At 43.5% G+C, this 117,776-nt stretch overlaps 7 protein-coding genes across 19 annotated transcripts in view; 3 read left to right on the forward strand and 4 right to left on the reverse strand.

Moving 5' to 3' along the window:
- LOC109879656 (importin subunit alpha-4) overlaps positions 1-5,081 on the reverse strand; it is a 14,379-nt gene extending 9,298 nt beyond the window's left edge. Inside the window, exons 1-5 of one of the 2 annotated variants that reach the window (XM_031792729.1) lie at positions 4,808-5,081; positions 2,176-2,220; positions 506-595; positions 339-368; positions 93-241 (exon numbers count right to left, since the gene is read on the reverse strand). In XM_031792729.1, the coding sequence (XP_031648589.1) occupies positions 93-241; positions 339-368; positions 506-595; positions 2,176-2,220; positions 4,808-4,876 (383 nt within the window). In that variant the 5' untranslated portion in view covers positions 4,877-5,081. The remainder of the gene's footprint in view (positions 1-92; positions 242-338; positions 369-505; positions 596-2,175; positions 2,221-4,807) is intronic. The other variant, XM_031792728.1, reaches the window with a different exon arrangement.
- A 21,332-nt stretch (positions 5,082-26,413) lies between these two features.
- On the reverse strand, positions 26,414-29,293 carry dleu7 (deleted in lymphocytic leukemia 7). Its single transcript, XM_031792730.1, has 2 exons — positions 28,987-29,293; positions 26,414-26,947 (listed from the first exon to the last, which is right to left on the reverse strand). Exons 1-2 carry the CDS (start codon positions 29,275-29,277, stop codon positions 26,741-26,743), a joined length of 498 nt encoding a protein of 165 aa, XP_031648590.1. The 5' UTR covers positions 29,278-29,293; the 3' UTR covers positions 26,414-26,740.
- A 2,460-nt stretch (positions 29,294-31,753) lies between these two features.
- Positions 31,754-36,806, reverse strand: gucy1b2 (guanylate cyclase 1, soluble, beta 2). Its single transcript, XM_031792259.1, has 15 exons — positions 36,774-36,806; positions 35,525-35,598; positions 35,343-35,437; positions 34,759-34,919; positions 34,548-34,647; positions 34,273-34,478; positions 33,949-34,057; positions 33,712-33,815; positions 33,392-33,608; positions 33,098-33,294; positions 32,892-33,015; positions 32,573-32,721; positions 32,291-32,437; positions 32,045-32,199; positions 31,754-31,946 (listed from the first exon to the last, which is right to left on the reverse strand). Exons 1-15 carry the CDS (start codon positions 36,804-36,806, stop codon positions 31,754-31,756), a joined length of 2,064 nt encoding a protein of 687 aa, XP_031648119.1.
- An 8,036-nt stretch (positions 36,807-44,842) lies between these two features.
- LOC109879662 (probable ubiquitin carboxyl-terminal hydrolase FAF-X) lies at positions 44,843-73,299 on the forward strand. Of its 2 annotated transcripts, none has more exons than XM_031792731.1 (42): positions 44,843-45,066; positions 48,086-48,342; positions 48,522-48,759; positions 48,868-48,980; positions 49,104-49,322; positions 49,454-49,569; positions 49,651-49,902; positions 50,248-50,386; positions 50,618-50,770; positions 50,988-51,299; positions 51,486-51,622; positions 51,759-51,983; positions 52,141-52,254; positions 52,447-52,675; positions 53,232-53,539; positions 53,682-53,922; positions 54,098-54,247; positions 54,331-54,451; positions 54,624-54,754; positions 54,860-55,138; positions 56,677-56,802; positions 56,912-57,070; positions 57,204-57,370; positions 57,651-57,759; positions 57,986-58,132; positions 58,272-58,418; positions 58,546-58,753; positions 59,346-59,566; positions 60,851-61,047; positions 61,196-61,369; positions 62,231-62,372; positions 62,513-62,716; positions 62,891-63,337; positions 63,480-63,748; positions 63,895-64,120; positions 66,752-66,881; positions 66,975-67,160; positions 67,833-68,053; positions 68,134-68,379; positions 70,524-70,745; positions 70,848-70,949; positions 71,063-73,299. In XM_031792731.1, the coding sequence occupies exons 2-42, from the start codon at positions 48,244-48,246 to the stop codon at positions 71,222-71,224; spliced, it is 7,788 nt and encodes a 2,595-aa protein (XP_031648591.1). In that variant the 5' UTR covers positions 44,843-45,066; positions 48,086-48,243; the 3' UTR covers positions 71,225-73,299. The 2 variants fall into 2 exon arrangements, with proteins under 2 accessions (XP_031648591.1, XP_031648592.1); XM_031792732.1 differs by having other exon boundaries at positions 70,524-70,736.
- A 3,124-nt stretch (positions 73,300-76,423) lies between these two features.
- LOC109879658 (ATP-dependent RNA helicase DDX3X) lies at positions 76,424-95,397 on the forward strand. Of its 6 annotated transcripts, XM_031792733.1 has the most exons (18): positions 76,424-76,752; positions 82,222-82,273; positions 82,985-83,035; positions 83,571-83,618; positions 85,066-85,390; positions 85,527-85,634; positions 85,824-85,923; positions 86,157-86,292; positions 86,433-86,629; positions 88,124-88,284; positions 88,739-88,883; positions 89,125-89,269; positions 90,247-90,297; positions 91,157-91,338; positions 91,568-91,685; positions 91,794-91,947; positions 92,048-92,178; positions 92,328-95,397. In XM_031792733.1, exons 1-18 carry the CDS (start codon positions 76,708-76,710, stop codon positions 92,411-92,413), a joined length of 2,235 nt encoding a protein of 744 aa, XP_031648593.1. In that variant the 5' UTR covers positions 76,424-76,707; the 3' UTR covers positions 92,414-95,397. The 6 variants fall into 6 exon arrangements, with proteins under 6 accessions (XP_031648593.1, XP_031648595.1, XP_031648594.1 ...); XM_031792735.1 differs by lacking the exon at positions 90,247-90,297; XM_031792734.1 differs by lacking the exon at positions 83,571-83,618.
- LOC109879654 (dTDP-D-glucose 4,6-dehydratase) lies at positions 95,125-108,289 on the reverse strand. 6 transcript variants are annotated; one of them, XR_004203464.1, is made up of 13 exons: positions 107,873-108,284; positions 107,686-107,752; positions 106,972-107,040; positions 98,448-98,538; positions 97,411-98,318; positions 97,255-97,278; positions 96,974-97,072; positions 96,817-96,876; positions 96,533-96,576; positions 96,258-96,423; positions 96,120-96,175; positions 95,871-95,968; positions 95,136-95,766 (listed from the first exon to the last, which is right to left on the reverse strand). XR_004203464.1 is itself a non-coding variant. In XM_031792739.1 (12 exons), exons 1-12 carry the CDS (start codon positions 107,917-107,919, stop codon positions 95,687-95,689), a joined length of 1,020 nt encoding a protein of 339 aa, XP_031648599.1. In that variant the 5' UTR covers positions 107,920-108,288; the 3' UTR covers positions 95,125-95,686. The 6 variants fall into 6 exon arrangements, 2 of the variants coding, with proteins under 2 accessions (XP_031648599.1, XP_031648600.1); XM_031792739.1 differs by lacking the exon at positions 97,255-97,278 and having other exon boundaries at positions 95,125-95,766; positions 98,176-98,318; positions 107,873-108,288; XR_004203463.1 differs by having other exon boundaries at positions 97,255-98,318.
- Positions 108,290-108,427: 138 nt separating this feature from the next.
- Positions 108,428-113,771, forward strand: LOC109879664 (integral membrane protein GPR180-like). Its single transcript, XM_031792741.1, has 9 exons — positions 108,428-108,672; positions 109,302-109,451; positions 109,728-109,928; positions 110,496-110,676; positions 110,827-110,876; positions 110,981-111,138; positions 111,405-111,596; positions 111,710-111,787; positions 111,896-113,771. Exons 1-9 carry the CDS (start codon positions 108,534-108,536, stop codon positions 112,046-112,048), a joined length of 1,302 nt encoding a protein of 433 aa, XP_031648601.1. The 5' UTR covers positions 108,428-108,533; the 3' UTR covers positions 112,049-113,771.
- Positions 113,772-117,776: the final 4,005 nt, after the last annotated feature.

A 117,776-nucleotide genomic window follows, 5' to 3' on the forward strand; every position in this document is an offset into this window, starting at 1 on the left:
GGCAATTTACCACCATCTTTGAATTACTCTTCCAGGGCAAAGGTGCCCCATGACCCATACAGTCTCTTCCTCCCCCCATAAAGCAGACTTACTTGTCGTCCCTCTCCAGGCATTTGACCAGGATGGGCAGGATGCCGGACTTAATCAAGTCGTCGATGGGGGGGTTTCTGTCACTGGACAGGAGTTTTCTGGCTGCCTGCACGGCACTGAGCTGGATGAGTCCGTTGTCACTGACAGCATTCTGACAGGAAGGAGAGCGAGAACACGAGGTTAGCACCAACAGCTCAAGGTGTATGTACGGGATGGGTCCCAACAACACTGACAGAATGCAGGCTTACCTGTAAGATGGCTTCCAGTGTTACATTTTGCTGCAAAACAAAAAACTAGAGTTGTGAGATTTGCTGTAGCTACGCGTTTACATGTTGCAAGGTTAGAGATAGGAAACATATCCCTGTCATTCCTGAACTTGAAGCCATAGTGTGAGAGAAAATGAGGACTGACTCACCCCTTTGAAGTCAGAGTCTATGTCTGAGTCTTCCAGGCTCTCCTCCTGTGGAACGTTCCTCTTCTTCAGAAGGTGCTCATCTCGTTTGTTCTGGGGGGGGATATATATATATATATTTTAAGTGTTGAATCCTAGAAGGAATATAGGAGTGAATGCTATTGGAAACATTCACCCACACAGCGAGGGAATAGATTCCCTGCTTGACTCCTACAGGCTAAGACTGCTCCCATAACCTCCCAGTGATGTTAGTGGCAGATAGCACGAGGGAGGAATGCATCCATCTCTGCACAGACGGTTCTCTTCTGCAGCACACATACTGCTATGTGAGAGAACTGCTGTGTCACTCATCCTACATTAGTGGTTTGCTCTTCTGTAAGGGTAGGGCTTTTTAGCATAAAAAAAACTGAAGTTCTCTCACTTGTCATCAAATCATACAGGCCTACTGGATATGTTTCTACAAAACTGCTGGTCAGCTCAGACTTCCTGAAACACTTCTGCAAGCTGCATTCAGAGGACACGTTGGGGCCTTAGTGCAAAGACCAAGGGCTCAGAGTAGAGCTGGGCGATATGGACAAAAATCCATACCGCGCTAAATTGTCTGAATTGATGCAATCATGATAGGTTTGGAACATTGATGTGCACCACAGTTTAAAATGATCCTTTAAGCTACTAGTATGATGCTTGTACATTTTCTCAAATCACCCATTTTAGAAAATGTATTTGATTTCAAACTTCTCTTTTCTCTAATATAGGCGTCTTATCGCAATGAACGATATCAGCTAAATGCCTTCAATAAGTGACCGGTATGGTCGGTGTCAATCATTTTATTGTATCATCCATCTCAGCTCTAGCTCAGAGTCATATTCCAGTGGAATGAAGTCCCCCCCCCCCCCCCACAGATGCTGATCTAACTTCAGTTTGGCACCATCCCCTCTAAAAGTCATGGTTCTACCCAGAGCAGCTGCTCTAGAGTCATACGTCCAAGACAAGCCTGTGTGTCTGATGAACCTACTTAATGGCCCCTGGCCAGAGCTCTGCAGGCCAGGAGAGGGAAACCCTCCCCAAGGCTGAGGGGTAAGACCAGTCTGGCCTCTCTGACAGGGTGGGAGAGCGAGAGAGGGATGACCTAAATACAGCCAAGGCATCCTGACTCTTCAACAACAACCTGAGCATAAGAAGGGGGGTAGTTTCCTCACACACACCTACTTAGAAACAAAAGGACTCAGCAGACAGAGCAGCCCATAAGGGGCAGGGGGTGGACCAGGCTGCTCGGTCTCGGCCAATTTGATAAACAGAAACTGCAACATTTCCCATCAAAATAAAGATTAATTAATTCTATAACCCTGCTTCCACCTAACATCCACATCCCAGAGAGACTTAACAGGCTGGAAAAAGGGCCTGCATGTATCAATACAAAAAGACAGTGTCTGTCTGTTGTGCCACACATACCTAAATAAGAGGTACATGACAGACACTGCAGCACTGGAATGGCATCTGTGGAGTGGGCCAGGACACAAACAGAGACCAGAGAGGTGAAGGGTGAAACTCAAGAGGATAGTGTGGAGATTTAGCCTTTCTAATTTCAGTGTGGGGAGGAGCAGAAGTAGGCTAATGGGTTAGTTCATTAGATGCGACAACTATAAACAGTCAATTGAGATGCTGAGGCTCACCTTTCTCAGCTCCACTGTCACTTCATTGCGATGTCTTCGCATAGTCTGTAAGAGAGAGAGGAGAACAGTCAGAGATGAGCCTAACTACTGGAGCATTAAAAAGACAGCCCATACACTCAAACAAACCACATGCAATGTTAGTCCATTGGAACTGGCTCCATTTTGTTTACAGACTGGGCTTTAGATTACAAGTGTACTGCTGCATGTTGGCAACAGGCGGCAGAGGATCATGTTAACTTGATTGCCAGTCGGGGCATCCTGGTTCCTATTACTAACGCTGTGTAACCTCCCTCATGCAAGCAATGATTCTGTTTACATTTATCCACCAACTCAAAGGTGTGACTCGCTGCTGCTGGCAAAACCCTGCCCCTGATCTGACACCCTAACTCAAGGTCGCAGTAAAAATCTGATGTGGTTCCGTATGTGTTTGAAACACTCCATCTATTGAAGACGGAACACAATGTTTTGCCAACACTGCCTTTTGTGGGAACGGTGTTTAGGGAGGATAGTGAATCAGCCATGAGAGAAAGCCTGAGAGTGGCTCAGCTGGCCAGCTGGGAGGAGGAAGTCAGAGACCTCTGAAACTCAACAACGATCGATCAAATCTATGGAATTCCAGGCATTTCTTTAGGACACTCATTCCATGCTGGGACAAGAGGGTGACTTCCTGTGAGAGGGAAGACTGCCTCAGCTCCTGGACAACACACCAGAGGTCTTCAACCTTTCTTTACATTTGAATACTACTTATCCTGCATAGCCAATGTTGATTGTGGAGTATCCTGTTATATGTTGGGATTATTATTGTAACAACGTCATACACGGCAGTCACTGTGGCCCTCTGTGGTGGTGTAGGTCAGAACTTGTGAAAGGGATACATTTTCTGTAACCTACAGCTTTTAACATTCCTTGAAGTCTAAACACAGCCTAAATCTCACTGAAGATGCTGTGTGTGTCCTCTGATGCAGTAGAATTCAGCACCAAATCAAATCAAATTTTATTTGTCACATACACATGGTTAGCAGATGTTAATGCGAGTGTAGCGAAATGCTTGTGCTTCTAGTTCCGACAATGCAGTAATAACCAACAAGTAATCTAACTAACAATTCCAAAACTACTGTCTTATACACAGTGTAAGGGGATAAAGAATATGTACATAAGGATATATGAATGAGTGATGGTACAGAGCAGCATAGGAGCAGGGTGAGTGTGTTGCCCTGGGGCACTTCTATAGATCTAATAGGTTACTGTGCCTAAAGGATAGGGGCTGTGTCTGGACAAGGCCTTTCGTCTCTGACAACAAGTGATCCATCTCATATTCTTGGCTTAGCTGCTGCAAGCTTGTCAGCGGGGCTGGTGGGTCGTCAGACATGTGCAAGTCACACTGGCACTTGGTCCCAAAACAACCATGCCGCACTTCTGTTTCCTCTCTGCTCAATATAGCACATACCAGATGGACAGTAATCCATCATGCCGAGATTACTGTGTTTCTAATACATAAGAATATGGGATAGTCAACATGTAATGTCATCCCAAAAGTGGAATATTTATGTTAAGGATGTGTGATCTATACAGATACAAGGGAAATGGCATGTCCATTTGAATTCAATGTGTGGCCCTAATCATTGAGTACTGGGTTTTAATTGTACCTTTATTTAAGTAGGCAAGTCGGTTAAGAACAAATTCTTATTTACAGAGACTACCTACCCGGGCCAAAACCCGGACGACGCTGGGCCAATCGTGCACCACCCTATGGGACTCCAAATACAGCAGGTTGTGAGACAGCCTGGATTCGAAGCAGGGTCTGTCGTGACGCCTCTAGCACTGAGATGCAGCGCCTTAGACCGCTGCGCCACTCGGGATGTTTATTGAATCAGCATGGTGACAGTAGCATCATTAGCTTTAGTTCCAGATGTGCCATGGTGCAACTGCTCTAACTCACTGTTTGTTGAACACCCACCCTGCGGTCACTGGGTTATTGAATTGCAAGCTGTTCATTCACGTAGGAGTTAGCTGGGTATATTATTATAAACTGATTAATAACGCCGAATCTCAACTGTTGCAGCCGTAGAAGTTGAGTTGTGCTAGTTTTGTAACAGTTAATGTGCATCATCCGCCCATTTTAACACATACAACTAGCTATAATTAGCTGGTTTGGTTAGCTGGTAAGCGTATCTAGCTCAGTTAAGTTACAGTGACTGACTTGCCAACTCGAAATATCAAATGTCATGCCCATGACCAACATCAAGATAGTTAGTTGTCTGATGCCGTTTACCAATTATAACTATTACTTTAATTTAGTTTAGTTGATGCCAAGAGTAAATTTCAAAAAATATGTTTGTCACAACCTAGCTAGCTGCTAGCAAGCACAGAGTTAGCAACTTTCCTGGCTAGCTAGCAGGCCTTGCGAAAGCCGCGCCCGCTCCGCATGATAAACTTTAGCTAGTTAGTGAATGTGGATGATATATCATAATCTGCGACACATTATAGAAAAAGAGAACTTCAACAATGACTGACAATGAATACTGCAGCAACCAAACCGAATTGAGAGCTAGGTAACCCCGAGTGTTCGCAAGCACTCGTTGCTAACGGCTAGTTAGCCAGCCAACTAACGTTAGCCTAGCTGGATTCTCACCTCGACATCGCGCCCCTTGTTTTTGAAGCTCTTAATTCGGTGGTTATCCAAGTCGGCGTTTTCTGCCATGGTTGTCTGTGTTCGGGATGTTTAGCTAGTCCTGCACTTGAAGCTCCGGTGGGAAAAGAGAAAACGTACTGCTGTTTTGCCGAAGGGTGGCTGGCCAGACGTGATACACCGCGATGGGATAATCTCGTCAAGGAGGAGCCACGGAATCCTGTCAATTGGGGGAGGAGGACCTATGGCTAGTATGTGTGCATGGTGTAACCGACTTCCTTGCAACATAGTTGCGCAATGTAACTAGTTGATACCTTTAAATTGCTGCAATATATCCAGTTGTTTTTTAGTCTCCAATGAAGATACTGTACATTATTACCAAACGACTTGCTAATCAACTATGGCTGGCTACTTTACACTGATTGCTTGCTGTTGTTGACAGATAGGTTGGATTTGAGCCCAAAGGGAGGAAGGACTTCATTATGAAGAATCACTGAAGATCAATGCTTCACAAATTAAACAAAAAATGAATTGACTTTACTGTTAATCCACACAAATGTAGCTACACTAATATGTGAACAAAAAACAATCAAATCACTACTACATTTTGTTGTTTAGCATTGCTTTAATTTATTACCTACAACTAAATAAACATGATCATATTGAACTTGGGAAGACCACAGAAAAATATTCTCACATATTACCCCTCCTGTTTTTTCAGATTAGTGCAGATTAAGTGCCACTCACTGTCATTTACTGAACTAAACAGACAGGAGTGTAGTCTGAATAAAACAGACACAAAGCTAAAACATAAAAAACAATGCAACAAAAAATGAATAATGCTAATCCCATGTTGAATGAATGTAGATGTAACTTTAGACCAATGTCTACTGTCTGGAGCCAAACCATCCACCTGGGGGGGGGCAACCTCACTGTACTCCATTTAGTAACTTTAGTACCACCTGAGGTTGCTGAGGGGAGGACAGCTCATAATTATGGTTGTAACGGAATGAACACCATGTGTTTGATGTATTTGATACTATTCCGCTCCAGCCATTACCACGAGCCCGTCCTCCCCAATTAAGGTGCCTCCAACCTCCTGTGTTTTATTACTCAATTTACTCCATTGGGGCTCAATGATCAATCTCAATTTGTGGCTCATATTAGCTCCTAGTGGTAACATTCTGTACTGTCACCAGCCTCTCCAACTGAAGTTATGTGACTGCACTCACCTAGCATGAGATTTGTTTTGTTTACGGTTGGTGTTGCCAGGATATGTTCACTGAATACCACTCCTCTCCTTAGACCCATTCTTGTCTGCAATGATTTAAACTGTCAGTCATCTAAACATGAGTGCCCAGGACCTAATATCATTCAATAATGGAGGTCAAAAATTCACCACTACTCTGTCAACTCTCAGAAGACACCAAGACTCAAGAATAGCTAGGATCCTGGATGGCAAAGATACAGATTTTAAAGTTATCAGTGGACAAGTTTTTGTAGATAGAGATTGGACTTTCTTTAAATACATCCTGGATTATATGAGGACAGGTCAAATTACCTTGCCAGCAGAATTCTCTGACTACAATGGCTTGGCTCAAGAAGCACAGTTCTATGGTTTGTATCCATTGGCACTTTCGGCTGAGAGGAACATCCATCGATCCAGAGTTGAGGTTCTAGAATTGCGCTTCTCTGTCCAGGAAACACGGATTCTTCCAAATATTCTGCTCCAACAACAAATCTCTGGAGGCTTTGGCGACAAGGATATCCATTTTCGTGGAACATCCAAATCTGAATGGGAATTTCCCACACCTGCCTTAGAACTCCAGCACATCTCATCCTGTACCGGTCCAGAGACCCTCTCACCCCGACATGGTGTTCCAATGTGGGACTGACCAACTAGCCAGGGATGACTTCTCTGCCAGGTGTGGGGAAGTTACACTATTATACCCATCTCAGTGTCTCCCATTGGCCAATTCCTCAAGGGCTCCATACTGTATGATGAGTTTATTAGTCACATGCACAGAGTTGCAGATGTAATTGCAGGGTACAGTGAAATTCTTAAGCTCCGAGCTCCGACAGTGCAGGTCAAAAAGAGAAGTGAATGAAACAATACAAATAATAATTAAAACATACACATATTTACAACTGTAACACTAATACATGTCCATTGGGGGGTGGGGGCAGGGCAAATGTCCATTGGGGCAGGTAGAATGTCCCTGAGGGATTGTCCATTGGCGGAGCAGCAGGGGGGAAGTGAGAAATCAGTGGATTTCAGACTATTGAGATGGATCCATTCTCTGAGAGTCAGACTGGATTGACCAGCAGATGGCGACAAAGGATAATAATGTTGAGGGCCATAATGTCAATATACTTCACCTCACCATTAGTCTCAATTTATACAGTATATTTTATTTGACATCAATTTCCTGTGTCCTAAAGTATATTTCCAAAAAGTACAATTCTTTAAATTGAAATAGAATTGAGAATGTATTTGATCAAGAATACAAATAAAACATAAAAATACAAAAATTAACTATTTGTCTAATTCAACCAGGTAGCCCATACACTGATGTCGAACGGCAATGCTTTGCTTCAACAGCACCGTCAATACTGGAGGCTTCAGCAGTGGTGAACTCCAATATTTACGTGCTGCTACAGCAAGGCAGCCAGTCACAGAATGGCGGTCACAAGCCTTGGATGTCCAGGCTTCGCTCACGTTGTCACAGACATGCACATAACACCACAGCCATCCTCTCTTGTACCCAGGCTGAACTCTCAAGTCCTTGCCTTAGACACTTCTGTGTCTACGTCTGAGGGGATAGGGTGGGTGTAAGCACAGGTTGGGCAACTCTGGACCTGGCGGGCCACGGTGTATGCAGGCTTGTGCTCCGGGCACTCTATGTTTTAATTGATAGTGGTCTTAAACCACAATTAGTTGAATCAGGTGTGTTAGAGCTGGGTTGTAACAAAAGCCTGCATACACCGTGGCCCTCCAGGGCTTAGCGTAGCAGGTGGAACTATTTGTGTATTGCTTTCACTCTTCCAATCCTTTTTTCCATGTTTCTCCAGGCATTACTGCAACAGCACAGTACAGCCTGTATCCCTGTATTAACCACAAACCATTCTGTGCTGCTTCAGCACTGCAAGGCCTGACACATCTACACTAACACATTCACACATACCCATCAGCTGGGTATGACGGATGGCTAGAGTTCTCCTCTATCTGAAACAAGACAAGAAAAGCCAATGAGGTTGGGATAGTATGGTCATGGAACAATAACAGCATGCTGCATCCTCTGCCATGAGGCATGGGCCTTTATGGCACAAGTAGTAGTATGCACAGGGTCAGTTGTAACACCTACAAATTGGAAACCACTTAGAAAGCTGTTATTCAATGTGCTAATACTTGGTTAATATCTCTACATACCTGAGACGTTTTAGGAGTACCAGTCAATCTTTTTTTTTTTTTTTGACCAAAACGTGTTTTGAGGCCTAACATGAATAGTCTTGATGCCTCCATTTTTTTATGACCAGTGGAACATTCCCCATGTATCTAATCATAAACAATTTATCTGTAAGAATAGATCATTTGATTAGTTGATGACAATAATTATTGTAGTATTTTTTTTTCAAAAGACTCAGATTAGATTAAAATTAGTAATTGGGGATCAAATGAAACATTTTATAAATTTGTATTTTATATGGTATTTAGACACATTCACATAATGATAGAACATTTCACTTCTTTACATCAAGTTTCCCAGTACAACTAAGATAATACCTTTTTTTAAGTACAGTTCATACTTTTGAATGCTTATATTCATTTTGGATAATTCGTTTTTAATTATAACTTTTTTTTTGTCAACTTAGTTTATTTCCATCCAAATATCAGTTTCAAATCATAACATTTTTCAATTAACACTTATTTTTACAATTGAAGAGAGCAGCCTGTTTGAACCCTGCAGCCTGTTACATTTAATTGTAACATTTCACTTCTGCCACTCTCGTTGAACTGTAAACGTCTGTATGTCCTAGAAACGTAATTACAGTGTGTAATGGTTGCTAAGACATGTGTGTTGTTTGTATAAAAATATTATTAATCTAACTCAAACAATCTTTTCAGAAATAAGTAAAAGGCAAAATGTGTTAATTTAGCCTCGGTCTACCCTAAGCACCACTATTGATAATACAGAAATTAACAGTTGAGATTGACAAGTCCATGCATTGTTGCATTATAAAATATAATGTATATATTTTTTTAATAATTAATATTTATTTCTATCACTTATTACATATTTTCTTAGGCTCTGGCAGTGATAAAACAGCAGTTGATGTGGAGAACTCCACCGCAACTGAAACGGAAGTCCCGCCTCTTATTGGTTACAGTTGATGATGTAACCCGTTTTTTTTTTACCCGTTTTTAAATTGATCTAGTTGTTGATGGCTCAAAAGTTGTTTTTCTCCAGTGGCCGAGTCTACTGTCTGTTACACGAGGTCATTGTTATTGTAAACAGTCGACCCTCCACATCACATATTAGTATGTATCTGTTAATCAAATACAAATAAGGAAGTGTACAGGCTATAGTATAATTGCCATTTATGAAATGTAATAATATTTTAAGGTAGGCTATTTCAAACAATGTATTTAGTGAGGAACACACACTGCGATCATAACAACAACTGCACCCACCGACTTGATGAAAAAAATGTTACAGACCGACTGAGTGAGAATAACGGTCACAACAACTGTCACCCACCGACTTGGCGAAAAAAATGTTACAGACCAACTGAGTGAGAATACATGAGTAGACATCGTGCTACTTACCTGCGCGTATGACACCTGGAGACGGTAGCCTATAGCCAATGATCCCGTTTAGACTCTTCCCAATGTGCACAGGAAGCCGCGGATTGAAACAACATAATATTCCAGTGAGTTTAACCAGCCGGTCATCACGCTTCAAGGAAGTTCTATTCTTTTGTTACTACTGTAGTAGCCTATTTATAAGCTACCCCCATAGCGCTAGTTTTGCGAGGGAGGCGGGGCGAAGGCATTTTAAGAAAAAAGGGAGATCACTTGACCTCAGCGGACACAAGAGATAATACACAGATTAATGCATCCTCCATCGACTTTATATATATAGACAGAGCGCGACCACTTCCCCCCCATCTCTATAAAACCATAATCGGCGATCCCTCTTCCAAAGACGTGCTCCTCGGGGAGAGAAGAAGTCGCATTTCGAAGTTCGGTTAAGTGATGACTATAGTCTTCAGCAGTGGTTTAAAGTACTTAAGTAAAAACACTTGAAAGTACTACTTTAGTCGTTTTTTTCGGTATCTGTACTTTACTATTTATATTTATGGAAACGTTTACTTTTACTTCACTACATTACTTAAGATAATAATGTACTTTTAACTCCATACATTTTCCCTGACACCCAAAAGTATTCTTACATTTTGACAAGAATAGTCAAATTCACATAATTACCAAGAGAAAATCCCTGGTCATCCCTACTGCCTCTGATCTGGCGGACTCACTAAACACAAATGCGTTGCTTGTAAATTATGTCTGAGTGTTGGAGTGTGCCCCTGGCTATCCAATAAAAAAGGAAGATTGTGCCTTCTGGTTTGCTTAATGTAAGGAATTCGAAATTATTTATACTTGTACTTTTACTTTTGATACTTAAGTACATTTGAGCAATTCCATTTTACTTTAACACTTTTAACACCAAATACTTTTAGACTTTTACTCAAGTAGTATTTTACTGGGTGACATTCACTTTTACTTGAGTCATTTTCTATTAAGGTATCTAATTGAGTACTTTTTCCACCGCTGGTCGTCAGGAGCTGTCAGGCCTTTTCTTTAACTCTGTATTATGAACTATTTGGGGCGTAATTTTGCGTGGTTGGATAAACCGAGGCCCGACAGTGGGGAATTGTATCTCGCACGTCAACGCCAACGGACGCTGGCTGCACTGCATTGCAATGATGATGAAAATATTCCATTCGTTGGTAATGTCGTTTTAAAGTTGCTTCATACAATGAAATAGCAGTTGAAAGTGTTGTTGGTGGAATTGCCTTAATCTTTTAAATTTTTACATTGTTGTCCACATCCTTCTCGTTCCATGTAGCACACATTTTCAATATCATCACTTTGTTTCTCGTTTTCTGTGATTTGTAAGAGCCAAATTTAGTATTTTGAAGGTGCATGTGTTTAGTCGTAAATGATATACATTTTCACGCTGAGTTTCACGCTTAGTTCATTAATTTATTTGAAATAATGTATTTTAATGTCACATTTTGATGTCACACTACTTAGGCTACATGAAATGTAGTACATTTCTAGCTAGTTGTTAAATTAAAACATTACAGTTTACAGTTTACATTACAGTTCAATTAATGTACACGCTATAGCTATAGGCTGAAAGTCTATCTGAAAGGAATATACACGAAATAGAAACAATTCGTTTTCGAAAATATTTGTAGTAAGACATCGTAAGGCTACTCAACAAACGAGCATCAACTCTGCTGGGAAGAGTATTTTCGCCTGCTCACTGAAATAAGTTAGCCCAGTCTGATTATCGAAAAGAAAAATGTGTTGGAAAACAAAACTCTGAATATGTCGTCTTCATTTAAATAGCAATGAGCTAATATTTGGAATGCATTATATAGGTTATAGTCTATGAACCCTTTTAATTCTTGAAATAATGTATGCAATGTATCGGAGGCCTATGTAATGGAACATTGGTCTTACAAAGGTGTTTTTAATTGATCCAAATCTTCATTATAGGCCTATCGATCAAATTACTGTAAAATATCATGCCTATTACTAAATCACGCATTAATCTGTGACACCTGCCGTCCGCGTGCGACCCGAAGATTGTATTCATGTTTTTTTAATTTACTCTACATGGAACGAATTTGAAACATAAATTCGTCCAGCTTTCTTACAATTCAGTCATTGTCTTATACTTTACTTGCAATTACAGCTGAGTAATTGGGCTGCATTCTTACCAAAGTACAGTAACAACATGGCATAAAGACAAACTGTTGCATCACATTCTCTGATGTGTCTGTATCGACAAAAGGCATCAGAGATGACAGACATGTCTGCTATTGCAACAGAAGACCCACAGTATCTGCAAAAGGCTAACCTCAGAAACAGTTGATGTCCCATAAGTGAAACAAAACATGACAGTGGATCCTATCAACAAACATAGCCTACATGCAATGGTGTTGAAAATTACCCAGTTTACTGGGACAACTGAAAGCCCATGCTTCAGTGGAAGTGGTAGAATGGGGATCCACTGTATGAATAAAGTATTTACTAAATAAAAATACAAACGTAACAAGCAACAATTTCAAAGATTTTACTGAGTTACAGTTCATAGAAGGAAATCAGTCAATTTAATTAAATGCATTAGGCCCTAATCTATGGATTTCACATGACTGAGCAGGGGCGCAGCCATGGGTGGGCATAGGCCCACCGACTTGGCAGCCAGGTCCACCCACTGGGGAGCCAGGCCCAGCCAATTAGAATGAGTTTTTCCCCACAAACAGACAGAAAAACTACTCAGCACCCCCATCCCCCTCCTCAGACAATCCCGCAAGTGAAGAACCCGGATGTGGAGGTCCTGGGCTGGCGAGGTTACACGTGGTCAACGGTTGTGAGGCCGGTTGGATGTACTGTCAAATTCTCTAAAATAACGTTGGTAGAGAAAGGAACATTACATTCTCTAGCTACAGCTCTGGTGGACATTCATGTAGTCAGCATGCCAATTGCACGCTCCCTCAAATCTTGAGACATCTGTGGCATTGTGTTGTGTGACAAAACCACACATTTTAGAGTTGCCTTTTATTATCCCCAGCACAAGGTGCACCTGTGTAATGATCATGCTGTTTAATCATCTTATTGATATGCCACACCTGTCAGGTTAATTGATTATCTTTAGTAAAGGAGATCTTTTATTTCAGCTCATGAAAAATGGGACCAACACTTTACATGTTTTGTTTATATTTTTGTTCAGTATAGATTAGTTCATGAAAACTAAAGAAGATAATGAAGCTCATTTCTGTATAAGCAACTGATGAGGTAAAAATGGCAGACTAAAGTCAATGGAGACAAGACAACACAGGAGCAAAAGGTGTCCTATATCCCCTGTGCACCTCTCAACCCCTCTCTCTGTCTATCTTTATCTTTCTTCATGTCCCATCAGGTTAAATGTTTGTCTGCATTTCTGAGCAATCAGTGTGCTTGCTTCCTGACTATTTATAAAGGACTAGTTGCTACCCTCTTCGATTACACTAGTCCCCATCCCTTTCCATACTGAGACCTATCCTCTAGCCATAGGTCCCTTCCCATTTAGTGATTTCAGATATGAAGGGGCTGGATAGGTTTAAGCAATATGGTAAGGATTTTATTAGTCTTCCAAATGGACTTGGGTAACTTCCACCATGTTGCTTACAACTATCCACTTCCCTCAGATCTACAAACACCATACGGTGGAACTACAGATGTAGGATCTTAATTTGAGCCAGAAAATAATCTTGCAGCATCAGGACATTTGAATTATTATGTGGATTATAATTAATATACATTTTTTTTGTAGGGGTTGATACATTCTTTGGAAGGGAAAATCAAGGACAAAATTTAACAGTGTAAATGACAAACTTCAGAATACTTTTTAAACCTCAAATACACCACAAGTTTTAAATTCCCCCTTGCATTGCAGGAAAGTTCTCTTGCAACAGGCTGATCCATTTAAGATCCTACATCTGTAGGGAGAGAAGGTTCTAGAGATTCCTTTAGGACTGGGCTTAACAGTATCTGTGCAGTAGCAGTAGCCCAACCCGTCAATGCAACACAAGACAGGACACAGAATCCAGATTCAGGGTTGTGATCACCAGACACCACAGCATAAACAAATATGGCCGACAAACGCGATGTACAGAAATAAAGCCAGAACAAGTTGTCACCAGGTCTTAACTCTTTAAGTTTGGGGAATGCCCAGCAAGTGCAGTGTGGGGCTGTGAGAGGCGATATGGGGAATAACATGTGTCTGTGTGTTGATACTGAGAACATCGTCAGGTTTTAAAAGTAGTCTCATATCTATGTAGTCCAAACCAAACCTTAGTTTTAATTATGGTTATAAACCTGTAGTTATTCTGCAGGTATTCTGTTATGAGTACATTTTTATGGGCCAATTAGGTTTGTTGTTTCAGTACTAGTTTTCTGGTACTTCATGTGGAAATGTACGTAAATACTCTATAAAACACAAAGATCAGTGGCTTAAGGTCAACATCGTCCTATCCCCATTCCTCCCTGTGTGGGAGTGGCTGGTTGATGCAGCAAGAGTGTTTCTCCCAGGCCGTTGGTAGGGAAAGACAAAGACACACACACACACGCACACACACACACAGACAGTACAGTGTCTGTAATGACAGCAGCTGCTCCCTGCCTGCATAACCAAGGTGCCGGATCAAACGACAGCAAATGCCTGAAATTCTGACTTCTGGAATATTCCCTCGTTCAGCCAACACTCCACCCTGTCGAAGTAATCTGACACATGGCGCAAGTTTGGGCATGCGTTAGTGGCATTAGTCGTGTGTGTGTGTGTATGTGTGTGTGTTGGTACATCAAAACCTATGCAACCATACTGTATGTCGACAGACATCCAAGAAGGATAACATGCCAGAGAGAGAGAAAGAGAAAGAGTATGTGAGAGAGAGAGAGAGAAAGAGTATGTGAGAGAGAGAAAGAAAGAAAGAGAGTGAGAGAGAAAGAGACAGGAAGCGAAAGAAAGACAGGGAGAGAGTGTGGTTGAGAATAATAAGAGAGAGAAAAAGCTTTATTGAGAGTGTAAGAGACAGTTCTGTTATCGTGTTCCATTTGCACCCAGTCCACAGTGCCCCTCTGTCCCCCTATAACCCATGCTCCCTATTAGCATGGTGGTCCTACAGAGGAGAAAGCTGGTTATTCAGAGAGCCAGGCCACAGACAACATCAGCCGTCACACCAGAACAGGGCTCTGTATAAATAGAGGGGAGCCACTGGCCTCTGGAGGGGACCATTGCCACCATCGCGTGACTCTGAACACAGTCCTGAGAGGCCCAACAGTCACGATCTGCCCTCAGGGGTGAACCCCAACTTGTATGAATTGAGGAGAAGTATGAATCGTGGCTTGCCTGGTTTCCTGAGAGTCTTTTCCATTTCTGTTTGGGCCAACTGTTGTTGAATGTAGAAGCAGTCAGGCAGCCTGGATCGGTAAATGGCTACACCGAATATAGACACTTAAAAAGAAAGAAAGAGAGAGAAAATTAAGAGATAGAAAGAGAGACTGATTGACAGAGGTAGTCTGTGTTGTCTTAAGAGAAATGGGTGCAGAGAGAGGAGAAAGAGAGAGATGAAAGCCTACCATCTCTCCTGGCTGCTGTCCAGACAATGATGTCATGTTTAATGACCTCACCATGCAGTGTCATCATCGCCCCCCTTGTGCACCACTTTAGGTGCACCACAGCCCAAAGTGTCTGTCTCTTAACCACCGATATTACTGTACTACCACATCACGTTTCCATTGCCCAACACCTTGTGTAAAGCCCACTAATCTTAATGGCTTCAATGGCATGGCCTATTAACTTGGTGTGAGCTAATTAGCTTGTTTACCCCCAAGGCTAGGGAAAGGCAACCATGTGATCAGGGTAGCTTTGAAGTAATTATATTACAATATCTCTGAAGAGCTACTCACACCATGGGTGAGTGGACCATTCACTGTACATGGAGGCGTAGGTGGACGCTCTCTCCACCTCTCTCTCTCTCTCTCTCTCTCTCTGACGCTGGCCCGATGTCTTCATCTTCAGGGAAAGCTAGTAACGCACCGTGACAGTAGCTGTCTGAGAGGAACTACTGGAGGCCTTCCTTTTTATATTCTCCTAAAAAAAATGCGTATTTTTTCTCTCTCTCTCTTTATGTCTGCGAGAGAACTTAAGGGAGTCTTTATCCTGAGAGTCAGTTAGAGAGGCTGGGAACTCCAAATATAGAAATAGAACTAATGGAAGTGTACACAGTTCTAAAATCCATATGATTGTTAATTTAAGTGTTTAAAGCACCTTTTTAAATAACAAATAAATCAAATTCATAGCAATATTATTATAGCCATATAGCCTACAGCTCAACTAGAAAACAAACCATTTCCACATTACAGCAGTCTGTTGATCTGTGTACCCAGCCAGCCAGCTGCTGCTGCTGGTTTCTAGTGGATGATGGAGTTGTAGTAGAAGTTAATTAAAGGACAGGCGTCATTCCCTCCCTCCATCCCTCACACCGCTCAGTCCTGTGGGCGCCAGGGAAATAACAGGCCTCTCTCTCTCTTCACTGCTCTCAGAGCCCAGGGCCTCGTCTCAATCCCGAAAGTCACTCCCTTTCCTCCTATGCCCTCTATTCTCCGTCACTTCCCTTCAAGTAAGTTAGCGATAGGTCCACCTAGCTGAGGCTATATTGCAATTCACCTATTTGTTTTAGCCAGATCTGTGACAAGAAGTGAACAAGGGCAGAGAGCAGAGTAGAGGGGGAAACTCTTCGGCAATAAAAGGCATGCAGCCCTTGGGCGGCTCCATTGGTCAGTGCCCCAAAAAGTGGCAGACAGGTCACAAACTCCCCTAGACAACCCTCCCCACTGCCCACCCCACAACAAAAGAGCCAGCATCACCATATTCCTCTGGGATTGGGCGTGTCCAGAGAAGGGAAAAACAACAGTTGAATCTGAGTGCTGTTAAACTCCACATTCACCCTGATTATAATCTCTGGCTTTGCTGTTTGTTTGTTTTCAAACCCACAAAGGTTTACATTAGGAGCTCTGAAGTGTGGAAAATGCCTGCCAAGACCAAGACAGAGCTAAAAGAATAACCCACCAAAACATCCCTGCATGGCGAATCTATAATACTGCAGTATACACTGTTTCATGCTTCATTCTGACTAACAGATCAACATGGTTTATTTAAGTGGAAAAGCAACTGTGAATTGATAACCATTCAAATGAATGTCAGGTGGAAAAACATACAGATGTAGTTTACTTTACGAAGTCCTCTGGATTGTAAGCTCCCCTTTGGCAGAAGAAAGTCATGATGTCATCACAGGGTATTCCCTTCTTCACTCTACCAAATATAGGCAGGAAGAATGGCCTACTGTAGTTTTAGGAAAGTGTGTGTGTGTGCATTCATAACGATGGGCCCGTGGCTAATGTCGCCTCAACATTCTGCCAAGGAATGAATGGAAAGCGTGAATGGAATGTCTGATATTCCCTAAATCATCACAGAGGTAGTTTCTCTCTCATACCTAAAGACTGGTATGTTTTTCTGACCCCCAACCTTTACAGTAATTGTTTTGTAGAACTGGCTGATGTTTGTGGAACTATTTCCATTCTTTTTTATTTTGGTATGTGACCTGTGACTTGTAGTAAAGAACAGAACACATTTCCTTTGATATTTCCTTGGGAAAAGCAGGCCAGCGTCAATTTGTGACTTACAACCAAAAAACTAAATGAATGCTGACATAAGCCCTCAGCACGTTTCCAAAAGGCTTGGTGAGTTACAGTACATTAAGGTTTCCATGTTTCCTTAGCATTTAAAGTAACTGTGGAGTGAAAATCAAACTTATAAAAGTTTATATTCTGTTAACTCATACCCAAATAATGTTGTTGACTTTTCCTATACTCGTATTTGTGGCAAAAGCATAAATTGGAGAAAAAACACTTAAAATACTCCCCCTCAAACTTGTATCTCTCAAACAGAACATTTAAAAAATGCTTGCTATTTCCTCATATAACATGATGTCATGTTGGCTCATTGGCTGAGCCGGCCAATCAGTGGTTTACTCGCGTAAATATTATATAAATATTTAACGACCGGTATACGCCCACACCATTCTGTTGTTGGGGTACGCCCACACCATTCAAACACATAAAATCTTTAAACATACTTCATTACAATTGTTTGAAAGGAAAACGATTTCATTCATATTGTAGTTCATTTTAGGTCATATTGCATAGAAATCTGGAAACACTGAACAGTTACTTTAAGGAGAGAAAATCATCAAAGATGGGCCTTGTTAGATGAACTATCTCACGCTACATTTTACAAACTGCCTCGGTAATTATTGTTTTCAACAAACTCTTCCATGTCTCTTCTTACATAAACTGTTCTCAACCGCAATTACAACTTGCAGCAAACCTATCCAAAAGCCTCTGAGGAGAGCGGCAGGGAGAAATTAGAAACCTAGAATACGACACTGTTAGCAAACAGCCACACATAAAATAAAATCAGTAAGTAGTCTGGGCCTCTTGGAAGACATGTTACCGGTTAAGTCTCACGTCACCTAAGAGCAACAGGTCACAACACCCTGTCTGTATATCAGTGGTGTGTGTGTGTGTGTGTGCGCGCATGTGTGTATGAGTGGTTATTGGGGTCTCAGGGAGTCACATTAACCTGCAATGTCTAATGAAACATGACCCAAACATCCTGCCGTTCATTCCGACTGTCTCCGTTTGCGTCGCAGTCTGGGGTCTTTAAGCCTGTATTTCTCCATTCGTTCCTCAACCTCGGAATTCATTACTGACTGTCTTGCATTCCTGACGCAAGAACGTAAGACAGTCAAACAAGAAAACAATCCCCTCAGCATTCTGATGAGGTCATTCCCAACAAGTAACAGCTCCCGGTGTGATGACACAGAGCCACAAAGCATCCCAGGAATGTCCTCGCCCAAATATACTGAACTAAAATGTAAACGCAACATGGAACCATTTCAAAGATTGTACTGAGTTACAGTTCATATGAGGAAATCAGTCAATTGAGAAAAAAATGTTTTGGCTCTAATCTATGGATTTATAGATACCTTAAATAAATGGTCCTCAGGATCTGGTCACAAGAGGCACCTGTGTAATGATCATGCTGTTTAATCAGCTTCTTGATATGCCACACCTGTCAGGTGGATGGATTCTCTTGGCAAAGTTTGAGAGAAATAAGCTTTTTGTGCATGTGGAACATTTCTGGGATCTTTTATTTCAGCTCATGAAACATGGAACCAACACTTTACATGCTGCGTTTATATTTTTGTTCAGTGTATACAGTGGGGCAAAAAAGTATTTAGTCAGCCACCAATTGTGCAAGTTCTTCCACTTAAAAAGATGAGAGAGGCCTGTAATTTTCATCATAGGTACACTTCAACCATAACAGACAAAATGAGAAAAAAAAATCCAGAAAATCACATTGTAGGATTTTTTAAATTTTATTTAATATTTTTTTTTCTCCCCAATTTCGTGGTATCCAATTGTTTTAGTAGCTACTATCTTGTCTCATCACTACAACTCCCGTACGGGCTCGGGAGAGACAAAAGTTGAAAGTCACGCGTCCTCCGATACACAACCCAACCAAGCTGCACTGCTTCTTAACACAGCGCACATCCAACCCGGAAGCCAGCCGCACCAATGTGTCGGAGGAAACACCGTGCACCTGGCAACCTTGGTTAGCGCGCACTGCCCCCGGCCCTCCACAGGAGTCGCTGGTGCGCGATGAGACAAGGCCATCTCTACTGGCCAAGCCCTCCCTAACCCGGACGACGCTAGGCCAATTGGGCGTCGCCCCACGGACCTCCCGGTCGCGGCCGGTTACGACAGAGCCTGGGCGCGAACCCAGAGTCTCTGATGGCACAGCTGTCGCTGCAGTACAGTGCCCTTAACCACTGCGCCACCCGGGAGGCACATTGTAGGATTTTTAATGAATTTATTTGCAAATTATGGTGGAAAATAAGTATTTGGTCAACAACAAAAGTTTATCTTAATACTTTGTTATATACCCTTTGTTGGCAATGACAGAGGTCAAAAGTTTTCTGTAAGTCTTCACAAGGTTTTCACACACTGTTGCTGGTATTTTGGCCCATTCCTCCATGCAGGTCTCCTCTAGAGCAGTGATGTTTTGGGGCTGTTGCTGGGCAACACGGACTTTCAACTCCCTCCAAAGATTTTCTATGGGGTTGAGATCTGGAGACTGGCTAGGCCACTCCAGGACCTTGAAATGCTTCTTACGAAGCCACTCCTTCGTTGCCCGGGCGGTGTGTTTGGGATCATTGTCATGCTGAAAGACCCAGCCACGTTTCATCTTCAATGCCCTTGCTGATGGAAGGAGGTTTTCACTCAAAATCTCACGATACATGGCCCCATTCATTCTTTCCTTTACACGGATCAGTCGTCCTGGTCCCTTTGCAGAAAAACAACCCCAAAGCATGATGTTTCCACCCCCATGCTTCACAGTAGGTATGGTGTTCTTTGGATGCAACTCAGCATTCTTTGTCCTCCAAACACGACGAGTTGAGTTTTTACCAAAAAGTTCTAATTTGGTTTCATCTGACCATATGACATTCTCCCAATCTTCTTCTGGATCATCCCAATGCTCTCTAGCAAACTTCAGGCAGGCCTGGATATGTACTGGCTTAAGCAGGGGGACACGTCTTTTGCACTGCAGGATTTGAGTCCCTGGCGGCGTAGTGTGTTACTGATGGTAGGCTTTGTTACTTTGGTCCCAGCTCTCTGCAGGTCATTTACTAGGTCCCCCCGTGTGGTTCTGGGATTTTTGCTCACCGTTCTTGTGATCATTTTGACCCCACGGGGTGAGATCTTGCTTGGAGCCCCAGATCGAGGGAGATTATCAGTGGTCTTGTATGTCTTCCATTTCCTAATAATTGCTCCCACAGTTGATTTCTTCAAACCAAGCTGCTCACCTATTGCAGATTCAGTCTTCCCAGCCTGGTGCAGGTCTACAATTTTGTTTCTGGTGTCCTTTGACAGCTCTTTTGTCTTGGCCATAGAGGAGTTTGGAGTGTGACTGTTTGAGGTTGTGGACAGGTATCTTTCATACTGATAACAAGTTCAAACAGGTGCCATTAATACAGGTAACGAGTGGAGGACAGAGGAGCCTCTTAAAGAAGAAGTTACAGGTCTATGAGAGCCAGAAATCTTGCTTGTTTGTAGGTGACCAAATACTTATTTTCCACCATAATTTGCAAATAAATCCTACAATGTGATTTTCTGGATTTTCTTTCTCATTTTGTTTGTCATAGTTGAAAGGTACCTATGATGAAAATTACAGGCCTCTCTCATCTTTTTAAGTGGGAGAACTTGCACAATTGGTGGCTGACTAAATACTTTGTTGCCCCACTGTATATGGTACAATTAAGCGTGGTTAGTTAGCACTGTTGTCTAAATTAGTTTAACTCACCCCTCCCTGGTGTATATACTGTGAATGTCTGAATGAGCATCCTTTGTGAGAAACACACTGGGAGAGAAATTACATTCAGTCTGTGGCAGACAAAGAGAAGGGAAAATGTTTATCTGCTAATATAGGGTAGTAGTGTTGGTATGATGTCCCAAGCCGGGCTTCATACACATTGACTCAGGTTGACCTAAAAAACATGTGTTTATGTGTGCATGTACATGTGTGTGTGTGTGTGTGTGTGTGTGTGTGCGTGCGTGTGTGTGTGTGTGTGTGTGTGTCTGTGTGTGTGTGTGTGTGTGTGTGCATTTGAAGGTTCTTTTGAGGTCTGAGGTTTTAATGGGAATGCCCCTGTAATTCACCCTGATCCCCAGAGTCTGAAATGATTCATGAGTCTAAAAACAGCTAATGAGATAAATACCGTCTATCAGTCTGCCTCAGTTTATCCTTCCCACTGCACTCTACAGAACAGGGTGACATCATCACGTCTCAGACTGAGAGAACTGACATTGATTATCTCCCTGGATGGCTGCTCTTTTATTCCCCAGTCAAACATTTCATTGGTTCCTTTTACAACAGTTCAACATGGTTTTCAAATCGATATGGGTGTTCTGAAGCAATTCAATGCTTATCAAAACGGAAGATGAGCCATGAGTGTATATTATAGAACTAATGTGATGAATACTGGACCTATATTGTCATAGCATTTATTCCACTCATTCTATGGGATGATATCATCGCTTTGCAGACTGACTGAGTGATAAGAAAATGTATCATCTCACTGACTTTTGTTAATCTTCTGAATGAGATAATGAGCCCCTCAGGGTGATTGGTATAGACAAGGTTATCAATCACTCTGATTGGAAAATTGGATCGTGTGACAGGTATTGCAGTGCAGAGAGTGAGTTTTCCCACAGGTGGACCGGGGTCTACTGGTGGACTGGGTCTGGTCTCCTGTGTCACAGATGTCTTTGGGGTCAGCATAGAAACCAATTATGTTGTAAGGTCACAAAAAAAATCAGGATTGCAGCAAAGGTTCATGATTGCAGCGACCTTAAGCGACCGTTGCTGGGGATTCTTAAACACAGAGATACACATTGAGGCTTCTTCTCACGTATTCATCCGATGACATGGAAATCTCTTGTAAGCGTATAACGTTGTCATGACAACACAGATACTAGGCTCAGTATCAGTTGGTAAGGATAGTGTTGAGAGAGCTGAGAGGTCAGAAGTGAAGTGACGAGTGATCGTCTCATCATCTCATCCCCAGTGGTGTGTTTTGTCTGTTGTGCAGTAGTAGACTAAACAAAGACTGAGACCAGCGAGTCCCTAGAGACCTGGGTTGGGAGTTCATTCAAGGCAGAGATCTGATCTTGCAGTTGCTTTGGGAAAACAAAGTGCTATAAGAGTTCTAAAGTTTTGCTTGGCTAGCAATGGTAGTGTACTCGACTAAAAATAAGGAACTACTACTGTTAATACACTGCAACAAACGGAAAACCCCCTCGGTGAAACTTGACTGATTCCCTTGTAGTCTATTCTAAATCCTCATCTAAATGAACCGTCTCTAGCTGTTTCATGTCCATTAGACGTTTCCCCTCAACAGGGCCAAAGTCCTAAGCGATATAAGCATCAGCAACATAAGCGGTTGCTTAGGGCCCCCGGGGTCTCCACTTACTATTGGATATACTAAGAATACTAGAATACAGCAGGTGCAATTTCGAAATGCAGTTGTGCATCAGCAGTTTTTCTCTTGCTACTGTATGTCAGTCACTCCATTAGTCATGTCAGCTAACAATGATTTGAATGGTATCTAAACTTGTAGTAAGTCATGGCCGAATACCGAACGGGGACACAGGGCACGTGCCCATGGGCCCTGACCTCCAGGAGGCATGAATTGCATGAAATCTGTTATAAAACTGCAACATTTTCTCTACACCCATGGCAAAATGGGTAGAATTGCAAGAAATTAAATCTAAAACTTACCAAATCTTGCTTAGGGCCCGCAAAAGGCTAGAGCCGGCCCTGACCATCAATAAGTGAAGGTGAGACTGACAGACTGATGGGGTCAGGGTGTTCTGTATCTGTATGAGGTCATCATGAAACCTGGAGGCGGTTTGGGTTTTATGGATTTCTGCCCTGTCATGCTCCGTCCACTTCCATCTGACATGATCAAGACCTAATGAGAATGAATGTGACTCCTTCCATTTGAATTAATCCAGATCTAATGAGAATGAATATTATTCCATCCATCTGACATAATTCAGATCTAATGAGAATGAATGTAATTCCTTCCTAAAAGTGTACACTGACTCTGTACTAGCCTTACTACCCTCCAGCTAGAGATAGGGAGAGAGATGAGAGAGAGAGATGAAAAGAGAGCTAGATGAGAGAGAGAGAGATGGAAAGAGAGAGATGGCGAGAGAGAGATGGAGGAAGAGAGAGAGATGAAGAGATGGAGCCCTTTGAATTTAATTGAGAGACAACCCAATTCTGGCACTAATTGATCTTTTGACCAATCAAACCAGATATTTTCACATCAGCTCTTTTTCAGAGCTGATCTGATTAGTCAAAAGACCAATTAGTGAGAATTGAATTGGGTACCTTTGTGAACGGTGCCTTAGAGGAGTGATGGAGGAAGGGGAGAGAGGTCTGGGGGGTTGGGGTGTGCGGCTGATCAAATGACCATCTCTGGGTTATAAATCAAATCATTATTAAGTCTCTCTGGAGGGTACACACAAGCAGGCATGTCATTTCTTTGACTGCTTCTGTGGGGTAAAGAGCAGATCCCAATCAGTCACATATTCACACATGCCAAAGTCACCCTGCTAGAATGACATCATGGACGAAAACCCACCAGTCAATTCAGTCCCCCACCCACGCATACATTTACACACACACACACACACACACACACACACACACACACACACACACACACACACACACGGTCTGTGTGCAGCAACCATGGCAACCAACATCTAAGCCATGACATCATCCTTCCCACCCCAGGAGAGGAGAAGGTGACTCGTGACTTGTCTGATTTCACTCAGCTAGACGTAGAAACTCGATAACGGTACCAAAACTGTCAGGATGCTTCAACAACCCTCTATGTGGTTTACAGTGCTAACACTAAACTACCAAACCAGACCATGTTACAGGTCCAATCAGCTGTCAGGGCCTACCTAGACCCATATCAGACCAAAGGGGGAAATTCCCTCTGACCACCACCTACCGCCCACTGTCTAGCACCTCCACAGTCCTATGCTGTTGTGGGACTGATTCTTGAACCTACAGTTTTCCCACAATCGTGAGTCACTGCATGGCTCTCCCGCTATCACACAGGTTCTGTCTGGAACCATTCAAATGGACAAAGACACAGTATACACACATCACATCACTCCATACAGGTGCAGGGTTTAGAGAATATCATTTGAAAAGAAAGGATCCTTTTTGTAATACTTCCAGAGTTGCAGTAAAGATTGGATCAGAGTTCAAAAGGCTGTCATAACCTATTAGTCAAATACATAGTGTACATAAAGACAACACACGTACACAGAACATTAACGTAATTTAGCAGACACTCTTAATAACCTGAGAGATTAGGGTTAAGTGCCTTGCTCAAGGGCACATTGTTCACCCTGTTGATGGCTCAGGGATTCCAACCAGCAATCTTTTGGTTACTGGCCCAACGCTCTTAAGCACTAGGCTACCTGCCAGGCTACATTGTCTTCAATTAGCCACAACTGGTGAAAAATGAAATTCAGATTACAGACGATGACTCAATGGATGAATTAATTATTGAATGAATCATCTTGCACTTTTTCTAGAACTCCTAGGAAACAATGGAGACATGCTAGAGTGGAACGAGTGGGATGGGGGTCCATACATCCTGGGACAACCCCTAAAGCCAGACTGCAGACTGCTCCAGACACCCACGCACCACATGGTGGGCCCTGGCCCGAGCCCTGACTCCTGACTCAGCCGTCTAGGACTGTCTGAGACCCTGAGAACAGGATGTGTCACAAGCTTAGAGTTCTGTATGTGCCCGTGTAATGGAGTCCACCTGTGAATGGCCGACCTGGTATTAGAACTTGCGTTCACAACTATATTTGATAGGGCTGTCAACTAACTTGCTTTAATGCAGTATCTACAGTGGGGCAAAAAAGTATTTAGTCAGCCACCAATTGTGCAAGTTGTCCCACTTAAAAAGATGAGAGAGGCTTCTATCTCAAGGCCATCAGACTGTTAAACAGCCACCACTAACATTGAGTGGCTGCTGCCAACACACTGACACTGACTCAACTCCAGCCATTTTAATAATGGGAATTGATGGGAAAGGATGTAAATATATCACTAGCCACTTTAAACAATGCTACCTTGTATAATGTTACTTACCCTACATTATTCATCTCATATGCATACGTATATACTGTACTCTATATCATCGACTGCATCCTTATGTAATACATGTATCACTAGCCACTTCAACTATGCCACTTTGTTTACATACTCATCTCATATGTATATACTGTACTCGATACCATCTACTGTATCTTGCCTATGCTGCTCTGTGCCATCACTCATTCATATATCCTTATGTACATATTCTTTATCCCCTTACACTGTGTATAAGACAGTAGTTTTGGAATTGTTAGTTAGATTACTTGTTGGTTATTACTGCATTGTCGGAACTAGAAGCACAAGCATTTCGCTACACTCGCATTAACATCTGCTAACCATGTGTATGTGACAAATAAAATTTGATTTGATTTGATTTGAACTTTTGTTATTGACCAAATACTTATTTTCCACCATAATTTGCAAATAAATTCATTAAAAATCATACAATGTGATTTTTCTGTATTTTTTTTCTCATTTTGTCTGTCATAGTCTCTCTCTCCCTCTCATCTTTTTAAGTGGGAGAACTAGCACAATTGATGGCTGACTAAATACTTTTTTGCCCCACTGTATCTACATTAGTACTATAAAACATTTAAAAACATTTTACAACTTGTAGCCTTTTAAGAACCACTATTTCTTAAGAGCAATGCTCTTCAATCCTGGTCCTGGGATCCACAAAGTCTAAACAAGGGGTGTAGGGCTTGATGTATAGTAAATTAGTTGAATCAGGTGCTTCAGTGCTGGGCTAGCACAAAATACCAAGATAATGGATTTGAACTACTTCCTTGATAAATAGCGCCATCTGGTGACAACAGCTGTAATGTGCTGGCATGCCCCATGCTTCTCATTCATCCACATAGCCCTTTTAGTCATGCCTTGTATTAAAGGTCAGATCTAAACATATATCCACGGAAATGTGAAGTAACAACATCATACAACGATTCAATCAATGTTTATTACCCAATGAAACATAATTATACTTTGGAAAGGCCAACCCACCATGGGCAGGTCTACAGTACACAACTGTTGGGAACTGGAATTAATGGTAGGTTTTTCAAATTGACCGAAACTTCAGGCCTTTAAGGAGGATTTGTATAAAACACTTTGCATAACACACATGTTTGTCCCAGTATCATTTCTTCTGACATTACTTTTTACAAAGGAGGCCTACATAGTTGCACCTCCAATAATTTGAAATAAAATAAATTATTTAAAAAGTACATTCAAGTAAACAATAGGCTGTCAACCCTGAGATTAGGTAAAGTGAGATATTAGCTATTCAGATTTCAGGGAAGCTCAGATATATCTCTTCAAGTGTGCGTGATGTCTGAACGGCCACGGGATGGTTCATGTTGATGAGAGAAGACACCAGACTGTCCACCATGGCTTTTAAACAGTCCCGCAGATCTCTAAGGTCCCGGTCCTTCTGACAGTCAGAGTCCCTCATTGCCATGCGCACACAGATGTTCCTCAGCTCTATGCTTTCCTAGGTGGAGAGAGTAGAGGCACAGATAGAACAACGAGCCAGATATTTCACCGGATGTATATATGTGAAGTATCAGGTTGGCGTTTCCACTCACTACCAAATATGGTGATGAGAGGAAACCCAGTGGCCGGCAGTGGGAGTAGATGGAGCGAGATGGATTTTGGCTGATGAAACCAAATCTCATACAATTTCCAAAACTAAAATCTATAACAAACAGAATGGATTGAGTTTTGTAGACTTTACACTTTGCCAAAGTTTAAAAAATGGTGTTGTTTAGGAGAGCAAGGGAGACTTGAGTTCTTGCACACGCACATTTCACAGAGTAGGCATTCCCTAACGGAAATATGCAAATAAATGCTAGATTGAGCCAATAGGTTCTCACTAGGTCGTGCTTGGCTCTGTTCACCGCCTTGCTTGTTTTGCTCGCTATAATTTATTTGCTCCCATTGGAAACGACAGGCTCTGGTCTATCTTGCGTTAGTTATAAAACATATTTGGTAGAGGTGTCCGCATACATAGGTTCGGTTTGCTCCTAGCAGAACTCGGCTAGGCGAACATCTGTGCTCGCATACTCCCGAAGACCTTTGTTTGAAAAAAAAGAAAAAGCGGCAATATTACTATTGTTTGTCGCTCGTGTCATCATAGCAACAACATAGCCAGTACAGTTCCTCAAAATAGCTTCAATTAATTAAGGTAAATCAAGAAATCTGTAACAAATTGACATTTTTTTTATGTCTATTTACATCTAGATGTTTGGTGCAGTATTTCTCTAGTGAAGTAATGTGCATGAAAACTAGTCAGACTAGACTGATGGGCTCTTGCCACAGATGATTTGTTTACATCGCAGTTTAGGATAACTAATGTGGACTAATCCACATAAATATTTGTTAACTAATAAAGTAAGAGAAGCAATGTTTCCTCAAAATGTTTATTTCACTGAGAAAATTTCAACTTCCAGCTCGAGTTTACTGTGAACACTGAGGCTGTACCCGCTTTAAATTACAGTTTCAGACATTGTTCAAGTAAGCTACTGTGGCAATTTGATCATAATATAGGCCTACCATCAAAAACAACTGAGAAAATGCATTCCATAACATTTGAACTTGGAAATGACTGTTCTATCATTCAGCCTACAGTAGTAGCCAATGGGTTGTGTTCAATGTAGGCCAACATTCCATGAGACCTTTGAAGAAAAAAAAATCAGGGTTTGACATTATCCTGTTTATCCACTTGTCCTTCAGACAAGGAGGTGACTGAAAATGTTCTTGTTGTTTGATACAATAAACCACTTTACAAAATGAAATGCATTATTATTACCATACCATTATTATTACAGAATCGGCTCTAGATTTGCTTTTAAATATGTCTAGAAATGTACACGTTTTGTGCTCTTGTAGGAAGCAATCACTTTGTGGCTGTGGTAACTAGTGACGACTGTTTAGAAACTGGTAAGAGCAGACAAGGAATGTTGTTTGTACACTCTTTGTTTGTTCTTTCTATATTTGACATTTTGAATTGCTTTACAATACAAAACATAAAGGTTAGGATAACATACGTGTCAGGTTAGGATTATTAACGGTTAAAGTTAAGAAAAGGGTTAGGCTTAGCTACAATTGTCAACAACTGTTGTCCCGACATAAAATAAACGGTCACAGACCAATGGCTAGCATCAATTGGTGTAAATTGATATCAAGAAACACCTATATCAGAAAACGCCCCTAATTGCGGTCTGCAATTATACCCTTCACGAAAAAAAGACCAAAACGTCACAAAAACGTAATCATAATATATCCGTGAACGGTTTCGACTGGGAAGCTTTTACGTCTAGCCAACATGAGTCAGTCATAACAAATGCAGTTTCTTTTTAACATATACAAAATATTTTGATATTCATACAATATTGTTTTCTCATTCATAATAATTTTTATTCTAATCTCTAGCCTATCAACCAAATAGAAAGATATCAAACTTTTTGTCAAATTATGCAAACCATCACTCACCAAGAAATTAGAATTTCAAATAAGGGATAAAACACTCACTTTAGGGTGCAGAAATGTCCTCAGATCCTGAAACAAACTATGACTGATTTCTTCCTCGACTGTGAGTATTTGGGTGAGAATATCGATTAGCTGCGTAATGACACTTTCACGCGCCTTTTCTGCTATTGTGCGGGCCGCTGCTGACGAGTCGTGGATGGTTGTCACTTGTTTTTCTAGTCCAAGTTTACTGGGCCTACTGATCGCTGTTTGGTGAGGGCGCACATTCTGTAGCAACTTCAGTGCTTCTGTTTGGTGCTCCATGGGACTGTACTGCAACGTTGCTGTCTCCATTAGGGCCCCTCTCTGTGTCGCTGCCTGTAGCGCGATTGCACCTAGGTGCGCTTAAAAGTCACAAGAGTCTCCACCTCTCCCACTCACGCGTCAATTGTTGTGCTATCGCTGGTATTTGTGGTAATTAAAATGTTAATGACAGCCACTTTCCCAACATACACACACATACATAGACACACACACACCACATGACACTTTTTCTCAACTGTTATCTGTTTACTTTAGTCAGCGAAAAGGGCCACAGGGAGTTGGAAAACGAGGAACCAGACCTAAACTAAACACGTCTAAGAACATCCCAACTGTACAAGGTTTAGGCTATATAACAACACCTCCTTATGCAGATTACAGTTACTGTGTACTCATGATTAGCATCTGGAAAGGCTGAGAGGAGAGAAAGGAGACATTCCTTGCTGTTGTCTAGCAGACCCCAAACTATAAAAAATGAAATGTAACCTTTATTTAACTAGGCAAGCCAGTTAAGAACAAATTCTTATTTACAATGACGGCCTACCCCGGCCAAACCCGGATGACACTAGGCCAAATGTGCACCGCCCTATGGGACTCACAATCACGGCCGGATGTGATACAGCTTGGAATTGAACCAGGGACTGTAGTGACGCCACTTGCACTGATATGCAGTGCCTTAGACCGCTGCGCCACTCGGGATCCCAAAACAACAGCATCTCTATTCAATAGATCCGTCTCTGCTATCTTTCTTCTATCGAATACAAGCCTGGGGGGGCATGTATTAGCTATGGCAGAGTTCTGGTGTTGACAGCAGCTGCACGTGAAGCTAGTCTTTTCTATAATGGCTGTCTCTTATTTCATTTACACTCATTTGAAGGCCCAGGAAAGTGCTAATGAGGGAAAGGCAATGATGCACCGACAAGGTGTCCCCACCCCATGGCAACCCCAGGTGTCCCCACCCCATGCCAACCCCAGGTGTCCCCCAGCAGGCGGCAGTCACCACAACAACACAGAGCTCACCCAGGAGTCTCCCACAGATTGAATCAACCTGTTTAGAATATCTAAACATCATCATGTTAATGTGGTTACAATGTTGCATCAACGTGGAGACCATTGTATCATCAACAAAAATTTGAGATACCGATTTATCACTTTCTGTCTACAGTATTTATAAAACTTCCCACTGGGCACACAGTGGTTGAATCAACGTTGTTTCCACGTCATTTCAATGAAATTACGTTGAACCAGCATTAAATAGACATTGAATTGACATCTGTGCGCAGTGGGTTAGCAAGCATGTGTAGACACATTGTTGATTCTTTGGAAACTGTCAGAACTAGCATACCTTTGTGGAGTTCAACATTTAATTTCCTAAATAGTCTCAGATTTTCAAATGATGTGCTTACAAATGGGGTCCAACTCCACATACTTAGAGCAGTCGGCAGAATCGTGAGTTCACGTCGTTGAGGTGGCCCTTTTGAAAAGGTGTAGTGTCTCCCAGAAAAGGTGTGTCTTCGTTGGTGAGGTCACCCGAAGAAGAAGCAGGTGCCATGGTTTGGCCATTCGTTTCTTCCTTTCTCACACTGTCTGGTTCTTCTGTGTCTAAATGGGACAAGAAAGACTCCTTTATCTGTCTGCATCATATGAATCTGAATATTTAATATCTTCTGATATGTAATGAAGGCTGTATAACTTGTCCAATAATAAACACATTTTGGCCCCTCGGATGGGGCCACAGTGTCTCCTGACCCCTCCTGTCTCAGCCTCCAGTATTTATGCTGCAGTAGTTTATGTGTCGGGGGGCTGGGGTCAGTTTGTTATATCTGGAGTACTTCTCCTGTCCTATTCGGTGTCCTGTGTGAATCTAAGTGTGCGTTCTCTAATTCTCTCCTTCTCTCTTTCTTTCTCTCTCTCGGAGGACCTGAGCCCTAGGACCATGCCCCAGGACTACCTGACATGATGACTCCTTGCTGTCCCCAGTCCACCTGGCCATGCTGCTGTTCCAGTTTCAACTGACCTGAGCCCTAGGACCATGCCCCAGGACTACCTGACATGATGACTCCTTGCTGTCCCCAGTCTACCTGGCCATGCTGCTGCTCCAGTTTCAACTTCCACCTGACTGTGCTGCTGCTCTAGTTTCAACTGTTCTGCCTTATTATTATTCGACCATGCTGGTCATTTATGAACATTGAACATCTTGACCATGTTCTGTTATAATCTCCACCCGGCACAGCCAGAAGAGGACTGGCCACCCCACATAGCCTGGTTCCTCTCTAGGTTTCTTCCTAGGTATTGGCCTTTCTAGGGAGTTTTTCCTAGCCACCGTGCTTCTCCACCTGCATTGCTTGCTGTTTGGGGTTTTAGGCTGGGTTTCTGTACAGCACTTTGAGATATCAGCTGATGTACGAAGGGCTATATAAATAAATTTGATTTGATTTGATTTGATTTTGTTTTTTAATAACCTTTTTTTTCTCCCTACTAGCTAGCAATTCGAACAAGCCCAAATTGCCTAACCTCTCTCGCTCTCTCCCGCCCCCTGCTGGTTGTCTCTGTACACGCAGGGCTCTCCTGTCCCTCTGGCCATGATGGTGTCCTCAGACACACACAGGTTCTGCAGCAGGAAGTAGGTGGTCATCAGGCCTTTCCCCTTCACCTGGATCTCTCCTCTTTCCAGGATGTCAAAGCCCTTATCTTCCAGCGCACTGCAGATAGGTATAGTTAGAGAGAATCAGAACCATAAGAACTAAGTTCTTCGGCCAACTATATTGGCAAATCTGAATGGGAGCCATGTTGGCACTACCTGTATGTGAAGGGGCTGAGGTGTATGTGGTCAGGCACTCCGTGACTCTCCATGCGGGAGGCAGTGTTGACCGTATCTCCAAACAGGCAGTATCGAGGCATCTTGTCCCCTACCACACCAGCCAGCACTGGACCTGTGTGCAGACCCACCCGAATCTAACACACACACACCACACACACACAGTCACTTTAAATCACAATTCCATAGCTTCATTAAAGAACAGCTACTTTTGGACTATAAAGTCACCTGGATGGGTTGCCCAGTGATAGGGTTGGTCACCTCCCGGGCAGCGATACGCATACCCAGGGCAAAGTTGGCCACCCGCTCTGCATGGCTGTCAGCTGGAATGGGAACCCCCCCCACCACCATGTAGGCGTCTCCAATAGTCTCCACCTGGAAGAACCGAGTCGTTCATAGCACTCATTGAAAGGTTGGCTGCATCTCAATAATTTTCCTTCCCTTATCTCCTCTCCTTCATTCAACCTTTCATTTACCCCTTCATGTACCTCTCTCTTTCTCTCTGTATACCTTGTACACGTCATGGACGCTGGTAAGGCGGTCGAACTTGGAGTACATGGAGTTGAGCATGTTGACGATCTGGATGGGCTCGCAGGCAGCACAGATATTGGTGAAGGTGACCACATCACTGAACAGGATGGTGCACACCTGGAACTCACCTGAAATAGAGGGAGAAAGGGGAAGCAGAGATGTTTGTAACGGCCACACTTTTCATTACACAGGTCTTCTAGCTCATTTGAAGAGTAGAATAAAATGAAAGGCAGCAGATATGCTGGCCCTGTCTGGAGGACCAGGTAGATATGGAATTAGGCAGACATTGCCATCGTACCTGCTTCCACCCTCTTGCCCTCCTTCAACTGGTTGGCTACGTGGCGAGGCAACATGGCGTAGAGCAGAGTCTCCGTCTTCTTCTTCTCCGCCTCGAGGTGGCGTGAGAGGATCCTCAGCTCCTCCTATGAAATTACAACATGATAGACAAAGAGGATGAGAAAACAGTGAGATGAGAAACGGACAAAGTAGGAGAGATGTATGTGCCTTTTTGCGCTCCAGCTGATTGGACAGCTCCATCTCTGCCAGACGCTGTTGGTTAAGCAGGATGAGGTCCCGGGTGGTGTCATGCTGGGCAATGTCGGAGATGTGCAGACCCCTCTCCTCCAACTCCTGCAGGCTGCGCAGCTTCGGGGAGCACAGGTACACCATACAGCCCAGAGATTCCATCCACACCATCTGACCTGGGTACAGGGGAGTTATTCAGTGATACCATGGACACAATGCAGAGCCAACCTGCGCAATCAGACATCGGATCAGAGAAGGGGAGTTTGACTGAACCTCTGAGTTTGAGCATGGACTGATGCTGAGAGGCCAGCGGCACCATCTCCCGTCTGGTCTTCAGGACAAACTGGCTGTTGATGAACTTCCTGATGCTCTCGATGTTGAAGGTCACCTGCGGATGGACAATGCTGAAGTACTCATCCAGACGGCTGTCCATCGTCTGCAGCCCAGGGACAAACTTCTGGATGTTAATCCCAGTCTGTTTCACCTTGAGCTGGGCACACATAGAGAAGAGTACTGGTAACAATGTACCAATAGGACTAATAGCTGCTTAATTATTGTTTTGCATAAACTTAGAAAGACACAAGTTGCCTTACCTGTTTATCAAAGACAATGTGGAAAGGGAAGGCATTGCAGAATGCTTGTTCCTCCATCCACAGCTTATCTGGGTAGCAGGGTGTGAATGACTTCAGAAGGTTCTCTGTGGGGGGGGGGGGGGGGGGGGGGGGGGGGCACAGAAGAATCGTTCTCATTAGATGTTCTCATATCAACATGAATGAGTCCAACAAACTTTGCTTTTGGAGGGAACACTTCAAGTAAAGAATGAGCCCAACCTTTTCCAAACATGACAACGCTCCTAACCATGTCCCAGCGTGATCTTTTCCCAGCAGGGCAGTGGGGCAGACTGGCACACCTGGCTCTCATCCTCTCCAATGCCTCTGCCTGATGCTGTTACCAGACCAGAGGAATACACCAAAGATCTCACACTGAACCCCTGGAGACTACAGTGTCTGCTGGGTGTAGACTACTTTGCTCTTATTTTTTTAACCCTCTAGAACTCATTCTACTTTCCTTCCATTATAAACATGTAATACTTAAACACTGCTACTTGACTCTTGTTTTGAATCATGACAAATTTAAATAAAAAATAAACTCACCCTCCTATCAATCTCCTCATCCTCCTTGGTTACCTCCTTCTTCTCTCTTTGGGGCCGGAAATCCCTCTTTGACCCTCGGCTCCTCTGAGAGACCAGGAAGACCACATGCTCTTTCTTCCCTGTGCGCTCGTCCTCCTCTGATTGGTTAAGGATGGTCATGCTCACTTCGCTGTCAAAGAAGTCTTTGGCCACCGCCTCAATGATGCCTGCACAGAGAGAAAAGAGATAACCTCCTTAGATTAAAGGTACACTTTAGGTATGGATGATTACCTTACCTGGCACAATGTGATATAGGCCTTTCCTGTCCGAGTAGTAATGAAGCAACATCCTTCCATCATCGTTCTTCTCCACACGGAACGAGGGAGCGTTCATCTCCTGGAAGAAGGATATTTATTGCATACATAATCTTTTTTTTAATATCTGGGCTCTAATGGATTGAAATACGTAGTAGTTGATCCATTGTAGAGGCCGTAAAGAGAAGGTCACCTGGTAGGAGAGAGCCAGGTAGCTGTGAAGGGCATCCAGGTTCTCAATGAATTCCACCAGGTTCCCCCCTAGCGTACGCAGCATGGTGTCGTACCCCGCCATCTTACAGAAGCTGAAGAAGTACTCCCCGAAAAGCTTCAGCACCACCTCAGAAGGCATGTCTGTGGCCACAACACCACCACATCATCATCATTGTCATCACTATATCATCACCAACTGTCAAGCTAAATGGTGCCTATCTCTCCCCTTAGTTTGGGACTGTAGACTGTCCCATAATTCTAACCCTGACACCGTGTCATGTCCACAGGCTCTGGGGTGACCCCTCGGGTACAGGACACCTGGGCCACACTTGGGTCACCTGTGCCACACCTGGAGGGCCTCAGCAGGGACGTTGTTAACACCTGACCTCACCTGGAGGGCCTCAGCAGGGACGTTGTTAACACCTGGCCAAACACACCCCCTTCCCCGAGGAGGTAGACACTCCTAACCACTGATATAAGGGTATCAAAAACACTGACCTGTGTTTCTGGTTCAAGATTAAACACTGTTATAGAATTGTAAAGAACGTAGAGACTGGTACTTACCCAGCATAGTACATGCTTCCTGCACCAGACGCAGAGTTATGACATCATCGTATATCTCATAAGTCATGAACGTGTCCTGGACCTCTGCCAGGGTCCTGAAGAGATAGAGAGAATTGGCATACTCATGTCCTGAATCGTTTCAAATTTACAGCAACAGTTACTTAGTACACAAAATACCAGACCTCAGTTTCTCCCATGTTTCTTCACCAAATTTCTCAATTACCAGAGATTTCAGACAGGTGTTTATGAATCCGTACTGCGAACACAAACAGCGAAGAAGAAGAGAGCGATATGAGATATCATAGTTGTCTAAAGCAAAACTAGAATGACTTGATGTTAAAATCATCAAACAGACATACTCACCATCTCTCTGGTATCTCTCTGTCCTCGTCCTCCTGGTTTGTACTCTTTATGTACAGAACCCCTAACTCCTCTCTCTCTCTCACACACACACACACACACACACACACACACACACACACACACACACACACACACACACACACACACACACACACACACACACACACACACACACACACACACACACACACGATTACACTGCCACCATATGGTGAGAATTAGACATTACATGGCATCCAGTCCCATCTTCTTGTTGCATGAATCCTATCTTCAATTCTTCCAATTATTTTATTATTCTCAATGTGTATTCTTTCTCTTGGTAGTTGATCAAATCAGTAGAGGCTGCTGAGGGGAGGACAGCTCATAATAATGTCTGGAACGGAGTGAATGGAATGACATCAAACACATGGAAACCACACGTTTGATGTATTTGATACCATTCTGCCTATTCTGCTCCAGCAATTACCACAAGCCTGTCTTCCCCAATTAAGGTGCCACCAACCTCCTGTGGATACAATATACACTGAGTGTACAAAACATGACATAAAATGATCAAGTGAATCCAGGTGAAAGCCATGTTCTTTTATTGACGTCATCTGTTAAATCCACTTCAATCAGTGTAGATGAAGGGGAGGAGACAGGTTAAAGAAGGATTTTTAAGCCTTGAGATAATTGAGACAGGGATTGTGCATGTGTGCCATTCAGAGGGTGAATGGGCAAGACAAAAGATTTAAGTGCCTTTGAACGGGAGATGGTAGTAGGTGCCAGGCACACTGGTTTGTGTCAAGATCTGCAACGATGCAGGGTTTTTCACGCTCAAAAGTTTACCATCTGTATCAGGAATGGTCCACTACCAGAAGGACATCCAGCCAACTTAACCCAACTGTGGGAAGTATGAAGTCAACATGGGCCAGCATCCCTGTAGAAGGCTTTCGACACCTTGTAGAGTCCATACCCTGACAAATTGAGGCTGTTCTGAAGGCAAAAGGGGGTGCAACTCAATAGTAGGAATGTGTTCCTAATGTTTTGTAGGTCTGTATATCAGTAGTATAGAACACACATAGTTGCCTGAACTGTTATTGGTTGGAAGTCCTTGTCCATCGTCCTAAAATTGTGTCCAGGTCAATGTTGCAGGCTGCATGTGAGATTAAGGGTTAACAGCCTCATAGGAATATGGTGTATTTGAAGTAAATAACGCATTTCAGTCTTTGGATGCAAAAGGAAGCTATTTTATTTTTCTAATATATTATGACTTGACATAGTCTGCAAAAACCATAAACAGTTGTAAAGTTTAGATGTCTGTCTTTTCTGAGCGTTTTCATGACTGAACACACAGATTAGGCCCTGCATTTTGTAGTGGCAATATAAACTACACTGTTGTGTTTTGAATCCCAACGCTTTCAAAGAAACAATTATGATGCTTTCCCACGAGCTATAAATGCTGTTGTTCCCCCAATACATTTTCACAAGTGTCACAACACATCACGTGTAACACAAGACAAGACACTAAATTGTAAAAACGGATACTTCCTGGTATGCTTTCCCAAAAACATTTGGCTCCCTAAAATGAAGTGTGAACTGACGCAAAGTTACTTTGATCATTGTTGTAAAAGGTGGATTAGTGCTCAGGATCAAAGTAACGTTCATGTTCAGTTTCGTCGGGAAATTTCCAGACCCTTCAAGGAGGGTCAAATGTCAAGGTGATTTGGAATCAAACACACATTGATTTTTAGTGAACCAACACGTGAACCAACTACTTTTTTTTAACTAACATAAAATTGCTCTGACATTACGTCACAGCAATTGTCATTTTACAATGATCATAACAGTTGGCAGTATTTCCTGTTCGTCTTTAATTCAATGTACTTTTCCAAAAGAAATCCCCTCCTTCAGTAAAGTGCTTATGCGCGGTGTGTAACCAGAGACAGTAGAGAAATCATTCCCAGACCATCTCTGGTGTAACTCCAGGAAGATAAGAACCAATAGCCTACAGCTGAATCAAGTGCAGCATTGCCAAAGGAGAAGCAGGTAAGACCTTGAACGTTTATTTCTTTAAATACTGAGTTTGTACGATCGAGAACAAATCACAGCCATTCTCAACGCTGTTTGTGTTATATGGGTTTTGTAATCAGCGTGAGTCATTTGACATGGAGGGCAACGCAATGACACTGGTGTAACTGATAAGGTAGAGATACTAAAACACGGCGAAAATACAGCTTAGAGCATGGAGGCTTTTCAGTTGTAATTCGAGTAACACTTCAACTACAGCAGAACATACAGTATAAACTCATACTATATTTACTGTCTTGTTCTACACAGGGATGTTGTGTGAAAGCGCACTCTGGGGCATGGATCACCATGAAGACTTGGCGAGAGAACTCACTCCTGCTCACGCGTCCCTATCAGAGCCAACATCAGATCGGGGTAGTTTCTACCCTCATCTCTCCGAATGCGCCAACATCGAGGTTGATGGCAGGGAAAATATGGAAAACCATACAATGAAAGAGGCGGTGAAACAGAGATCAGCTCATCAAGAAAAGGGACTGGTCCCAGGAGACCAACTAGTGAGGAATATGGCATCACCCCATTCTACAGAGCGATTTGGACCAACAGGGAGAGGGAAGTCATCAGGAGCCGGACGGACACTGGTACCCTGTCAGATTTCATCTCCAAGTCTCTCGCAGAGTCGCACTAAAAACTATGTAGTGTAAAGTTTGCCTCTTCATTCTCCATGGACATATTTAACAGTGGCTTATGGAACAAAGTTATTTATTTTGTATGTCATTTCACTATCCTTCATAACCTATGCTTTTTCGCTGACACAATCGCCAGTTGTACAGTGTTTCCTCCGACACAATGGTGGGGCTGGCTTTCGGCGAGCAGTGTGTCAAGTAGCAGTGTGGCTTGTCAGGGTCGTGTTTCGGAGGACGCATGACTTTCGACCTTCGCCTCTCTGGAGTTGGTACGGGAGTTGTAGCGATGCGACAAGACTGTAACTACCAATTGGAAATGATGAACATGTGGAGAAAAAGTGGTAAAAAGTACAAACAAAAAAATATAATAACCTGCGCTTGATATCCTGTTTAACCCTTCCTGTGAATTAAATAGCCCTATAGGCCTATTGCTTATTGCATTTGTTTGATTGAAGAATGTTCATTTATTGACTAAATGTGCAGTGTTTATACATTGTTCTTTCAACTATTTATTATTGATGGAGACAAAGCCAGCCTTAAAATTCACCATCACTGGAACACTGTAACAGGATGGCATGGAATGAATCCTGTACTCTATTCTGTGTTGATGTTATTAACCAATAGGGATAGAATAGGCCTGCACTTGTTTCTTATCATTATTCCTTTCCATTCAATGTAGGTCCATTCCAGATATTGAAGATAGATATTTAGGTCTATGAAATATCTATCTAGGTCTATGAAAATACTGTAGATGTTAGTTACCATAACTGCCCTCAGATCCAGGTTCATAAGGAAGCACTTACGAGAGTAAAATGTAGTTGTACCTTTATGTTCAGTCATTTTACTTAGAAACAGAACACCATATTTTGCTAACATTTTCTCTGTTTTATTTCATTTGAAAGTAGCTGTTGTCACTCCACCAGAAAACAAGTCTCGACTATTCAATGATTACTACCATTCATATGGGCACAACATACAGTGCCTTCGGAAACTATTCATAGCCCTTGACCTATTTCACATTTTGTTGTATTTGTATTTATTAAGGATCCCCATTAGCTGCTGAACTTTAAAGGGCCAGCCCTGCTGCCCTGTTCTGAGCCAACTGTCATTTTCACCTGACCACACTACTAAACAGTAGTCTAGGTGCGACAAAACTAGAGCCTGTAGGACCTGCCTTGATGATAGTGTTGTTAAGAAGGCATAGCAGTGCATTATTATGGACAGACTTCTCCCCATTTTAGCTACTGTTGTAAACTGTTTTGACCATGACAGTTTACAATCCAGAGTTACTCCAAGCAGTTTAGTCACCTCAACTTGCTCAATTTCCACATTATTCATTACAAGACGTAGTTGAGGTTTAGGGTTTAGTGAATGATTTGTTCCAAATACAATGCTTTTAGTTTTAGAAATATTTAGGACTAGCTTATTCCTTGCTACCCATTTCAAAACTAACTGCAGCTCTTTGTTAAGTGTTGCAGTCATTTCAGTTGCTGTAGTAGCTGACGTGTATAGTGTTGAGTCATCCGCATACATAGACACAATGACCTTACTCAAAGCCAGTGGCATGTCATTAGTAAAGATTGAAAAAAGCAAGGGGCCTAAACAGCTATACAGGGGAATTCATGATTCTACCTTGATTGTGCTTGAGAGGCTTCCATTAAAGAACACCCTCTGTGTTCTGTTAGACAAGTAACTCTTTATCCACATTATAGCAGGGGGTGTAAAGCCATAACACATACGCTTTTCCAGCAGCAGACTCAAAGCTGCACTGAAGTCTAACAAGACAGCCCCCACGATCATTTTATCATCAATTTCTCTCAGCCAATCATCAGTCATTTGTGTAAGCACTGTGCTTGTTGAGTGTTCTTCCCTATAAGTGTGCTGAAAGTCTGTTGTCAAAGTCTGTTGCCTGAATTCAAAATTGATTAAATATTTGTTTTAATCCTCACCCATCTACACACAATACCCCGTAATGACAAAGTGAAAACATGTTATTAGAAATTCTTGAAAATTAAGTACAGAAATATCTAATTAATGTAAGTATTCACATCCTTGAGTCACCTTTGGCACTGATTACAATTGTGAGTCTTTCTGGGTAAGTGTCTAATAGCTTTGCACACCTGGATTGTACAGTATTTGCCCATTTATTATTTTTTTAATTCTTCAAGCTCTGTCAAGTTGATTGTTCATCATTGTTAGACAGCCATTTTCAAGTCTTGCCATAGATTTTTAAGACGATTTTAAGTCAAAACCGTAATTAGGCCACTTAGGATCATTCAATGTCATCTTGGTAAGCAACTCCAGCGTATATTTGGCCTTGTGTTTTAGGTTACCCATAAAGCCATGCATTAAAATATGAAGATAATAGTAAGTGATGTGTTGTGTTGGATTTGCCCAAACATAACGCTTTGTATTCAAGACATAAAGTTAATGTATTTGCCACAACAGGATGCATGTTTTGGAATATTTTTCTTCTGTAATGGCTTCCATCTTTTCATTCTGTCATTTAGGTTAGTAGTGTAGATTAACTACAATGTTGTTGATCCATTCTCAGATTTCTCCTATCACAGCCATTGAATGTAACTATTTTAATGTCACCATTAGCCTCATGGTTAGATCCCTGAGAGATTTCATTCCTCTCTGGCAACTGAGTTAGAAAGGAGGCCTGTATATTTGCAGTGACTGGATGTATTGATACAGCATCCAAAGTGTAATTAATAACTTTACCATGCTCCAAGGGATATTCAATGTCTGCTTTTTAAAATGTTTACCAGTCTACCAATAGGTCAAATCAAATCCAATCAAGCTTTATTTATACAGCACATTTCAGACATGGAATGCAATGCAATGTGCTTTACAGGTAAAAAATAATGACACCCAACTGAACAACCAAAAAGAACCCTAAGGAAAAGCAAAGATAAAAATATATATTTTTAAATATGTCCACAGTTTTGCCCCCCCTCAGGTTCTCTGGCAGGCTATTCCAGTGGCTTGGGGCATAATAACTAAAGGCTGTCTCTCCATGCATCTTAGTCCAAGGATTTGGGATAGTTAAAAGGCCAGTGCCAGAGGACCTGAGGGACCAACTGGGTAAATAACTTAAAAGCATGTCTGACATATATTGGGGTGCACAACCGTGGATTGATTTAAAAACCAATGGAAGAATCTTAAAATGTACTCTAAAACTCACAGGCAGCCAGTGCAGAGACCTTAAAACCGGTGTAATGTGTTCTCTCCGTCTGGTCTTTGTCAGTACCCATGCTGTAGCATTCTGTATGTTTTGCAGTTGGCCAATGGCTTTTTTGGGTAGACCAGACAGAAGAGCATGAATTAAAATGTGCGAATAGATTCTCTCTTTGTGCTTTGGCTCCAACAATAAGTACCTTGATCTTATGATGATTTAGCTGGAGGACGATGTGAGCTATCCAAGTATTTAAATCACTAATACAGTCTAATAATTTATCCTTGGAGCTAAAATCCTTTCGTGACACACAAAATAAAGTTGCATATCGTCTGCGTAGCAGTGGAAATCAATGCTGTGCTTTCTGATAATGCTGCCAAGGGGTAACATATATAAACTGATCAGTACCGGACCCAAAATCGAACCATGTGGAACACACATGTGATATGAATTTTTATGTTACAAAAAACACTTGTTAAATAGGTCCTAAAACAATTTAGAACTGGACCGGAGAAGCCAACCCACCTCTCTAGTCTTTCCAGAAGGACATCATGGTCAACAGTGTCAAATGCAGCACCTTAATCTAAGAGTACAAAGACAGAAAGTTGTTTGGCATCTGTGTTGCCTCTAGGATCATTTACCACTTTAACTAAGACTGTCTCTGTGCTGTGGTGGGCATAAAAAAAACAGATTAGAATTGTTAAAAAATACAGTTGGCACTTAAAAAACCATTTAGCTGTTCGAACACTAATTTCACCAGAATTTTGCTTAAGAATGGAAAGTTGGAGATTTGCCACAAAATTGCTAAGAGCTGAATAATAGACAACTTTTCTTCAGAAGGGGTTTCACCCTAACAGTTTTTAGTGCAGTGGGGAAAGTGCCTGTGAACAGGGAGTGATTAACTATAGCTTGCACTTCTTCAGATATGCAATTGAAAATGGTTGTGAAGAAGGTGGTGGGGATAGGATCGAGAAGCCAGGTAGAAGGCTTAAGTTGTGATATCACTTTCCTGAGCATGTCTGTGTCAACCAGGGAAAATAAATCCATAGTGCCTTTGCTTGGTAGGCTAGGGCACGTCATCAAACTTCTAATCAGATCTTGCTTGACTGATACCAAGCCTAATGTTATCTAATCTTATCTCTGAAATACGCTGCAAACTCATTACATTTGGATGTGGAGGAAAGTGCTGCTCTTATTGAAGTCTCCCCCCGGACTACAGCTTTTCATGCTCTATCAGAAAAGGAAAAAGTGGAGGGGGACAGCCTCTATTTTCAGTAATGCTCTCAGCTGTAAGGACTTTTCGTTTGGCGACTTTGGGTTTTTTGAGCATCATGCTATACTGTTTAAATGTCAGCCACCATTGCTGGCCATAAGACTCAATAGGCCACCAAAGCACTGCCCCACTTTCTTTACTGATTTATTTGAACTCTTGTCTATTGTTCTTGAGAACTATGATAAAATCATAGTGTTGGGCAATTTTAATATTCATGTTGACAAAGAGACTGACTCCAAGGCCATTCAATGTATTAATCTTTTAAGCTCTATGGACTTTATCCAACATATTACTGGGCCCACGCATAACTGTGGCCATTCTCTGGACCTAGTTATTCCCAAGGGGATTTGAATTGACATATCCTCCATTGTTCCTCTGATCACCACTTTCTATTTCTTGCTACCTTGTTGCACATAGCACAGGGTAATACTGAACGCATTATTAAGAAATGCTATCTTACCTTGCTGTAGATGACGGCCATATTTCTGTGAGTAACATACAATAAACTTTGAGCTCTGGAATTAGGTCATTCATAAGAAAAGCCCATACTTGTGATTGCTCTAACATTTAAAGGTGCCAATTCAATTTGACCTTTATTTAACTAGGCAAGTCAGTTAAGAACAAATTCTTATTTTCAATGACGGCCTAGGAACAGTTAACTGCCTGTTCAGGGGCAGAACGACAGCTCGGGGGTTTGAACTTGCAACCTTCCGGTTACTAGTCCAACGCTCTAACCACTAGGCTACCCTGCCACCCCAATGCCATCTGCCTCGAGGTGACCAATGGAATAAAAAACAAATTATTAACATTACAACCACGTTTTATCAGAATGGTAGGAGATAACAGTTTGTATCAACTCACTAGAAGGTTAAAGGAACATCAGTTAGGTTACTCACAATAACCATAGTGCCTTTTCTGCAGGAGTTGATATGATTTCCAAGTCTTATTCTGACATGGAGAACTGGAGCATTACCAGGTCGTTAAAACCTACATGAGTGACGATGGTGTCAATATTGGAGTAGTTGGCCAGAACCGTGGGCAGGAGGGAGTCGATGTCATGGACACAGGCTCCTGGGTGACAGTGGACCTTGGTCGGTCCACAGATATTCGCTGATAGATGAAGAGTGGCCAGGTGCCCTTCTTTGCGAGGCATTGGAAAACTTCCCTGGTCTTTGTGGTTGAATCTGTGTTTAAAATTCAGGGACCAAACAGATAATTGTATGTTTTATTTAACTAGGCAAGTCAGTTAAGAACTAATTCTTATTTACAATGATGGCCTACACCGGCCAAACCCAGGCGATGTGGAGCCAATTTTGCACCGCCCTATGGGACTCCCAATCACGGCCGGTTCTGATACAGCTTGCATTCGAACCAGGGTGTATGTAGTGACGCCTCTAGCACTGAGATGCAGTGTCTTAAAAATCATGTTAAACAATATTATTACACACAGAGTAAGCCCATCCAAGTTATTATGTGACTTGTTAAGCACATTTTTACTCCTGAAATTATTTAGGCTTGCCATAACAAAGATGATGAATACGTATTGACTCAAGACATTTCAGCTTTTAAATTGTATTAATTTGTAAAAAAAAATCTAATAACATAATTCCACGTGGACATGATTGGGTATTGTGTGTATGCCAGTGACACAAAATCTCAATTTAATACACTTTAAATTCAGGCTGTAACACAACAAAATGTGGGAAAAGTCAAGGGGTGTGAATACTTTCTGAAGGCACCTTTTTGACAAACTTTATGTGAAGTGAACGATCACTTTAATTGTTAAACGTTACCTTAATGGGCTTGTTCGACATTGGCGCTGACAGTGCAGGCGACTACAGACTGACTGATCTACAAGGAACTTTACATCGTAAATAACTGCTCATTATTATTTGTAGATCAGTCAGCAAGTTACAATTTACCCATGATACATGACGGTTTTGATCCTCTCGAACACGGCCTCTGTCAGCTGCGCTTACCACGGACTGGCTGGGAAAACTGTGCTAGACTACAGTAGAGGGGGGGGTTGATGGTGACGCAGGAAAAACACCCAAGTGCAGACAAAAAAATAAGCAAGGAAGAGAGATCATATTAGCAGATCTGGATGCATGTATGAAAATAGTATGTAACACACGTTGACACTTAGCGGAACCCAGAATAGAAAGATTCATAGACAGGACAAGTCAACTCAAGGAAGTTGCATCACATTTTGGGGTAAGTAACATTGGGTTGCTAGCAACAATGGTGCTAACTGGCTAGTATAGCTAGATAACGACATATCTGAGTAATCATTAACAATGAAACGTTATAGCGGTCTAGTTACAAGGTATAACGTTACACATATGCTTTTCATTGGATAAAGAGGCGAGAGTAATGGCAAGCAAGGTGCCTGACATCGGCAGAATGAATGCTGAAATGCCGGTTTGTTTCTGTATGTAACGTTGGCTAGTTAAGTTAGCTGTTATTTTTGGCTGTGGCAAAATGGCTGACGTTTCCCATACCAACCTGTTAATTGTTTGGATTTTGAAATATAACGGTTTCCACATAGCTAGTTCAAGGTCAGTCTCAACCAGACAAGATTTTGGCTAACTTCTTGGACTAGTGGTGTTGACAGATATGGGCTGGTGTTTGATCAACAACCTACCAATGCACACAGACGGTTGATTGTTGTGGCGACGGCAGCGCCATTAGCTAACGTTAACTAGCATGTTAGCGCTACTACCGATGTTGAGTAAGAAGGCCCTTACAATGCTTGTCAGTAGCTAGCTAACTAACGTTACGGGCCTTGTCTAACGTTATGCATTAGTTATCGTCCAGACTCCTGTTGCATGAAGTTATTTTTCACATCAATTAACCGTGTTCCAGGCAGTGTTTGCAGGCTGGTTATTTTCGCATTGTTTGAAATATTTGGCTAATGCTTTTTAATCAAGCAAGTGTAGTTAGCTACGTTAGTTGTTGGCTGATTAGTTAGCGGTCTCTCATATCTAAAATACATCATACAATGTGACAGTAACACTTATTTTGAGATTGAGTTTGCTGTAATTAAATCAAGTTTTCCTTATACTCCAGCCCCCAAATTACTTGATTTAATTAGTTAGCTGCATAATGTTACTCAATGACGTGTCCTCACAGAAAGAGGTTCTGGTGAGGATAGCGGATCGTGATAAGAATGATTAGCAAGCCTAGGACCAAGTACATTTTTATTCACACATCATGCAAACAACCTTGTCATTTGTCGTTACATAAATGTTTTCCTTTGTGCCAAGCTCCTTGTAAAACCAACGGCTGTCACAAGGGATGTCCAAATGTCTTGACAGTTTGATGCAGACAGACATGTCTCCAAAACGGAAACTGAAGGTGTAGCCAAGGGTAGTCTTCAAAACCCGACTGTAGTTGCCTCTGCCTAGTGTCGGTTTTTGAGACTAGCCAAGGTAGGGGCTGGCATTATATCTATTGACAAAGAATCGATTTTAGTTATTTGCAAGCAAGGCATTGTCAATATGTCATTGTTGACGATTTTTAGGCCTGGTAATATGCTTACTTTGTGCATTTCCGGATACAAATGACTTCATTCCACCTAAAAGGTTTGCGTTTCCTCAGTCCTGACCTAGCTGGGCTCACTTCAAGTTTTACCCCCCCCCCCCCCCCCCCCCCCAACGGTTCCTCAACCGTTCTTGCTCCTTGGGTCATTGATTCCGATTGGCTTGTTAACTTCCATTCACATTGTAGCTGTCAGCTGTAGCCTACTCCTGTCGGCTTGCCTGATGATGCTTGAGGTAGAAGTCGGCCCAAACCACAGATCTAGGATCAGATTCCCCTTCCCTAATACTAACCTCTTCCATTAGATGGAAGCGGATACATCTGAAGACGGGAAACTGAAGACAGCCAATAATAAACCTGTAAACTGAGCCCAGAGGATCGTAACTCAGCTGGAGACTGTCTTAATGTGTCTCAAGACTTCCAGTGTCTCACAACTAGACACACGGACCTTTCCTACCCAGAAACCCTATCCCCTAATCTTAATGTTACCTTGAGGCACTTGAGTGGATTGAAGGAGCCTCAGCCTAACAACAGGTTTAGGGCCTATCTCTTCCATCCTGACTCATAGTGATTTAAGATGTTTTCCTTTGTCACTCTGCTGTTGTGTAAGGTCAATATTCTATACAGACTCACTTATGTTATAGTGCAGTGTTTCCCAACTCCAGTCCAGTACCCCCCAACATCACACATTTTTCTTATAGGCCTGGACAAAATCCCCTGATTCCACTCATTGAGGGCTTGATGATTAGTTGACAAGTTGAATCAGGTGTGCTTGTCTGGGGCTCCAACAAAAATGTGTGCTGTTGGGGCTACTGGAGGACTGGAGTTATGAAACACTGTTACAGTACTGGGACACATTGTTGGACTACCACAACTTTATGTCAGTGGCACTGGCAGCTAAGCATAGATGGCCTGATTTCAATCCAATATGCTATTATTAATAATTTTGGGCGATTATTAAGAATACATTGTTTGTCAGTAAGCGCACAATGGCTTGTTCTCCTTGTTCAATTGTTCTTGTTTAGTTATTGTATTAGGCTTGGCTAATATAGCCAGGTGATATCTTGAAACCTCAATATCCCATGCATGTCTTGCTGTAGTGAGATGTGAGTAACCTAGGAGCTGCAGTTTGTTGGGTTAGGGTAGGGTCATGCTCTGTGTGACCAATCAACAGTTTGTCAGTAGCTATATACTGTCTTGCACAGTCTAGATATCTCTGAACCAGTTCGACAGAGACTATTAATAGGCCAGTGTGGCGTATGGTTGATAGTCCTGTGCTGTCTGCAGCACAGCTAAACTGGAAATAGGAGAGGTGATGGGAGTGTGGAGCGGGGGGTTCTGTCTGTTGGTATTAGGGCTAGGGTGTGTGTGTCTGTATGTCATAATTCCACCCCGTTGTCAAGCATGCGTATTAGCATTTTAATGTCTAGACCCAGATAGTGGCAGAGTGAGAGTCATTTGAATTGGTCTCGCTTAGTTGTCTTGCAAACATACTGTGGAATCATGGCCTTTGGATGCACCTGTGTTGTTTCTCAGCTATTTTTACACCTCAACAGTGGTCTGAAGTTGACCATGTGATGTTCACTAGATTGTACACAGATTAGCTGAAATGCACATGCCTCAGTCCCAAATGCATGTGAAAAATGGGGCATCAACCATTCTAAATCTCTCTCCCCCTGTCTCTGTCCCACAGGTTCTGCGATGGTCTCTGTAACCCTCCCTGAGCCTCAGCAGCCGGAGCGTTCCCTCTCAGCCGGCCTCTGGTTCTCCTTCCCTACCCAGGCAGTGATTCCCCTCCAGGCCAGGGCCTCCTAAAGCGGACAAGACTGCCAGATCTGCCCCGTGTCGATCATGACGGTCACCACCCGTGGCTCCCCCGTGGGGGGCAATGATAGCCAGGGCCAGGCACCCGCTGATTCTCAGAGCCAGCCCCCACCCACACAGGCCCAGGTGAGTGTCGGGGTGATGTGTGTCTGTCTATGGATAGTTCCCCAATTATCAGTGAACAAGGTTACCCGCATGTCAACTGTATGTCTGCGTGAAGTTGACTGACTAATATGGAGCGATCTGCAATGCCATATGCTTTCGTACTTACTTAGTTTTAATATTAATGTGTGTGCGCGTTGCAGGCGGTGTCCCCCAACCCGTCGACCACGGAGCCGTCTCCTGTGAGCCCACCGGCGGCGGAGGAGGAGCAGGGCCAAGGAGACTCTGCCCCTGCTCTGGAGGAGGAGGAGCCTGCCTTCCCTCACACTGACCTGGCCAAGCTGGACGACATGATCAACAGGCCCCGATGGGTAGTCCCAGTCCTGCCAAAGGGGGAATTAGAAGTTCTACTTGAAGCTGCTATAGACTTATGTAAAAAAGGTGTGTCCATCATCGTATACAATATACATCCATATAGGACATCTTTTTCATTTGTCTTCTATTGATCTCTCTTTGTTTTCTGCCTTTAATCGTTGCCTCTTTCTGCAGGGCTTGATGTGAAGTGTGAGGCGTGCCAGAGGTTTTTCAGGGACGGCCTGACCATCTCCTTCACTAAGATCCTCACAGACGAGGCTGTCAGCGGGTGGAAGTTTGAGATCCATGTAAGGGCCTCGTGTGTGTGTGTGTGTGTGTGTGTGTGTGTGTGTGTGTGTGTGTGTGTGTGTGTGTGTGCGCACACTAGCACTTCCTGTTTGAACTACAACTGATTGTCCTTCCTTCCACAGAGGTGTATCATCACCAACACACACCGGCTGGTGGAGCTGTGTGTGACCAAGCTTCCACAGGACTGGTTCCCCTTACTGGAGCTACTGGCCACAGCCACCAACCCCCACTGCAAGTTCCACATCTACAACGGCACGCGGCCCTCTGAGACCATCCCCGCCGGGGCCACGCTGGCCGACGACGAGCTCTTCGCCCGCCCACCCGACCCTCGCTCACCCAAGGTAGGCCCCAACTCACCCTCGCTCACTCAGGATTCCTCGCTTGATACAGTATATCCAAGTTTTCAGCATGAATAAAGCTGTCGTCAGTAATTAGCCGTTCATTGTTTTCTCTCCATCTCTCTCTCTCTCAGGGCTGGTTGGTGGACCTGATTAATAAGTTTGGCACGCTGAACGGGTTTCAGACTCTACACGACCGCTTCATGAGCGGGCAGGCACTCAACGTACAGATCATCGCTGCCCTCATCAAGTATGTTAGCGCAGATGGACCAATGTAAAGGACTTGTAAGGGACGTGTGTGTGTCCTAACCCGTGTATGTCTTCCCTCCAGGCCGTTCGGCCAGTGCTATGAGTTCCTGACCTTGCACACAGTGAAGAAGTACTTCCTGCCAGTGATCGAGATGGTTCCTCAGTTCCTGGAGAATCTGACGGATGAGGAGCTGAAGAAGGAGGCCAAGAACGAGGCCAAGAACGATGCCCTGTCCATGATCATCAAGTCCCTGAAGAACCTGGCCTCCAGGGTGCCTGGTCAGGAGGAGACTGTCAAGAACTTGGAGATATTTCGGTTGAAAATGATCCTTAGGTGAGAAACCTTCAGTTGTTTTCTTTTTAGGTTGTTATTGTATAGAATTAAAATTCACATTGGGGTTTAAGCACCTCGTGTGATGAGTGTTTTGGCCAGTCAACTGCTGTTTTATTATTATGGGAAAACTCCACCCAAAAACTGTTTAGATATTTCTTTCATTAGTCCATTGTTGACATGCAAAACATGTTTCAAGATGTGTAACTTTCAAAATACAGCTGGTATTTTTCTGACATGTAAAACATTTTGGGACTCTGTCAACAATGGACTAATGAAATAAATACCAAAAAATAGCTTTTGGGTGGGATTTTTGATGAGATGGTTATGCTTTTAATTTGTCCCCAGGTTATTGCAGATTTCCTCGTTCAACGGCAAGATGAACGCTCTGAATGAGGTCAACAAGGTCATCTCCAGCGTGTCCTACTATACGCATCGGCATGGCAACCCCGAGGAGGAGGAGTGGCTGACGGCAGAACGCATGGCGGTGAGTCACCACAGTTACTCCTTATGAATGATAATGGACTGGATTTGTATAGAGCTTTTAAATGGCTCATCAGAGTTTAATAGTCAATTCCTGTCAGTGGAATTGGACATGGAATTTCTCCACAGGAATGCTAATTTATTTTTATTTATTTAGCCAGGTAGGCAAGTTGAGAACAAGTTCTCATTTACACCTGCTATGCCTGATGTTTGTCTTCCTCTCCCTTTCTCTCAGGAGTGGATCCAGCAGAACCACATCCTCTCCATCGTGCTGAGGGACAGCCTCCACCAGCCTCAGTACGTAGAGAAACTAGAGAAGATACTCCGCTTCGTCATCAAGGAGAAAGCCCTCACCATGCAGGACCTGGACAACATCTGGGCAGCGCAGGTACTGAGTTAAACGTGTCATGGAAAATGGGTCTCAGCAATATGGGAATGGCTCCATCTTGAATTTTAATGTACTTCCTATTCATTGAACCTATACAGGTTATTCTAATTTGTGAAAAATATATATTTTGCTAGAGAGACTTTTTCCTTTATGGGTAGGGGAAGGGGTTGTTTTTAGAACCATGCCTAAGTGTCTTCTGTGTCTGTTTCTATGTCAGGCTGGTAAGCACGAAGCCATTGTGAAGAACGTCCATGACCTTCTGGCCAAACTGGCCTGGGACTTCTCTCCAGAGCAGCTCGACCATCTCTTTGATTGCTTCAAGGAAAGTTGGACAAATGCGAGTAAGAAGCAGCGTGAGAAGCTGCTGGAGCTGATCCGTCGTCTGGCGGAGGACGATAAGGATGGAGTGATGGCCCACAAGGTGCTCAACCTGCTGTGGAATCTGGCTCACAGTGACGACGTCCCCGTGGACATCATGGACCAGGCCCTCAGCGCACACATCAAGATACTGGACTACAGCTGCTCTCAGGTAAAACTACTGTTACTGCTACTGGGTTGTATTCATTAGGCACCAAACGAAAGAAAACAGACGGAAACTGGGACGTTCTTCCTGAACTTGTAAAATGAGAATCTCTTGTTTTTTGTTGCAAAATGTTTTGCTACGATGGTCCCTAATGGCTAGGACCCTGCTCTGTGCTTCTGTGTGTTCCAACAGGACAGAGACACCCAGAAGATCCAGTGGATAGACCGCTTCATCGAGGAGCTGCGCACCAACGACAAGTGGGTCATACCAGCCCTGAAGCAGATCAGAGAGATCTGCAGCCTGTTTGGGGAAGCTCCTCAGAACCTCAGGTAACGAAAGACTCTCTCCACCTCCCTGTCTCTCTCCCTTTCTCTCTCGCTCTTGTCTCATCTCTTTTTCCCATTGAGTCAAAGCTTTTGATGAAATATTACATTTCTCTCCTTCCCTTTCCTCTTCCCCATACAGTCAGACCCAGAGGAGTCCTCATGTGTTCTATCGTCATGACCTGATCAACCAGCTGCAGCACAACCATGCCCTGGTCACTCTGGTGGCTGAGAACCTGTCTGCCTACATGGAGACCATGAGACCGTTCTCCAAAGCTGAACACGCAGACTTTGACCCTCAGACGGTCAGAGTGGGAAGTCGCTACAGTCATGTTCAGGAGGTTCAGGAGAGGCTCAACTTCCTGAGGTAAGGCAGGCGGCTGTCTACAGGTATCTCAGGATGAAAACATTGACCCTTGACTGCTTTTCTGGGCGGCGAGGCATTTCTCAGTCTGTGGGAATGAAAGTGTCCATTCTGAGTCCTCTGTTAGTGTCTAACTGCTTTGAACCATCTTGTTCTCCAGGTTCCTGTTGAAGGACGGACAGTTGTGGCTATGTGCTCCTCAGGCCAAGCAGATCTGGAGGTGTCTGGCTGAGAGCGCCGTCTTCCTGTGTGACCGGGAGGCGTGCTTCAAATGGTACGTACACATTTGTTTAGACCAGCCTTTGATGTATATTAAATATGATTTCCCTTTTTAATTATTCCAGGTTAGTTCAACTCAAATGTTATTGGTAGCACTTCACTTAAAGCCTGCTGGGATCATACTTTATCATTTGTTATACGCAAGTATGAGCCTTTAATGTCTTTATACTGTCATTTCCAACTCTAGGTACTCTAAGCTAATGGGAGATGAGCCAGACCTGGACCCGGACATCAACAAGGACTTCTTTGAGAACAATGTTCTGCAGCTGGACCCGTCCCTGCTCACGGAGAATGGCATGAAGTGCTTCGAAAGGTTCTTCAAGGCTGTCAACTGCCGCGAGGGCAAACTGGTGGCCAAACGCAGGGCCTACATGATGGATGACCTGGAGCTCATAGGACTGGACTACCTCTGGAGGGTGAGTGTTAAACAGCTTATCAATGTTCTAAAGCTTTCTGAACATACTGTAAAACCTGGAGCTCATAGGACTGGACTACCTCTGGAGGGTGAGTGTTAAACAGCTTATCAATGTTCTAAAGCTTTCTGAACATACTGTAAAACCTGGAGCTCATAGGACTGGACTACCTCTGGAGGGTGAGTGTTAAACAGCTTATCAATGTTCTAAAGCTTTCTGAACATACTGTAAAACCTGGAGCTAAAAGGACTGGACTACCTCTGGAGGGTGAGTGTTAAACAGCTTATCAATGTTCTAAAGCTTTCTGAACATACTGTAAAACCTGGAGCTAAAAGGACTGGACTACCTCTGGAGGGTGAGTGTTAAACAGCTTATCAATGTTCTAAAGCTTTCTGAACATACTGTAAAACCTGGAGCTCAAAGGACTGGACTACCTTGGGAGGCATTTGAGTTAAAACTCCTCTTATCGCTGTTGTAAGCTTTTATAGACACCAATCTGGTTCCTGGATTAACCCTGGAGGAGGATAGTGCACAAAACCGCTTTGCATTGTTCTACCAGGTGGTGATCCAGGGTACTGATGACATCGCCAGCCGAGCCATCGACCTGCTGAAGGAGATATACACCAACCTGGGGCCCAAGCTGCAGGTCAACCAGGTGGAGATCCACGAGGACTTCATCCAGTTGTGTTTTGACCGTCTGAAGGCGTCGTACGACACGCTGTGTGTCCTGGACGGGGACAAGGACAGCATCAACTGTGCCCGGCAGGAGGCCATCCGCATGGTTCGTGTGCTCACCGTGCTCAAGGAGTACATCAACGAATGTGACAGCGACTACCACGAGGAGAGGTCCATACTCCCCATGTCCAGGTAGGAGAGAGACTCACACACACACAGACTCACACCAACACACACTTGTGAAAGCGAGGTCTAACTAAGTTTGTCAGAGTCTCAGCGCCAATATTTTGACTGACCAATCCCTCTCTTTCTTTCTCCCCTTTCTTTCTCTCAGGGCGTTCCGGGGGAAGCACATCACGTTGATCGTGCGTTTCCCTAACCAGGGTCGTCAGGTGGATGACCTGGACATCTGGTCTCACACCAATGACACCATCGGCTCGGTGCGCCGCGGCATCCTCACACGCATCAAGGCCAACGCCACGCACACCAAGATAGAGCTCTTCATTGGCGGGGAGGTTGTCGACCCAGCGGATGACAGGAAGCTGATTGGACAGCTCAACCTCAAGGACAAAGCAGTGAGCTAGTAATTTCGTAATCAATGGCCCATGCACTGGTTTTGAATTAGGGCTTAGTTCCGATGTGTTTAAATACAATTTTACTCCCTCCTGGAATCACTAATCTACTGGGATTAGATGATGAAAGCACAGTGTATCTGTTAGCGTTTGGTTCAAATCGGTATTTTGTGTGTAGTTGATCACAGCCAAGCTGACCCAGGTGAGTGCCACCGTGCCCTCCAGTCCTGACAGCTCCTCAGACTCCTCCACCGGCTCACCCAGTAACCATGGCAACCACTTCAGCGAAGGGCCCAACCCAGAGGTGGAGGGCTGCCTGCCTGGAGTGGTAAGAAACACACACACACCTTTCCTCACGTGAGAAATGTCAAATGTGTCATCTTCTCCTGAGTAACGTCTTGCTCTCTGTAGATCATGTCTCTCCACCTGCGCTACATCTCGTTCCTGTGGCAGGTAGCAGACCTGGGCTGTACCCTCAACATGCCTCTGCTGCGAGATGGAGCCAGGCTCCTCATGAAGCTTATGCCTCCAGGTACACTGTCTTTCTCTCTCACGCTCTCATTCTTTCTCATTATAGCTTGCTGTCCTTCTGTGGCCCCAAAACAGCATCTCTCATCCTTCCTCTGCGTCTCTCTCTCTCTCTCTCATTGTGGTTTGAAATGATTCGTCCTGACTGACTGATGTTCTGGTTGAGCTGTGTGTAGACAACGGTACCATGGAGAACCTGCGCGCTATCTGTCTGGATCATGCCAAGCTGGGAGAGAACAGCCTGAGCCCCACACTGGACTCCCGCTTCTTTGGCCCCTCGCCCTCACAAGTCCTCTACCTCACTGAGGTTGGTAACACACACCACTGTGTGTGTGGTGGTTTACGTGATTGATTCATTACCCCTTACACTCTTCACATCCTCCTGCCACGTTTGATTGGATTGATTCCCCAGGTGGTGTATGCATTGCTGATGCCGGCCAGCGGCACCCTCGGCGAGGACGCCAGCGACTTCCAGTACAACTTCCTGAAGAGCGGCGGCCTCCCACTCGTACTGAGTATGCTCACCAGGAACAACTTCCTGCCGTCGGCCGACATGGAGACGCGGCGGGGGGCGTACCTCAATGCCCTGAAGATCGCCAAGCTGCTGCTGACCGCCGTGGGGTTCGGACACGTCAAAGCTGTGGCCGAGGCCTGCCAGCCCGTAGTGGAGGGGACCAGCCCTGCATCGCCGGTAAATAACGCTTTTGTATTGCCGTTATATTACCTCTGTAAATACGGGGAAAACCTTGTATTACTACAGCTTAGACGAGTGCAGAACAATGAGGGTAGCAGAACTAGAGGTCGACCGATTAATCGGAATGGCCGATTAATTAGGGCCGATTTCAAGTTTTCATAACAATCGGAAATCGGTATTTTTGAGCGCCGATTTTGCTAATTTACATTTTTATACATTTAATTTAATTAAACTTTTTAAACTAGGCAAGTCAGTTAACCCACCGTTCCTAGGAATGTGTTCTTAACTGCCTTGTTCAGGGGCAGAACGACAGATTTTCACCTTGTCAGCTCGGGGATCCAATCTTGCAACCTTACAGTTAACTAGTCCAACGCTCTAACCACCTGCCTCTCATTGCACTCCACGAGGAGCCTGCCTGTTACACGAATGCAGTAAAAGCCAAGGTAAGTTGCAAGCTAGCATTAAACTTATCTTATAAAAAACAATCAATCAATCATAATGACTAGTTATAACTACACATGGTTGATGATATTACTAGTTTATCTAGCGTGTCCTGCGTTGCATATAATCGATGCAACGCTGGGGGATGATTTAACAAAAGCGCATTTGCGAAAAAAGCAATCGTTGGACGACTGTACCTAACCATAAACAGTGGGTTAACTGCCTGTTCAGGGGCAGAACGACAGATTTTGTACCTTTGTCAGCTCGGGGATTTGAACTTGCAACCTTTCAGTTACTAGTCCAATGCCCTAACCACTAGGCTACCCTGCCGCAACAGTTTGGGTAGCCTGGCTCATTGCGAACTAATTTGCCAGAATTTTACGTAATTATGACATAACATTGAAGGTTGTGCAATGTAACAAGAATATTTAGACTTAAGGATGCCACCCGTTAGATAAAATACCGAACGGTTCCGTATTTCATTGAAATAATAAACGTTTTGTTTTCGAAATGATAGTTTCCGGATTCGACCATATTAATGACCAAAGGCTCGTATTTCTGTGTGTTATGTTATTATAAAGTCTATAATTTGATAGAGCAGTCTGACTGAGCGATGGTAGGCAGCAGCAGGCTCGTAAGCATTCATTCAAACAGCACTTTCGTGCGTTTTGCCAGCAGCTCTTCGCAAGCACAGCGCTGTTTATGACTTCAAGCCTATCAGCCTAATGGCTGGTGTAACTGATATGAAATGGCTAGCTAGTTAGCGGGGTAGTTATTACACTTTGTTTTTGCATTATTTAAACCAAATTGAACATGTTTCAGTATTTATTTGAGGCTAAATAGATTTTTATTGATGTATTATATTAAGTTAAAATAAGTGTTCATTCAGTATTGTTGTAAAAAAAAAAGTCATTAATCGGTATCTGCTTTTTTTGTTCCTCCAATAATCGGTCGACCTCTAAGCAGGACCCTTGTTACCAGACCCTGAATGGACAGACCATGATCACCTCAACGTACCTTCATTGTGTATTTGAATGCGCTTGAATATGACTGGTGTTCTCAATCCACTGTCTTTTGATTTTGTTCCTCTCCAGATCAACCAGGCGACCCACGACCAGGCCCTGGTCCTCCAGAGTGCTCTACAGAATATCCCGAACCCCGCCTCGGAGTGCATGCTCCGCAACGTGGCCATACGACTGGCCCAACAGATATCTGACGAGGTGAGACGGCGCGTTTATTGAGACGAGTGTTTACACATGCGTTCAACCGGTTAACAACGGCAAGTCAAAAAGAGTTAGACCGTAAACGTCTGTTCACTTATTTTGGCAGTCTCTGCCCCCGAACGCCCAGAACTTCTTCCAAGCATCCAAGTACATCCCAGACCTCTGTGTTATCCGGGCGGTGCAGAAGATCGTGTGGGCTTCAGGCTGTGGCACGGTACAGCTGGTCTTCAGCTCTAATGAAGAGATCAGTCAGATCTATGAGAAGGTAAAACCCTTTCTAAACTGAGATGATGTGTGCTTGATTCTTAAGGTGTGTATTGCAGACTTCTAGGGGTTTGTATGGAGAGTTTCTGTGTCTTCTATAAACTCACAGCGGTCTGTGTTCATCACCTCTACAGACGAACGCGGGTAAGGAGCCGGACGGGGAGGATGAGATGGTGTGCTGTGAGGCACTGGAGATCATGACCCTGTGTTTTGCCCTGCTGCCCACCGCTCTGGACACTCTCAGTAAGGAGAAGGCCTGGCAGACTTACATCATAGACCTGCTACTGCACTGCCACAGCAAGTATGTCTGCATCTGGCTGTTAATCTATGTCTGTGTTGTGGATCTGTTCATTCAGGGCATTTCCTGGACACAGACTAATCCTGGACTGAAAAGCATTTTCAATTGATTCTCCATTGAGTTTAGTATAGGACTAGGCTTAATCTGTGTCGGGAAAACCTCCTCTTGGTGTTCAAACTTAATCTCAAAAAAACAAGCCGATATAAAAATGTCATCAGACTATGTTAAAAGCATCTTTTTGACAGAGAAATCAACCTGTTGTCATCTTCCTGTCTGTCTCCAGGTCAGTTCGTCAGATGGCTCAGGAACAGTTCTTCCTCATGGCCACTAGGTGCTGTATGGGACACAGACCCCTCCTCTTCTTCATCACCCTCCTCTTCACCGTCTTAGGGGTGCGTATCCTTCCATCTCCCATCTCTTCCCTCTCCCCTACTGACACAATAGTCATTCTTCAGCTCTGGGTAGAAGTTGCCCTTAAGGACAGACCTCGGATCAGTTTACCATCTCTCAATCCCAGCCTTCATAATTAGAAGAGGAAATGTAACTCACTGAAACTCTTCACCCCACTCCATTGGGACCCCTTGTTGTTGTAACACGTATCCTTCCTCTCTCCTCCAGAGCACGGCAAAGGAGAGGGCGAAGCACGCAGGGGACTACTTTACGCTGCTGAGGCACCTGCTGAACTACGCCTACAACAGCAACATCAACCTGCCCAACGCTGAGGCGCTGCTCAACAATGAGATCGACTGGCTCAAGAAGATCAGGGTATTGGACAAGAAGTCTTTTCATTATTAGGAAATGAAATGCAGTTTAATATGGTGTAGTTTAGAGAAGGCCTAAGATGGGCTTTCATATCTCTCAGAAATATTACCGCTAAATGGCAGTTTGGTGTTTTTATCGTTAGGATGAGGTGAAGCGGACAGGAGAGACGGGGGTGGAGGAGACCATTCTAGAAGGTCACTTGGGGGTCACCAAGGAGCTGCTGGCCTTCCAGACACCAGAGAAGAAGTACTACATTGGCTGTGAGAAGGGCGGGGCCAACCTCATAAAGGTGGGTCATTGTGTTGTTTATGAAATCTAATATGGTTGCCAAATAGTTCACTCAATATAGTCACAGGACAAGCCACCATAAGATGATGCTTTGTCCATTCTGTTAATTCACCTCACTCTTTCTCCAGGAGTTGATAGATGACTTCATCTTCCCGGCATCTAACGTGTACCTGCAGTACGTGAAGAGTGGAGAGTTCCCCACGGAGCAGGCCATTCCTGTCTGTAGCAGCCCCGCCTCCATCAACGCCGGCTTCGAGTTGTTGGTTGCTCTGCCGGTCGGCTGTGTCCGGAACCTCAAGCAGATCGTTGATACACTCACAGATATGTACTACCTAGGTACACCGACTATACACTCACAGATATGTACTACCTAGGTACAAAAACTATACACTCACAGATATGTACTACCTAGGCACACCAACTATACACTCACAGATATGTACTACCTAGGTACACCAACTATACACTCACAGATATGAACTACCTAGGCACAACAACTATACACTCAAATATGTAATACCTAGGTACAACAACTATACACTCACAGATATGTACTACCTAGGTACAACAACTATACACTCACAGATATGTACTACCTAGGTACAACAACTATACACTCACAGATATGTACTACCTAGGTACACCAACTATACACTCAGATATGTACTACCTAGGTACACCAACTATACACTCACAGATATGTACTACCTAGGGACACCAACTATACACTCACAGATATGTACTACATAGTTACTTAATCTGAAATTCCCAATTATTATTTATCTCACACATTCCTCTCTATACTGGTAAATTGTACCTCTCCCCAATGAATTATAAATGTTTTTCTGATATTTATTGTTGTGTTGATCATATATGTGGAATGGATAAACGTTGAACAACTCCCTCTCCTTCTCTCCCTGTCTCTCAGGTTGTGAGGCTCTGACCGAGTGGGAATACCTCCCCCCAGTGGGGCCACGGCCCACCAAAGGCTTTGTGGGGCTGAAGAACGCGGGGGCCACCTGCTACATGAACTCGGTCATCCAGCAGCTCTACATGATCCCGCCCATCCGTAACGGTGTCCTGGCCGTGGAGGGCACCGGCACCGACGTGGACGATGAACTGTCCGGGGACGAGAAGCAGGAGAACGAGGTGACTGGACTGACTGGGAATCAATCAAAACTGTATTCACTCTTCAGATTTAATAATTGCAAAATGACTCCCTTAATCTTGATTCTAGCCAACCCGGATCCGGGATCGTGAATACAGCCTCAAGCTCATTACCATAACGCAACGTTAACTATTCATGAAAATCGCAAATGAAATGAAATTAATATGCTAGCTCTCAAGCTTAGCCTTTTGTTAACAACACTGTCATTTCAGATTTTCAAAATATGCTTCTCAATCATAGCAAAACAAGCATTTGTGTAACAGCTAGCGTAGCATTTAGCGTTTTCATTTTCTGTTTTTTCACAAAAACCAGAAAAGCATTCAAATAAATCATTTACCTTTGAAGAACTTCGGATGTTTTCAATGAGGAAACTCTCAGTTAGATAGCAAATGCTCAGGTTTTTCCTGAAAGATTATTTGTTTAGGAGAAATCGCTCCGTTTGGTGCGTCACGTTTGGCTACCAAAAAACCCCGAAAAATCTGTCATCAAAACGTCAAACTTTTTTCCAAATTAACTCCATAATATCGACTGAAACATGGTAAACGTTGTTTAGAATCAATCCTCAAGGTGTTTTTCACATATCTCTTCATGATATATCGTTCGTTGAAAGCCTCCTCTCTCCTCTCAATCACTGGATGACTGCGTGCAGCTTGTAGATTACGCACCAATTTAGACAAAGGACACCGGGCGGACCCCTGGTAAATGTAGTCTCTTATGGCCAATCTTCCAATGATATGCCTACAAATACGTCACAATGCTGCAGACACCTTGGAGAAACGATAGAAAGGGCAGGCTCATTCCCGGCGTATTCACAGCCATATAAGGAGACAATGGAAAACAGAGCCTCAAAAATTCTGCCCATTTCCTGGTTTAAGTTTCATCTTGGTTTCGCCTGTAGCATGAGTTCTGTGGCACTCACAGATAATATCTTTGCAGTTTTGGAAACGTTCGAGTGTTTTCTTTCCAAAGCTGCCAATTATATGCATAGTCGAGCATCTTTTCGTGACAAAATATTGCGCTTAAAACAGGCAGGTTTTTTTATCCATAAATTAAAAGAGCGCCCCCTATATCCAAGAAGTTAAAGCTACAATCTGAGATGCTTTTTATGGCAGCCCCAACCCTTGGTATAGAACTAAGGGACTAGGGAAATGAAATCCCTCTGAAGTTCATATTACAGAGTGTTTACGGATGTTGTGTAGAAGAACCAAGATGTACAATTTGAACTTAAATAATCTATCCGGTGTATTGTTACTTTCCCTCCTCAGACTAATGCAGACGGAACGGCGCGGGACGAGGTGTTCGCCTACCAACACCAGTTTGACGACAAGCCCTCGCTGAGTAAGTCTGAGGACAGGAAGGAGTACAACATTGGGGTGCTACGCCACCTACAGGTCATCTTTGGTCACCTGGCCTCCTCCCGACTGCAGTACTACGTACCCCGAGGCTTCTGGAAACAGTTCAGGTGAGCTAACGATAGCAGGCTGAGGTAAAACAATGAAATGTCAAGGAATGTAGTGGTATACAGATTACAAACTGTTTATTTTGAAACCAATTTCACACAAACGGTCTTGGAAGACTAAGAGCTATCTCTATTGATCTCTCTCCTGTAGGTTATGGGGTGAGCCGGTGAATCTGCGAGAGCAGCACGATGCCCTGGAGTTCTTCAACTCTTTAGTGGACAGTCTGGATGAGGCTCTGAAGGCCATGGGCCACTCCTCCATGCTCAGCAAGGTGCTTGGAGGTTCCTTTGCCGACCAGAAAATCTGCCGTGACTGCCCACACAGGTGAGTGATTTTCATCCACTTACTAACAATGGTGGAACCGAATGAACGACCACTCATCCTCCAGATTTTTATTATGCGAATATTCTAAAACCTGTATCAAGAAAATATGTGCATTTTCCCACCAGTGTGGTATTTCCACCAAATTGACTTAAAAATATAAACAATTTGTGCGTGATGACATAGTGCACACAAAATGTACTTTTTCGCATAACTTTTTCGCATAACTGAAGTGCAATGTGTTTCTATTGGATTTTCCACTCAACCAATAGTTTTGTCACAAAAACTGTTGTTAAGTAGACAATGTGCCTACTCTGGTCTTAACGTGTGCGCTCTAGCTAACAGCTCTGAGTCAGTGTGGGTCGGCTAGTCTACATGACATTATTCTGGATTTTTTTTATTTGTCCAACAGCAGTCATGTATTTATCGTCTTGTCACCAGAATAAGACTCATGATATTTATTGGAAAGGAGCGTCAAGCTCTTCACCTTTAATCTGTAGCCTAATAAACAGCATGGTTTCCTGAACCGTAGTGGGAGGACCCACACCGTGTCATCGCATGACTCCAAGTCTACTTCCATATGATGATTATTATATAAATGTTTGTGCAAAAAAAAAAGTGTTTTCACCGCCATTTCTCGCATAATACATTTTTAACAAACGAACAAATTATCAGTGTTGCCTTTTATAAAATTCTACTGAAACTAGCTGTCGTGATCATAAAAAAAGCGTGTATATTTAAGGTATGACTACTCTCAGAAATGTGGATGGAAATGTGGTTAGTGACACAAAATGGCACCACAGTTCTCAGTTATCACAGGCCTGAAATATAATAAGTGAAACTGTTTGACCATCTTGTTCCCAGGTATGAGTGTGAAGAGTCATTCACCACGTTGAACGTGGACATCAGGAACCACCAGAACCTGCTGGACTCTATGGAGCAGTACGTCAAAGGAGACTTGCTGGAGGGAGCCAACGCATACCACTGTGAGAAGTGTAACAAGAAGGTACCTCACTCTTCTCCTGTCCTTCATCATTCCTGTTGAGTACTCAGTCCTTTGTTTTCATTCCATTGCAAAATAGCAGTGTCAATATGGATAGATACTTTAGGATGACATTTCTTACTGTTTTGTTTTATCCACTACAGGTGGACACAGTGAAGCGTCTGCTGATCAAGAAGCTTCCTCCAGTGCTGGCCATCCAGCTGAAAAGGTTTGACTACGACTGGGAGAGGGAGTGTGCCATCAAGTTCAACGACTACTTTGAGTTCCCCAGGGAGCTGGACATGGAGCCCTACACTGTGGCCGGGGTGGCAAAGCTGGAGGGAGATGACGGCAACCCGGAGAGCCAGGTAGATAACTTTTATATCAAATGTTATTTGTGTATTAGAGCTCTATAAATGTTTCACAAAGTTCTAAACAGAAACCATGAAAGAGTAAACAGAAGCAGCATTGGCAAGGAAACTCATCATTAGTCCAAACATTGTCTGTAGTCAGTCACTCCTCCCTCCTTCTTTCCCTCTCAGATGATCATGCAGAACGAACCATCGGAACCCGACCCACCAGGCTGCAGTTCTAAGTACCTCCTGGTGGGGGTGCTGGTGCACTCAGGCCAGGCCAGCGGCGGCCACTACTACTCCTATATCAGCCAGCGAGACGGTGGCACCGGCGGTAGCGCCGACAGCGGGCAGAAGGAGCGCTGGTACAAGTTTGACGACGGTGACGTGACGGAGTGCAAGATGGACGACGACGAGGAGATGAAGAGCCAGTGCTTCGGGGGGGAGTACATGGGAGAGGTGTTTGACCACATGATGAAGAAGATGTCCTACAGGAGGCAGAAGAGATGGTGGAACGCCTACATCCTGTTCTATGAGAGGATGGACGCGGCAGGGGGAGGGGCCGCAGTGGAGGCAGACGGAGAGCTGGCCAGGTGCATCTCAGAGCTGACTGTGTCTCCCACTACACCACGACAGGTGGGGATCAGGACTGTGTGTGTGTGTGTGTGTGTGTGTGTGTGATAAAGTGCAGAGGCGAGAACCTGTGGGCGTGAATGAGTCTGTTTGTGTGTATAATGACGTAATGCTCATAACCGTACTAATGAATTCCCCCTCCCAGGTGATGATGCCGGGGGCCATTGAATGCAGTGTGAGGAAGCAGAACGTCCAGTTCATGCACAGCCGCATGCAGTACAGCTTGGAGTACTTCCAGTTCGTCAAGAAGCTGCTGACCTGCAACAGCGTCTACCTCAACCCTCCCCCGGGTCAGGACCACCTGCTGCCAGAGGCAGAGGAGATAGCCATGATCAGCATCCAGCTAGCAGCTAGGTTCCTCTTCAGCACTGGGTTTCACACCAAGAAAGTAGTCCGGGGGCCCGCCGGTGACTGGTGAGTGGGTTGTCTGTGAGAGGGAGAAAGTGTGTGTTTTCTTTATATTGTAAGACAGCCTTGTAACTCTCTTTCCCTTGTCGCTCTCCTTTTCCCTCTTTCTGTCTACTCTCCTCCCTCCCCCACCTTCTCTCCCTCTCTCTCAGGTATGATGCCCTGTGCATCCTGCTGCGCCACAGTAAGAACGTCCGCTGCTGGTTTGCCCACAACGTTCTGTTTGCGTACCCCACGCGCTTCTCTGAGTACCTGCTGGAGTGTCCCAGTGCCGAGGTCCGGGGGGCCTTCGCCAAACTCATCGTCTTCATCGCCCACTTCTCCCTGGCGGACGGGCCATGCCCCGCCCCCGCCAGCTCCCCTGACGGGTCCACACAGGTACGGAGGGAGTAAAGGGGGAGTGAGAAATGGAGGGAAAGAGTAGAGAAGGTGTGTGTGGTGTGATGTAATACTAATTACCATACTTGGTATTCACATCTCAAAAAATATAAATGAACTTACCACAATCAATTTCAATAGAAAGTTAGCAAAAAATAAGATTCTGCAACCATGTAGAGGTAAATACTTGTCTATTTATGGAAAAATCGCATTGATTAACTCTTTGGTCCTATCACAGCTTACTTATTTACTAATGGCACTGCCTACTCCAGATGACTCGTTTTTAAAAATCATATGAGCAAATAATATTTCGTTTTTATTTGGAATGCTAAGCCAGACAAAATTAAACGTACCTATTTATATAATGAATATCACTTTGGAGGGCTAAAATTATTTAAATATTAACACTTTAAACCTCTCACTAAAAGCTTCACTTATGTATAAGTTATACTTAAACCCAAAATGGTTCTCCAGTAGATTAAGGCTCATCCTTTGTTAAAAAATGTATACAGATGACAAATTTTCATATTTTATGAATTGAAAATGTTATTTTGTTTAAAGTATTGCCCTTTGTTAAACAAGCCATTAGAGGTCGACCGATTAATCGGAATGGCCAATTAATTGGGGCCGATTTCAAGTTTTCATAACAATCGGAAATCGGTATTTTTGGGCGCCGATTTGCCAATGTTAAAAAAAAAAAAAGTTTGTTAGTTTTATTTAACTAGGCAAGTCAGTTAAGAACACGTTCTTATTTTCAATGACGGCCTAGGAACGGTGGTTTAACGGCCTCGTTCAGGGGCAGAACGACAGATTTTCACCTTGTCAGCTCGGGGGATCCAATCTTGCAACCTTACAGTTAACCAGTCCAACGCAATAACGACCTGCCTCTCTCTCGTTGCACTCCACAAGGAGACTTGCCTGTTACGCGAATGCAGTAATCCAAGATAAGTTGCTAGCTAGCATTACATTTATCTTGTAAAAAAACAATCAATCATAATCACTAGTTAACTACACATGATTGATGATATTACTAGATATTATCTAGCGTGTCCTGCATTGCATATAATCTGACTGAGTATACAAGCATATGTATCTGACTGAGCGGTGGTAGGCAGAAGCAGGCGCGTAAACATTCATTCAAACAGCACTTTCGTGCGTTTTGCCAGCAGCTCTTCGTTGTGTGTCAAGCATTGCGCTGTTTATGACTTCAAGCCTATCAACTCCGAGATAAGGCTGGTGTAACCGAAGTGAAATGGCTAGCTAGTTAACGCGGGCTATTAGCATTTCAAACGTCACTCGCTCTGAGCCTTCTAGTAGTTGTTCCCCTTGCTCTGCATGGGTAACGCTGCTTCGAGGGTGGCTGTTGTGTTGCTGGTTCGAACCCAGGGAGGAGCGAGGAGAGGGATGGAAACTATACTGTTACACTGGCAATACTAAAGTGCCTATAAGAACATCTAATAGTCAAAGGTTAATGAAATACAAATGGTATAGAGGGAAATAGCCCTATAAGTGCTATAATAACTACAACCTAAAACTTCTTACCTGGGAATATTGAAAACTCATGTTAAAAGGAACTACCAGCTTTCATATGTTCTGAGCAAGGAACTGAAACGTTAGCTTTCTTACATAGCACATATTGCACTTTTACTTTCTTCTCCAACACTTCGTTTTTGCATTATTTAAACCAAATTGAACATGTTTCATTATTTATTTGAGGCTAAATTGATTTTATTGATGTATTATATTAAGTTAAAATAAGTGTTCATTCAGTATTGATCGGTATCGGCTTTTTTGGTCCTCCAATAATCGGTATCGGCGTTGAAAAATCATAATCGTTCGACCTCTAAGCCATACAAAGCTGGTTACAATTTCAGTTTTATCTTCCCAGAAAAGATAGAACAAATGTTATGGTTAAACAAATAAATAATAATCTTTATGGAAAAAATTCAATGTTTAAAAATTCTGTTATATTTATTAATGATATTATGATTAGAAACAGAACACTTATTGTTTTTACATTTAAATGTATATAAAATTCTTGCCACCATCAGAATGCTATATATATATATATATGGGGCATACAACAATCTCAGCTCTGTAGATTTTGCTGCGAAGAGATCATTTTTTCTGGTATTGCCCCAATGTAGCTTGTTTCTGGTCACAGGTTCACGGAATGGTTAAAAAATCATAACGTGCAATTAAAATTAACCTTACAAATAGCAGCGTTTGGCGATTTGGAAAGCTGTAGTCACTAAATAATATAATACTCATGGGAAAGGTTTTCATCTTTAGCTCACAATCTGTGGATACTATACGTTTTAGAAAGGTTAAAAAACGTATGTAAAACAGCACAATTCAAAAATATATGGCATATGGAAACCAAACGAGGATGGTCTAGGGTGATAGGTGGGATGGGCTGAGAGTGGCTGAGGGGCGGGATTAAAGAGTTTATGGTTGGTAATGTATTGTTATGTGACTGCTTTATATAAAAGTCCCATGGATGCTAAGTGTATGTACATATATGTAGCAGAAAAGCTGTAAAAATAAATAAATAAATATATATATTTGTCCGACAGGGGGTGCATGGGTAAAATTTAAAAATGACCTGTAATCTTTGACCACCTGCATCAGGGCTGTGATAACCTGAGTCTGAGTGATCACCTGTTGAGGGCAGTGTTGAACCTGCTTAGGAGAGAGGTGTCAGAGCACGGCCGACACCTGCAGCAGTTCTTCAACCTCTTCGTCATGTACGCCAACCTGGGTAAGACTACGTGCGTGTGCAGGAGAAACGCTGTTGGTTTGTTTCTTGCTGGAATAAAACATGGTTTCTCTTCCTCCCTCCCTCTCCCCCCAGGTCTGGCAGAGAAGACCCAGTTGTTGAAGCTGAGTGTCCCTGCTACCTTCATGCTGGTGGCTCTAGACGAGGGGCCTGGCCCTCCCATAAAGTACCAGTATGCAGAACTGACCAAGCTCTACGCTGTGGTCTCCCAGCTACTGCGCTGCTGTGACGTCTCCACACGCATGCAGTCGTCCATCAATGGTATGTTTCACTCTCTCTGTTACCGCCTTGTGGTTGCTGTCTCTTCTGCTCTTCTTTCTTTCTCTCTCGTTCTCTCTATCTCTGTGTTTCATTCATTCTCTAATGGTTCCAATCTCTCTCTCGGGTTCACTGTCTGTCATTCTCTCTCTCGGGTTCACTGTCTGTCATTCTCTCTCTCGGGTTCACTGTCTGTCATTCTCTCTCTCGGGTTCACTGTCTGTCATTCTCTCTCTCGGGTTCACTGTCTGTCATTCTCTCTCTCGGGTTCACTGTCTGTCATTCTCTCTCTCTGGGGTTCACTGTCTGTCATTCTCTCTCTCTGGGGTTCACTGTCTGTCATTCTCTCTCTCTGGGGTTCACTGTCTGTCATTCTCTCTCTCTGGGGTTCACTGTCTGTCATTCTCTCTCTCTGGGGTTCACTGTCTGTCATTCTCTCTCTCTGGGGTTCACTGTCTGTCATTCTCTCTCTCTGGGGTTCACTGTCTGTCATTCTCTCTCTCTGGGGTTCACTGTCTGTCATTCTCTCTCTCTGGGGTTCACTGTCTGTCATTCTCTCTCTCTGGGGTTCACTGTCTGTCATTCTCTCTCTCTCCTGTTTCTTTACTCTTATTTGCGTTCTTAGAATAAAGCGAAGTGTCCAAATAGATATAAATGTATCTCACTGTCCTCTAGGTAACCCGTCCCTGGCCAACCCGTATGGAGACGCCAACCTGACCACCCCCATCATGCCCCTGCAACAGCTGGTGTCAGAGATCCTCTTCGTTAGGACCAGCTATGTGAAGAAGATCATCGAGGACTGCAGCAACTCTGAGGAGACGGTCAAGCTGCTGCGCTTCAGCTGCTGGGAAAACCCCCAGTTCTCCTCTACCGTGCTGTCTGAGCTGCTCTGGCAGGTAAGGGGTTAACACGGATGACTCTCTCTCACACACAGCGTTTTTGTTTCCCTCACCCGTCTACCTGTCTCGACCCCTAGGTGGCGTACTCTTACACGTATGAGCTGAGGCCTTACCTGGACCTGCTGCTGCAGATACTGCTGATAGAGGACTCCTGGCAGACCCACAGGATCCACAACGTGCTGAAGGGTATACCAGACGACAGGGACGGCCTGTTTGACACCATTCAGCGCTCTAAGAACCACTACCAGAAACGGGCCTACCAGTGTATCAAGTGCATGGTGGCTCTGTTCAGCAACTGTACTGTGGCCTACCAGATACTACAGGTAAACATGACAATAGTAGACTAGATATGGTAGTCACCTCTCGCTCCTCTCTGCCTACCAGATCAGTCATTTTAGAATGGTGTTTCAAGTATGTACAGTATGTTTGTGTTTATTTATTTTATTATTTTTATTTGACCTTTATTTAACCAGGTAGGCAAGTTGAGAACAAGTTCTCATTTACAATTGCGACCTGGCCAAGATAAAGCAAAGCAGTTCGACAGATAAAACGACACAGAGTTACACATGGAGTAAAAACAAACATACAGTCAATAATGCAGTATAAACAAGTCTATATACAATGTGAGGTGAGAAGGGAGGTAAAGGCAAAAAAGGCCATGATGGCAAAGTAAATACAATATAGCAAGTAAAATACTGGAATGGTAGTTTTGCAATGGAAGAATGTGCAAAGTAGAAATAAAAAATAATGGGGTGCAAAGGAGCAAAATAAATAAATAAATAAAAATTAAATACAGTTGGGAAAGAGGTAGTTGTTTGGGCTAAATTATAGGTGGGCTATGTACAGGTGCAGTAATCTGTGAGCTGCTCTGACAGTTGGTGCTTAAAGCTAGTGAGGGAGATAAGTGTTTCCAGTTTCAGAGATTTTTGTAGTTCGTTCCAGTCATTGGCAGCAGAGAACTGGAAGGAGAGGCGGCCAAAGAAAGAATTGGTTTTGGGGGTGACTAGAGAGATATACCTGCTGGAGCGTGTGCTACAGGTGGGAGATGCTATGGTGACCAGCGAGCTGAGATAAGGGGGGACTTTACCTAGCAGGGTCTTGTAGATGACATGGAGCCAGTGGGTTTGGCGACGAGTATGAAGCGAGGGCCAGCCAACGAGAGCGTACAGGTCGCAGTGGTGGGTAGTATATGGGGCTGTGGTGACAAAACGGATTGCACTGTGATAGACTGCATCCAATTTGTTGAGTAGGGTATTGGAGGCTATTTTGTAAATGACATCGCCAAAGTCGAGGATTGGTAGGATGGTCAGTTTTACAAGGGTATGTTTGGCAGCATGAGTGAAGGATGCTTTGTTGCGAAATAGGAAGCCAATTCTAGATTTAACTTTGGATTGGAGATGTTTGATATGGGTCTGGAAGGAGAGTTTACAGTCTAACCAGACACCTAAGTATTTGTAGTTGTCCACGTATTCTAAGTCAGAGCCGTCCAGAGTAGTGATGTTGGACAGGCGGGTAGGTGCAGGTAGCGATCGGTTGAAGAGCATGCATTTAGTTTTACTTGTATTTAAGAGCAATTGGAGGCCACGGAAGGAGAGTTGTATGGCATTGAAGCTTGCCTGGAGGGTTGTTAACACAGTGTCCAAAGAAGGGCCGGAAGTATACAGAATGGTGTCGTCTGCGTAGAGGTGGATCAGGGACTCACCAGCAGCAAGAGCGACCTCATTGATGTATACAGAGAAGAGAGTCGGTCCAAGAATTGAACCCTGTGGCACCCCCATAGAGACTGCCAGAGGTCCGGACAGCAGACCCTCCGATTTGACACACTGAACTCTATCAGAGAAGTAGTTGGTGAACCAGGCGAGGCAATCATTTGAGAAACCAAGGCTGTCGAGTCTGCCGATGAGGATATGGTGATTGACAGAGTCGAAAGCCTTGGCCAGATCAATGAATACGGCTGCACAGTAATGTTTCTTATCGATGGCGGTTAAGATATCGTTTAGGACCTTGAGCGTGGCTGAGGTGCACCCATGACCAGCTCTGAAACCGGATTGCATAGCAGAGAAGGTATGGTGAGATTCGAAATGGTCGGTAATCTGTTTGTTGACTTGGCTTTCGAAGACCTTAGAAAGGCACGGTAGGATAGATATAGGTCTGTAGCAGTTTGGGTCAAGAGTGTCCCCCCCTTTGAAGAGGGGGATGACCGCAGCTGCTTTCCAATCTTTGGGAATCTCAGACGACACGAAAGAGAGGTTGAACAGGCTAGTAATAGGGGTGGCAACAATTTCGGCAGATAATTTTAGGAAGAAAGGGTCCAGATTGTCTAGCCCGGCTGATTTGTAGGGGTCCAGATTTTGCAGCTCTTTCAGAACATCAGCTGAATGGATTTGTGTCTGGATATCTTGAATGATGTATCAGGAATAGAACTGTGTTAACATTAGAACTGTCTCTCTCTCTGTTCTGCTCCCAGAGTAACGGGGACCTGAAGCGTAAGTGGACGTGGGCGGTGGAGTGGCTGGGGGACGAGCTGGAGAGGAGGCCCTACACAGGGAACCCCCAGTACACCTACAACAACTGGTCTCCCCCCGTCCAGAGCAACGAGACCTCCAACGGGTACTTCCTGGAGCGCTCACATTCCGCACGCATGACCCTGGCCAAGGCCTGTGAACTTTGCCCTGAGGAGGTACGGAAGGTGTGTGCGCGTGGGATGGGTGTTTGCATGTTTTGTCGGTGTGTGTGTGGTAATGTAACAGAGCACTCCTTGGCTGATTCCATTGTCTGTATTTTCTTTCAGGAGCCAGATGATCAGGAGGCAACAGAAGATCACGACTCCTCCCCTCCCGAGGACACAGCGCTGTACCCCCATAACCCTGCTCCTGCCACGCAGTTTCAGCAGGTACACACACACACACACACACACACACACTGTGTGGCACTGCTCCAGAATTTACAGAAAGCTCATATTGAATGCTGACACCTCTTTCTCCCTGTTTCCATGTCTCTCTGCAGCAGAACAACCACCCCCACGCCCAGCCCTATACGGGTCCGGCTGCCCAGCACATGAACACGCCCCAGCGGCCCCCACAGAGAGCACAGGAGAGCTGGGAGAGCACCACAGAGGAGGTGGGGCCCGTGGCGCCCCCACCCGCTGTCCAGACGACAAAAGAGTAACAACATGACACGAGGGCAACCAACCCCTTTAACCTGCAACTCACCTCCCCAAATCTCTTTGCACACTATCACTCAATACCTTCAAGACACCCAGTTTATTGATCGGCTGATCAAACAGTCGATTTAAGACTAGACCCAGGCCGGAGCGCTCTCTTCTCTCCAGGAGGAACAGCGTCCTTTGTCACCCTTGACTCCTGCCCTCTGGATCGGGCCAATTAAGCTCTTTAAGTGTCTCTGTTTCCATCGTAGAATTGGAATTGTATGATTTCTAGAACTTTGAGTGGGAAGAATCTCGACCTTCTCTTCCTCTCTGCCCCATAGAGACACGTCACTGCTGACAGAGAAAAAAAACATACTCCTGTCTGCAGGGTTGTGTGTACAGTGTTTTTGAGAAACTGAGATGAAAGACAATGATGTGTGTGCAATGTGTGTACATGAAGTGAAACAGAATGGTGATGGGAAGGTGTACATAGTTTGTTAATGTTTTGGAATCGTTAAAACCTTCCTTCCCTCGACCTCCCTCCCAACCTACAGCAATGATGCAGCAAGGCTGTCCTGGATTGGCCCCTAGTATGTGACTTCAAAACTGAAAAGGAAGACCAATGTCAAATCAAATGGGGAAAATAATAAGCGTTGCTATTGTTTTCTCTGCTTTGTAGTGCATGGAGGTGAGGTTTAGCCTGTCACTGGCTGACCGGGTCTTGGTTGATGCAGTTCCACCACTATACTATATTAGGTTTCAAACGCCTCTCACAGTGAGGACATGTTGAATAGAGAATTAAAACCGGTATCACCCCGTGTGCACCAGTTGACAATGGCAGGGCGGGTGAAGGCTTGTTTGATCTCTGCTCACTTGAAGTGAAAAGAACTCTCTGCTTCTTGGTTTTCTTAACTTTTTTCCCTTCCACATTTTGTCCTACTTGAACACAGCTACAGTCTTACAAATGTCTGCCCGTTGAGAATAACAGAAGAAGCATTCTAAAGCAGGGTCATGATCTACAGTAACTGCTGGTAAACCAGCTAACTGACTCGCCCAGTGTTTCTGATTGTTCTTCTAGGATTCTATCTGCAACGAAAGTAGATGGCTGTGTTTCAGTTGGTAACATGAATGTGTGGTTTGTTGTCATTTCTTTTTTGTTTTACTGGGAGAATTGTCTGAAACGAGCAAAATCCCTGCAAAAAAAGAAGCCCTTGATATGAAGAATCGTAGGCTATTTTATTTCAATTTCCTAGATGTTGTTTTTGCTGATTTGAAAGGAAGTAGAAAGTAATTGAAGAGGAACTTTTTGGTCCAATTCTTAATTATTATTATTTTTAATACTTTGTTAGTAATTGTTTTGAGTTCCATCCGCCCTGAACCGTTTTTGCTAACAATAGTTTTGGCCATGGTGTGATTTTGAATTCTGGAGCTACAGTTCACACTTCAAAGTTGTTGTTTTTGTCTGTACAGCAGTGTGCCCACTACCAAGAATACATGGAAAATGCCATCTTTACATTGTAGTGGTTTCATATTTCATCTATGATACATTGTAAATACCCAATGCACGCAAAAAAAAAATCATCAGGACAGACAACGTGACAGTGACGAAACAATATCTCGTTGAGAGGAATTTGCCAACAGTAAATGGCATTGCCCCAAGGGACTGGGTTGAAACCGCAATGGATTAGACACAACATGTCTGCTAAAACTGTGGCCTTGACAGACGAGCTGTGGAGGAGCAAAGTGAGGAGGGAACGCCCCCCCCCCCACCCACCCCCCAAACAAAAAGCATACTGGGGAGAAAAAAAGTGGCAACCCGGAACCTCCTGAGAGGACAAGACTGTGGATGGTTCTAGATTAGAACCTAATGGGGGGGGGGGGGGGGGTGGTTAGAATGCTGTATGGACTGATGTCATCCTTCCAGGTCCTGCCCTAAAGCACTACAGGTCATGTCTCCCCTCACTTCTTCCATAATATTTTTAGACTGCAAGGTCTTTGTTTTTTTTGGCATCTTCTTTGTGTAAGGTGTTATTTCAGGATCAGAACTGCCTTCTTACTTTGTTTGAATAATTATAGTTTTTTTGTTGTTGTGAAACATGCATGGATGGTTATTATTACCCCCCCCCCCCCCCCCCCAATCTGCCTTGGCGCACTCTACAAACACACCACACTGTAAAATTATACTTTAAGAAAAGGACAAATAAATGGTCTTTTGAATTATTATGCGCTGTATGCAAGGAGGAACCTGTATATATATTTATTTTTTCACCTGTCTTTTTTTTTTTTTAGATTGGCATGGATAAAGGGGAGGAGTCAAGGGAGAGGAAATTACTTTATATTATTTCTTATGCCCCCTTTTAACCTTGTACTGTCAATCTAATGAACCAAACAGACAAGCGTTACAACACAGCTTATAAACCCCACTTTGAGCAGACACTCTGAAGGGATGAGCCGGTCTGCCACAGTAGGCTTCCAGCCACTGATCCACAGTAAGCCAACTTTACCCCAGCCCTATCCTCCTTCTGTAGGTGAAAACTGACACTAGATCTGCTTCTGAAGCAATAATGTCTGGCATCTTCTCTCAGGAGGCACTGTTTATTCCAGCTCATTCTCACCCGCAGGAGGAATGTCAAGGGGAGAATTTCAATTGCTTACACCTCGCTTCCTTTCTCCCCACCGCCTCTTCAAAAGTCATTGGATGAGAAAGCCAGAGGTCCCTCCCCTCTGACCTTCTCCTCCAATGGGTTTTGAGGAAGTGAGGAGTTGCAATTGAAATTCTCCCAAGGACTGTTAGAAAGGCAAAGGGGATGTGGTGTTGACATAATGAGACTTTACAGCTGTCATCCATTCCTCAATCTCTACCTAATATGTCACAGTCAGTCATGACTGTAGAATTATCAGCACCAGTGTTCAGGCCTATCTGACTAAAACCAATGCAGCCAGGAAAACATTGAACCAGTTACAATGTTTTCGATGCATCCACCATGCACTCTACCTCCTGTGCCATAGAAGTCCAGAACTCCTGGCAGAGACTTCAGGTCACCTACATTTTGGGACCCTGCATTCACATAACAAGGAGTGTCAGTACAGTAGTCACAATGTGAAACGCCTGGATTAACAGCAGGGGAATACTACAAAAAGAGAAGGTTGGTGATTGATTAAAAGGCTTCCTTAAAAAAAAATGTGTTTACAAATATAACACACCTACTCATTTCAGGGTTTTAATTTGAACATTTTCTACATTTTAGAATAATAGTAAAGACATCAAAACTATGATACAACATATGGAATCATGTAGTAAAAGTGTTAATTCTTCAAATTGCCACCCTTTGCCTTGATGACAGCTTTACACACTCTCTCAACCAGCTTCACGAGGTAGTCACCTGGAATGCATTTCAATTAACTGGTGTGCCTTGTTAAAAAAAAAAATATATATATATATTTAACCTTTATTTAACTAGGCAAGTCAGTTATGAACAAATTCTTAGTTACAATGAAGGTCTAACCCGACCAAACCCGGACGACGCTGGACCAATTGTGTGCCGCCCAATGAGATGCCCAATCATGGCCGGATGTGATGCAGCCTGAGGATAAACTTTTGTTAAAAGTTAATTTGTGGAATTTCTTTCCTTAATGCTTTTGAGCCAATCAGTTGTGTTGTGACAAGGTTGGGGGGGTATACAGAAGATAGCCCTATTTGGTAAAAGACCAAGTCCATATTATGGCAAGAACAGCTCAAATTAGCATAGAGAATTGACAGTCCATCATTACTTTAAGACATGAAAGTCAGTCAATACGGAACATTTCAAGAACATTTGAAATTCCTTCAAGAGCAGTCTCAAAAAACATCAAGCACTATGATGAAACTGTCTCTCATGAGGACCGCCACAGGAAAGGAAGACCCAGAGTTACCTCTGCTGCAGAGGATAAGTTTGTTAGAGTTACCAGCCTCAGAAATTGCAGCTTCACAGATTTCAAGTAACAGACACATCTCAACGTCAACTGTTCAGAGGAGACTGCCTGAATGAGGCCTTCATGGTCTAATTGCTGCCAAGAAACTACTACTAAAGGACACCAATAATAACAAGAGACTTGCTTGGGCCAAGAAACATGAGCAATGGACATTAGACCGGTGGAAATCTCTCCTCTGGTCCGCATGTGAATTCCCACTATGAAGCATGGAGGAGGAGGTGTGGGGGTGCTTTGCTGGTGACACTGTCAGTGATTTAGAATTCAAGGCAGACTTAACCAGCATGGCTACCACAGCATTCTGCAGCTATACGCCATCCTATCTGGTTTGCGCTTCGTGGGACTATCATTTGTTGTTCAACAGGACAATGACAAAACTCACCTCCAGGCTGTGTAAGAGCTATTTGACCAAGAAGGAGAGTGATGGAGTTCTGCATCAGATAACCTGGCCTACACAATCACCTGACCTTAACCCAATTGAGATGGTTTAGGATGAGTTGGACCGCAGAGTGAAGGAAAAGCGTCCAACAAGTGCTCAGCATATGTGGGAACTCCTTCAAGACTGTTGGAAAAGCATTCCAGTTGAAGCTGGTTGAGAGAATGCCAAGCGTGTGCAAAGCTGTCATCAAGGCAAAGGATGGTTACTTTAAAAAGTCTCACTACTATCATTGGTTACACTAATTGCAGTGTGTCTACATAACCTGGTTCAATAATTCATGACATTACCCTGAGGAGGGCACAGTGAAGCCGAAACGTTGGTAAATACACATTAAATTGCTGGGAGATTATACGACTATTTTGATAGTTTATTCGCCGTTAGTCAGCACCTCCACACAAACTATTATTCTGGGTGTCGTTTTTTTAATATATCTACTTTAAAAATATAAAATATATATTTTGAGTTGTTTAACACTTTTCTACATGATTCCATTATTTCATAGTTTTGATGATTTCAGTATTTTTCTAAATGGACAAAATAAGAAAAAATGAAGGACTTGAATGAATGAGTATGTTAGGTATGTCCAAACTTTTGACTGATACTGTATGAGGTATTGATTGTCACATACTACTGAATATCAACTATGACGCTGTCGATTTTTAAAACATCACAATTGAATATGAAATAGTAAAGCAAATTATACAAATGTCGCCAGACTTTTAAAAACTTTTTGGAAAGAGTGATAAAATGTCGCGATATGCGCAATGTCCTCCTCTGCTCTTTGTGGTTGTCTCAACCAATAAAATCACGCTCTGGGTTCCTGCTTCTAGCTTCCATTACACCACGACACGCACCACCACCACCAGTTAGTAAGCGGTGTCGGTTTAAAGGCTTTAGACCACCTAACTATAGTGACATGAACATAAGCAAAAAATAATTTACAGTACTATAATATATCAACTGTATCTTTAAGGTTCATTCATTCGGAAATTGACAAAATAAGAAAAGACGAGCGAAACCTAAGGGACGTCGACAACCCGGCAAACAAAGAGATCCCTTCTCGACGACAACATTTTTCCTCAATATTCTTTAGTTATGAGTCATGTGGCCGTCGAAAATTTACACGGTCTAGAACAGCAGGTGAGTTTTCTGTATTTATTTTTATTTGTTCATATCTATAACACGTAGAACGAGTCTGAAAATGCAGTCGTGGATACCAAGCTAGCTGGTTAGCTTTGCTCGCTAGCTACGTTAGCTGTAACTGCGTGTGTTGTCTAATCTCTGGGTAAAATGGAGGCCGGTGGGTGATAATGGTTGGTGACGATGGCGGTGCTTCACGTTCAACAATTCAGTATTGCTCACAATTGGATTGATCCTTAACTATACCTCAAAGACATGCAATCTAAACCCTATGTTCAATGTTGGTGACTTTCACTTTATCTTGCTTTTATTCACTTGAGCTGATTGTTAGCCTGCTTGCTAGTTTGGCCTCTAGTTAGCGTTAGGTACGCTAACATGAAAGCTAGCTGGCTACATTTTCTTCTGCGTCACTGTGACATTGTTTTAATCCCGAATGAACAAAGCGTGTTTATGCTTTGCACAGTTCCTGGCTAGCAACGACTGCATTGTTTGGTTTTGTGTTGTGCTATAGATTTTGTTGCCATGTTAAAGAACCTGTCATTGTTAAGTCATCCAGTTGTTTTTGTCACCTGTAATGTTAGTCCAACCGACAGTATCCAGGAAAACACCCATTCATTTGGTATGGAAGCATTATAAAATGAGTCTTGCTGTAACTGCATTTGCAAATGCAACATTTGTCTGTTAAATATGGTCAAACGTGGAAGATGAAACCCAACATAATTAGTAAGCTGTCATGAAATGTTCTGATAGTCAGCAGATGCTTATTTGACATGTGCTTGGAAGTGTGAAAGGATGTTGGGTTGGTGGGGGGGCAATTTATTTTGACACAGGAAATAAGACCCCCTTTGAGCCATGTTGGTCACGCTCCTTGATAACCTGTATTTGTCTGTTAAAGCAAAGGACTCGAGGGGAAGAACTTCGGTAGCAGTATATACATTTGAGCAGAGAATAATCCAGTCCAGCTCTGTAACGTTAATTGGAGTGTTTTGGTAGGGTGTCAGGCAACGAAATCAAGCTATGGTTCTGGTGTTACACTTTGTATTCCATGTTATAGAGAAGCTTCTCATGAACACACAATACTTTTTTTTTGACAGTGATGATAAGATTTACCATTGCTGATATCAAATGTTCAAGTGATCTAAAAGGTCGCGACAGGTCACTGTCAATCCCTAGTCAATGATGGCACAAAATCACGTTTCTGAATTCTTAAATTAAACACATATTGTCCAATATTTCAAGACAGGGTGGTCATACTATAAGGACATTTTCGGGTCTGATGGAGAACAGATTATTCAAATAAAATAAATGATTAACTTAAAATGCTATGTTATGCAAATTAGGCACTTCAAATGCAAACCAGGCAGTACAGAATACATCATTACTGTAATTTACACACACACACACACACACACAGTCTAATGGCGTCTGCATGCTTCCCATCTGTAATAATTTGGGGACAGTTTGTGCAATTATTATAACATTGTTACATTTTTGTTTGGTTTTTTTAATCGGCAGTTCACGCCCCATGGTTTGAATGGTCAGCAGTATGGATTCTTCAATGAAGTGTGTTGACATTCCAACGAGAGTAATATTTTTCACTTTAGAAATAATGCACCAATAATCTTTGTTAGATAAACAAAAAAGTATTTAGGAACAACCTCAATGATTTACAGATTTCTTGAGTTGTCTATTTTGACCAAGTGGCTACGGCGTCTCAAGATGGGCAAAAAGTACTATTGCATCTTTTTTCTAGTTTTTCAAGCGGCCTTTTAAGGGAGTATACGAGCACACTCATTCGGCTTGCGACGCATGCGGAAGGCTTAAGACACTTCTCAGCATCCGCACACACACATCACACACTTCTCACTAAGTCTGAACTGTAGCATGGAAAGCTACTGGTCTAATAATGTACACTACATGGCCAAAAGTATGTGGACACATGCTCGCCGAACATCTCATTTCAAAATCATAGGCATTAATATGGATTTGGTCGGTCCCCCCTTTGCTGCTACAACAGCCTCCACTCTTCTGGGAAGGCTTTCCACTAGATTTGAGAACATAGCTGCAGGGACTTGCTGCCATTCAGCCACAAGCATTAGTGAGGCCGGGCACTGGTGGTGGGTGATTAGGGCTGGATTGCACTCGGCGTTCCAATTCATTCCAAAGGTATTCGATGGGGTTGAGGTCAGGGCTCTTTGCAGGCCAGTCAAGTTCTTCCACACCGTTCGCCACAAACCATTGATGTATGGGCCTCGCTTTGTGCACGGGGGCATTGTCATGCTGAAACAGGAAAGGGCTTTCCCCAAACTGTTGCCACAAAGGTGGAAGCACAGAATCATCTAGAATGTCATTGCATGCTGTAGCGTTAAGACCTCCCTTCACTAGAAATAAGGGTCCTATCCCAAACAGTTAAAAACAGCCCCAGACCATTATTCCTCCTCCACCAAATTTTTACAGTTGTCACTACGCAAACTCAGATTTGTCCATCGGACTGCCAGATGGTGAAACATGATTCATCAAACCAAAGCACGTGTTTCCACTGCTCCAGAGTCCACAGGAGGCAAGCGCTACACCACTCCAGCCAATGCGTTCTGCATGGGGATCTTAGGCTTGTGTGCGGCTGATCGGCCATGGGAACCCTTTTCATGAAGCTCCCGACTAACAGGTCTTGTGCTGATGCTTCCAGAGGCAGTTTGGAACTCGGTAGTGAGTGTTGCAACCGAGGACAGATTTGTACGTGCTTCAGCAGTCCCGTTCTGTTAACCAAATTACTTGACAGAAAGGTGGCATCTTATGACAGTGCCACGTTGAAAGTCGGTGATCTCTTCGGTGAGGCCATTCTACTGCCAGTGTGTTTGTCTATGGAGATTGCATGGTTGTGTGCTCGATTTTTATACACCTGTCAGCAACGGGTATGGCTGAAATCCACTAATTTGAAATGGTGTCCACGTACTTTTGTATTATGTTGTTTCATAAAGTACAGTATTGGGATTTTTGGACATTGGGTAACAACTGATACTTTGTTTTAAAAAATGCTATGTTTTTTCTTTTAGTGATGACAGATTTGTTTACAGCATTTAAAATCTAAAACATTTTTTTTTATATACCTGGGTCCATTATTTCTCCCACACCGAACACCCTAGTTTTGGGTCTGCATTCCTGTAGCCCAGGGCTGCCCAACTTTCTTCCTGGAGATCTACTGTCCTGTAGGTTTTCAGTCCAACCCAAATTTAGCATATCGGATTTAGCTAGTTAATAAGGTCTTCTTGAGCAGCTAAATGGTAGAATCAGGTGTGTTAAATTAGAGTTGGACGGTAGATTTCTAGGAAGAGGGTTGTGCAGTCCTGATCTAGCCTATTGGCAGTTTTGAGTGTCTGCCTTGTAAGAAAGTATCTTTTGTTGCTTGCAAAGGTACACCCATGGTAGACTGCTCTGCAAAATGTACAATTGAAACTTACTGTATGGATTGTGGTGGTGGGGGGCAACGACACTAGACGGGAGTTCCCTGCTTCACATACAGTGCCTTGCGAAAGTATTCGGCCCCCTTGAACTTTGCGACCTTTTGCCACATTTCAGGCTTCAAACATAAAGATATAAAACTGTATTTTTTTTGTGAAGAATCAACAACAAGTGGGACACAATCATGAAGTGGAACGACATTTATTGGATATTTCAAACTTTTTTAACAAATCAAAAACGGAAAAATTGAGCGTGCAAAATTATTCAACCCCCTTAAGTTAATACTTTGTAGCGCCACCTTTTGCTGCGATTACAGCTGTAAGTCACTTGGGGTATGTCTATCAGTTTTGCACATTGAGAGACTGAATTTTTTTCCCATTCCTCCTTGCAAAACAGCTCGAGCTCAGTGAGGTTGGATGGAGAGCATTTGTGAACAGCAGTTTTCAGTTCTTTCCACAGATTCTCGATTGGATTCAGGTCTGGACTTTGGCTTGGCCATTCTAACACCTGGATATGTTTATTTTTGAACCACTCCATTGTAGATTTTGCTTTATGTTTTGGATCATTGTCTTGTTGGAAGACAAATCTCTGTCCCAGTCTCAGGTCTTTTGCAGACTCCATCAGGTTTTCTTCCAGAATGGTCCTGTATTTGGCTCCATCCATCTTCCCATCAATTTTAACCATCTTCCCTGTCCCTGCTGAAGAAAAGCAGGCCCAAACCATGATGCTGCCACCACCATGTTTGACAGTGGGGATGGTGTGTTCAAGGTGATGAGCTGTGTTGCTTTTACGCCAAACATAACGTTTTACATTGTTGCCAAAAAGTTCAATTTTGGTTTCATCTGACCAGAGCACCTTCTTCCACATGTTTGGTGTGTCTCCCAGGTGGCTTGTGGCAAACTTTAAACGACACTTTTTATGGATATCTTTAAGAAATGGCTTTCTTCTTGCCACTCTTCCATAAAGGCCAGATTTGTGCAATATACAACTGATTGTTGTCCTATGGACAGAGTCTCCCACCTCAGCTGTAGATCTCTGCAGTTCATCCAGAGTGATCATGGGCCTCTTGGCTGCATCTCTGATCAGTCTTCTCCTTGTATGAGCTGAAAGTTTAGAGGGACGGCCAGGTCTTGGTAGATTTGCAGTGGTCTGATACTCCTTCCATTTCAATATTATCGCTTGCACAGTGCTCCTTGGGATGTTTAAAGCTTGGGAAATCTTTTTGTATCCAAATCCGGCTTTAAACTTCTTCACAACAGTATCTCGGACCTGCCTGGTGTGTTCCTTGTTCTTCATGATGCTCTCTGCGCTTTTAACGGACCTCTGAGACTATCACAGTGCAGGTGCATTTATACGGAGACTTGATTACACACAGGTGGATTGTATTTATCATTAGTCATTTAGGTCAACATTGGATCATTCAGAGATCCTCACTGAACTTCTGGAGAGAGTTTGCTGCACTGAAAGTAAAGGGGCTGAATAATTTTGCATGCCCAATTTTCAGTTTTTGATTTGTTAAAAAAGTTAGAAATATCCAATAAATGTCGTTCCACTTCATGATTGTGTCCCACTTGTTGTTGATTCTTCACAAAAAAATACAGTTTTATATCTTTATGTTTGAAGCCTGAAATGTGGCAAAAGGTCACAAAGTTCAAGGGGGGCGAATACTTTCGCAAGGCACTATGTATAATGGTGAAAGCACTGTAGTATAAGGGATATTCATGTCTTTCTGCTTTCTGGAGATCAACAGTTTGTCACTTTATTTGGATAGTGTGACCATCTGTTGATAAGCAACTGCCGGCGTAGGTTAGGGAAAGGGTTGGGATAAGTGTTGGGGTTAGTAGATTGGTAGTTGAAATGTTACTGTAGAGCATCTATAGATGGAGTGTTACCCAGTTTTTGTCACCCTTTGTCTTGCAGCTTACTGTCCTATGTGCATGTTTAGAATGACATTTATCCGTAACAGTGTTTACAGTAGTACTTAACTATACGTTTCATTTTCTATTTCAGCTTGCTGTCCTAGGCTTGAACAATGCTGACGGGCAGGGCGGAGGCACTGGCAGTAAGTGATCTCTACTCTTTGAGCCAAAGGACATCTAGCTTGTGTTATGGTGATCCTTTTCTTTTTGATCACTTGGTCTGAAGCAGCCCTCACTCTTATCCTTTCCTTCAGGGCCATTGGGTGGTTCAAGGACTGAATATAACCCACCCCCCAGGTTGCCTTTTTAATAGTTCATACCCCAAAGTCAAAAACTTGTCAGATGTTTTCAGACCTTAGAAGTGGTCTGAAGTTGACATGAGTTAGTGTTCTGCAGGAATCTGCAGATAAATTATTGGTACCGTCCAATCACGGGCCCACAAAACAACCCAGTCCTGACATCACTGGCCTTTGTGGGAAAGAGACTAGAGTATGGAGCTTTAAACTATTGGGACTGACTCACATTTCCATCAGTATTACTAGGTTAATTTAGGTGTAAGATGTCATCAAGTGATTTTAATTTCACTTGTTTATTTTTAGCCAAATCATGCTCTTATCATTTATGAAATAGCATAAACGCCATTAAGTTTTCAGTTTCCTTATTTGGGGTACAAGACCGTTTACATTTTTTATTTTATTATTTGTTTAATCAAACAGGCCAGAGCCTACTTAATACCTATTAAATTAAAGGGATTGAGACATCCCTAGAATAAGACTAGGAACCCATTAGACCTGTGACGTGTTTGTCCGTTTGTGTACAGTACTGCCCTTGTGTTCACAAGTCTGTCTCTCTAGGGACCTGTTACATTCCACCTCATTTACGGAACCAAGAGGCTTCCAAAAATGGTAAGTGTCGTCCCCCATCAACACTACCACCTCTATGAGGTATGCCAGTTGGACACCGTAAAAATGCCCTGGCCCCCTAGTGGTCAAGAATGCCATAATGCATTCTATTGGACCGTAATAAACATTTCACTAAATTGATTGAGCAAGCAACAATGCTGTGAAATTCCCTCAACTAAAAAGCAGACAATTAGCTTTAGTTTTATCTTGACCATTTATTCTCGCGGGGCTGGGACATGGTCAGCTAGAGGGTGACCTGGATGTATTGATTTTCTCCTCTAGTTGGAAACAATGGCGTAAAGGTTGCGTTAGAATCCCCATCTTATATAGCCAGCCGCTTGTTTTTATTTAATCCCAAAAGTCACTACAGGAAGACCGACACACAACCGTGCATATCCGGTGTCCTGGAGTCCATTTTGTGACAGCATCTGGGAACTGCGTTGACAAACCATCAACCACTCCATTTCCCTGCTCTTACTGGTCAACATTCGCAGTACATCGGCAGCATGTTTTCATCATGACGTTTTTTTTTTTGCAGCAGATGCTTTCTCTAGACTGAGCGCTTTGTCAATGGCACCAGGAAGCTGTAAGTCCCTTTACAGTCCTCTCTTTGGCTGAGGGAAGCTCTGGCATTTTTCATTGTAAATGTCATCTTTATTTTATTCTGCATGTTTTAATTAAATTGCCTACCAGAACAGTGGTCTCACTCAATTCGATTAGAAAACAAGGGGACTAGGGGTTCTCAAATTACATCTTTAAAACCACATTCCCATGGGTGAAACGAAGACACCACTGTCTTTTTCCTGCATTAAGGGTGTTGGCATCCCCTCACATACTTACATTTTGTTCAAATGCAAAACAGCCTCCATTAGTTATGTCATTTGCTTAATTGCAATGTTTCCATTTATTTGTGTGGAATTTAAAGTGCATAACAAATGTCCTTAATCAGGACCCTAGTTAATGAGTCAAATTATTATTATATATTTTTTTTATCCAATTGTTGTAGTAGCTACTATCTTGTCACATCGCTACAACTCCCGTACGGGCTCGGGAGAGACTAAGGTTGAAAGTCATGATACACAACCCAACCAAGCCACACTGCTTCTTAACACAGCGCGAATCCAACCCGGAAGTCAGCCGCACCAATGTGTCGGAGGAAACACGTGTACCTTGCAACCTTGGTTAGCGCGCACTGCGCCCGGCCCACCACAGGAGTCGCTGGTGCGCGATGAGACAAGGACATCCCTACCGACCAAGCCCTCCCTAACCCGGACGACGCTAGGCCAGTTGTGCGTCGCCCCACGGACCTCCCGGTCGCGGCCGGTTACGACAGAGCCTGGGCGCGAACCCAGGGACTCTGATGGCACAGCTGGCGCTGCAGTACAGCGCTGTTAACCACTGCGCCACCCGGGAGGCCAATGAGCCAAATGATTGACTTGTGTAGACTGTTTTATTGTATGGATTGCACATTGTTTACTTGGAAAATAAGCCAGGTCCTTTTTAATTGAAGTATTTCCCTTTTCAGAGGCATCCATAAGGTAACAAGTGGTGGGTGTCTGGGATGTTAAAGCCAAAGGAACCAAGAAGGGCGTGGTTCCATTGTGCCCCTAACTCCTACTAGCTCTAAAGGACCTCAACACATTTCTTACAGCCATCCAGGTCGTTCTAATCTGTGAACATAGAAATGCTAAGGGGAAGTAGCTAGAGGCTGAAATGGAACTAGGCCTACTTGGTCCAAATGTCTCTTCCTATAGGGTCCGTTACTGCCTACCGCTGTTGTGCCCTTGAGCAAGGCACAACCTCTAAGTGCTCTGGGGGACTCACGCTGTCAACGCTGCTCTGCCGCTGCCCCTGTGTTGCTCCCAGCCTGTGGTGTCTGTGAGATTGGGTACTGTGACAGCAACAACTAAAGAATATCTGTGCAAATGGACCAATAAACAAAGTATTGTATTGACTGCGTGTGAGGAGGAAACCCTCTTGTACTATGGGAGTCACCATGTCTCCCCTCTATTTCCTTTCTGTTTTTACCCAAGATATGCCTGGCGGTTGGGATGGTGGACGCAGCAACGGCTTCGTGCAGAATGGTTACCACGACAACCGCATGAATGGGGGCAACCGGTACAACAGTGGCCCGCCTCGCATGGAGAGGGGCAGGGGGGGTGGAGGTTTCCGTGGTGGCAGGGGCGGGTCCTACAACCCGGTACAGCCTATGCAGAATGTCGGCATGTTTGGAGTCTACGACAACAAAGATGGCGGCGGCTGGAACACGACTAAAGATACCTACACCAGCTTCGGCGCGCGTCCTGATAGGGGGAAGTCTGCTTTTTTCAACAACGGCGGGAGTGCGCCCCGAGGAAGGTGAGAACTAGAGAATTCACTCCCAAGCCCTTAGCCAACAGTTAATCAGGTTCCTCAAAGTCCGGGGCTGTACCATGTGGCAACTCATTAGCAAGCTAGCCCTTCCTGACCCCTGTGGTTATGTTATACTTGACAGTTACCAGCGTGGAGGGTTTGGAGGCAGTGGAAACAGCCGCTGGGTGGAGGAGTCCAGGGATGATGAGGACTGGTCCAAACCCACTCAGGCCAATGAGCGCCTGGAACAGTGAGTAGTAACCTAACCTACCCCCCTTTCTGCATACTAATGGTATTTCAATAATGAGGAGTTAACAATGTCATTTTACAATACATCACTATCTGCTGTCCCTGTCCTTTATCAATATCCTCTAGTTAAAATGGTCAAGTAGACCTTTCTGTCACTTTCCTGACCTTCTGTGTTTCTGCTTCTCCCCAGGGAGCTGTTCGCTGGTGGCAACACAGGGATTAACTTTGACAATTACGATGACATTCCAGTTGAGGCCACTGGCCAAAACTGCCCCCATCACATTGACAGCGTGAGTCCCCAAGTATTCTAGCCAAATAACCCTGTCTCAGATCCAGTAGCCCGCATGTCCTATTAGTCAGCATTTTGTTAGTATTCTTCAAAACCAGAAGTGTTTCCCATGGGCTCTACTGAGCAGCTTGTGTGGTGCTGTTGATCCCCCTGCACATATCCTCCCCCTGAAACAGAGTTGTGTGAAAGCTGTTTGGTGCTCATTTGAGTGACTGGTTCGTCTTCGTATTTCAGTTCCAAGACGTAGAGATGGGAGAGATCATAATGAGTAACATCGCCCTGACCCGCTACACTCGGCCCACTCCGGTCCAGAAGTACGCCATTCCAATTATCAAGAACAAGAGGGACCTGATGGCCTGTGCCCAGACAGGTTAGAACCAGACCAAACTACAACCACTCCAAATTGGATTGGTCTGGAGAGCTATATGCAGATATGACTTACGACAACTGTATTGTACTGTAGTTGATCTAAGTATAGGTATATGACTAATATAAACTGTGGTCTCTCAGGTTCCGGCAAGACTGCTGCGTTCCTGTTGCCTGTACTGAGTCAGATCTACACTGAAGGCCCAGGAGAAGCCCTCGCTGCCCAGAAGTCTGGAGGACAGGACAACGGAAAGTATGGTCGCCGTAAGCAGTACCCCCTCGCTCTGGTCCTGGCCCCCACCAGAGAACTGGCCCTGCAGATCTATGAAGAGGCCAGAAAGGTAAGCAACTGCCCCCCCTCTCACCTGGGATGTTATTTGCGGGTGTAGCAAAATGCTTGACACATCCACACAATGTGACCACACACACAGAGAGGACAGACATCCCATCAGCATCAATACCAGCTAGGTCGGTAGCGGTCTGCCAGTGGGCCTCTGTCTCTTTGTCTCTGTTTTTGTGTTGACGGCCAACCAGCCAAGGTTGTAATTAGGGAACTGCAGTGTAACACACAACCATTGTTTGTGCTCTTCTTTCTCTCTCATCTCTTGTCCCTTTCACTGCCTTCTCTCTCTGTACCCCGTATTCCCCCTCTCCCTTCTCTCTCCATCTCTGTACCCCGTATTCCCTCTCTCTATCTCTGTACCCCGTATTCCATCTCTGTACCCCGTATTCCCTCTCTCCATCTCTGTACCCCGTATTCCATCTCTGTACCCCGTATTCCATCTCTGTACCCCGTATTCTCTCTCTGTACCCCGTATTCTCTCTCTGTACCCCGTATTCTCTCTCTGTACCCCGTATTCTCTCTCTGTACCCCGTATTCTCTCTCTGTACCCCGTATTCTCTCTCTGTACCCCGTATTCTCTCTCTGTACCCCGTATTCTCTCTCTGTACCCCGTATTCTCTCTCTGTACCCCGTATTCTCTCTCTGTACCCCGTATTCTCTCTCTGTACCCCGTATTCTCTCTCTGTACCCCGTATTCTCTCTCTGTACCCCGTATTCCCCCTCTCCCTCCTCTCTCTGTACCCCGTATTCCCCCTCTTCCTCCTCTCTCTGTACCCCGTATTCCCCCTCTTCCTCCTCTCTCTGTACCCCGTATTCCCCCTCTTCCTCCTCTCTCTGTACCCCGTATTCCCCCTCTTCCTCCTCTCTCTGTACCCCGTATTCCCCCTCTTCCTTCTCTCTCTGTACCCCGTATTCCCCCTCTTCCTTCTCTCTCTGTACCCCGTATTCCCCCTCTCCCTTCTCTCTCTGTACCCCGTATTCCCCCTCTTCCTCCCTTCTCTCTCTGTACCCCGTATTCCCCCTCTTCCTCCCTTCTCTCTCTGTACCCCGTATTCCCCCTCTTCCTCCCTTCTCTCTCTGTACCCCGTATTCCCCCTCTTCCTCCCTTCTCTCTCTGTACCCCGTATTCCCCCTCTTCCTCCCTTCTCTCTCTGTACCCCGTATTCCCCCTCTTCCTCCCTTCTCTCTCTGTACCCCGTATTCCCCCTCTTCCTCCCTTCTCTCTCTGTACCCCGTATTCCCCCTCTTCCTCCCTTCTCTCTCTGTACCCCGTATTCCCCCTCTTCCTCCCTTCTCTCTCTGTACCCCGTATTCCCCCTCTTCCTCCCTTCTCTCTCTGTACCCCGTATTCCCCCTCTTCCTCCCTTCTCTCTCTGTACCCCGTATTCCCCCTCTTCCTCCCTTCTCTCTCTGTACCCCGTATTCCCCCTCTTCCACCCTTCTCTCTCTGTACCCCGTATTCCCCCTCTTCCACCCCTCTCTCCTGCTGTAGTTTGCATACCGGTCCCGTGTGCGTCCTTGTGTGGTGTACGGAGGGGCTGACATTGGCCAGCAGATCAGAGACCTGGAGCGAGGCTGTCACCTGCTGGTGGCTACACCTGGACGCCTGGTGGACATGATGGAGAGGGGCAAGATCGGCCTCGACTACTGCAAGTGAGTAGACTTCCAACATGCTGGACTACTGGCAGACTGAGCTGTCTGAGATATAACTTCTGGTTCTTGACTTCATTGTTTTTGAAGAGGTGCAGACAAGTTACAATGCCCCAGGACCCAGTCACTAGGCACTTTACCTAGATTAATAACCTAAGCCTTATTCGCATTGGATTAGTTTTACTGGGGGAGATGGGAGTTATCTAATTATGTGAACAAATCACCACATCCGTAATTTAAGTCTCCTGATGCAGCTTATTAGACTATTGATTAGTTGAATTGGCCTGCTGGACAGGAAAGGAATACTACATGCCCATGAGTCTCTGACTGATGGGGAAACAGGTCAGATCAAATCAAATTTTATTTGTCACATACACATGGTTAGCAGATGTTAATGCGAGTGTAGCGAAATGCTTGTGCTTCTAGTTCCGACAATCCCTGACCCTGTCTCTGTTAGTTACCTGGTGCTGGATGAGGCTGACCGGATGTTGGACATGGGTTTTGAGCCCCAGATCAGACGCATCGTGGAGCAGGACACCATGCCCCCTAAAGGCATCCGCCAGACCATGATGTTCAGCGCTACCTTCCCCAAGGAGATCCAGGTACTCACATCCACATGGTGTTCAACTCCCTTTCCTAAAGAGATCATGGTACATGGACAATAATTGTTACTCTCCAGTCCCCACAATTGCTTATGTATTTGTCAAAAGTATTGTGCTTAATGAGGAAAGGTGTTATTTGCCATATGTCCTCTCTATGGTGTATTAACCCACCTTTCCACACACATTTAATAAACTGTCCTCCATGTTGGCTCCACAACAATAACACAAACCCCTCGGTCAGATCCTGGCGCGTGACTTCCTGGAGGAGTACATCTTCCTGGCGGTGGGACGTGTGGGCTCCACCTCTGAGAACATCACCCAGAAGGTGGTGTGGGTGGAGGACGGTGACAAGAGGTCCTTCCTCCTGGACTTGCTCAATGCTACAGGTAACTACCTGGACTATACCTGTTGCTGGCTCAACCCCCCTCTCCTGTCCCTGTCTGTTAGTATTACTTACTGGAACTTTTACTTGTAGTGCAGGGTTTCTCAAAGCTCATCCTGGGGACTCGCTCACTGTGTTCTGGATTTTATTCCAATTGAGCAATAATTGTATATACATTGATATGTGGTTGGTAAGGGCATTCAGTTATCTGAAGGAAGCTTTTATTGGTTGAAATTCAGTTGAAATGAAAACTTGCGTGGACAGTGGGTGTTTGAGGACTGGAGTTGAGAAACCCTGTGTCTTATGAATATGTTGACATGATCAGTTGGGCTCGGTGGAATCTGCAACGGCATTATTTCCCAACATCAGCTAACTAAAATCGAACTAAATCCTGAAGCTAATCATTGTTTGAATATGCGGACATGTCTTTGATAGGACAACTTACCAGCAGATTCCACCTGCTCCTAACACTAGGCTAGTTCCTGATTTTAAAGCTTGTCAGATGTAAGCTATAGATCTTAGAAGATGGGTAACCATTCAGCTGGGATGGTCTAGTATTGATTGCATTAGGTATTCTGTTCTTTCAGATGGTCATAAGCCTGGGTTGTGTTCAGTGGGCAGTTTGTGTGTTGAACGTGATCCAGTGTTGGTAATGTCATAGGGTCAGATGTGAGGTGAAAACTTGTACTCTAGCTTAGGCATGTTGGCTATCATAAACTTACCCTGCCTAGTATCCCCAACCCCCAGTTACTCCTATGCAGAGCCATGTACACAGAGTTCAGGAAACCATCCTCCACGTTGGCACCAAATGTTCCTCAACAATAACATTCTAATAATGAGGTCGTATTAGAACTTGTTGGTACCATTAATGGCGGCCATTGAGTTTTCTGAACTCTGTTGGCTAACCTCCACCTTTTTAATGTCACTTATGAACTGTTGAAACTGCAATGAGTTTATCATCGGGTTTGGTTTTATCCAAAGTCATTCCGAGCGAAGTTCAGGACAATGCAGGTGAAAACATAGAGAAACCTGGTAAGTAGGAATTTATTATTATTAAAGTGGATGTAGAAGCTTGTATCTCATTTCATATTTCAGTTTATTGATTTATTGCTTGGCCTGTATTGGTTACCCATATTAGTCATCCATTTGTGTCCAGACGAGAAGGTCCTGTTGGTTCGGAACAACCATCTAGTGTGGTTGTCATTGTGAGGTCATTTGCTGTTTTGAAGGGTGTTGTCTCTTTTGTGTGTGTGTGTGGGGGGGGGGGGTTGATTTGGGAATCTGTGACTGTTGATTTGCTTTGCCCACACCCTGCTTGCTACTGCAATCATATGCCATTTCTTACACGTATGCTTTTGTTATGATGGCCATGGCAGCTTGCAAAACTTTCACTGCAGGTAGAAAAATCAATAACATGATCCACTATTCTACCAGATGGAGAAACATGTTCAAACATATCTCATCTGAATGGGCTGTAACATTTTAAACATTTTGAAGAAGCCCTCTGGTCATCATGCATCACGACTCACTGTAGAGTAGCCCGACACAGCTTTAGATATGCAGCTTTTCTTTGCCAGAGCCTCATCTCTTAGCAACACTGGATGTTTCTCCTCTCTCTAAACACCCGTGGTGATTCAGCCCCTCCTTTTCTCTCAGATCCACAACCACAGGGGGTAGTGGGTAGATGCTGTTTCCATACCTGTAATGTCTCCCCTGGGGCTCGTTTAGGAGGGTTCTGAGCAAGCACTGAACGTTGCAGATAGAAATGCCACGAATAGACCTGACGCTAACCCTCCCATGTCGGAAACCGAGGCCATGTTTGTTATACAGAATCTATTTCTATCTGAACATTTTTGAGCAGTGACTCACCGGTCACCCTTCTCCTCCCCAGGTAAGAACTCTCTGACGCTGGTGTTTGTGGAAACCAAGAAGGGAGCGGATGCCCTGGAGGACTTCCTGTACCGTGAGGGTTATGCCTGCACCAGTATCCATGGCGACCGCTCCCAGAGGGACCGAGAGGAGGCTCTGCACCAGTTCCGCTCGGGACGCTGCCCCATCCTGGTTGCCACAGCGGTGAGTCTGCAAGCTGACATTTTGGTTTGAATTCTACAGCTCTGTTACAGGTCAAATATATTGGTTGACAAATGATAAAGCGAAACACACTAGATCTTTGGCCTCATACTGTTCAAGGCCTGGTGTTTGTTTTGCAATATGGTTGCATGTTGGGGTCATTTAAAAAGGGAGCTAACATGCTTCTGTTCAAACAAGAAGGCCAATGGTTGTATTCGGTCTCGTGTACCAGGTGGCTGCCCGTGGCCTGGACATCTCCAATGTCAAGCACGTCATCAACTTTGACCTGCCCAGCGATATAGAGGAGTACGTCCACCGTATTGGCCGTACTGGACGTGTGGGCAACCTGGGTAAGCCTCTACAACATTCAAGAACTCGCCACTCAGCGACACGTAATGCACATTTTTTTATTTAGATAACTATTTGACTGTAACATGGTGAACCCTCTCCTCTCCCAGGTCTGGCCACGTCGTTCTTCAACGATAAGAACGGCAACATCACCAAGGACCTTCTGGACATCCTAGTGGAGGCCAAACAGGAAGTACCCTCCTGGCTGGAGAGCCTGGCCTATGAACACCAGCACAAGAGCAACACCCGCGGACGCTCCAAGAGGTACACACACATGCTTACATACAGTCCTACATAAAGGAGCAGTAGTACAAGGGTTTAGAGACGTTTCACTCTCTTAATCACTGACTCATCCTCTGTTTAGGTTCACCTCTGGTGGCTTCGGAGCCAGGGACTACCGTCAGACCAGTGGTGGCGGCAGCACTGGAGGGTTCGGTGGTCGTGGTGGACGCCAGCCCAGTGGGCATGGAGGAAACCGTGGATTTGGTGGCGGCGGTAAATATCCATTAAAACAACAGTAAATATTACTGTTGGTCTGTGTCATAAGATAGACCAAGTCCAAGAGTTGGTGTTTTAATTCCAACCATGCTCCAACACAGTCCTTAATCTCCTAACACTGTCCTGATTCCCACCCCACATCACAGGTGGCTTTGGAGGCAACTTCTACAGCAGTGACGGCTATGGAGGAAACTACTCTCATCAGGGGGGAGTGGACTGGTGGGGCAACTAAACATCCCTCTAACCCTATCTCCCTACACCTCCTTCCTCCTCCCCCCACCATTGCAGTGGGTCGCACCACGCCAAACTCACTGATAAGGAAACCACATGTGTAACCTAAGCCAGACTATATAAACCCCCGTGTAGCTTCCAAACAGACTGCAGTACATTACCAGCTGTGATTCTCTGACCGCTTTTCCAAAAAATGGAGCTGAGAGACGGGGGACCGAGTGGACAGCTGACCAAGAGGAAAGCTGGAGCCACTGAGCGATTCCTAAAGAAACATGGCACCGCCAGGCTCTGGAATCATCGTGTGGCCGCCCGTAGTGACTATAGCGTATTTAGGATCTTGGGACTTGCAGTTCTTTTCTTTTTTTTCCACTACAACTGCTTTTTCTTTCTTTGTAACAAAACAAACTGAGGATCATTTGTTTGTAAATGTACTGTGCCTTTAACAATTAGATTGTTTTATCTGTATTTTCTTTTAAGCGTCATAACTGGCTAAAACCTGGCCAACAAGAACTAAATTATATATTTTTTGTTTTGGGGTTTAAATGTGGTTTTGTTATTTTATTCGGAAGGAAAACAAAATAAGCTTGAACTAAATATCAAACCTTGGCAAACACTGAGTTGACATGACTTTTGAGTGAGTCATTTGTCCATTTGAGATTCAAATTTGTCACAGGGTAATTTGATGGCTCAAACTAGCTTCGACCGCATGTTGCAGCCATCCTATGAGAATTCCACTATAGGTTTTCAAACCCTTGTGTGACAAAAGTGCACTTCAAGGAAAAAAAGAGTTCAAAAATATTTTTCGCTCACTCTATCCTGGAGAGGAATATGGTAGTCTTCACTAAATGAGCCATTCCAGTTGTACAATTTTAAAATTGAATATTTAAATGGTATGTCCATACATACAAGCTATTTGAGCAAGTCGATGCTCAAAGTTCAGTTCCCCACTAACAAATTGACTTGGCATTGTGGCACCTAGTGAAGCAACTTCTAGCTGCCTGGTGGGTGAATTTAGTTTTTGATTGAGCTTTTTTACATAAACATTTTGGAGGATGGAAATTGACAAATATCCATCCTTCTGAGAGAATGTTTCTTAAACTGGTCAATTCTAAAACGGCGCTTGCCATATAGAAAGTGAAGTTCGAATGGTTGCCATAGGACCACACAGTAACCTGGGTGGCTTTGCTTTTTGTCAAGGCCACCCTGGGATGAAATACACATGCAAGTGTTGTTGTTTTTTGGTCAAGGAGTTTAAAAAAAAAATGCAAAAGGAAATTCTGCAGCAGGCTTTTATTTCATTACAAAATGTCGTTCTCTTACACCTTTTAATTTAGTTCTCTTTTTCAAGCTGCGTTTGAATCCGAAGGACATTCTCGGGTTAACTGTTTAAAGACACAAGCTCTTCCTCCTCAGAGAGCGTAGGAAGGTCAGAAGTTACGGGTTAAGGGTCAGCAATGTACAGACGAGCAAACTGAACTGCACACGTAGCAAAGGGTGATGGGAAGTGCAGTTTATTTACCAGTGCACCATTTTAAGAGGCAATGTGGTTTTCCTGTGTATCCTGGCTGGTGAATCTAGCCCACGTGACCCGGCCAAAGACGGGGGTGCTTTATCTATCCTTCATCCTGACACAGAACCAATGCAGCTATTCTTCCCTTTGTAGGGTTGGGCCGCCTTGATGTATTATGTAAAACCACTGGCCAGTTTACTACTATAGCTGGCATCCAGGCTTCCTCCGTATATAGGAGGGAGGCCCAACGTTGGCTAGAAAATGGCATTTTAAGTGCAATAGGTATATATTCTCAGTGTGTCTGTCGTGCCTTGACATTTTGAATCAATAAGTGAGGTGGTGGTTATGAAGCAGATGCACTGACAGTATTGTGTTAAGATTGAATGGTGCTACCTAAGTTAGGTCTAGGCCCCTTTGTGATGTTACTTAATGGCCATCAAGTTTTCCAAAAAACATTTTATTGCACATCTAGAGTTTTATATAAATGTCTTGAGTGTGTGTCCTTAAAGCTTCCGAATTTTGTGTGTGAGGAGATTGTGAAAAACGCAGCTTGTTTACGAAAGGGGAAGGGTTATCACTATTTAAACCAGGATTTATTTGGGACCAGGGGTTAGTTCAGTAGCAGTCTGAGAATTGAGCTATTTGCACACAGATTACTAGATTCTACTTTTGCTGCTAGTTTGTGTAATTTATTAAGCATTTTTGAGAAATATTTATTTTTATAAGCCTAAAGTGATAGTTTAAGAAACTTGACCAAAAGACAGTACAAAAACACTGGCACTTGAATGTTGAATGTCACCGGTATGCGTGGAAATTTATATTTTTCGGGGTAGTGTGAGCTTTTTAATGTCAGTCATATTGGACTCTAATCAAAATCCACACCTGTTACTTATAGTAGTACTGGCCACATGGCCACACCGTCTAATCAACCGTAACGTTTAATTGGCGAACAAAATTCGAAACAAACAACCAATGCCAAGGTTTGGATAAAAGTGATAACATTTTCTAAAAAATATTGTACCAGTGCAAGAAGTGTCCAGATTCTCTCCAATTCAATTTTGCTTTTCCTTGTTTTTGAGTTTTTTTTCCTCCCCCAGCAAATGTCTGGCACATGGTAATCTTAAGGAAAAAAAACATGTGGTTCTGCTCTGTTGTATTTGCATATTTGGGCCTCCGTGTGTGTTCTGTAGAGTGTGTGGTGAGTCTTAGCTGGATCAATGAGTCTTACAGTAACATTGGCTGACTGAGTCTGAAAACGAAAGGTTTGGATGAAACGTATGAATGGAAATGTGAAGCTGCGGAGAGGAGAGGTTGGAGAGCTTTCGGCTGGCCAGACACTCCCCTGAACGCCACTGAGTCGCCCACTAGTTTGTATTTGCTTTATGTACTAGTTTAGAGGCTGTGCACTGCACGAGAAAACACCTGTGCATTTATTGTATGATTTTACCAAAATTAAAAGTTTTGACTTGCAAATACTTAACCAACTTTTGTATTTTGTCTTTGCATATCCGGAGTTTAATATTCAACATTCAAGCCTGCGCTATAAAGTTATTTATTGACTATGATAAATATATTCCATTCCACCTTCATTAGTAAAACATTTACAAAAATAAGTGTTCCCTTGCACACCCACAGTGATTGAGCTGATGGTTTGACTAGTGGAGGTCAACAACTCTAATTAAGACTGATTAATTGAACCAGGTCTGGAACAAAAGCCAGCACACCCTGTTGCTCTCCAGGAACACAGGAAGAGGATCTATGTGCTTATTGGTCTCTGGTATTGGGCTCAAAGGTAATTGGTTGGTCTTCTGGCCAGAAGTCTGGATTCTCTTGGTACCATTTGACTGAAAAACAAATGGAGAGGACACTTTAGAGATTCACCCTTTGTGCTAAACTATATGAAAGTCAATCTAAGGAATCCATAGAGTAATGTGTTCATGTACTGTACCTGTCCTTCTGATACCCTCTGCCCATGACACTGCAGGCTTCCAGCCCAGCCTCCACAGCTTCTCACAGTTAACAGGGTACCTCAGGTCAACCACTGGCCTTGGGTGGGTGAGAGGTTCAACAATGTCAGTGTCTTAGGAGCCAATCACACAGCCTGCCTTTCTCACACTGGTTTCCATGGCAAAGACATGCTCAAAGGAAGTAAAGGCTCTGAAAAGTGTTTAGTGTGATCCCCTTATACGTCACTCACCGGTCAGGCACAAACTCCAGCCAGTCATCCAGTTCTGCATCAGGTACATGCCTGACCTGTAACACACACTATTAGCAGATGTCTTTCAGTGGCTCAGTAAAGAGGACTACAGTGTGACCAGACACACACTTCACCTACCATCTTGATAAGTTCTCTGGCTAGTTGAATGATGGATATTTCGAAGTCGGTCCCGATGTTGTAGGTTTCTCCCACCGTCCCCCTCTCCAGGATGGTGTGGAATGCTTCAATGGCATCATCCACGTACAGGAAGTGGCGAGATTGAGGGCTGGTCCCTTGGATGGTACTGTGGCAAAGAAAGCATGGGATATGTAGGCTTTATTTGAAACAACATATGAAGTAAAAGATGCCCACAGTCTGGGATGTCAGTGCTCTCTTAAAGTTGAAGTATTTACAATTTTTTGTTCAGCTGAAGGAAGGACACGAATTTTGGAATGACCTGGGGGTAAAAAACAAACATTTGTTGAGACATCTTAAAAGACCAGACACACAACAGAAATATATAGAACTGTGGTTCACAACCAGGGGTACTTGAGAAGACTCATGAAACCATAGGGTTACTGGTAGAATACACAGAGGGTACTTCAGAGGTACTCCGGGCAGAGTAAAATTCAGTTGGTGGTACAGTAACCGAAAAAGGTTGGGAACCAATGATATAGAATACAGATACTATATTGACCTTCTCCAAGTACTGTCTGGGTCCATATACATTATTGCTCCTTGTTATTATAACAGGAAACTGAAAGAAAAAAACAAATATTAATATATAAATGTGTACATTCCTCACAGAAAAACTTGGTTATAATTGTGGTATGTCTGTTGACAGTATTTACTACCTTGTGTCTCTCCCTGTAGTACAATACAAGACACTCAGCAGCTGATTTAGACACAGAGTATGGGTTGTTGGGTCTTCTTGGGCTGGTTTCATCTAATTCCTACATGGTGGTAAAAGCGACCGCATTTAACACTGGGGACCGACAGTACTGCAGACAAAGAACCTTAAGTGGCAAAATAAGTTGAGAAGTGGCACTCAAAGAACTTGGGAGTTCAAATGTAAATGTGGCATACACCTTACAGAAAGTCAGGATAACAGTGAAAATGATATGAGTGGACTGACCTTATACAGACTCTCTCCATACACCTTACAGAAAGTCAGGACAACAGTGAAAATGATATGAGTGGACTGACCTTATACAGACTCTCTACATACACCTTACAAAAAGTGATGATATTTACGTCAGGATATCAGTGAAAATGATATGAGTGGACTGACCTTATACAGACTCTCTCCATACACCTTACAAAAAGTGATGATATTTACGTCAGGATATCAGTGAAAATGATATGAGTGGACTGACCTTATACAGACTCTCTCCATACACCTTACAAAAAGTAATGATATTTACGTCAGGATATCAGTGAAAATGATATGAGTGGACTGACCTTATACAGACTCTCTCCATACACCTTACAAAAAGTAATGATATTTACGTCAGGATATCAGTGAAAATGATATGAGTGGACTGACCTTATACAGACTCTCTCCATACACCTTACAAAAAGTAATGATATTTACGTCAGGATATCAGTGAAAATGATATGAGTGGACTGACCTTATACAGACTCTCTCCATACACCTTACAAAAAGTAATGATATTTACGTCAGGATATCAGTGAAAATGATATGAGTGGACTGACCTTATACAGACTCTCTCCATACACCTTACAAAAAGTAATGATATTTACGTCAGGATATCAGTGAAAATGATATGAGTGGACTGACCTTATACAGACTCTCTCCATACACCTTACAAAAAGTTATGATATTTACGTCAGGATATCAGTGAAAATGATATGAGTGGACTGACCTTATACAGACTCTCTCCATACACCTTACAAAAAGTTATGATATTTACGTCAGGATATCAGTGAAAATGATATGAGTGGACTGACCTTATACAGACTCTCTCCATACACCTTACAAAAAGTTATGATATTTACGTCAGGATATCAGTGAAAATGATATGAGTGGACTGACCTTATACAGACTCTCTCCATACACCTCATCTGTACTAATGTAAATAAACTTCTCCACCTTGGCCTCAAAAGCTGCTTTCAGTAGCACCCTTGTCCCCTCCACGTTCACCATGTGGTATCTGGACGGCCATACGAAGGACGTCTCTGAAAAAGGGGCAAAGAAACATATGGATGAATGTCTTGCTCTATGGGTCACTGAATGTTGTCAACAATGCCTTTGATTGTTTTGGCATGGTAACAACACAATCTAAACAGTAAAACGTAATTTCTTACCAACATGTGTTTGAGCTGCAAAGTGAAAGACGATATCGATGTTTTCTGTGGCAAACATGTGTTTTAACAAGCATGGATTGCATATATCCCCCTGTTAAAGAAAAGGGACAATCCATGACACATATTCAAGCTAACAGCCTTTATGAATTTTGATATATTTTTTTTAACAATAAACATAAACAATAGACAATAAACAACTTAACATTCATACATTTCCAAACATTAATCACACCATACGTACTCAGACCCAAATGTTCCCACCGTAACCACACAATATCTTGTTTGTATCGCTTTTAAGACTCTGCCCCATATGACTTCAAATTGTGTTATTTTGTTTCTGTCCTAGACAGATTTTTTTCAATGTTTAAATAATAAAGCATTTGATTCTTCCATTCTCTTAACGTTGGAGTATCATTATACTGCCAGTATTTAAGTAATAGTTTATTCAATATAATTGTCCAACCCATTCGGTATCTCATATGCCATGTCTTGAAATATGCAGAAAGACGGATTAAAAGTAAACTTACATTGTACAACTTCTGACAACTATCTTTCCAACTCCACCCATAACTTTTGGACCATAGCACTCCTAGAATTCATGAATTATTGAGTCATTGTTAGTTCTACACTTAAGACATTACTCTGCCATTGTGCCGTAGAATTTGTGAATTTCGTCTCTTGTATTGTATACATTAGTTTATACTGGATTAAGCGTATATTGTCAATAACTGTAATTTTGTTTGTTATGTTCCAACACTCCATCTTGTGCCAATATCAGTTATTTTTAAGTCTTGGTTCCAATAGTTTATATATTTTCTTTCTAAGACATTGTTAGTTCAATAGGCTTTCTTTTGTGCAAGGTTTTGTATATATTACCTTTCATATGAGTATCTTTTCTTGACTCAAATAGGATTCCCTCAATATTGCTCAGATGTCCAAAAGCTTTCAGGTCAAAATTTGGAGATATTAAATATATATATATATATATATATACAGTGCCTTGCGAAAGTATTCGGCCCCCTTGAACTTTGCGACCTTTTGCCACATTTCAGGCTTCAAACATAAAGATATAAAACTGTATTTTTTTGTGAAGAATCAACAACAAGTGGGACACAATCATGAAGTGGAACGACATTTATTGGATATTTCAAACTTTTTTAACAAATCGAATACTGAAAAATTGGGCGTGCAAAATTATTCAGCCCCATTACTTTCAGTGCAGCAAACTCTCTCCAGAAGTTCAGTGAGGATCTCTGAATGATCCAATGTTGACCTAAATGACTAATAATGATAAATACAATCCACCTGTGTGTAATCAAGTCTCCGTATAAATGCACCTGCACTGTGATAGTCTCAGAGGTCCGTTAAAAGCGCAGAGAGCATCATGAAGAACAAGGAACACACCAGCCAGGTCCGAGATACTGTTGTGAAGAAGTTTAAAGCCGGATTTGGATACAAAAAAGATTTCCCAAGCTTTAAACATCCCAAGGAGCACTGTGCAAGCGATAATATTGAAATGGAAGGAGTATCAGACCACTGCAAATCTACCAAGACCTGGCCGTCCCTCTAAACTTTCAGCTCATACAAGGAGAAGACTGATCAGAGATGCAGCCAAGAGGCCCATGATCACTCTGGATGAACTGCAGAGATCTACAGCTGAGGTGGGAGACTCTGTCCATAGGACAACAATCAGTCGTATATTGCACAAATCTGGCCTTTATGGAAGAGTGGCAAGAAGAAAGCCATTTCTTAAAGATATCCATAAAAAGTGTCGTTTAAAGTTTGCCACAAGCCACCTGGAAGACACACCAAACATGTGGAAGAAGGTGCTCTGGTCAGATGAAACCAAAATTGAACTTTTTGGCAACAATGCAAAACGTTATGTTTGGCATAAAAGCCACACAGCCCATCACCCTGAACACACCATCCCCACTGTCAAACATGGTGGTGGCAGCATCATGGTTTGGGCCTGCTTTTCTTCAGCAGGGACAGGGAAGATGGTTAAAATTGATGGGAAGATGGATGGAGCCAAATACAGGACCATTCTGGAAGAAAACCTGATGGAGTCTGCAAAAGACCTGAGACTGGGACGGAGATTTGTCTTCCAACAAGACAATGATCCAAAACATAAAGCAAAATCTACAATGGAATGGTTCAAAAATAAACATATCCAGGTGTTAGAATGGCCAAGTCAAAGTCCAGACCTGAATCCAATCGAGAATCTGTGGAAAGAACTGAAAACTGCTGTTCACAAATGCTCTCCATCCAATCTCACTGAGCTCGAGCTGTTTTGCAAGGAGGAATGGGAAAAGATTTCAGTCTCTCGATGTGCAAAACTGATAGAGACATACCCCAAGCGACTTACAGCTGTAATCGCAGCAAAAGGTGGCGCTACAAAGTATTAACTTAAGGGGGCTGAATAATTTTGCACGCCCAATTTTTCCATTTTTGATTTGTTAAAAAAGTTTGAAATATCCAATAAATGTTGTGTCCCACTTGTTGTTGATTCTTCACAAAAACATACTGTTTTATATCTTCATGTTAGAAGCCTGAAATGTGGCAAAAGGTCGCAAAGTTCAAGGGGGCCGAATACTTTCGCAAGGCACTGTATCACCTTTATTTAACCAGGTAGGCAAGTTGAGAACAATTTCTAATTTACAACTGCGACTTGGCCAAGATAAAGCAAAGCAGTTCGACACATACAAGAACACAGTCTGTTGTTTGTTTACTCAACACATGGAGTAAACAAGCATACCGTCAATAATACAGTAGAAAAACAAGTCTATATACAGTGTGTGCAAATGAGGTGAGATAAGGGCGGTAAGGCAATAAATAGGCCATGGTGGTGAAGTAAATAATATATTGCAATTAAACACTGGAATGGTAGATGTGCAGTAGATTAATGTGCAAAGTAGAAATACTGGGGTGCAAAGGAGCAAGATAAATAAATAAATACAGTAGGGGATGAGGTAGTTGTTTGGGCTATTTACAGGTGCAGTGATCTGTGAGCTACTCTGACAGCTGATGCTTAAAGCTAGTGAGGGAGATAAGTGTCTCCAGTTTCAGTGATTTTTGTAGTTTGTTCCAGTCATTGGCAGTAGAGAACTGTAAAGAGAAGCGGCCAAAGGACGAATTGGCTTTGGGGGTGACCAGTGAGATATACCTGCTGGAGCGCGTGCTACGGGTGGGTGCTGCTATGGTGACCAGCGAACTGAGATAAGGCAGGGCTTTACCTAGCAGGGTCTTGTAGATGACCTAGAGCCAGTGGGTTTGGCGACGAGTATGAAGCGAGGGCCAGCCAACGAGAGCATACAGGTCGCAGTGGTGGGTAGTATATGGGGCTGTGGTGACAAAACGGATGGCACTGTGATAGACTGCATCCAATTTGTTGAGTAGAGTGTTTGAGGCTATTTTGTAAATGACATCGCCGAAGTCAAGGATCGGTAGGATGGTCAGTTTCACGAGGGTGTGTTTGGCAGCATGAGCGAAGGATGCTTTGTTGCGAAATAGTAAGCCAATTCTAGATTTAATTTTGGATTGGAGATGTTTGATGTGAGTCTGGAAGGAGAGTTTACAGTCTAACCAGACACCTATGTATTTGTAGTTGTCCACATATTCTAAGTCAGAACCATCCAGAGTAGTGATGCTGGACGGGCAGGCAGGTGCGGGCAGCGATCGGTTGAAGAGCATTCATTAGTTTTACTTGTATTTAAGAGCAGTTGGAGGCCACGGAAGGAGAGATGTATGGCATTGAAGCTCGTCTGGAGGGTAGTTAACACAGTGTCCAAAGAAGGGCCAGAAGTATACAGAATGGTGTCATCTGCGTAGAGGTGGATCAGAGACTCACCAGCAGCAAGAGCGACATCATTGATGTATACAGAGAAGAGAGTCGGCCCAAGAATTGAACCCTGTGGCACCCCCATAGAGACTGCCAGAGGCCCGGATAACAGACCCTCCGATTTGACACACTGAACTCTATCGGAGAAGTAGTTGGTGAACCAAGCGAGGCAATCATTTGAGAAAACAAGGCTGTTGAGTCTGCCGATAAGGATGTGGTGATTGACAGAGTCGAAAGCCTTAGCCAGGTTGATGAAAACGGCTGCACAGTATTGTTTCTTATCGATGGCGGTTATGATATCATTTAGGACCTTGAACATGGCTGAGGTACATCCATGACCAGCTCTGAAACCAGATTGCATAGTGGAGAAGGTACGGTGGGATTCGAAATGGTTGGTAATCGGTTTGTTAACTTGGCTTTAAAAGACCTTAGAAAGGAAGGGTAGGATAGATATAGGTCTGTAGTAGTTTGGGTCAAGAGTGTCCCCACCTTTGAAAAGGGGGTTGACCGCAGCTGCTTTCCAATCTTGGGGAATCTCAGACGACACGAAACAGAGGTTGAACAGGCTAGTAATAGGGGTTGCAACAATTTTGGCAGATCATTTTAGAAAGGGAGGGTCCAGATTGTCTAGCCCGGCTGATTTGTAGGGTTCCAGATTTTGCAGCTCTTTCAGAACATCAGCTAACTGGATTTGGGAGAAGGAGAAATGGGGGAGGCTTGGGCGAGTTGCTGTGGGGGGTGCAGGGCTGTTGACCGGGGTAGGGGTAGCCGGGTGGAAAGCATGGCCAGCCGTAGAAAAATGCTTATTGAAGTTCTCAATTATAGTGGATTTATCGGTGGTGACAGAGTTTCCTATCCTCAGGGCAGTCAGGTCTGGAGAGAACCAAGGGCTATACAGTGGGGCAAAAAAGTATTTAGTCAGCCACCAATTGTGCAAGTTCTCCAACTTAAAAAAAATTAGAAAGGCCTGTAATTTTCATCATAGGTACACTTCAACTATGACAGACAAAATGACAATAAAAAAAATCCAGAAAATCACATTGTAGGATATTTAATGAATTTATTTGCAAATTATGGTGGAAAATAAGTATTTGGTCAATAACAAAAGTTTCTCAATACTTTGTTATATACCCTTTGTTGGCAATGACAGAGGTCAAACGTTTTCTGTAAGTCTTCACAAGGTTCACACACACTGTTGCTGGTATTTTGTCCCATTCCTCCATGCAGATCTCCTCTAGAGCAGTGATGTTTTGGGGCTGTTGCTGGGCAACACGGACTTTCAACTCCCTCCAAAGATTTTCTATGGGGTTGAGATCTGGAGACTGGCTCGGCCACTCCAGGACCTTGAAATGCTTCTTACGAAGCCACTCCTTCGTTGCCCGGGCGGTGTGTTTGGGATCATTGTCATGCTGAAAGACCCAGCCATGTTTAATCTTCAATGCCCTTGCTGATGGAAGGAGGTTTTCACTCAAAATCTCACGATACATGGCCCCATTCATTCTTTCCTTTACACGGATCAGTCGTCCTGGTCCCTTTGCAGAAAAACAGCCCCAAAGCATGATGTTTCCACCCCCATGCTTCACAGTAGGTATGGTGTTCTTTGGATGCAACTCAGCATTCTTTGTCCTCCAAACACGACGAGTTGAGTTTTTACCAAAAAGTTATATTCTGGTTTCATCTGACCATATGACATTCTCCCAATCTTCTTCTGGATCATCGAAATGCTCTCTAGCAAACTTCAGACGGGCCTGGACATGTACTGGCTTAAGCAGGGGGACACGTCTGGCACTGCAGGATTTGAGTCCCTGGCGGCGTAGTGTGTTACTGATTGTAGGCTTTGTTACTCTGGTCCCAGCTCTCTGCAGATCATTCACTAGGTCCCCCCGTGTGGTTCTGGGATTTTTGCTCACCGTTCTTGTGATCATTTTGACCCCACGGGGTGAGATCTTGCGTGGAGCCCCAGATCGAGGGAGATTATCAGTGGTCTTGTATGTCTTCCATTTCCTAATAATTGCTCCCACAGTTGATTTCTTCAAACCAAGCTGCTTACCTATTGCAGATTCAGTCTTCCCAGCCTGGTGCAGGTCTACAATTTTGTTTCTGGTGTCCTTTGACAGCTCTTTGGTCTTGGCCATAGTGGAGTTTGGAGTGTAACTGTTTGAGGTTGTGGACAGGTGTCTTTTATACTGATAACAAGTTCAAACAGGTGCCATTAATACAGGTAACGAGTGGAGGACAGAGGAGCCTCTTAAAGAAGAAGTTACAGGTCTATGAGAGCCAGAAATCTTGCTTGTTTGTAGGTGACCAAATACTTATTTTCCACCATAATTTGCAAATAAATTCATAAAAAATCCTACAATGTGATTTTCTGGATTTCTTTCTTCATTTTGTCTGTTATAGTTGAAGTGTACCTATGATGAAAATTACAGGCCTCTCTCATCTTTTTAAGTGGGAGAACCTTCACAATTGGTGACTGACTAAATACTTTTTTGCCCCACTGTATCTGTTCCTGCTTCTACATTTCTTGAATGGGGCTTTTAAAACAGACAAGTAAAAATATTCTGGGGATGAGCATGACAATATGTAGCCATTGTTCCTCTTTAGTGTATTTAACAACATGTTGCAAGTAAAAGCCTTGGGTGGCGAGTTGATACAATTCCAAATCTGGAAAGTAAAACACCCTCTCAGACTTAAGAAGATGTTAAACTATCCTTTTTATTCAGTGGTATTTGCCCACATGAAGTCTGTTATGGCTGAGTATACATTTGTAAATAATGTCTTCATTGGGGTAATTGGTATATAACTGAAAATGCACAGAACAAAAAATGTATGTATGTAAAGTGTTGGTCTGAAATAAAATAAAAGATCAGAGAAATGTTCCATACCCACAAAAAGCTTTTTTCTCTCAAATGTTGCGCACACATTTGTTTACATCCCTGTTAGAGAGCATTTATCCTTTGCCAAGATAATCCACCTGACATGTGTGACATTTTAAGAAGCTGATTAAACAGCATGGTCATTACACAGGTGCACCTTGTGCTGGAGACAATTAAAGGCCACTCTAAATTGTGCAGTTTTGTCACACAACACAATGCCACAGATGTTGAGGGAGCATGCAATTGGCAGGCTGACTGCAGGACTGTCCACCAGAGCTGTTGCCAGATAATTGAATGTTAATTTCTCTACCCCAAGTTGCCTCCAATGTTATTTTAGAGGATTTGTCAGTACGTTCAACTGGTCTCAATTGCAGACCCCATGGAGTGCCCCATGGGTGGCGGTGGGGTTATGGCATGGGCAGGCATAAACTACAAACAACAAACACAGTAGCATTTTATTAATGGCAATTTTAATGCACAGAGACACCATGACAAGATCTTGAGGCCCATTGTCGTGCCATTCATCCGCCGCCATCACCTCATGTCTCAGTATGATCATTTTGATTTTATTTCTACCTTTATTTAACTAGGCAAGTCAGTCAGGAACAAATTCTTATTTACAATAACAGCCTACCCCGGCCAAACCCGGACAACGCTGGGACAATTGTGCGCCGTCCTATGGGACTCCCAATCACGGCCAGATGTGATACAGCCTGGATTGGAACCAAGGACTGTAGTAACACCTCTTGCACTGAGATGCAGTGCCTTAGACCACTGCGCCACTATGGAGTCCAATGCATGGCCCCATGTCGCAAGATTCTGTACAAAATTCCAGGAAGCAAGTTCTTCCATGGCCTGCATGGTATGCAGAGTATGTTTGGGTACTCTGGATCGACGTGTATGACAGCATGTTCCAGTTGTCGCCAATATCCAGCAACTTCACACAGCCATTGAAGAGGAGTGGGACAACATTCCACAGGCTAAAATCAACAGCCTGATCAACTCTTTGTGAAGACGATATGTCATGCTGCATGAGGCAAATGGTGGTCACACGTGATACTGACTGGTTTTCTGATCCACACCCCTACCTTTTTTAAGGCATCTGTGACCAACAGATGCATATCTGTACTCCCAGTCATGTGAAATCCATAGATTCGGGTCTAATGAATTCATTTCAATTGACTGATTTCCTTACATGAACTTTAACTAAGTTTAAGCAAAATCTTTGAAGTTGTTGCATGTTGGGTTCATATTTTTGTTCAGTAAAATATAAAAACTTTGGGAGCTATGCCATTTTAATGAGGGTTATTCTATCTGTAAGATTTATGGGAAGATTGTTCCATTTAATTAGATCTGCTTTCATGTTATTGAGTAATGGAATAAAGTCCACTTTATATATATATATATTTTTTTTTTCACTTATTAAGCATCCTAAGTATTTCATATTTTTTGTGGTCCACAAAGGATTGCTGTAGTTCATGAGTTATTATTTTTCTAATTGCCATTATTGCATTTTTTTCTACGTTCATTTCATATCCTGAGATTTTTGAGTATTCCGGAAATATTTTGAACAAGGGGGACATTGAGATTAAAATATTAGTCAGGTATATCAGAAGATCGTCAGCAAATTAGTTCATATTCATGCTTATCAATACGGATACCTGTTACATTTGAGTCCGGTCTAATTATTTCAGCAAGCAGTTCAATTGCCAGTGCAAACAGGAGGGGAGAGAGGACATCCCTGTCTCGTGACACTGGCACTCCATATACAGTGATGTTACATAACAGCAGGACTTGGCAGTTCTCTCACCCTGATAAAGGTGTAGTTCTCATTCTCCTCTACAGACTCCAGGTTCCTGAGATTAGAACAGTAGTCCAGCTGTATGGGACCAGGAAAAGTTAGACAGTCACTCTCAGGAAATGATGACAAATTGGAATTCTGCAGTCACATAATGTAGTAGTTAGCGTGTATAAGCTTCACTTTGTTTTTTGTTTTATTTACATTTTTTATTTTGTTGTCACATACACCGGATATGTGCAGTGAAACGTGCTGTCAAATCAAATCAAATCAAATCATATTGGTCACATACACATATTTAGCAGATGGTATTGCGTGTAGTGAAATCCTTGTGTTCCTAGCAGTGCAGTAATATCTAACAATACACACAAGTCTAAAAAGTAAAAGAATGGTATTAAGAAATATGGAAATATTAGGACAAGCAATGTCGGAGTCCTGAGTATAAATATATATGGACAGCTGTGATTATGGACAGTATATGGATAGAATATGCAGTATATCTGAAGAATACGTAGGATAGAATAGTTTATGTACAGCAATAGTTGGATGGCCTTAACTAGAATACAGTATATACATATGAAATGGGTAAAACAGTATATAAACATGATTAAAGTGACCAGTGTCAAATGTCTATGTTGCATCTTGGCTGCAAAGGGAACGAGAGGCCCCAGCTTGAACAGGGCTTGAATCTGTCGTTACAGGAAAGCACATTTAGCTCCTACTTACATTGTCAAAGTTGATGATACGCCAATCTGGGTGCCTGTTGACTAGGGAGCAGACAAAATGGGACCCACTGTATTGGGAAAGAGTTACAGATGAAACATGTATAGTATGCAATGAAATCTCATATTTTACATACATTGTAGATTCAACTACTGATTGTCATGATGATGATTTGCTAACTGTTACTTACATGAAACCTGCCCCTCCAGTCACCAGGACCGTTTTGACCAAGTCCATCCTCGCACAACCTGTTGATGTCTCCTCACAACTCTTCTCCTGGATCTTCAGTTTTCATTAAAGCCCAAAGGCACTCTCCTAGTGACATAAATTATGCCCAATTTAGCTAGCTAACTAGTTTACCTGTGCTGGAGAGTGTCTTATAGTTCAGCAAACAAGAGATAATCTCATAAACTATATGCGGGAACTGATTCTAAGTGATTGAGGCCATTCTAAAGCGAAGCACATCGACAACACGTTAACGAACAGTTAGATAACATTACTCAGATGTTTGTGTTGTCACTAGATAATGTCAGAAGCAGCTGATACTGTACAAACCACATCAACTAAATGTAATGTGCAACTTTTGCGACAGTCATTTGTCGCTTTATGGCAATGTTGACACGTAACAGAGGTCTGCGTTGAGTTGGTCGGTTTTGGTGCCCACCCTTTAATCGCTCTCTGATTGGCTTACAGATTTAACGTAGGGCAGAGGTCCTTTTATGATTAGGTAAAACCTAAATCAATCAAACGTTCAGTGCAGATGGAACACACCCTTTTTTGACAAGACCATTCATTGTTGTCGTACAATCATCTTCTTTATATCTAATTTGATAAGTCGCTTTTAGGAGACAATGTATCCGTTAATGTTTACACTTACAGCCTATTTACTATGCATTCCAGCTACATTTGGAAAAACTGTGTCGGGAGTTTTCAAGAGCGATGCAGCCAGAGAGCAGAATGGACAGTACATCACAAAATTCATGTACAACGGTAGGTGTAGCAGTCAGTCTGAAGCTAGCGACAAATTCTGGAGGGAGGCTTGTGTGGATGGTTACTAACGCACCAAGATGACGATGCGTTTTATTATTGGATGTTTTATATAGACTATAGTTGCAATGCTAATGTACATACGGAAGCAACAGATAATGTGCTCTTAGTCTGGAAAGTGTTAATCTCTTGCATGGTGTTATGCATCATTGTCTCAAAGTATTTTTCTGTGTGCATCGCAATCTTAAACGGGAAATCGTGGGAAGATGTTTGTTGAGTTGGGTTCAAAGATCAAATCACATAGGTCTATGCAGTGTCTTAATAATAGGTTGGTTCAGTCTTACATTATTCCAGACCCATGAGCATCTGCAATGTTCTACCCGGGAACAGAATGACATGTTTCCAAATGTGATAGCCAGGCAGTACATTAGAATCTCATTCCTTTATCACAGACGTCTGCATATTCTGTAGGTTCGCGTGAAACCCAATCCTCTGAAAGGTGGATTTAGTGTCCTGTCAGATCTCTTCCCTCATTCCCTCTTTCTCTCTCTCTCCTCCCCTCTACTTCCACTACCTCTTCTTCTCTCACACCCTCTCTTGTCTCTCCCTCCCTCTGTCTGTCTCTTCCCCAGTGGGTAGGGGTCTGGTGGTGTGCAGGCTGGCGAATGCTCCCCTGGCCACGGAGAAGGAGTCCAGACTGCTATTCTTCCCGGAGATGGAGGACGGCTTCGACATCGACAACCTCAGCTGCCACGAGCGCCTCTCCAAGGCACAGCTCTCCAGTGAGTGTGTCTCTGTGACTGTCACATGTATTGTTGTTTGCATTCATGTCCCGCTGGCTCGTAGTAAACATGCATTCATAAACGAGGCATTTCGTTAAGTAGCATAAATACCATCATTTACAGGACATATTCTGAATGTACTTGCAGTATGTTGCATATGTAACCAACTGGTTATCAAACCTTTGGTCGTTTGCATGACTTAAGGCCACATTAGCCCTCTGAGCGAAAGCCTAGGCCTTGTCTCCCTCCTAACGTTGTTTCCCTCTCTCTGCTCAGTCCGTCTGAGTGAGGAGGAGCACAACCAGAGCATCCCCCACCTTCACTCCCCCACGGCCTGGATGGCGCTGTATGCAGACCGCTACACCTGTGGGGAGGGGGGCATCATCCCTGCCCACGGGGACCTGACCTTCACCATCCTGCTGTTCAACCCTGACTCGGCAGGCAACCCCCTCGAACACTTCAGTACTGAGGAGGCAGGTCAGTACATGCACATACTTTAATATATGCATTTGGTGCACTGTAAATCGCTTTGGATGAAAGCGTCTGCTAAGTGTTTGCTAGTCATAACACATCATTTTATACTTCTGAATTTAAGATATGACTAGGGCTCCAGACAGGACTACACTGAATGCTTGACTGATTGTGTCCTCCCCACCCCTGGCACCCTGACCAACTCTCCTTCCTACCCCTGCCCCCCTCTCCCTCCTACCCCTGCCCCCCTCCTTCCTACCCCTGCCCCCTTGACCCACCCTCCTTTCCCCCCTGCCCCACCCCTGCCCCCCTAACCTACCCTCATACCTACCCCTGCTCCACCCTCCTCTCTACCCCGCCCTCCTCCCTACCCCTGACCCACCCTCCTTCCTACCCCTGACCCACCCTCCTTCCTACCCCTGACCCACCCTCCTTCCTACCCCTGCCACCCTGACCTACCCTCCTACCTACCCCTGCCACCCTGACCCACCCTACTCCCTTCCCCCCTGACCCACCCTCCTTCCTACCCCTGCCCCCCTACCCCACCCTCCTACCTACCCCTGCTCCTACCAGGCCTGCATAGTTTCTACTGTCTGCTGATCCTGGCCTACTTTGTGGCATCCTGTATCTACATTCAGCCTCTGTGGATGGCCCTGAGAAAGGGTGGGCCCATGCAAACGGTGCTGAAGGTGCTCTCCACAGCCTTGGCCCTACAGGGGATCTCTGCCCTCTTCAACTACATCCACCTGGCCAGGTGAGTGAGACTGTCTCAGTCATTGGTACAGTCACCTTTCAGCAGCCCTGCTCAGTTACTGTATTACAGGATTATCCTGTATTGCAGAATATTTGGATGAGTGAATATCAGTTGCTGTGTAAAAACACACACCTGTCTCTCGTTCCACAGGTATGCCAGGGATGGAGTGGGCATTCCTATCATGGGCAGCTTGGCAGAGTGTGAGTGTTGTATTCTCACTCTGTCGCTCTTGCTTCATACTGTCGTTTGTTCTTCCTTTGTGACTGTGCTGACTGTTGCCTGTTGTTGTTCTCCCATGCTGCAGTCTGTGACATGGTATCCCAGGTGTCCATGCTGTACATGCTGCTGAGTCTGTGTGTGGGCTGGACCCTGAGCAAGAACAGGAAGCCCCAGAGCAGACCTCTCCAGTGGGACTCCTCTCCCGCCTCCAAAGCCCTCGCTATGGGAGGGGTCGCCACACAGGTCAGAGCCTCATCAGCCTATCCATGACCTTTAATCTCTTACCCCAAAATACTAAGCCCTGACTTCCATCTCACTGGATACAGTAGCCCCTACTACTTGCAATAACCTCTACCTTGCTCACACCATCCCCTATCCTGAACAATACTGTAACCCCCTATTAACTCTCAATTTCCCTTTTGGGATCAGTCAATAAAAACACATTCAATACCAATGACCTAAATACCTCTTCACTGACTCCCTGTCTGTGTTGCTGCCCGGGCCACTAGGGGGCGCTACTGCTGTGGGAGCAGTATGAGGAGACGGAGCACCACAGCTACCATGCCCAGCGCAGCATAGCGGGTCTGTTACTCATATCTCTACGTATCATCCTGGCCTTGTTGCTAGCCTCTGTGCTCTACACCATCATCAGCACAGAGAGGAGCGCCCTCAAGAGAGACTTCTATCTCAGCTTCGCCAAGGTAGGCGTAGAAATACAACACAGAATAGCTGGTAATCCTTTCCATGCGTTTATAGTGCCATCTACAGTGCATTATAAGATTGGTTATTCCAGTCTCACTAGTTTGTTTCTCAGGGTTGTTTTATCTGGTTCCTATGCCACCCTGTGCTGGTCCTACTCTCTGTGGTCTTCAACGAGCATCAGAGAGAAAAGGTGAGAGGACGACACTCTATAGATAGTACAATATATATATATAAAATCTATCTATCTCTGACTCATTCGGAAGGTTTTTGGTGCTGATGTTTGTGTGTCTGTTTGTAGGTTGTGACAATCGGTGTGATTCTATGCCAGGCTATCTCGGTGGTGATCCTCTACCAGCTTTTCCTGTCCCGTAGCTTATACTGGGAAGTATCTTCTCTCTCCTCTGTCTCACTACCCCTCACCATGTCCAGAGGGGGCCGGGGACGCTACTGACCCCGCGTGCAGGGGGAACACTTTCACTGTGACACATGCCGAGGGCGAAGGGATACACTGTGACACCTGCAGTTTAAAGGGACAATACTTCCACTCCTCTCCACCCACTCACGGCGAAGGTGCCCCCACAGATGGGTGAGGAAAGAGAGGTGGGTGGGATGAAGAGTAGGAGTTCACACACAAACATAGAAGAGAAGAGGAATGATGGCCTGCTCATGTAGCTGGATAGCACAACTATTTAATAGCCTCCCAAACAGGATGAGAGTGAGACCTGGGTTTAAGCGCACATAAAGTATGTATGTAAATGAGACTCATTTGTTAGTATACAACAGATGTGGACACAGGTAACTGCCAAAATAATGGAAACGCGAGTAAAAGAGGGATCCAAAGTATATTAAAAGCAGATGCTTCCACACAGGTGTGGTTCCTGGGTTAAGCAATTCACATCCCATCATGCTTTGCTTAGGGTCACGTATAAAAATACTGTCTGCCATGGCTGTGGCCCTACAGGATTACAATGCCCCCATTCACAGGGCACGGGTGGTCACTGAATGGTTTGATGAGCATGAAAATTATGTAAACCATATGGCCGTCTCAGTCACCAGATCTCAACCGGGGACGGTGTTTTCCACCACCATCAACAAAACATCAAATTATGGAATTTCTCGTGGAAGAATGATGTCGCATCCCTCCAATAGAGTTCCAGAATCTATGCCAAGGTGCATTGAAGCTGTTCTGGCTCGTGGCACAACTCCCTATTAAGACTCTTTATGTTGGTGTTTTCTTTATTTTGGCAGTTACCTGTATGTTAGTCTTATTTACAATTGTAGTATGTATGTGTGAAGTTGTGGTTCACTGTTTTATTTTGAATGTCAAACTTGGGCTGGATTTGATGTCTCTTTTTCATTTTCTGACGGAGTATAAAACTCCCAAAATAGGTTTATAATAGATTACAACGAAAGGTTACTGATTGTCAAATTCCCTGTTAAGTCTTATTTATTGCCGATAAAGATATCCAGGCACGGACTGAAATACATTTGTTTACCGTTGATCCATAGAGATATGGATCCATGTTCAGTGTGGTAAATCTCAAACCAAAAATATAGTCTGATCTTAACTCTGTCAGAAATAGAAAGTTGGGTCTTTTTTTTTTTTTTACAGAGTTGCTTCACACTGTTTTACTGCCGTTTCATTCTATTGTGGTCAATTGATGGTTCTTTCTGCGAGGTTCAGGTTTAGGTTGTGCTGAAGCTATTACAGAAATCACATGGAACTCATGGAATCTGTGTGTCATCCCCAGCACTCCAACACTGCAGCTAGTTGCATGTGTGAGAATCATATTACTATTTTTAGTTGTGCAATTATTGAATTATACTTGAATATGAACGCTTGGTATTGTTTTGTCTGACATTGGAGCTAGACATGTGCAATGTTTAAATGCAGCTTTATTTTCTTTCTCAATCATCGCAAGTGCCTGAGAAGACAATCACTTTGCTAGTAGAGAAGGTACCTGTGTTTGTCTATGAAAAGATGGGTTTCACATTGACATACATGACCAGTCTGATAGTTAAGTTATGCAGAGATATTGGGGGGGGGGGAAATGGTCAACAGAGCAGTGACTGTGTAATGTTTATAAGGCTGTTTTAAATTCATTACTGTATACTTTTGTAAAATAAGTCTTTATTAGATGCTGATGCAAATACAAGAAAATGTCTGCAGGGGGCAGCAGTTCTCTTGATCTGTTACAGTAGCTTATGTTGACCAGCGTTTCTCAACCCTGGTCCTCCAGTATCCCCAACGGTGAACATTTGTATTGTAACCCTGGACAAGCACACCTGATTCAACTTGTCAACTAATCATCAAGCCCTCAATGAGTTGAATGAGGTGTTTGTCAAGGGCAACAACGAAACGGTCTATTTTTGAGCAAAGACACTACTGTAGACTACTCTCAACCAATGCACGCACAAACCATAGAAGTTACCAGTGTCTTTGCTCAAACTGCCTGCATTCTCATTCAACAATTATCATGATAATGCATGATAATTCAAACATGGAAGGAGAAACCACAAAATGTCACGGTTGCTAGGAAATGCCACCACGACACTCCACATTGAGTATATAAACAGTTTTCCACTCTCCACTTCCTCAAACGGATCTGAGAGGCTAATATCAAACACTAACATCAGAGCTAAGCCAAGTCAGTCTCACTTTATTTGGGTAGTTGCTTGCAGATAGATAATCATCTTTGGTTGGTCATTGGTTTCGGTCCGGCTGCTATGGATTCCAGCATGTGACACTAAATAGGCCAATATAAATAGCCTACACAGTCAAAGTTGTGGAAACATGCTGTGGAATGTGGTTAAACTAACCCCAGACTTCTACACAGTCAAAGTTGTGGAAACATGCTGTGGAATGTGGTTAAACTAACCCCAGACTTCTACACAGTCAAAGTTGTGGAAACATGCTGTGGAATGTGGTTAAACTAACCCCAGACTTCTAAACAGTCAAAGTTGTGGAAACATGCTGTGGAATGTGGTTAAACTAACCCCAGACTTCTAAACAGTCAAAGTTGTGGAAACATGCTGTGGAATGTGGTTAAACTAACCCCAGACTTCTACACAGTCAAAGTTGTGGAAACATGCTGTGGAATGTGGTTAAACTAACCCCAGACTTCTACACAGTCAAAGTTGTGGAAACATGCTGTGGAATGTGGTTAAACTAACCCCAGACTTCTACACAGTCAAAGTTGTGGAAACATGCTGTGGAATGTGGTTAAACTAACCCCAGACTTCTACACAGTCAAAGTTGTGGAAACATGCTGTGGAATGTGGTTAAACTAACCCCAGACTTCTACACAGTCAAAGTTGTGGAAACATGCTGTGGAATGTGGTTAAACTAACCCCAGACTTCTACACAGTCAAAGTTGTGGAAACATGCTGTGGAATGTGGTTAAACTAACCCCAGACTTCTACACAGTCAAAGTTGTGGAAACATGCTGTGGAATGTGGTTAAACTAACCCCAGACTTCTAAACAGTCAAAGTTGTGGAAACATGCTGTGGAATGTGGTTAAACTAACCCCAGACTTCTAAACAGTCAAAGTTGTGGAAACATGCTGTGGAATGTGGTTAAACTAACCCCAGACTTCTAAACAGTCAAAGTTGTGGAAACATGCTGTGGAATGTGGTTAAACTAACCCCAGACTTCTACACAGTCAAAGTTGTGGAAACATGCTGTGGAATGTGGTTAAACTAACCCCAGACTTCTAAACAGTCAAAGTTGTGGAAACATGCTGTGGAATGTGGTTAAACTAACCCCAGACTTCTACACAGTCAAAGTTGTGGAAACATGCTGTGGAATGTGGTTAAACTAACCCCAGACTTCTACACAGTCAAAGTTGTGGAAACATGCTGTGGAATGTGGTTAAACTAACCCCAGACTTCTACACAGTCAAAGTTGTGGAAACATGCTGTGGAATGTGGTTAAACTAACCCCAGACTTCTACACAGTCAAAGTTGTGGAAACATGCTGTGGAATGTGGTTAAACTAACCCCAGACTTCTACACAGTCAAAGTTGTGGAAACATGCTGTGGAATGTGGTTAAACTAACCCCAGACTTCTACACAGTCAAAGTTGTGGAAACATGCTGTGGAATGTGGTTAAACTAACCCCAGACTTCTACACAGTCAAAGTTGTGGAAACATGCTGTGGAATGTGGTTAAACTAACCCCAGACTTCTACACAGTCAAAGTTGTGGAAACATGCTGTGGAATGTGGTTAAACTAACCCCAGACTTCTACACAGTCAAAGTTGTGGAAACATGCTGTGGAATGTGGTTAAACTAACCCCAGACTTCTACACAGTCAAAGTTGTGGAAACATGCTGTGGAATGTGGTTAAACTAACCCCAGACTTCTACACAGTCAAAGTTGTGGAAACATGCTGTGGAATGTGGTTAAACTAACCCCAGACTTCTAAACAGTCAAAGTTGTGGAAACATGCTGTGGAATGTGGTTAAACTAACCCCAGACTTCTACACAGTCAAAGTTGTGGAAACATGTCGTGGAATGTGGTTAAACTAACCCCAGACTTCTACACAGTCAAAGTTGTGGAAACATGCTGTGGAATGTGGTTAAACTAACCCCAGACTTCTACACAGTCAAAGTTGTGGAAACATGCTGTGGAATGTGGTTAAACTAACCCCAGACTTCTACACAGTCAAAGTTGTGGAAACATGCTGTGGAATGTGGTTAAACTAACCCCAGACTTCTACACAGTCAAAGTTGTGGAAACATGCTGTGGAATGTGGTTAAACTAACCCCAGACTTCTACACAGTCAAAGTTGTGGAAACATGCTGTGGAATGTGGTTAAACTAACCCCAGACTTCTACACAGTCAAAGTTGTGGAAACATGCTGTGGAATGTGGTTAAACTAACCCCAGACTTCTAAACAGTCAAAGTTGTGGAAACATGCTGTGGAATGTGGTTAAACTAACCCCAGACTTCTACACAGTCAAAGTTGTGGAAACATGCTGTGGAATGTGGTTAAACTAACCCCAGACTTCTAAACAGTCAAAGTTGTGGAAACATGCTGTGGAATGTGGTTAAACTAACCCCAGACTTCTAAACAGTCAAAGTTGTGGAAACATGCTGTGGAATGTGGTTAAACTAACCCCAGACTTCTACACAGTCAAAGTTGTGGAAACATGCTGTGGAATGTGGTTAAACTAACCCCAGACTTCTAAACAGTCAAAGTTGTGGAAACATGCTGTGGAATGTGGTTAAACTAACCCCAGACTTCTACACAGTCAAAGTTGTGGAAACATGCTGTGGAATGTGGTTAAACTAACCCCAGACTTCTAAACAGTCAAAGTTGTGGAAACATGCTGTGGAATGTGGTTAAACTAACCCCAGACTTCTACACAGTCAAAGTTGTGGAAACATGCTGTGGAATGTGGTTAAACTAACCCCAGACTTCTACACAGTCAAAGTTGTGGAAACATGCTGTGGAATGTGGTTAAACTAACCCCAGACTTCTACACAGTCAAAGTTGTGGAAACATGCTGTGGAATGTGGTTAAACTAACCCCAGACTTCTACACAGTCAAAGTTGTGGAAACATGCTGTGGAATGTGGTTAAACTAACCCCAGACTTCTACACAGTCAAAGTTGTGGAAACATGCTGTGGAATGTGGTTAAACTAACCCCAGACTTCTAAACAGTCAAAGTTGTGGAAACATGCTGTGGAATGTGGTTAAACTAACCCCAGACTTCTAAACAGTCAAAGTTGTGGAAACATGCTGTGGAATGTGGTTAAACTAACCCCAGACTTCTAAACAGTCAAAGTTGTGGAAACATGCTGTGGAATGTGGTTAAACTAACCCCAGACTTCTACACAGTCAAAGTTGTGGAAACATGCTGTGGAATGTGGTTAAACTAACCCCAGACTTCTAAACAGTCAAAGTTGTGGAAACATGCTGTGGAATGTGGTTAAACTAACCCCAGACTTCTACACAGTCAAAGTTGTGGAAACATGCTGTGGAATGTGGTTAAACTAACCCCAGACTTCTACACAGTCAAAGTTGTGGAAACATGCTGTGGAATGTGGTTAAACTAACCCCAGACTTCTACACAGTCAAAGTTGTGGAAACATGCTGTGGAATGTGGTTAAACTAACCCCAGACTTCTACACAGTCAAAGTTGTGGAAACATGCTGTGGAATGTGGTTAAAC

Source organism: Oncorhynchus kisutch, linkage group LG16, assembly GCF_002021735.2.
Source record: "Oncorhynchus kisutch isolate 150728-3 linkage group LG16, Okis_V2, whole genome shotgun sequence".
Classification (NCBI taxonomy): Eukaryota; Metazoa; Chordata; class Actinopteri; order Salmoniformes; family Salmonidae; genus Oncorhynchus; species Oncorhynchus kisutch.

What these genes read in the sequence shown, in the direction of transcription:
- dleu7 (XM_031792730.1), bottom strand. Translation starts at nt 29,277, where the DNA reads ATGGAGACAGCAACGTTGCAGTACAGTCCCATGGAGCACCAAACAGAA. An exon ending in GGACATTTCTGCACCCTAAA is followed by an intron (nt 26,948 to 28,986) that starts GTGAGTGTTTTA and finishes CTCTCCACCTAG; the next exon opens with GAAAGCATAGAGCTGAGGAA.
- gucy1b2 (XM_031792259.1), bottom strand. Translation starts at nt 36,806, where the DNA reads ATGGACAAGGACTTCCAACCAATAACAGTTCAG. An exon ending in GGGCAAGAGGGTGGAAGCAG is followed by an intron (nt 32,722 to 32,891) that starts GTACGATGGCAA and finishes CCTCTATTTCAG; the next exon opens with GTGAGTTCCAGGTGTGCACC. An exon ending in GCGTCCATGACGTGTACAAG is followed by an intron (nt 32,438 to 32,572) that starts GTATACAGAGAG and finishes CGGTTCTTCCAG; the next exon opens with GTGGAGACTATTGGAGACGC.
- LOC109879662 (XM_031792731.1), top strand. Translation starts at nt 48,244, where the DNA reads ATGACGGTCACCACCCGTGGCTCCCCCGTGGGGGGCAATGATAGCCAG. An exon ending in CCGACCCTCGCTCACCCAAG is followed by an intron (nt 49,323 to 49,453) that starts GTAGGCCCCAAC and finishes TCTCTCTCTCAG; the next exon opens with GGCTGGTTGGTGGACCTGAT. An exon ending in ACGGCAACCCGGAGAGCCAG is followed by an intron (nt 62,717 to 62,890) that starts GTAGATAACTTT and finishes TTTCCCTCTCAG; the next exon opens with ATGATCATGCAGAACGAACC.
- LOC109879658 (XM_031792733.1), top strand. Translation starts at nt 76,708, where the DNA reads ATGAGTCATGTGGCCGTCGAAAATTTACACGGTCTAGAACAGCAG. An exon ending in CCAAGAGGCTTCCAAAAATG is followed by an intron (nt 83,036 to 83,570) that starts GTAAGTGTCGTC and finishes TTTTTTTTGCAG; the next exon opens with CAGATGCTTTCTCTAGACTG. An exon ending in TCTATGAAGAGGCCAGAAAG is followed by an intron (nt 86,630 to 88,123) that starts GTAAGCAACTGC and finishes CTCCTGCTGTAG; the next exon opens with TTTGCATACCGGTCCCGTGT.
- LOC109879654 (XM_031792739.1), bottom strand. Translation starts at nt 107,919, where the DNA reads ATGGACTTGGTCAAAACGGTCCTGGTGACTGGAGGGGCAGGTTTCAT. An exon ending in AGAACTACACCTTTATCAGG is followed by an intron (nt 98,539 to 106,971) that starts GTGAGAGAACTG and finishes TTTCTTTAACAG; the next exon opens with GGGGATATATGCAATCCATG. An exon ending in TGCAGCTCAAACACATGTTG is followed by an intron (nt 98,319 to 98,447) that starts GTAAGAAATTAC and finishes CCCCTTTTTCAG; the next exon opens with AGACGTCCTTCGTATGGCCG.
- LOC109879664 (XM_031792741.1), top strand. Translation starts at nt 108,534, where the DNA reads ATGTATCCGTTAATGTTTACACTTACAGCCTATTTACTATGCATTCCA. An exon ending in CACAAAATTCATGTACAACG is followed by an intron (nt 108,673 to 109,301) that starts GTAGGTGTAGCA and finishes TCTCTTCCCCAG; the next exon opens with TGGGTAGGGGTCTGGTGGTG. An exon ending in AACTACATCCACCTGGCCAG is followed by an intron (nt 110,677 to 110,826) that starts GTGAGTGAGACT and finishes CTCGTTCCACAG; the next exon opens with GTATGCCAGGGATGGAGTGG.